Here is a 121,077-nt window from a genome sequence, read left to right on the forward strand (position 1 = left end):
AAATATTTTCAGGAAATTAGTTTCCTTATAAAACTTATAGTCAAACAACTGCTGCAGTTTTTATTTATTACCATTACTCGAATTAATGCCAAAATCGGCCCATCAGGACATTCGTTTTGCCGAACATTCGAGATAATCGACTTTTCAAACAAAAACGATCAAAAACAAACAACAACGAATGTTCGATAGACAGGTGGGCATTGAAATGATTCAAATATTTGAATAAACAAATAAATTATTCGACCCTGTTATTACAAATGGAACATAAGTACCGAATTTCGAATAAGCCCCCAAAAATCATATTCGAAAAGTCGTATACTCGAAGGTTAGAAGTTTCTATTCGAGTACTTGAGCTCGATGATCCAGAGTGTGCTGATCCAGAATACCAGAATCCAGAATGTAAGTTTGTCAAACTAATTTGTAGAAATAGCTCAAAGAAAGTATTTGACTCATTCTTCGTTTTCCTCCACTTCCAATACTTTCCAAATGTTCCTCTTCAGCAAAAAAATAGCTGCAAAAATTCATTTTCAAATTTATTGATCGAATTTTGCAGTATACTTCTTGTCGCTCTCTTTGAGAACAATTTCTTTAGACGCTGCTGACGTACATATTCCTAAAAACAATAGTTACAAGCCTATCAGCAGGAGATAATCTTCTCCGATTTCTCGGCTACGAGAATAAATTCATTGGACGAGACCTCAGTCCTCTTATGGATGTGAATGCTAGCTAGATATGTCCCTTATAGATTCCTTATCTCCATTCCTCTTAAACGAAGGGATTTTCTTCTCTTCCTTGAGACTTTTTAGAGAAATTCCTCTTTATTTTTGCAACAAAAAAAAAACCGCCGCATTAGAATCTTCTTCGTTCCAGCACATTCTTCGAGAACATTCGACCTGCAGATTATGAAACCAGTGATTTGTTATTGGCAAAACATAGCATAGATTCGTCTAGGGGATTATATGTACAGTATATTTAATAATAATAAGCTCATGCTCTAAACAAGCCGTATTTGGAAGCTGCTCCGCCCAACGGGGAATAATCATGGTGTTGTTGGCCGAGAACGAGCTTCACTCACATCACTTTCCTCATCAACCGCCAACGATACCGTATTGATTTCGTCTTCTCGCCAATTTTCAAGCACTGTTTTCATGATTTTTGCCAATTTAGTTGTTTGTATCACTCGTAGACCATTGAACAATGTTTAATAACAGAAAAAGCAATAATTACGAAAAACACAAGTTATTATTTTTTAAAATATTATTACAAGTATTAGTAATAAAGTTATAGTAGTAAATACACCCAGGCATATTAAGTCTACCATCCTTTTTATCTTTAAGGAAATTTCCATTTAGGACCTCCTAAAATATTCCAGAAACCTGGTACGCTCAGATATAACTAGCTAACATTAACGTGATTTCCATAGTGGCTTTCTAGTGCTTTTCTAGTGATCCACAAACGGATCAAAAATATCGATCATAAAGAATTTGTCAGGATCACTTCAAACCTTAACGTGACGTAGAAAAAAATCAGTCCTCTATTTTTCTCAAGGAACAAATCCCATCCTAATATCTATCTTATCCGAATCCTCGCATGTTTTTTCTCATAACAACATTTGAAATTTTCTTCTTTTCTCTAAATTTTCTTTTTATTCCTGTGAGATGATGCAGGATAGAAAATCTGAATATCTAGAGAAGACATCAATAAAGTAATGCACTTAATGCACCATAAATTTTCTTTTTCAGAAAAAAATGAGTCGTTAAGCGAGATGAATCCAGCAAATCCGCTATCTTCGTCAATTAACGATGTCCATGTGTGTTGAGCCACTAAGTAGGAGATCAAAACAGCAAAAAAAAAAGAAAAATGAAAAAAGGTCACTTATAGCAACAATTTGCAATCGTTTTCACTTTTTTTCACTCGTTTTCAACGCTTTCCTTTCACAACTCTTTCATTTTTTCTCATGTCATTTATCATTATTTTCATAGTTTTTTTTCTTTGCCAACCTGCCTATGCCTTCTTTTCATCACCTATTCGTTAGAATTTAATCCGCTTTAGTATTTAATCGAGGATATTAATAGTACGAGAGAGTGACATCACTCAAATTCACTCAAATTTTCAGCTTCAGAATCAAAATGGCAAAACTTTACGAGGATGAATTTGTTATTGTGACTGAATGTGCGGTGAAAATCAAAAACTATCATTTCCCATCGAAAAAAATGCGATGCATACCGGTCGAAGTAATCACTATTCTCTGGTTTGAGGTAAATTTTTGATAGTCATATTCGTATTCTGATAGAAATGCTGATTTTTTTCCCACTGGAAAAAAAAACATTTCTAGGAGCAAGACACAAGTAAATGTCCGACAAAAATATGGGGAAAATCGACGGCATCAATTTATTGGGCGCTTGACGTTAAAAGGTAAAATGTTTATTAGTCAAATACATATAATAAATAAATGCAGACTGACGTCAACGTAATAACTATGATTATTGTTTTTTTTTCGCATAATTTCCTTCGATTATAATCTTTGTCGGAGAGTTATGAGGTAGTTCACCTCTAAACGTCATAGAAACGGAGTACGAAAATAGAAGAATACGAGCGTATAGTGAAATGTATAGGAAGAATAAGAAGGAAAAAATGAAAAAAAGAATGAAATTCCTTTGAACAGAAAAGAGACACCTGTATAAACTCTTGTCCTACTTATAAGGCTAAGAAAAAAGCCCTGAATAATTTTTATTTCTTTTTTCTAGTATTTCCAGGTCCCCGATTAGAATAATTTCATTCTATGGAATGGCAAAAGGTTAAGTCACAAGCTAAACACTTCTATATTTGCTAAGGGTAGCGGGTTTAGGATTATAATGTGAATCTGATCTACTTAACTGCGTCTAAGAAGTAAAATAAAAATTCTAGTGCATTCTTCGTTCCACACTCTTCCAGAATCGCAAACGTAAATCGCAAAAAGTGACGCTTTCTTGCGTTAATAGAGATCTAGACATATATTCGGCAAAAGCCATCGCTGGCCTTTTCGTGGATATTAGTACATAAGTAACCTCATTACTATAACCTAATTTAATGTTACAGTATTTTCTACAACCCTAACTTTAAAAATTGTCGCATTTGAGTATATATGTCCAAAATCAGCTACTATTTCATGTTTCCGCAGTTTCTTTGAGTATTCAGTTTAACATTCTTTCGGAAACATAAACAACCTACGCTAAATCTCGGATTAGTGGATTGACTTCAGCTAAAATATAGATGGGAACGTGCTTCGGAAGTTTGCACGCCCAAAAGCCGAAGCCACATCTGTACGGTAAGACCGAAGCAACTTTGTCCAGCCCTCCTCATTTATCCAGTTGGATTGACGCGTCCTGGTGGATAAATGGGCTTGGGCTGGATTTAATGCCGTTAAATAAGATAATTAATTATCGTTAATTAATGTAGGAGAGAAATTAAAAAAAAGGAAGAAAAATGTTGTCCTCGGACAAATCTATTACACAGCGGAATTCAAATCCACAGGTTATAGCAATGAAATGTTTATCCAGCAAAAGGCTGGGTCCCACAACGAAGTGCCGTTGCATCGAGTCTGCGTAAAGAAATCACTCAAATGAGATTGGATGGCACGGTTGGAAACAAAAAAAAGTCCCCAGTGTTTACAATTCCAAAGCATTCATCCTTCCAAGTACAAATATAATGGTTTCAAATAGGCTCAGATGAGCAACTGCTCAGGATTCTTAACTAGAAGCATGTGAAAGGCATCTGTAGTCCTGCTTAGGAAATACAGACTGATAACCCACTGGAGTTCAAAATTTTATACTCAGACACTCGGAAATTTTGGGGTAGATGTAGCGCAGTCGGCAAGAGGTGCCGCTGTCTGCACAATGGATCGGTGGTTCGAGTTCGCCCTAGTGCTCACCAAACTTCCATACCCCCGGCTTCGATAAATTGGTACCAGACTTGTCTGGGAGGATAAAAGCACCGACTTGACACATCGGCTAGCCCCCGTAAGTCATTGTATAGGCCACTTACACTTTCGTGTACCTCAAACGATTCTGGATTGAAGTGAGCGTGGTGGCGCATCCCAAGCGGATTGAATGACGCCAGACACTTTATCCACATTTATTTGACTTTTGTATGACGTTAGCTTCACTAAAATTAATAATACAACGTGAAAAATTGTTGCGAGGCATTCTAGAATGTTCTTTAATACCAGTTATAACTTTCGGCTAAAATCGGAATAGGATTTCTATACATATATATTCAATCAATATATTCAATATTTCAATAGTTGATATAATTTCTTATATATATATATATATATATATATATATATATATATATATATATATATATATAGAAATTACATTAACCATTGAAATATTTATATATTTCGATAGTTGATATAATCGATATAGTTTATTTTTTGAGAAGTAAAAAATTCGGCAAAAAATACGATATTTTAGGTCATATTTTAAGGCATGGATGAGATCTTAAACACCCTTGATTGTTTCTGCCAGGAATAAAATTAACGACGTGTAAAAAAAGCAAGAAATAAGAAATGTGCCTACAAAATGGGACAAAAAAAGAAAAGTTGTAATGAAGGAAGAAAAAATCGAGAATTTGAAATAAAAATGGAAACAAAAATAGAAAAATTGAAATAAATAGAAATTTAGAAGGTAAAAAATTCAAATAATTTGTTATTTGCAGATGACATCACAACAATAATTAATTATGCGTTATGCTGAATTTTGGTATTATTTCTAATTATTATAGTAATTTTTATAACAAACTCAGAGATCTACGAATAGAACATCCCGTTCCGTTACATCACTGCATGTTTATCCCGTCTTTGAGGAGAAGCCCCAGATAACGAAGATCTCCACTAACACCGTATTTGTGGGCAGACTTTTCATAACCAACATTAGCGGATGATGTTTGCTGCCGATTTTTCTCGGATATCCCATGTTTTCTGGAACTACTTACATACCATCACAGACGATTTTTGATCCTAATACGTATCAGATAGAAATGGGACAGAAAAAAAAGACGAGAAGATTCCAACGCATCTCCTTAAAATAGGAAAACCAATCACTTCATTTGCAAAAATGAGAACTTAATTTTGAGCGAAAAAAAAATAAAATCAAAGCTATTGTGAATCGGGAAATTTTTTCAGGTGCATACCTGCGGGGAATTGTGGCCGATACAATATTGTCGTGGATGTTGGACAGAAAATCCGTGCCGGATTCACAGTTACCGACTGTGATAGTTTCATGGATGCGATGCGATCGGTGCTTGACTACCATGTGATCATTGTGGACACCATAAACCTCTAGACGTACGTGTACGTCACCGATACCAGAGGTGATCCAGAAAAGAGTGATGCTCAGCAGTGAAACGGATCCTGCTAAATTTCAAGTGAAAATGTATAGGCGGTTCCGGTTTCAACTATTTAAAATCTATTTTTGTTCGATTTCATGCAATATTTTTCAAGCAAATGTGTAAATATTGTATCATACAATCTTGTTGACTGATATAATCCTTTCACCTGACTTCTACTGAATGATATTTTCCGTAATGGCTGATATCTGTCCATTTTCAGGATTATTTTCACTGAATAGACAATCCAAGTAGACTTAAATGCTCAAGATTTGGTTCTTCCCTGGAATGTTATCATTTCGTTCCTTGAACTTTTATAACACGTAACTCTAAGTCGCCTTGAACTATGTAGTCGTGACCGTACATAAAACATTATTTGAGCCGTTTGTTCGATTGAATTTTCTTTTCCCTACCATAAATCCTTAGAATTGATTGATTTTCACAAAAAGATTAATTAAGTTTAAATAATCATATGTTAGTTTAGAAGAAATATATTAAGCTATAAGAAAGTCTTGCCAGGATTTTTTCTTTCGAAAACTTCAGAATTTTCCATTCTTGGTCGATACTCATATTATTTAATAATCATAAATCTAGGGTAGAAAAGAAATATATTTAGTAGGGTACCTCTACAAAACCTCAGGCACAACGTCAATTTCGCAAGAGCAGCTCCGAACCATCATCTTCTCTGAATTCTTCTATACAGTGGGGCATCAACTGAAACAGTAACATCGTCAACGCATAGGAGGAGAGCGCCAATACCATCAGAACTGCCCGCTGCTACTTCGCTCGCTCGTCAAAGGTGACACGATCTTCGAAAACAAGCTCCGGTCGGGACGTTCCCACGCTCCGTCATTTTCGACGCTGTTTAAAGGCAGCATACCACGAATTTGGGGTGGTACCGATTTTAGGTGGAGTATTCGTACATAGGGTCGTAGATTATGGAGATCGGGATGGTTCCACTCATCTCTTCCTGAATCACTGCAAGCAGCCGGCCCTTGAATGCTGTTTTGTACGAAACCATCATCTTCAGTGACCATTCTTCCTACTACTAGTGGGGCAGTCCGAATTGATTTTCGACGAATCGTAGGGAGGAGGCGGCGCAACAGTTGGAGCGTTGCAATAGAGCGCCGCTACACATCAGAACTCTGGCGCTGGCTGCTTCGCTCGCTGCAGGGGGAGATGAGGGAACACCCCCGATCTCCAGAATGTACAAGCTTCGGTCAGGACCTGAAGTCCGCACCACCTCAGATGCGTGGCATGCTGCCTTTAAGAGGATCCGGAGGTTAGTGCAGTCTTGCGATGAGGTGTAGTCAACCAGCAGGCCTCAGCCACCTCCGGATCCTCGACTGCAAAAAAGTGCTTACTCGATAGATCCTTCATATCTTGACTGATGGCATGCGGTATACCCGGTACCCATCTTTCAGTTGAGTGAATTTGAGTACACTATGATTCCAATGCCGCGTAGCTCCTTCCAGAAGAAGACCCGTCCATACGAGGTCAATCGGACATGCACCGCAAGAAAGTCCTCATTTGCTACTTTCAGGATACGAAGGGAATGATGTACTACGACCTGCTCCCGCAAGGACACACGGTCACCCCTATCACCACTCCAGTAACTCGCGGAAGCTTTCCAAGAAAAACGGCCGTAACGAGCTTCGGTGAATCTCCTGCATGATAACGTGAGACCCCATGTAGCTAAGGAGACCCATCACGAAAATCGAAGTTCGAGGCTGGGACACAGTACCCAACCGCCTTATTCTTCTGGCATAACCATCTCTGATTACCACTTATTCTGCTCTGTAAGGCTTTTCCAGCTAAGAAAACCCGCAGCAAGTTAAAAGGCATTAGTAGGGTGGTCGCCGACATCTTTGACTCACAGCCGCTCCAGTTTTGAATTCCGTAGAGCGCTGTAGTAACTAACAATTACATTTTGTCGATAGTCCAATTTAGCAACAGCCAAGATAGTTAACTAACTTTATTACGGCTAACGTTTCGACGTCATCGCCTTCGTCAGAGCCTGGAAAGTCAGATCACTTGTGATATATCCTTTCAAATGCTTCAGAACAATCCATCGTTCTCTAAGATGCTACATCCAAAATCGAAACCAAAAGAGTCCAGAACGTTGTGCTCACCTAGGTAGCCGCGTTGCCGTGATATCAGCGGACCTCCGCCGTGATAACATTGCGACCCGCATATGATCTGACTTTCCAGGTTCTGACGAAGACGACGACGCAGAAGCTTTAGCTAAAGTGTGTGATAAAGTTCCTGGCCTTAATCAATCCGCTTGGGATGCGCCGCCAAGTTCACTTCAATTCAGAACCGTTTGAGGTTTACGAACGTGTGACTGGCCTATAACGCAACCCGCGGTGAATAGCCGATGTATCACGCCAGTGCTTTCATCCTCCCAGACAACCCTGGTACCTATTTATCGGCCCCGGAGAGATGAAAGACTTGGTGAGCACTAGGGCGGATTCGAACCTCCGATCGATCGTGAAGGAAAGGGAACCGATCGATTCTATCGTATGCTGAACAAAAATATAAAGAGGAAAAAGGTACAAAACTGACAAAGGGTTTTTTATTTACCTAATATCATGACAAATGTACATAATTACACTAGCCAAAAGAAAACAAACAATATAAAAATAATAAAAGGAAAGAAAGTTGTTCCTTGATGTGATTCATCCCAGAAATCGACGTCGATTTTCTAACAGTTCAGCGGTTCTTCCGCAAAAATATCAAGCATTATCAAAAATATTAAAAAGTTTGCCATAACCAATGGTTGACGCCGGGTGAGATGTGCAGCACTTAGGACAGAAAATTACTGAGGATTCATCCGTTCGTGCAGCAATGGAAAAACATTTCCATTTCGAATTTAATTTGGAACAGTTTGCGACTTTTTGAAACTAAATTCGATCTACACCCTTACCATGCCACAGGAGGGATACATATCGCTTCTGGAAATAGGATTTCCGTTGTTAGGTGTTCTTTTTTCCCAAAAATAGCAATAAAAGAAACAAGCGAAAACAAGAATAAGATTAAAATTTTGATTTTTGATTGGGAAAAGAGTAATATCAACATAACCTCAACATTCCCCCACCTGAAAAATCATAATCTAAAAATTAAAAAAAAATTCAAAAAAGTAAAATTTAAAAAAAATAAAAATATAAAAAGTAAAAGAATTAAAAAATTAAAATAAAAAAAATAAAAAAACAAACATAAAAAGTTGAAGAAAAAATTAAATTAAATAAAACCTGGTCTAAAATCTAAAAGTTTTTTTTGGATACAGTGTCCTTATTTTCTCGTGGTTTTTTCTCATTCCTATTTATGGAAAAAAAACCATTTTCGATATTTTTGTTACTGATTCCTTCTGAACATAAAATGTTTGTGTTTTGTTTTTGATACTGGACGGGGCAATATTTGCACCATAATCTACATAAACCGATTGATCCTCGGGTCATCCGAGCATTCGAATCGCTATCGAATTTCAAAGGAACGTGATGTTTTACTGCTAACTGCTTTTTCAAAACCGCACAGCTTCAAACCCAATCGAGGCTCCAGAGACTCTTCCGTTTATTACAACGGAGCTCCGCCATTAATTTTCATTCGAATGAAAAGGTAAATTGTTCCTTCCGCTTAGCTTGTGTTTCTGGCACGTAGCGATCCGGTGTTTGTACATGAATTTTCTTGGAAAGCACGTCTACTCAGCAAATCTACAGCATTTACAACTTAAAGCGCTCCTCACGGCGATAACAGCCAATCAGTTCGTACACGAATGCGCCGTTTGGCGGTGAAGTCGAAATCGAATCTACTTCTTCACGCCGCATATTTGTCAACATGTTTGGTAAGCGGTAGATTCTTTTTCACCTCAAAAAAATTTCTGCAATTCCAAGCAAAAAATGGTCTAACTTCACGATTCCAGGAAAACCTTAACTTACTTGAACTACTTTAACTTTAACTTTAAGTAGTGACGAGATGGCGTTGTGTCAAATGTGAATATAAAAGGTTTACTATCAGAATAAATATTTATGCAAAAAAGTATTATAATCTGAATTTTTCTTTCGATCGTTGATCACTCTGACTTCCAAACCGCTAATCCTTTCAGGTCCTTTGCTATTTGTATGCTTTAACTACCTAAATTTCGGATATTTCCGGCAAAAAACATTTCCGTATTTTCAACAATATTGGAATGTCTACACAGAAATTCGATTTTTGCCTAATTCTGTCAGAAGTCTGTACTATAGCTGACTCGATTCGAATAGATTGGGGTTTTTTTCCGATGCCAAAAAAGTTTAGACGGTGTCTTAAATACGGGAAATTTAATTCCTCACGTCATTATCACTTTACTTTTATTTTGGAGGTCTGTAATGCGCCAGCAAGGTTACACTAAAATGCAATATTTTATTAAATTGTTCAGGTTCACATATAGCATCCAAATCTAAGACGACAACTTTTTTCTAAAAAGATATTCGTGGACCTCCAATAGGGAATAATTATTCCTCCTAGTCTATGGCAACAACTTAGCAGTAAACAGGTGCTGATTGAATCAAAAAAAGTTCAATGAACATCTTTGCTTTTTTTGAGTTAATTTATTCAATATATCTGAATATTCGCCGAATAAATCGCTTTGTTCCGTAGGTAGAGACGTGTGCACACTCGAACGACTGCAATGCGTGGTCGATTGGGGTGCGATTCGAACGTGAACAACAAGGAAATTTTGAAAAAAACATAAAGCAAACAAAAACGAAAAAATAAAAACGAGATAGAAACTGCGTAAGATGCCCGGCGATGAACACCCTGAGCTGCTTGTCGTCCCCCACTCCTTTTAGAGTTTAGAGTTCATGATAAACATAAAGGGCACAAATATTTCCTGACTGATATGATTTTTCTGCAAAAAGAACTCATAAATACGGAGTACAAACGTTTTTTTTTAGGAAGATCGTGCATGGTCATTTTGCATTTCGTTGTGTATGCAAGGACTCGGCGGGATGAGAATGGTGTCGATTGAACAATTCGCGGAAAGCATCGGTCAGATGATTCTTAGCGGTCATTTGGGACGTACGTTCGATCGAGTTAGCAGGAAAAATGGTACGTTGTCATTACTATTTTTTTTTCGTGTTCTGATCAGCACGATATTCTCAAAATGACTATTCAACTGCAAATTGAGTGCAGCCAGATCATATAGGACCTTCTAACGTTCTTATCGAACAATCTGTTTCCGTTTGATCGATTCATTTTGATCCAGAATTGTCATCTGTTCATGTGAAGAGACTTAGAACAACATTAGAAGGAAATTTAAACCAGCCACACCCAAAATTTCAGTCACCAAGACCAGAAGTTTCAAGGAATTTTTTCCCCTTGAGATTTTTTGCCTTTTCTCTCCCATCCAAAAAGATCAGGGCACTTCGCAAAAATAGAAGCACCGCGTTAATTATTTCAAGAAACTATGAGATAATGAGAAAAACTGGGACTAGCGAGCGAGAACGGCGATTATCAGCAGTTCCGAAATCAAGAGAAACCAGAAGATAATTATTGCTACTAACTCCTGGCGAAAAAACCGACAATTTTAGAGTAATTTTTGAAAAGTTTCTAGGATTTTTGAACATATGCATCAAAAAGTCATCAAGCTTAGACAGCAATGTCAAAAAAAGAGTGGTATAACAGAACAAAAAGTGTTTTTAACGATGTGAGTATTTCATCTTTTTTAAAAATGGAATGAAAAGGTGTTAGAAAAAAGCTGAGAAAAGTTACAGCGAGAATAGTGTTGGAGGTTCATTTTGAGGTGAAAGTATCGTGTGCTTATTGGGAGCGTAGACACGCTCGCCTGTCTACGCTACCGATAAGCAGGCATTTGCCCACAGGCCAAACCGGAGGAAGTACGCGAGCCAATAATAGCAATCTTACGCATCCTTTAACGTCCAATAAGGATAGATCATGTCAATGCAGAGGTTTGAAAAGTCCTCGAAATCTTAGTCAAACTTCTATACGCACGCGCCAAAAGTTAAGCTATTTTAGGAAAATTATTCCTATTACAGGAGAACCATTCTCCAACAATGTGTGTGTGTGTGGCATCAGATACGTCCTCATAAAGACTTATTACTGTAAAAATTCCTAGAATTTCCAGAAAATTCCCGTTCTTTATGACAAAAAAACCATCCTCGTGGAGCTTAGAAGCATCACCTTACGAATCTGAGCTGGTACGGATTCCAGGTGGAGTATTCGTATACGGGATCGTAGATTAAGGAGAGGGGTGATTCCGTCCATTTCTTCCTAATTGTCGTAAAAAACGGCCCGGAAGATACGGTTTTGAGCGTTCCGGCGCACAATTTTCCACAGCGAGTTGGATTGGAGCGTGCCTCCCGTGTGCACACGTCGCATCTTTCGGACCGTTTTTTTACGCCAATTAGGAAGAAATGGACGCAATCACCCACTTCTCCAAAATCTACGATCCCGTATACGAATACTCCACCTGAAATCCGTACCACCTCAGATTCGTGGGGTGCCTTTAAGTAACTCTACGGATTGAAATTGATTAAAATTAAGAGCTTTATAACCCGTTATAATGGGCTGAATTAATTATCCTTAGTGCATGAACGTTCTTCACTAACTAACACTTTTTTCAGCGATCATGTCCGTTGTCCCCGTGAACAACATCAGTATTGTTCTAGCTGCTTCTATGTTTATCGGTGAGCAACTTTTTCAAAAGGAATAAAAAAATTTTTAGTAGTTTTTTACCTCTAGACCCATCTACCTTACTCTTAGAAGGTTTTATAGTCGATCGCTTGTCGCTGGTGATGTTGCTGTAAGTATTCCGTCGCTGTATTCGACATTTCGCACAGCATTCTTCATTTAAAAAAAGTTGTTTGAGTCAAATAGTTCGATTTTCTGTGGGAATAAAATTTTGCTGGAGGCATGATGCTCTGAAATTGGGATTGAATTTGGTTGACGATTAATTTGACGCAAAAATCGTTTCAAAAAAACACATACGCCTAAGACAGCTTCATTTGGCAAAATCCCAGAAGGTGATCTGAAAGCTCCGTTGGTTCCCTTCTTAGTGACGTGAGTTCCTATGGATATTGATTCCGGAAGAACGAAAATTTTGTACCCATCCACAACTAACTTTTTCTTCGGAAAGAAAATTTCTAGATACTTCCTAGCATTTTCAACGAAAATTAAGGTGGCGACCGCCGCAACCTCTTTTTTCCAGTCTGTTTGTCACTACAACCTCAATCCGCTTGGTTTGATGTATTCCTTGGATTTGGCATACTTATGTGTGCTATTAATCGATTATTTCTCAATGCAGAGAAATTCCTCGTTTCCAGAGATTGGGTGGTTGTGCTCAGCAGCGGAAAGACACTTTCAAGTTAGTTAGTAAATTCCTATTACTATTACTTAATTATTAATTAATTATTACTTAATTTTACTTAATTATTAATTCATATATTTTTTTACAGGTTTAAATGCCACACTTACTGCGTTGGATCAATTTGCGAATGTTATATCGCCAATCATAACTGGGGTACTTATTTGTTGTTTTTTTGTTGAATTTTAGAAATAGGGTTTATTCAGAAAAAAGCGATTGTTGCGTTGTGCTATTTACGTACGTTGGTCCTACTGTAGAACCACCGTACGACTACTGTTCTACAAACTTACCGTAGGAATCCGCGCACGGCTTAACATCGCTTCCGGTCCCTAACCCTGCCCACCCACAGAAGCACAACGATTGCCAATTTCTTTTGGCAATTCTTGCCGTCAGCTTGGAGTTTGCTTTTTTTACACCACATGACTTGCTAACCTTTTCAACCTGGTAGTAAAATGAAGTACACAAAAGTAGACTGTAGAAGTAATGAAGAGTGACTGGTTGCGGAGAGAGAGGCGACGAAGATTTTCCCAGGTTTCTAAAGAATAAGTTTGAGACACGTTCCATCCACTTTTTCTGGTGGACTTCATATTCAACGATGGTTCTATCTCCTCCAATAGGAAAAAAAGCACGACTTAAAGGCATCACCCCACGAATCTGAGGTGGTAAGAATTTCAGGTGGAGTATTCGTACACAGGATCGTAAATTATGGAGAGAAGGGTGATCCCGTCCATTTCTTCCTAATTACCGTAAAGAAACGGCCCGGAAGATACTGTTTCGGGCGTTCCGGCGCTCTATTTTCTACAAGGACTCCGATTGGAGCGCGCCAGCCTTGTACACGCGCCGTATCTTCCGGGCCGTTTTTTACGGCAATTAGGAAGAAATGGACACAAGGCTGGTATGCTCCAATCGGACTCCTTGTAGAAAATAGCGCGCCGGAACGCCCGAAACCGTATTTTTCGTGCCGTTTCTTTACGGCAATTAGGAAGAAATGGACGGAATCACCCCTCTCCATAATCTACTATCCCGTATACGAGCACTCCACCTGAAATCCGCACCACCTCAGATTCGTGGGGTGATGCCTTCAAAAGAAAAGGACTGAAACTTACCATCAAGGGATTGTGCACAGTCCCGATGCGCTTTCGGCCCAGGGTTTCAATAAGAATAAGGATATGCCAAAAGTCCTTGGATATAACTGGGATAAATGAATAAATTGGATTGGTACCGGACTTGTCTAACCGATTCAAAACGTTGAATTGATACACTACCTAGTATTCGGAAATCATAGTAAGGGTCCACAGGCGTTTCTCAGACGATCCTGAAATGAAGACCTTATGCTCTACCTTTTATCCCTAACTCACGTCGCCTTTTCTGCATCAGCGACTGCTCATTGTACAGGAATGCAAACAAATGATTAGAGGACCAACATAATCGTCATTGAGCGCTTCACAAACTAGTCTTTTTTTCATCTATTAGGGTCTGAGAACTTTTAGGAGACCAACTTTTAGGGTCTAAGAACCAAATGGCACCCAAGCTATGAATAATTAAAATATACATACTTATTAAAATATAATGTAATTGTAAGTGTAATCAACATGCCATAATTAGTTACACCGCAGTCAGTAAGAGTTCCGCTGTGACCGCACGGTCGATGGTTCGAGACCGCTCAAGCGCCAACCGAGCCTTCCTTGTTCGATAAATTGGTGCCAGACTTTTCTGGAGAGGATAAAAACACGGACTTGGTCATTATCTGCGCCCCGCAAGCCATTATATAGACCGAGACGCTTTCTAAAACCATAACGGTTACGAATTCCAGTGAGACGCGTTAGCGCATCCCAAATGGATTAAGCCGCCAGGGATTTTATCTCTAATAAAATTAAGGTAGTTTTTTTTAAATGTAAACTGAATGTTCAGCTGCTTGTGACTACATGTGGCTTACGAGTGACATGTGCGATATTTGGTGGATTCAGTATCGTTTCAATGACATCGAAGGCTTTCTTCTTACGTGCACTGTATCTCCGAGAACCACAGCTAGCCGTCAAAGACACCGCGGCTCTGGAGGAAAACACAGGCAAACCTTTTTTCAACTATCAGGTATTACTTCAAAAAAAAAGGTTTTAAAGGTTCTGCTTTAAATAAAGACTATGGCATGTTCCTTTGGTAGCTTGTCTGGATTGTGCTGAAGCTAGGTTTTGAAAACCTATCATTGGAGCTTCCCATAACGAAAATTTTTCGACTGGTAAAGTAAAACACAGAATCGAAACTGTTAACGTCTTCTTTTGCTGCAGCCAGAGTTTTTTTCTTGTAACAAACACCAAAACGTATGTATTTAAGGATATTTCTATCTATCTACCAAAAAGCTCATCACAAGAATAAGTGATTCCACAGAAGTGTAAATAAGTAAAAAAAAAACCTGAGAAGCAGAACCCAAAGAAAATTTATATGGCTAGAAGTTGGATCCTCAGATAGGCGGAAGTAAAGAGGATGCTATCAGCAACTGACAAAGGGTCTTATAGTGGAACATCGTCGAATTCGAAACACCCGAATTTTCCATCGTTCCGAGCCTTTGAACATTCAAATTTCCGACTAATAGGATTTTTCAAGCGCCTATTTTATCCAATTATTCCGAAATCTTAAACATTCGAACGCTCGAACAGATGCTCAAGATCTCATTCGATTACGTTAAGAGTTCTCGGAGCTCGAAAATCAAAGTTAGTACAAGTTTCGGCGAGAGAAAAGTTAAGTACCTGTGCATGCAGTCATGCATTCCTTTTGTCTGCACATTCTTGGATTTTTTCATGTAACCATCTAGAACGGGACCACTATTATTATTCGGCAAGTAGCAATTTGGGGATCGTGTGACAGAAGATCTCGGGGTATAGTCGGATCAAAACTACATAGAGGAAGGACTCATACCAACACCTCTTATCGTTGCAGTCCGCGACGGTCCCACCTCGATTCCGACCGTTTTCGCCGCAATGCAGCTCCGAGCGCAACCGCTTACGCGACCACAACATGCTTCACGTCGTTTTGACCCCACTGAATAAAGAGGTCGATAAAAACGTAATGAAAAATTTCCAAGTCATTCAGAAGGTACTAAAAGGCAGTTGACACATCAGTTATTTGCAATAAAGACCGTTCAATCACCAAGATTTTCTTACTTTTTTCTCCAGATTCGCAATTGGGACTTACTTAGGAACTCAACCTACTTGTTCAGATTCCGCTTGTATTGAAAAAAGAGATGTTTTTAAGGGAGAAATTGTGGTTGCAGAGAAAAAAGCAACGACCGCTATGGGAAAGATTGCGCGAGCATTTGAAAGTATTCCCGAAGTGTTACTGACTTATACTCGTCAATCTGTGGTAGCAGCTGCTTTCGGAATGGCACTTCTGTTTATGACAGTGATGGGATTCGACGGTGTAAGACACCTAATAATTGTTTGTAAACAAAATTCCAACTACACAACAAACATCAACATCTACATACATATTTCAGCTGGCTGTTGGATATGGGCAATCTTCTGGGCTTTCGGATGTTGTTCTAGGCGCGTTCAGGTTCATCTAATTCCTTTTTTTTCATTTCCGACCCCTTCTACATACAGTAACCCTTTTTATTCCTCTGTTTTTTTCACAGCGCTTACTTTAAGATCGTACGGATCAGCTATGGGCATCCTGGGAGCCTTATCGTATGCATTTTTCGAACGCAGACTTGGTGTACGGAAAACCGGATTGCTGGGGCTGACGGTGAGTGGAATTTGAGCATATTTGTGGTTTAGTGTTGCCTTCTAACTCTTCTTTAATTTTTCATGCGATCACTTCCCATACCCGAACAATCTTAGATTAAGCGCAGTGAACAAACAGAGGAATAAAAAGGGTTACTGTATGTTGAAGGGATCGGAAATGAAAAAACAAAATTGCATGAACCTGAACCGCACCCAGAACAACATCTGAAAGTCTTGGAGATTGTCCACAAATTCACAAAAGTGGGATGAAGCAGAAAAGGATAAATAGAAAAATTAGAAATATACAAGAACTTATCTCTAAATATTAAACTCTGCTCATCTTAGTCGTCTCAATTTACTGGGAAGGATTCCCTTGATCACAGGATGAATCCATAGCAGTTAGCCGTGGATGTATTAGTTCATCCTGTAAATAATTTGTTTTTCTCAAGGGCTTAAAGAATCGTTGGAGGTATAGGACACGGGATTTCACGTTAAACTCTACGAAATCAGTGTGTTTGAACTGAATTAATCCTCATATTGAACTAACACCACTAATGATCAGATCATAGAAATCTTGAGTTTGAAGTTTTAACGTTCTGGACTTGGTAAGCCATGAATGTCCTTCTCATATACTGTAGCTAAATCTCCCTGATCGATTATGCACGACTGATGCATGCTGAGGTAAGTTCTTAAGACTGATGAATGTACGGTGCACAAGAACAAGAAAAACTAGAAAAAGAAAAGAAAAGAAGAATTACAAGAAAAATTAACAAGAAAAGCATAAATTTTTTCAAGTGTTTTTTTACGACCAGTATAATTTTTCGTCGATGTTTCGGTTTTTGCTCATGTTGAACAGCTGATATCTTTATCAGCAGCTGATAACGAAAAGGCTCATGCCTCGGAGTCACGTCTCCTTTCTGGGTGAACATAAGTTTCACGTACATTTCTGAGGGTAAAAAACAAATATGTTTTTTGAGTGGATACGATAGAATTGGGATTTTTCTCATGAAGATTTTACGGCTGCTCCTACAGGTAAGTTCTTACGCGACCACAAGCTGTGCGACTGCGTGTGGCTCAGATGAAAAACCCTGCGATCCCGCTCAAAAATGTCCGCTGGATCCTAAAATAACCCACATAAAAGAGACCCATCGGCAGATTGTATTGAAATTCTGTAGTTGAAGCTAAGTAACGTCACTTGAAGCAGATCTAATAGCCGTTTTTTAAACTAGAGCTGATCCGGTAAAATTTCTCCTGAATAACCTGGGAAATCTTTTAAAAATGGTGTTTCTATCCCCGTGATACTCAAAAAGGACCGATTTATAATCGTCAAATAAAAGAGTCCTTTTAAAGATATCGATCCATCCAGGAAATAATATGATCTACGGCCGCTATGATCTAAATTGTTCATCTCTTATGGTCACAAGTCAACTTTTTGATTGTCTAAAACTTTTTTTAAAATTTAGTTTGAAAAATTGTATGAGTTTTACTGGTTTAAAAGATAACAAGTAAGAGTTTAAGATTAACAAAAATTTTAAACAAGAATTTATCATACCTCATATAATCATATCTACGGAATACCTTTTTCCTGAATTTCAGTGATTTCAGTGTCAACAACTATGTCTGATTGCTGCAGTTATTTCGATATGGTTGCCCGGCTCACCATTTGATCCTAAAGGTTTCTTTAACGGTGCCACTATAAAGGTAAAACACCTCGTTTAATATTATCACTTTTATCCGCATAAGTTTTGTTCACAAAATTTGTAGCTGTCACTAAAAAATTGTGAAGTTCCTAGTATTTAATTAGCTTTAGTAAGAATAAAAATTCGACTACCTACCGTATCCACTTGTAGTAATCCTTCGGACAACTAGAAACTCATCATCATCTAAGCATTCGCAAACAATTTCAAATTTTCTAGGATTGGTGGTCACGTGGAGCACCTTCGTCCTCGTTACCAAACGTGCATACAACAGAGTATGGGAAAAGAGAGCAAAGCCTGGACAGTATCCTCACTTTCCTGATCGGAATCGCTACCGCAAGATACGGTGACTTGTGTTCTTTGTTTTTGTTTTCTTTTTAATAAGAAAGTAATAAGTAATAAAAGTAGTAATTTAATGAGAAGGTACCGATTTTTTCATTCCCAGTAAATTAAACTTAAAGATAGTTGGCTTCAAAAACAAATAAATACGAATCTAAGTAGTTAAAGTATGATAATCCTATAATACCAAATTTTAAAGGCAGCATACCACGAATCTGGGGCAATTCTTAAGTGATGATAGCTTTAATCAATCTGCTTGGATTCGCTATCGTATTCACTTCAATCGTTTGAGGTTAACGAACGTGAAAGTAGCCTGTACAAGTGACTTACAGGGGCTAATCGATGAGTCAAGTCGGTGTTTTTTTTCCTCCCAGATAAGTATGGGACATGGGACCAATTTCTCGACCCTGGAGGGACCCACTTTTTTACTTCATCATATCTCTTGCAACCATTCCGTCACCGTTCTTTCGAGGATGGAATCAAACTGATTTATGTAATGTCAACGTCAAGGGTCGAGGAATTTAAGGCCGAGGAATTTTACTGTATGCAAATGGTCATCGGAGATTTTTTTGGTCATCCGCAATAAATCCTATGCTTTGGGATCATTTGTTTATCAATATGACTGTATTTAGCACTATAAAATCACATGCAAATGTTTGTCAGTCCAAAATTATTGCCGTGATGCGTTCATGACATGTTTGAGAACTCTTCCAGGAATGGCGCATACTGTCGCCCGAAAAAAAAAGAGGGCACAAACCAAGGAAGTATAATAAATCGATAGGTGGTACGATATTACTGGACCAAAATAGCCTATTTTTCCTTCCCGGTCATGTAGAGTTTGGAAGAAAATAAAATTCCGTTCGAATCAATTTGTGGGCGGAACACTGAGGCGCCGGGCCTTATTTGTCCCCCTACGAGCATGGCATATGTTTTATTCGAGGGTTGAAGGCACACTGTAAGTCAGAGGAAAAATCCCCGAGTTACAGTACGCGCAGCGCTGTCATCTATGTAAACACAAGTAAAAAGGTGTTTGGAATGAATAAGAAAGTAAAGTAAATGGATGCAGATTCCAGTTTTTCCTGCATGCGTAGATCCTCATTCCTTTACACCAATATTTTATTTCATAGAAATTTCCTTCAGGATTATGGATGGCGGATCTTTCTATCATTCACATCATGCAAGAAGGAGTTCCCGAATCTGATAGAAATACAGTATTCGGAGTGCATAACGCGCTGTGCCAAACATTTTCTCTCCTTAAAGTAAGTTCAGTACCTTCTGACACAGTATTCTTTGCTCAAAGTAAAGAAAAATCGCTCTCTTAACGCTTTAAATACAATTATTTAAGTTAAAATGCTTATTTATTTCTCTTCCATCTACTGATACCGTAGAGTTCCAAAATTTCAGCGTAAAATTGAACGTTTAGGACATCCTAGTGATTATATTGCCAGATCCAGCAACATTTGGAATATGTATTCTCATTTCCTATGGATTTGTTACGACAGGATATTTTTCCTTCGTCTACTATCTCATAAGAGTGAGTTTAAGCGTAGTGCAGTTAATATTTTGTGTGTGTTTTTTTTTCGAAAATTTTTAAACATTTTGGAACGACTATGATAATATTTATTACTAGCATCCCGCGATTAAGAAGCAAAGCGAGACGACGGAAGAAAATGAAGAAGAGCAAAAAACGCGATTATGATACGACAGTACGGGGAATTTAACATATTAATTTTAATAGTAATGAAGCTCGTCAATCAAAAATTATCCACAATTCCCATTCCTATAATACTTTGACATTCGAGAACATTCAAAACATGCAGTTCATCAGCAAAGTCTACAAATTGAGTTACAAGTTTGAATTCAGAAGAAGAGAGCAACATTTCCAGCTCAATTTCAATAATTTGATCAAAAATGGTAGTGATAATTAAGACGTCAAGTCAATCAGAACGTGCTGTGGCAGTCTCGAGACTTCCTTGTTTTTTCTCAAACGAAAGATTGCGCCTGAAATAGTTCCAATAAATAAATTGTGCGCTTCCGTCAATGCATCAGTATTCGTTATAGTATTTATTTTGGGTCAATAATGGGAAAAATGAAAGATAGAATTGATCAATCAATAAATTAATAATCAACACGCATAAGAGTTAACGATATTAAAACGAGAAATGTGAACATGAAGCTGGAAAAAAACTAAACCGTAAATAAGATGGCAACTAGTAGCTATCTTCTTTTCCTAGGAGTCAGACCAAGGGGAAATATCTCAAACTCTCTAGAAATCCGAACAATTTCTAGAGTTGGTGTGTGAACGAGCTGGTTCTAATCAAAACAGAAATCGTGAAAGATAAAGCATAAAGGTACATGTATACGTGGTTGATGCTGCTGTTCATCTCATGATCGACTCAGTAACTTACTTCCTAAAATCCCAATCTTCTCCGGAAATTACAAAAACTTGATCAAGAAATCGCTCATAGGGAAGGATTCTTCAGAAGCGGGGCACATTGGATATTGTCGCACCAATCCAAAGCGGGATGCTGGATTTCCTGAGCACAAGGGCGCCACATGCTGTTGAAGCATGGTGCGAGTTTCTGGTGGGTTACGCCTATACGGAGTCGTAGATTACGGAGAGAAGGGTGATTCGATTGGAGCGCGCCAGCCCTGTGCATGCGCCGCATCTTCTGGGCGGTTTTTTACGGCAATTCGGAAGAAATGGACGGAATCACCCCCTCTCCATAATCTACTATGCCGTATGCGAATACTCCACCTGAAATCCCTACCACCTTAGATTCGTAGGGTGATGCCTTTAAATAAAGAAATGGACGGCATCACCGTCTCCCCCGAATTCGTGGGGTGATACCTTTAAGGATATCGTACGTGTTAATGAGATGACAATGATGACAATCATCTCCTCCTTATAGGACCAGACGAATCGTATTCCAAGCGCAAAATATCTCGAGAAATCCAAACAGTTTTCAAAGTTTAAGGCAACATGCCACGAATCTGACGCGGTGAGGGGACTTGAGGGCAAAAGCAGGGGTTGTAGTTTGTGGGATGAGGGGTGGTTCCGCTCACTTCTCCCTGATCGTCGTAAGAAACGGCGTGGAAGACGACGTTGTTTATAGAGAACTTTAGTTGCACGCGCCGCATCCATGTGCGAGCGGACAAAGCTAAATGATATCTTCTCACCAGCCCATTCAAATGAAAACAATGAATAGGCTGCTGACAGGACCGGAACGTGTGCGTAAGGGAGCGTTCTAACGTATACGTAGGAACTAAAGATAGCTACGCGGTTTCCATGCCGTTTTTCACGACGATTAGTGAGAGATGAGCAGAAGCGTCTTGGATCCAACAATCTACAACCCCTTAACTTTTTTTCTCGGATTCCCATGGTACGTCAAATTCGTAGTATGCCGCCTCTAATTTGTGACCGGGTCAGAAAAAAAGCACAAAAACGAAGAAGGAATGGAAGGATACGGACGCTTTTCATAGGATTTGTTTCACGAATGAAATAATACTAATGGGGCTCCGGTCTCAAATGCAAAGTTGAAAGGATATTGGAATGGGCTTAGTAGGAAAAATGTCCAACATTTGTAAATCTATTGATCGGTGCTGAAGGGTTCCGGGAAATTTCGCGCTTAACCTCTCTATGAAAAAGCGAGTCTCCGGCAAAATAGTGCATAGATTTCCCAGAGCCATTCTGCAAAAGACTGCCTGAGTGAGAGCCATGCTGGTCGCTTTCCTCACCGCATCACAACGGCACTCGAGTATGATGTGCACTGATCTCGGATAGGACGTAATGGAGTTCGCCCTTGTCTTCTCAGGATATACAATCTTGGGGAGCTCATTAAATATGACTGATTGTTATTTAAAAAAAAAAGAAAACACCCTCACTTAACAATACCCACCTATCCGACTGCAAACGCTTCTTTTTTCGAGAATTTTCCATTTCTTTGAATGCTTCCATTGTTTTGGTGGGCAGCAATGTTACTTTACCACATCTGAATATGTGAATTCGAAAGTTAAATTATTTCTAATAAGTCCTATATGGGTTCTCGCTCACCGTTCAGCCGTAGCATTGACGCCTTCCTTCTCCTGGTCTGTTGGCAGACTCAGAACGTTCGACAGAAATGTATTCGCTTGAAGAGATTGCCAACCGAAATAACCCTGGTTTTCCAACGTTTTCAAGTTACATCCCATGTAGAAATTTGGCTTTTGACTCTAGGTTGTGTACTCATTAACACTCATTAAGCATTACTAAGTTTCCAAGTGATTTTTCACAAGACAAGATCAAAAAATGAATACTGAGTCGAGAAAACCTTACCGCAATGGCTTCTGGAAGTGGTAATTCATCAGCATTTTTCAATGTACGTATCATTTCATGTGTAACATAATCAATATCCGCAAAATTTCCCATAAAGTTTTCAGCGTTCGGAGCAGCGAAATCCTCATCTTGAACCTCAACACTCTGAAACCATATTTTGTTTTTTAGAGATTAAAATCGGTTGTTCTCTTCTGTTTTAAAATGTTCTAGAAAAAAATAGACCTATTTGAAAAGATCCACCTCCAAGCAAAATAGCTGGATAGAATCAAATATAGGAAAATGACTTTCTAAACATTATAAGCATAGCGGAATTTGTTACTCAAGTCAGATGCTTACAAGAAACTTCCTTGTTCGGCTGCTAGCGCTATTTTGCTCCCGTAGTCTTAAAAAAGCTAGGTTGTGCCAATGTCAGTTGATGAATCTGCCGCCTCTGATTCGGCGAGCGGCAGAAGTGCAGCTATAGTTAGTTCAAAACGACCTCAAACTACGCGCAGTTACGTAAGGTGCTGCGCTCGAAGCGGTGCGGTGGATCATGGTGGTTGATGTCGAGAGGGGACCTTCGCCAGCTCCACTCACACTGCAGGGATAAGTGGATCTAGCGAGAGTCCCATCTCGATCTGAACCGAAAGTTGTTGAGGTTGGGGCTTTTCATCCCACAACACCTGTAAGTGATCATAGAGGAACACCTTGTTCCTTCATTCTCTTCACTGTGCGCAAGGTAGCCGGCTAACTTTTATCCTTAATATACAGATACAATTAGAGGGCTAAACGAATAAGTGGGCAATCACGCGCAACCTCTTCGGGAAGCGGGAGAAAATAGTCATCAAATATGAGGGTGATCACGCTTAACTCCCACTAATAATCCAGAAAAAAATCCGTATGAAACAGTCTTTTGGCCGTTGCTTCCTCGCCATCAACGATACAACTTATTACGGTTGCTAGAACGATGTCAATCTGCAACGAGTTAGCGATTGTACGGACTCTTGTTGATCTTCTGAGGATATTTAGATCCAGGAAAGACGCAATAACTTCGGTGGCAAACGTATTGCATCTACAAAAATCAATGCAGGAAAAAAACAACACAACCACCTTTGCAAGTAATACCAACATAATGCAACACAGTGCACAAATCAAAGTAATCCAAACATAAGACACAGTCAGGTCAGAACGACATGATGGTTGATACAGTTAGGTAACGGACTGCGTCCGAAGCGATGCGGTGGTCCGTAATGGTTAGAATCGAGGAGGGAACACTGCTAGCACTATTCATCGTTGCAATTCACGGCGGTCCCGCATTGATCCCAGCCGCTACGCTCTACCGCGTCGCTTCGAGCTCTGCCGCTTACGGAACTGTCCGTGCCTCATGTTGTCTTGACCCAACTGAACCTACAACTGCATCTCAAGCGAAAATAAATATGCGAACTTACCTCAGTAGAAAATTTTCCGGCAACGATAACATTTCCTTTTTGAGACCCTTTTTTACTGAACGAAGAATGGCATGTAATGTGAGAGCATTGTGGAAAGGTGAAGAGCGAATTACGTACTTTTCCGTCGAACCACCGTACTTGTAGTGTTGCTTTTTTTTCGATCTTACACTGTTTCTTAACTCTTTAATCTCGTACATTGTGTCATCCAACATCGGATTTTTCTTCGGATCACCTAAAAAAGAATGTCAAACTTTCAACGGGTAATGAAAGCGAAAATATCAGGATTGCACTTTCATAGTGCTTCCCATACTTCTTTGAAAATCGAACAACTCACTTGTCTTCACAACCTCTGTAGATATTTTCAGTTCCTCCTCCTTCTTAATTTTCTCTGCTATCGCTGCATTTGGCTCCTGCCCGAGAGCGAGAACGACCTATGCAAGAAAGTTTTCTTAGACTTTCTTTCGGTAGGATTCATACCTATATACTTTGTTATTTGGCCGGTTCAGAAGATGAACTACCTAAGTTCACTTGCATTTTGTAAGAAAAAAAAACAGAACATCAGTATTACCACTGAATCAACTCGTTCATCGGGGAAGAAACTGCTAATAAAAGCAAGGAGTTGCAAATAAAAGCGCGAACTTCTTTTCTTCTAAGGACACCTACATGAGTGGGTGGCAGTGAAAGTGATGACCAATTACCTTTCCTAGTCCTTTTCTATCCCTTCTCATCCATTCCTATCACCCTCCATCCCCATCTTTCTATTAATCCCCTAAGTGAAGCGCAGAACCAAGATTCTCAACGGCACTCTACTTTTATTGTTATTAATGCTTATTTTTTATTGATGACTCATTAAGCCAAATGGTGGGTACATCTTTTACTAATGCCCTAGTGCATTGCTACTTTTGGTAAATTGGTGCTAGACTTGTCTGGGAGGATAAAAACACTGACTTGATCATGGGCTGGCCTCCGCAAGTCATTGTATAAGCCAACACGCGTTCGAAAACCTCAACGATTACGAATTCCTGTAAAACGCATTGGCGCATCCCAAGTGGATTGATACGCCGGTGACTTTATCCTTTTGTCCTTTATCTTGTACTAATTTACTTGTTTGGGAGTTGCACTCCATACTATTGCCTAGTATATAACCGGTGTTATCTACCCATATATAAGACTATCGTGTATAATCTCCTTATTCCTTTTTCTGATTGAAGATGAGGAATTAAAATAAGAGTCTTCAAATCAAAGAATGGTTCATGTATTTGGACGTCGGAATCAAAATCAGGGCCAACAGCTCTGGACCTCGGTGCAGTTGAGAGCTGGCAGTTGGGACCGAGGTGGGACCATCGCTAACTGCAGCGACGAGAGGTGTTGATCCCAACCGTTACGCTCCACTGCACCGCTTCAAGCGCACCCACTCACGTAACTGCATGTCGTTTTCACCTGATTATACCTGCTGATGGAGTCGAAAGTATTTCTAGTTAATCTAATTTTCCCAGATAACACTGAATACGATTGTAGGGACAACAAATATAAGAGCATTCACCTCATTGAGGTTTTGTACGTAATCTTCTTGAGTCCTGTCTAATTTCAACGTCTGAATTACAGAGCAGATCATGCGGATCCGTAGATTTCAAACAATTCGAAAACGTACCGATGGAGTTGAAGAATTTTCAGTCAGAACAGGGCTCTGAAATATTCGAACATAACTGGAAGATTACAGAAGATTTGGAAGGTTTGGAGACTGTGGTGAAAACGAATTCTACAATTACAATCAGCGTATAAGGAACTTCAAAATGTCGGGGTCTCTCCCAATACCAATAGTTAATTCCGAATAATAATCGAGGAAAAGGCGCTCGAAGCAGCCCCCTTCCCAACGACGCAACTCATTACGAGCAATAGAACGAGGGCAATCTGCACCTACGACTGTGCGGGTGGAATACCTTCTCGTGCTTATATGATATATGAGTTATATTAGTTGGACTGTCTCTAGATTAGTAAAAGTAGTGTAGTAGTGTCACCTTCATAGTCGTGAACTGCGCTTTTACCTTCACCTGTTCGTGATGAGATTCTTAAATCGGAAATTTTGTGACCCGCTGTCTTTAAAGGCATCACCCCACGAATCTGAGGTGGTACGGATTTCAGGTGGAGTATTCGTATACGGGATAGTAGATATGGAGAGGAGGGTGGTTCCGCCCATTTCTTCCTAATTGCCGTAAAAAAACGGCACGGAAGTGCGTGCACAAGCCTGGCGCGCTCCAACCGAACTCTTTGTAGAAAATAACGAGCCGAAACGCCCGAAGCCGCATCTTCCGGGCCGATTTTTACGGCAATTAGGAAGAAATGGACGGAATCACCCCCCTCTTCATAATCTACTACCAGCTATACGAATACTCCACCTGAAATCCGTACCACCTCAGATTCCTGGGGTGATGCCTTTAAGTTACACGGCATGGCTTACATGGCCGTAGTGTAAGACATCGACAGCTAGTTATAGTAGAGTCAAAACGACATGAAGCACTGTGCAATTGCGTACGCGGCCCCTCCGAGGCAGTGCGATGGAGCGTACTGGAACTCTTGCTGGCACCACCCATCGCTGCAGTTTGCGATATTCCCACGTTGGTTCCAACTGCTCCCTCCACCGTACCGTTACGAGCGCGTACGCAAATGCACCGTGCTTCATATCGTTTTGACCCGATTATATAATGAAAGTGAAGTGAAAGTGCAGCCATGATTGGTGCTAGCAAGGGTCCCCGCTCGAACCTGCATTACGCCTTGGACTGCCCCTTCTTGATGTCGTTTTGATCGACCATGTTTGGCGTAGAATAAGGATCATGACGTATTCTTCCGTCGCGTGAACGGTCTCTCTGGGCATCCATTAGGAAAGATCTCAAAGAAATCTCGTGGTTTTGTTCATTAACTGCTTTTACCGCTACATTTTTTTTCCTTGTGCCGAAAAAGTCTGGTCGGCGAAACCAAATGGGAATTGGTCAGAGTTCCTGACATCTCACTGTTATTCATTATCATTGTTCGAATAATCTCTTCGCCTTGGATCTTGCTCGACGTAGGACCATGTAGTAAATGTTTCAATACAAAACCTTAACAATAAACAATATGTTCATTACCAAATTAGGCAAATATGACCACCAACATACACATAAACAAACTACTAACTAACTTACCAACTGTGAACAAATAACAAATTAAAAACCACTATACGGCAGTTCTTCCGGGTCTTCATGGGAACAGCTCAGAGAAAAAAGCAAAGAGTGGCTCTTTGTAGTTTTATCGGATCAATTACTACATGGCAGATTATTGCGGTACGACACACACGCCTAAAGATCTCTACCACTTTCTATTTAAAACCAAACGAATGGAATCATAGTCGAGTCAAGATGACTTGAAGCTCAGTGCCGTTGCGTCGGCGGCTGCGCTCGAAGCGGTACGGTTGAGCGGGCGGTTACGAGAGACTCGGAGTGCAGACTTGAGTGGAGCTAGAGTGCCGCCTCGATCTCAGCCGCTAGCTCTACCGCACCGCTTCGAAGGGGGTAGAGTATACAACTCCATCGAGCTTCAAATCGTTTTGTTTAGGCTATATCCTTCTGTACAATTTCAAAAACATTAGTGGTGATATAGCCATCCGATTCGCATCTGAACTGCTTATATCCTATTTCTTCAAAGGCAGCGGGTTATGATTATGATTTTGATGTGGTGCGGAACACACGACGAAAGCGTAAAGTTCGGGTAGTAATTTGCGGAGGACAGCGTGGTTCGGCTCACTTTTTCGTAAACTTCGCAAAAAAAAAACGGCATGGAAGACACCGTTTTTTTTACGACGATTTCAGTTGCAGCGTGCTACTGTTGTGCATGGGCCGCATCCACGAGCGAACAGATCAATTATGACATTATAGCAGCCTTTTGAACTAAAACCAATGTATAGGCTGCTGTGGGGACTGGAACGTGTAGAGGAGCGTTCTAACGTGCATCGTAGGAACTAAAGCGGTTCCTACGATGCACGTTAACAAAGACCAGGGAAATATGAGCGGAACCACGCTCGGTTCTTGAAGATGGACTCCATAGCATTCCACGATCACCAACCATGCATGGAACACGTTTAATTCTCACGTTTCGATTTGTATTCGCAAGTTTGTGGCCCTAAGGAGGGCCGTTGGGTTAGCCTTTATGAAGGCTGTCGGGTTATGGAATCCCTCAATTGATCGGATACTTTGCAGCGATCAGCCTCCAGAGCTCGTAGAGGAGGCTTTCGCCACTAAACTGCCACTTCCAAAGGAAATGGTAGAAGTGACCGTGCCACAGGTCGTCCTTCAGTCCGTGACGGGATCGAACTGTTGTGTGAGCGCTCCTGTTATCAGATCCACAAATTTTCCGGAGTGGTCGACGGCCTCGTGGATGTAGTCGAGGTTTGTGGGGTTGTTGTATCCTCTTCTCACGTCGGTGACGACGAAACCTTCCAGTGTTGCATACCTCTGGACTATAGCATCGAAGTTTGCCGAGCTGCGATCGTCCATAATCTCCACAAAAACAAGCCTCGTTCCATCTTGAATCCTTCCAACTTGCCAGTCCCTACGAACGGCGCGGCCTACGTTGTACTCGCAACGCACGACATGCGTTTCATCAGTCTGGATTATGGTGTTAAGTTCTCCGATTTGCGTCAAATTGTTGGTGTAGTAGTCGACAAGTACATCGCGAAACCACCGAGTCCACTGGATCCCCGATTTAAAATGTTCGTACCTTCCTATTAACGAGCCCGAGAACGTATACAAAGAGGCAGCTAGCCAGGAAGATATTTGCGATCACAGTGCAACTTTTTAAAACTGTTCCTTTTAAATATCCTATCTTGTATGGGATTCCAGGATAGCGACACTGGCGTTTTTAGCACTCGAACTTCCAGCGCCTATCTCCGCCGGCCGCCTTCGTCTGCTTCGTGACCTTACGGGGATTTCCACCGTTGGTGCTTGGTCGCTCCTTCCACAGCAACCCACATCATCAGCGAGCCTTTCGTTAAACTCCTCCCTGGACTTCGATGCAAGCTCCGACAAGGTAGCAATCAGAGTGAAGTCACGAAGAGTCAGCAAGTTAGAGGCAACCATTCACCTTGATCACCTTGACTCCCGTTGATCTTCGAACTGGTCGAGCGGGCGCCAGTAATTCTTCCATTTGTCCCGATCGCGTGCCAGAGTAGCCCAGTGGTTCCTCCTTTCGCGTGAGACACATCATAATTTTCTTTGAAGGACTTCGTGAAGAAATCTGACCATCGGGTCGGCGGTCTTCCTGTAGTGCGCTTAATATGACGGGGAACCCAGTCGCTCACTGCTCTGGTCCAACGGTTGTCGTTAAAGCGCGTCACGTGTCCAGCCCACCTTTACTTTTTTACTTTTACTTTCCTTGGCAAACGCGGCGGCGTCTCTAGACTTCGATCGCTGACGTAGGAGAGAACTTCGAAACCCGTCCCTCACTTGTGTGAAACGGGATACTCTTAGCATCACTATCTCAATTGCGCATTCAATGACGCTCACCGTGTTTTCTTCCTGCTTGCGAAATGCCCAGGTTTCCGAAGCATAGGTCAAAGCAGGAAGTACGGTGGTGTTGAAGAGGTGAGCTCTAACAGAGGCAACCATTATGCAAATGAAATGGTTTAACGACGTGCTCTATGGAAGTCTTTGCGCCTGTTGTGCTCCAATACCTTTTCGGGCTCTGATTACATACCACATTACATTATTACAGTACTGGCACAGCCGAAGCAGCCGCCACGACGACACTAAACGACACTACAGTAGGAGAGCAGTTCGATTCTGTTGCGTCAGAGTGCCCCCACAACTGCATTTTACCCGTTTGTTTTACTCGAGAGTTTAATTGAGCGACTGTTGGGTCGCATTTATGCCTGTGGTACACTTATCGGAAAGAGATGATCAACAACATGTGGATTTTTTAACCGCACGCCAGAGAAGAGAATTCCGATCCGCAGTGGAGGGGAATCCGAATTCTGATCACACTATCAATGTGTGCTGACATCACGGAAAATGTAGTCGCACTTCGCTTTTGTTACTCAGCAACCAAACAAGTGTAATACGAGTAATGATAAGTCCGTTGTTCGATGCCTCAGTTCTATTAAATACAGTAAAAAAAGCACTTACTACAGCTGGAGACTCCGGTTTCTTTCGTAGTAGACAATATTTCACACACATCGCTGAATTATATCTACCAACGTGCAGACTATGATCGTTCGGCTTGAACGAAGCTTTATAAAGCTGAACTTACCGAAGAGATCAGAAACATGAATACTATCGCTGAGCTAAGCCAAATGTGCAATAGACATCACCGACATCTAGACATCTGTTATCGTCAGCTTAGTTTATCTCACTTATCATCATTGGCCTATCGTATGATCCCCAGTACTGGGAAAACGATGTTGTCATTGTTGAGGCTACCCGTATATAGTCCGGTCAAAATGACATGTAGCTCGGTGCAGTTCTGTAAGCGACCACCCCTAAAGCGGCGCGGTAGGACATAGCGGCTAGGACCACTCATCGCTACTGTTCGTGGTGGTCCCAATGCGATCCCAACTGCTAGCATCACCGCGCCGCTTGAACAGCTGTACTAGCTTCATGTCGCTTTTATCATACTACACTCCGTCGTAATTGGCAATAAAGGCCAGTTCTAGCGCTGACAATTTCGATTCAAACATTTTTTTCATTCTGAAAAGAGGAGGAGGTGGTTGTATCAATCCCCAACACCAGTTATTCGCAGTTAACTCGAGTCGAAAAATAAATCGTCATTGTGATGATGGAGTATAACGGCAAAAAAATGACGAATCTAGCGCTTGGAGGTTGGAGTCAGCAAGAAATCAACGGGAGATGTCGTTCTCGATTTGACCTCCAACCTTAGTCCGAGCTCTTCGCTCAAAATCTCTGTGTAATTACCAACTTAGAGATTTAAATCCTTATTCTCTATTCCAAGTTCGTAGGATTACATTCCCGTGTACATTGATATTCCTACAGAGCTATTTTGAAAGATGAACAATTTTAATATAACTTTTAAAAAAACTCCATGAAAGAGAATTATGTTGCCGAATAACAAAATAAGGAAGATATCAACAGAATCTAACAACAAATCCAAAGGATCAACAAAATCAGTCAACAATGAAGCAAAAAAACATTACAATCAAGTTAACATGAGGAAAGAGGGCTGATTCATCAGAGATTTCTAATAGTATCAGCATAGTTGAAACACAACGCAGCATGAAATATAAAAGAACCACACATAATCAAAGCAGCCGTGAGATAATTTACTTGAAGATTTAATGACTTGACATGATTTGGCCACCGCAACCGCCGTATTTTTTTTCTTACTGTAAGAAAGAAACGGGGCACGCTCTGAACAAAACAGATCAACACACAAATTTATACAAACGTGATTGGATGGGAAATCCCAACAATAAGAACAACAAAGGAATTTGACCCAGTTCTAGAAGCCTTCACCTTAATGATGCCACTAGAAAAGGTACCCTGATGCAAGTCTGAGACGCCCTATTATTCCTATTGTCCAGCATCGCAGGATAGATGTCCTTATTGGTATCCATACATCCGTTCGAAAGAAGGTTTTGCGTTTGATTCCTTATGTGCTTCCTTCTTTGCTTTCCTTTTCATGTATTTATCGAGTTTATTGTCCTTCTTCAACTGTTTGAACTTCTTTTCAAGGTTCATTATTTTAACTTGAGCTAAACATAATATTTCATAGTCTCGTTATCAGAACATACACTTGTGGATAATTGGAAAAACCTTTAGTTTTGAAGACCGGTTTTTCTCCGCGCATCATCCTATCAATGTTTTCCTGTCGCAATTCTTTCAGGGTCTCCTGTTTCATCCTTCGTTCAGCTTTGGTTTTCTCACGATTATCCATACGACGAATTGTCTACAACGCAGACATTCCGAGTATTTTAAAGGAATGAGAGCATCTAATAGTAATTCGCAATCTAGCAACTACTCAAACGTACAAACCTCGCGAATTCTCTCAGCTGTCTCGGTTTCCCCTCGTTCATCGCACGCAGCAGCCTCCCTTGACAACTCCTAAAAGGACTAGTTTCTCCCTAACAAAAAAAAAAAAAAACGAATGCATTTCCTTCAGAAAAGAAATCTGTTGTTAACGACAGCTAAAACTGCGTTAAACGAGATATTTTACTGCGATTTTTTGTCATTGTATAAAAATGGAGATGCACGAATGAGTTAGAAGTATTCGAAAAACAATTAAGGGCACGTACTTCTCTCTCCTCTTTCTTTAGCTCCTCCAAGAAATGATAATTATCGTCGAAACACCTTTCCTTAAACTCTCCGGCTCTACTATCAAAACGAGGATCCCGTTTCCTGCAAATTAAATTTTCAGACTAAAGCTGGAATAAAGTGACATTCGAACAGTTTTCCGATTTTCAGAAGTATTCGAACAGAAGAAAGAGAAATTAGCGACGGTACAACTCAGAATACAGATCAGTTCTAAACTTTTTGATGACGGTCAAACTGTGTATTTCTCGAATTAACAAGACCCTTGTATTCGCTACTTTCATTATAGTCCTAAAACGTTCAAAAAGTGTCGGGATGGGGTTTGGACGAGTGCACAATAACACAAATCACTCATCAGATTTCCGATAGCAAAACTGTTCATGGAAACGATTATAACATACTTCTTAGTGATGTTCTGGTATACGGGTCGGAATGTCGACACGGGCTTTTTTGAGGAGATTTCCTTTGGTCGATGCTGACCGCGATGCTGAAATGATTTCTAAAGTTACAAGTTAGCTAGAAACAAGATTGTCTGTTACGTACTTCATCTTTCTTTGCATCGATCCTCCTCTTTTTATTCTCTTCCAATTTTTTTTCTGTTTCAGCCTTCCCAAAATATACCTTGTTGAATAGTTTTATCCCTAACTTAGCTTTCATCTCTCGCACTTTGAATAACGGTAGATCTGCCATCTCTGAAAATACTGCACATGAATGAGCGCTCTACAATCAATTGGTAACACAACTCACAGGATTTTTAAAAATAAATTCTCCTCAATTTCTTTCTTCTACACTTTTTAATTCATCTCAAGCAACCAGTAACAAAAGGAACAATACCAGAACGGAACGCCTCAGCGTCATCTTGGTCCTGTCCTTGCCCTCCATCATCTTCGTCTTGCCAAGCTTCGGTTTCCATTGTCGTTTCTTCGTTTTTTCGTAGTTTCTTTCTTCGCTTGATTTGTTGTTTGTCTTGTTCGGATTCGCTTTCAGAACCATCACCATTCGCAACTTTTAGCTGCAGAAGGTTGTTTTAAGAATAGCAAAATTGAAACCTGACCCATAGAACTCGAGGGCATTAAGACAAAAACATTCTGATGTTATAAAAATGCAATGCGGAGCTATTTCCCTTTGATAAATATTCGTTAGAAATGAAGAGAAATTTCTGCCCACCTTTCTCGTCGGTCGTGGATCATCTTCATTGTCGCTGTCACTGCTTGATTGACGACGCAAACTCCGTCGGTCAACAGATCGTTTTTCAATATCTTCTTCGTAACTTGACTCCATTTTGGAGACGTCAGTTTGAGATGACTGGAAATAGAAGAGATAGAAATCTTTCATCTCATAACAACTGAAAACAAAAAGTTCTATGCATGAAGACATTGAAACAATTTTTATTTTATTTTTCATTGGAAAAAGATTTGAAGTTTACCTTTCCGGGAGCTGCCACCTGGTTTTCTGCGATCCCTTTTCTTCGAATTTCGTCGCACCTAACACTTTTTCCTTGTTTTTTCATCGAATTCACCATCGGGATCTGAAGCCTTTGAATTTGTCCATTGCAAAAAAAGATATGCAAATTCTATGAGGGTAAATGTGCTAAAAGAGTTATACAACTCACGGTTGATAACGTTCCACGGAAAGGGTTAAAGTAGCTCAAACACTCTAGGTATCTACAAGTCGCGAATCTTCACAATATGTAAAAGATTCAAAACATGAGAACCCGAAACCTATGTTCAGATATCTTTTCATATCTTTCCAAGCTGCAGCGGATCAACGTGCAGAAAGTCATCAACCGAACATGGAGAAAGTTGAGTGGGCGGCATAGATGTGATCACAAATTACCAGGGGTTAGCGGAAAAACGATGACACCACTATTTGTTACAGAGACGAGATTGATTAAATAGTGAAGTAATTCTTGGTCAAGTTCAACCCTTATCTTCTGTATGAGGATGTGCCAACAAACCATGGTGTCTTCATCCTCCAGCATATCCGTAACATCCACAATATCGTTGTCAGACGCATACATCTCATCCTCTGATCCACCCAACATTTGGTGATCAATACTTGTACCTTTCACAGGTTCGCCTTTTCCTTTTTTCTTACCACCTTTGAATGCAACTTTATGATGTTTTCTGTAACAGGGGAAACTTTCGTTATACTGTCGCTGCGAAACAAAACAATGCACCAATCTAACTGCTCACCCATTCCTGTTAATCTTCGTTATATCAGCTGCCCTCCGGCTCCTTTTTTGCACCACAGCATCGCCATCCTCAGTTAAGTCAGCCTAAACTATTGTTTAACTAATCCCACTAACAAATCATCTTTCACTTTAACAGCAACTTCTTCAATCGCTTACTTTGAAGTAACGTTTTGGCCTTTTTTTCAAAACGGTTCCACCAACTGATGCTTCCCGGAACTAAAATCACATGTGAAATCAAGGACGCTCATGTATTGAAAAACACAAAATTCCAACGATGCTGAACTGGTTCACTATATTTTTATCGTAGCAAAAATACTGCACAATAAACAGAAACTTCACTCCGCAAATCACACAAGTCGAGGAGATTTTCTTCAACTTTAACTTACTTCACAAATCCAACAATAATTCTGCTTGAAGAATGTTCAAAAGGCGGTTATATGCCGGCATTCCAGAATTTCCTTAAGACTCGGAATAATCTCTTCGATTCGAAAAAGTGTTCAGGAAAGTTTCCTCATTTATTGTACTAGCTTGTAGATGCTACCCGCGAGGTTTGATGACGCTCACTTCAAAAACTGCCCTTGTTTACAACATTGTAGCAGTGCTAGTCTGACATGTAAGGAACAGAAAATACAGTTATAACGTTACAGATAACAGTTACAAATTTATGCAGTAATTCTAACAACTCGCCTTCTTTTTGAACTTATTCGGCTTGGAAGCGAAAGAGCTCGCTTTCTTAGGGAACGTTCTTTTTGGTGCTTCTTCAGACATCTAAAAAGAGTGCCTAGGCGAATATGAGTATAATTAGGCCATGTAATGGATTCACCCGTAGTCAATAGAAAATTACAGACAACTGCACAGCTGCTGACTAAAATTCAAATTTATTTGCAATGAAAAAAAAAGAAAAAAAACGCTTTGTACAACAAAAAAAAATACCAGAAAACCTATCAAGTGGCAGCCTAGGTCCTTTCTACAAGACATGACAAGGGTGAATTAACGAGATAGATTAATGCAGATAAACACACGGAGAATCGTAACCTGTAGAGACTAGAGGAGAAAAACGCGGCCTAAAACACACCTAACAACATGCTTTAGCTTTATGAAAGCCTCGGGAGAAGCGCAAATGTTTAATGAGAGGAATTTATGCTTGAAACGCTGAGGCATACGTACGAGTACAAGAACTGTAACTGAAACAGACTTTTACTCCGTGGTAGGGGTGTTATTTCCACCACAACATCGCTTTTAGTGCTTTTGAATCTAGTCAGTTGACCGAAACCCAGAGAGGTTCACTACGGATAACCCTCAATTGACGAAAATGTTCCAAAATTCTGCAATGTTATAAGGACCCAAACTAATCCTTAGAAGTGGCGCTACTAATTGAAACAACTACTAACAAAATTAAAATTCCCACAACTGCAACTACGGGTACGTTCAAGAAAAAGTGATACATTGTATGCGTTCTCATGCAATACTACTTATTTTCGCTCTACACCGAATGCAGCTTAGTGCACCAATTAAAAAGTCGCTAGAATTCAAATATACGCTCATTCAATTGCAGTAAATGGTATGCTCAATGATGCCTCAGGATAAAAAGCACAAACTCCTTGAAAAATATGAAGCATTCGACACATCAGCTATACAGGATGAAATGTAGAGAAATTTTAACGCAAAGCGGATTACCACAAAAACGAAAGTAGAAATTACTTGAGTGCTGGACAAGAAGAAGGAAGAAAGAGGCACAATGCAAGATAACCCTTCAAATTTCTTTTCCTATGAGTTGGCTGCACAGAAACTTCGAAAATTACTAATTAATTAAAAATGGGTTTTTGATTCATTCAACACAACAACTAAGGCAGCACGAATGTGTTTTCTGCTATATAAACTAATGGAGTCAATATCTATTATCAGAACATTTAAGAGCGATAATTCTCAATTCTTATAATGAAATGGGAAGAATGGAACACATTACTAACATGAAAAGATTAATACTGCTGACGCGAGAAAATCGCTCGAAAATTCATAATTTCACACATGCAAATTAAATACAGGTTTTTGCAAAGGTTACACGCCGTAAGTACACGAAGGAAACTCACAAGATACTCAGCAGGTTTGACAAAGTTTTTAGCGCTTCCACAGAGACTTTCTTAGTGCTTCCACAAACAGGAGAGTCTTTCGTTCTCCAAATTTGATAAACTTTTACTACACGTTCATGAACTGAGGAGGAGATTCATTGTCATCGTCATCCTGTTGACTCGTCTCATCGTCCTCAACGTCTTCTTCGCTTGTTCCTGGAAGAGTAGATCGCAACACAAGCCGACTGCGTGCGTCGCTCTCCGGCATTGCAGATTCTTGAATAAATATAAAAATCTTGAATAAAGAAAGATATGGTCTGAAATTTCGACAAAAATAAGTACACCTTTTCCCCTAGGGGAAAAAACAGAAAATTTGCATTGGTACAGTACAAGTATTACAATAAGATAGAACCAATGAAGAATTGACCTATTTGAAGTCCAAAAAAAAAGCTCCTTACCATCCATTTGGCTGAGCTGTGGGACACAAAACATGCTCTGAGCTTGATTTGCAGCAATACTTGCTCCATAACCAGTGGTCGTTGCAGTGCTTTTTCTAAGGCTCTCCTCATGCATTCCCCTCAAGAATAGCGTTTGAATTCGCATGTCCGCTCCGGCTGTATCCATGCCAACGCCTACGAATGAAATGAGACTTGAATTTCAGTTGAACAATGTAAGTCATGCTGGCACGAAAATTGACGGCACTCACCACTTTGCTGCAGGCTTCGTGTTAGCGAATCCACTAACTGCGGATTCACTTGGTGTAGGGTTGACAATAAACCGCATACAGTGGAATCAAGTGGGCCATCAACACGATGAAGTCCGTCTCCTATGAAAATAAACCTTCGCTTAATAGAAAAAGCAAAAACTTCCTAAACTCTAAACTGAGCCTTGTGTAACTCGGGTAGCATAGTGTACAAATCTAACCCAATGATCCATTAGCTAGAATAGATTTAAAAGAGAACGAGGAAAAGATGGCTATCTACGTTTATGAACGTAGTTGGGGTTGTTTCAAATGAAGTATCTAATTTTTCAGGTCTTAAAGGCATCACCCCACTAATCTGGAGTGGTACGGATTTCCGGTGGGGTATTTGTATAGGGGGTCGTAGATTATGGGGAGGAGGGTGATTCCGTTCATTTCTTCCTAATTGCCGTAGAAAGTGGCCCGGAAGATACGGCTTCGAGCGTTCCGGCGCACTATTTTCTACAAGGAGTTCGATTAGAGCGCGCCAGCCCTATGCGGCGCCGCATCTTCCGGGCCGTTTTTTAAGGCCATTAGGAAGAAATGGGTGGAATCACACCCCTCTCCACAATCTACTATCCCGTATACGAATACTCCACCTGAAATAAGTACCACCCCAGATTCGTGGGGTGATGCCTTTAACCAGTCGTTAGTCTTGACAACAAACCCTTTCTGCTTATCCTTGTTTGGATTTTTAGTAATTATCCACTTTTTAGTAATTAATTATAGGTTTTCCATTAAACCAAATGCAATACAACAAACAATAACAAGAAACGTGAAGAGCGAGATAATATCCAACCCAATACACATGTAAAAAAAACTTCAAAAATTGATCCAGAATCTGGTGAGCTCGTCCAAGCTGCTACATTTGAAAAAAAAACCTCAGTGTCCTTACCAATGAGAGTATTCCGGGGCGGAGACGTCCTAAGAGACGGCACTAGGGAATGCATGGAATCCAATAGTAGATTTCGCTCACCACTAAGAGTACCAGGATGAACGGCAGATGAAACATCTTGTTCCATCTAAATTTACCAATTCAAAAATCACTACTGAATTATCAAATCTAACGTTTAAGTTAGAAAAAAAAACAAATACTAGCCCTGGTTCTGAATCGTTGCAGAAACTGTTCACTAGCTGGTGGTGGTTTCCATTCTGGATTAGTGGACATGAAGTGGAGCACGGAAAGTTCAGTTTTTCCATCTAGTGCAGGGACTAAATTGAAAGATTGTAGCGCTTTTGATCCTTTCAGCACTTTTCTGCACAAACCTGCACTAGGCTTTGATGCAGAGCCATTCCACTTCATATCGCCATGTCTTCCTACATCCATAAGTGCGTAGGAGCAAATATCACCGAGGCCATTTACCCGTACTGTGTTGTCATGGAAAAACCGCACTAATTCGCGACAGTTAGGACGGATCCTGGAGCAAAAATATTCCATACGAAACGTTATCGAACAGTAAAATCCGAATCATAACTAGCCTACAATCTACTTCTAAAAAAGTACCAAAAAAGGAGAACAAATGGGGTGAGGATAGGGCTGCTCAATTCTTGGAGTAGGAACATCCACTTAAGTTGGAAGAATTGTTCGAATTCGCGTCGGACTTGCTCGGTGTGTGCCTAATAAAATCGAATAAAGTTTTAAAAGATGACATAGTCTAATTTCGTTATAAAACCAAAGATAGATAGCAGAAAATGGAAGTCTTCTTTGGAAACGTGAATAGCGTAGTGAACAAATTAAAAATGACTGATAATAATTCTCACCTGTCCTTTCCACTCCGACGGCACATAATGCAGTTCGCTTGTAACATGTGTTAGCAACACTTCCGGCTGCCAGACAAGATTTTCGTCAGAGATCATTCCATGGCAAACTACCATGACAACTCCACAAACAGAAATCACCGTTAACACATGTTCAACCTGGAACGTTATGGTGAATAGATCCCAGAAGATCCCTCCATAATTTCGGAAATTGCGCTTTTGTGGTGCTACTTGCATTAGCTATCTTTGCAAACGATCTCCGCAAAAAGAATAAACTTGATTCATAGAGTGAAAGTGAATGGTTTCCAACTGGAATTAGGCAACACCTGCTTTTCTGATCTTTTCGTTAACTAACTGTGCAACTTTCACGTTGGTTGGTTGTTCTATAAATAACAACTGTTGATCTAACCTGAAGTACATCCTCATCCCATGCTGACAAGATTGCCAGTACGCCGGCTATCGCTCCAGCAATAAATGCGATGTTTTTCGCGAATATTTCTGTTAACGTCGAGTAGAACTGGTTTAAGTAAGCATTTGCATACACATGTGATCTATTCAGTCGTGCAGCTAGTTCGTGATTGAGTTCGTTGAAATGTCTGACTCGATACCTTAAGAAGAAAAGTAAGATATCCTACACAGGAATCCATGAAGTCGTTTTTAAATCGACTCTTTGAAGAAATCATTATCGTATTATCGAGAACAAAGAAGCACACTCATACAGGGAGAAAATCGGCAATCACAAGTGTTTTCGAACAGGTTATGTTTTTTTTTCCTTGACAAATACCCAACCATTGCGTCATAAATTAACCCGGATTTCCTTGAGAGCAAATAAATGCGACAAAATATGACGCGAAGCAAAAGCCAAGAAAAAAAAACAGGAACCGAAACAAATCAGGTATCGATGCGATATAAAACGAAGAAACAAACTGAATAAAGAGCTAAATGAATCACTTTTTGACTTTAGAAGAAAGCTGGAAAAAGTAGGAAAAGCAAAGAGGCATACTTCATCAAATTATCTTAATATCTACTCACCTTCCATAATTCGAGTATCTCCGCATTCCGAGAGCGTCAGGGCGCCTTTTGATCAGTTCGGATAGTGTAAAGAATGAGTAAAGAATTTGGTACAAAAATATTAGTGGGAAGAACATAAGGTTCAGCAGACCATACATCGCAACCTAAATTCACCCAATAGCTTTTAGATGAGGAACAAGATCCAGTAATACTAAAGCATTCATTAATATCTCTGAAGCAGTATCTTACATCCTTTTCCATTTGCCTGGTCAACAACTCGAGATTATCAAGGTCCTTGTATTCCTCTTTCAGGTACGGTCCTGCCCACGGAGACGTGGATCTGAATCAAACTGTTCTTCGCGTGTTAACTGGCAATTTAAAACCAGAAAAGAGAAAAAAAAAACGAAAAGAAACGAAATAATAATCCTGGCTCCTTCTTCAAAATAACGCCAAACGATGTTTGAGACAGATTCAAACGGTCACCGCAATTGTAAGAAATTATATTATATCAAAGCTTGCAAAGAAAAATCATCGCCCTCACCCGAAAAATAAAATACGCCGTATATTAGATTTAAGTCCGTTGGGAAAATATGGTACAGGACCAATAAAAGGCACATTGAATACCGGTGGAAGAACTCGCTGAAATATATGAATAGCAAAAAAACATAACAACAAATATAACATCAGAAAATAAAATATAAGGTATTACAATAACAATACAAAAATAAAATGCTTGCCCACCGTATTCACCAACGCAACAAGATAATTTTTGAACCTTAGGATGCGATTGTAAAGATCGATTGGTGTGACGTGATCTCTATCAACAATTAATTGCAAACGTTTTTGGACCTTTGAAAAAAAATATATAATAGATAAGCAAACGGCAATAAAGTGAGAATTCTCCAACCTCACAAATCTGCTTCACTACTGAGTGCCATGTGAGATTCGACAATTGAGCATCTTCGATTAACAAGGCAGAATGGTAAAAGAGTTGAATCTTGAACGAATAAAAAGGAATTTCGGCTTTTACTTGTGTAAATAAGAATTCCACAACGCCACTACAGAAAAAAATCAAACAAAGACAGCTAGAATAACAGTTAAATCGAAAGCGAAACAAATGCGCATATTGTTGGTAATGCGAACATCTTGAACTAGAAAAAAACAAACCTCATGCAATTGCAATAAGTAATAGGTAGTCTTGACGACTCGTGATATCCAAAATATGATAGCAACGAGTATCGAGAATACAACTAACGGATGAAGATGACTCGCACAGCTCTCGACAACTGCATCCTTAAATATCAAAACTAATATTTCCATTCTTGGGCAGGGTATGGAAACGTAAAGTTTGGGAATGAAACGACGGAAAAATTGGGAAGTTGCAAGAAGAAGAGAAAAATAGACAATGTGGGCGAAACTCCAAACAAATTACTCAAACTTACATTAAAACTTCGCTTTCCCGTAATCGCGGCACCCGTGGCTGTTACATTTTTGTTAGCGAAGAGCACATCATAATCAATACATTGCATGAAGAACGTCGAAAATGTCTGAATAAGAGGTATGATGACACGTAAACAACAAAATCTGGTTTGGAATCCGGAGCTATACAGTGAATCGTCTTCTTTACATCGTATTTTAGAATTTTATTCGAACTTATTACTACAGGAATTAGAAATGTGAAAACACATAGAGAAAAAAATAAATATACATAATTATGAAATAATTTTAATAAAAAATCTTATAGAATAACCAAGCTTACCACAACAAAGACAAACTGTGCCAACCCGAACACTTTCTTGACGGCAATTGTTACGAATCCCCCGCCTTGGTGATATTCATAAACCAATGTGAAAAACTGAAATGTTTTCATAAGTACTATCTTTTAGAGGAAAGAAAAACAGAAATTTAGAGCAGCAGAATAATTACAAACTTGACAAAAAAAAAACGAGCAAAACCAGTTAAAGAGACCAAACCCTGTCCAAGTTGTCAATATGATCCCATCGGTGGTCGTTTCGACGAGATGATGATGACATTGCGGGAGGTGTTGGGTTGGCTTCATCGTGTCGAGATGAGCCGACAACATGGGTTGACGGAGGGGGATTATACGCATCACCAGGTGTAGATGAGCCGGAAATCCTGAAAAGACGGATATTAATCCCATAGCTGGTGTAGAAGTGTTTCTTGAGCAAAGAAATACTCACCTTCCTACTTTTTGCTTAACAATACGAGAAAAAAACTTTTATTGCCCAATTGAAAATATCCCCATCATCCCCACAACAAAAATAAACCGGTTGTTTAGATGGAAAGGTGTCAACGTTGTCCGTTCCACGTTGTATAACCTTATTTCGCAATCACTCATTCCACAATATTTAGAACTAAGTAGTACGCAATGTTTTGCAACTGCGTCTGACTAAAAATGAACTTTGAGGTTGAAATGTCGTATAATACACCAGTTAAAATGACTTCCAGCAAATATAAATCATCAGAAGTCTACTAGAACAACTGTTAGTAATCGAAAAAAGTGTTCGTCTGTCTGTTTCATCATCATCATCATCATCATCATACCTGAGCCACTTGTGGTTCGATACAAAAACACCGGGTTGTTACGATTTTACACACGACCGCCGCGGCGACTTTCTATTGGAATCGGACTATGCCGTCTAACTAGTACAGGCAAATTGTAGTTTCAGCATGCTTGGGAAATTCACAGAAACTAGACCAGTATAGCAGCGATGGATGCAGTCTGATTTCCTCACTAATGGCGGTCCGTATACAACTTAAAAACGAAATTAAAAAGCGTACAATGGTGCTGACTCTGAGTGACTCGGTCCGCCGCCAAATAGCATATTTCTACCGGTATTCACAATTGGTAGAATGCTGTTGCAGGCGCTTGCACGCTGATCACCGTCTTCATAGTCGTCATCGATCCTCTAAAATGTAAACTAAGAAATTCAAGGTCGATTTTTAGATCAGTAAAACCATGATAAAATATAAAGGAGAGAAAATCAAGTCCTGACGATGAAAACGTAGCCAACTACGGCTGAAAAAGACCTTTTTCGGATTTCTTTTTCCTCAGTCACATATTTCTATTACACATGATATCTAAATGCTAACCAACCTGATACGATTTCTTATTTCGCGATGACCACATCAAAACGAGTATCTGAAACTAATGAGGATTGTAAAGAAGGAACCAATCAAACAATACAGAACGATTACTGTGTGTCATATGCAGTGAAAGTGTCAGGAAGCTTTAAAAGAACATCAACAACAGATAAATACAAAAAGAAATGTCCAAACGTGATCAAAACAAATGTAATCGATAAAATAGTCTAAAAACCGCAAACTTGAGATAAACAGGAGCTAGAAATGCATAGTAACCATACAAACGTCATCTTGCTATACACATATGTCATAGCAGACTCAGATCGCCAGCATAGCAAAAATATGAGGTCGCTAAAAAAGAGAAAGGGATCCACCGAAAACGCTTCCTTGCATATAAACAGTTATCGTCCTCCAGAATTCAGACCGTGGCAAAGAACGCCAGTGCATAAAGGAATAAACAGCGAAAACATACAATAGAAGAAGTGATATCAACGTGAATCGATTGACGTCTCACGTTGCTGCTTTTTGCCACTATTTCGGAAACATCGATTATTCTTCGTTGAAGAAGAAAATAAACGTTAGCAGGTGAGGTGAAAGGATACCGCCAATTAATGTTAAAATCCTATACTACCAACTTACATCAATCATGTTAATCAATCTTAACGAAGTTCGGAATTAAAAAAAAAACAGCGATACCTTCTCTACAATACGACTAGACCTCACTGAAGAACCTTATATACAGACTTTTTTGGGGAAAAAATAAACTTATAGAAAAGAAGAGGACATAAAGAAGACACTGACTTGACACTGAACTTTCTAAACACGATTTTCTCAAGACAATTTTCAACTTTCACTAGTTTGAACTTGGGTTTGACTACTCTTGAACACAGGCATCACCAAAATGTTTTGAACTAGTCAAATATCGTCCAAATCAAAACAGACGGTTCGTTAGTATCGTGGCCACACGACTGTTAAGGTAATGTTAACTCTCTAGTCAAATCCTTAATCCACTTTCTTGTTGAATGGTAACTTGCATTGTGAAAAGGTATTTGGAAATCCTCATTATCTCTTTCCACGTTCTGAAGAAGGCGGCTACGCCAAAACGCTATTGTCGTTAACGAAAACTTTAGTTGTGAGCTCCACACAAAGCTAAAAGAAAAGAACTACATGCAAAGAATAAAGCAAAGTCGAACTTCCACACTCCTAAACTAAGAAAAACCACGTTTATTACGGATAACGTGAATACTTACCTAACCTAACAGGAAAAATTTGCAAGACTGACCAGCTTTAGATCAGATTTTAAGTTCATAGTAGTTTTCGCAAGGATTTTAGCTTCGATGATGGTGACCGAAATTCGCATTCACTTTCGAGTATCCACTCTAAAAATCTACAAGTGTTCCTGTGTCATTAAAACGGCAGTATTCGGTGAAATGAGCAATCAGCAGCTCGCCGGATACCCGCTTAGAAACATTTTTTAAATGAAAGCACATAACTCACAGAACAAAAGCAAAAGAAAAACCTGATAATCCTCGATATTACTATAGAAACCGAATCAGATCCGATATCGAAACGATACTTTAATGAAGCCTAACAGAACGCACGATGGCAGTACAAAAACTTGGAATATACGACAACTCTTAGAAAAGATTGTAGTTTCCACAGAATCACAATTTCCTCGTTTGATACCAATATCTACCGGTCTAATTTCCTCGTGTGATACCAATATCTACTGCCAAGATCAATCTACTGCGAAGAGAAAAGTAAAACATAGCAAGACATCTGTCTAGTGAACTTGAAGGCAAACGCTCGGAGAGAACCATACCTGACCACAAAAATAAAAGCATTCTCCGCGTACCTAGAAAGAACAGGCGGCGCAAATAGTGCAAAGCACGTCCAACGGCATGACATCGTCAATCAGCTGACGCTAAAATGAAGACGACCCCTGCGTCACGTAATCTCGTCGGGAAGAAATGACTACTGTGTTAGTGAAGGTTTCGCATTAGTTGTAACTTTCGTGCAATTTAAAATCCAGTATTACTAATAACTAGAATGAGACCCTCAGTTTTCTAAAAAAAAACCTGTTTTCTAGTTCTAGTTCAGATTCTTGATTTGTATTGGTTTCTAGTGGTGTGGATGATAGTTTTAATATGGTGGGCCAAGTTTTCAATTCACTTGCGGGTATTCGCAATGAGAAAACCCATAATTGTCCTTCTTCGAACACAATTCTACTGTGCTAACAACTTTATCTCCTTCAAAAAAAAACAATAACAGAACTATAACTACTAATTATTAACAAATTCGAATAGACTACAGAGATTACGGAACAAAACAAAACGAAACCATTGATATAGTTATAAAATAGGTGATCTTCGAAGATCAAAAGCAATAATAAGGAAAAAAAAGACATACTGCTACGGAAGATGGATCGATCTGCTACGGAAAATGGCTTGTACTGCTACAGAAAATGAAAAGATCTGCTGCGGAAAATGAGGGGCGCTGCTACGGAAAATGGAACGGTCTGCTACGGAAAATGGAGTGCTCAAAGACAAGATGACGAAAACTTCTGATTTTGTTAGGAAACTAGAACAGTCCAATATCCAAGATAGGATTTTGCACAATATTACCAGATCAGTGCAATGAGGAGAGGCTACTCTGTTATTAAGCGACATTCGTTCAAAACCGATGGTGAATATGGGCATTTGTCCAGTGGCTTCCGCTCCAACTCCACCGCGGATGTGAACAATGCCTGTCCGAAATGTGGCACTTTCTACACAAATAAATACCATTCAGCAAAGAAAGGAGCAATTGATGGTGTCTTGTAACCATCAGTTTTACCACTTCGTGACCAGATGTATAAGCTGTCTTACATTTCGACAAAGCATTACAAGTATAGAACAATGAAAAGAATGCACAGCATACCACGTATTTGATCGTTCAAAAAAATTTAGAAGAAAAATCGAGAGAAAAAAAAATTGGTACAACACGTTAATTCATAGATATTCTCATTGGAACGGATAATTAGCCCCTTAGCACGGACAGCGTCTCATTCAATGCTTGCAACCATGCGTGAAGAAGCTCTTCAGAATCCGCAGATAGGAGCACACTGAAAATTATGACTGTTATGCGTAACGTTTTTTTGGTTGAAATTTGAGCTTGTCCATTTACGAAGATGTAATGCGTAGGTCAGTCGGCGACAGAAAAGAAAAATTCGTGGTTTCCATGTCGCCTATAGTTGTACTATAGGCGACATGGAAACCACGAATTTTTGAAACCCCCTCAAAATGTATGTCAGAAACATTACGCATACTACTGAAGTGATAATACCAGGAGATAGCAACATATTAATTTGGAATTGCATATGTACATTAGAGAACCCTGTACATTCAATAATGTCAAGTACAAATTTTCGCATCATTCACATAAGAATGACTTTATGGAAAGTGATGTAGGGAATACTAAAACTCTTAACTACAGCAGCCAAGTGGCTCATAGAATTACATTATAAACGCAAGGTTCAAGAAAGAACTTGTTTTTTTTCCTCAATCTTACAATACGAGCCACTAGTCTTCAAAAAAAAAATAACAATATAAACAATAAAACAAAGAAGAACAAAAAACAATGGGCTAGCGTACCGCTTTTTCTCCATTAGCGATGGTGTGGTGCATACCAGCATATCAATACTGAAGGAATTCTCACGTGGACACTGCTCAGGTGTACATCTCACAACCAAATCGTTAGTACACTTACTGAGATCCATAAACGCCACTGGCCGCTGAAATACAACCGGATTGCTATTGTAAGTGTTACCTGGGGCGTCACCGAAATTTTTGTCACACTATGATCAGAGTTCTGGGTTCCCGCTACTTCATTCTCTACTTCAGTGAATAGGAATAGGTGCGCTTACACAGATAGGCACTGCATCTAATCCACACAAAGCACAAAAACGAAGAATCCAGAGATTCTGAAGCAACTCAAATATCTGTCGCAAGGAGAGTAGATTTGTTGTCATAGAAGGAGTTACTGCGCAGTAATCAGGTCCTTCGAGGCAGTTACCGCGTGCCCATACATCCTATAGCCGGAGTCGGTGCTGCGACCCCCTTCACTTTTGGACGGTTGGCAAAAGGACCCTCTTCACTTTCGGACGGTTGGCGAAGGGATCCTCATCACTTGACATGCACCCCATGAGCTGGAACCCTTTCACCTGAGGAGGGTTCGGCTCCTCCCTATCGCACCTATGCACGTGCCTTAAATGTAGCCATCTAGCCTAAGGTGTCGCCAGTGCTTATGAAAGTACATGGGAGAAATAACGTGTTTTACAAGGATAGAATATCAGAATTGTTTGAAATGAGCGACTATTGCTCACGCATGTTTCTGCTCATCTGCACAGCGTCAACGCATTTCTTGACTACCTGCGCCAAAAACGACTTGGAAAGATAAACGTCCGGGACTCATTTGATGTCTATAGTACCATAATACGGAAAATGTCTATGCTGAGCATGGGAACAGCGCTTAAATGAGAAGACTGATGCTCCCTAGTCTGAATTGGTTAGTTTGCAAGTATCAAAAATAAGATATCCCAAAACACCGCCTGAAACATCAAAACTAGGAGTCAGGGGCTCTGGCTTTCCAAACGGGGGAACGGTAAAGAGAGTCCCGGCGAATGCTTCCTGAGACATTACGTGTCCAGTGTATACACGCCATGATAACACGCCTCGACGAGGAAACGCTGCGGTCGTTCATGGAGACGCATAAAACTGTCTTAGATGCTCTTCTGACCATAGAGACGTGAATATCTATACAGTTATAAGGAAATTACCGAATAAATTAAACAACAATGTAGTTAAGAGTACACATTATTTTGTCTGGTGTTCTAATAAGAGGATCGAAAGCGAGTTTTGTCCAGAGTCGAGTGTCTAGAGTGTCTCTTTTGCGCGAATGATCTTAGCCAATGATTGATAAAGTGTGATATCAATCTTCGCCTTCGTATTTTATTCAGCCTAGATCCATCTTCCTCCTTGCACAATTATGTAGTTCCAACAAACACGTAGCTTGAAATTTCTTATCCAAAAAAGACCTATATATACATGGATGGATGAAATAGTGTTCTACCTTTTCATTAGATTCGTCGTCCGGATAGCGCCAGAAGTAAACCATTCCACGGCGAAGAACAGCCCAATAACGCTCCCACGATCCCATACCACTGACAGTTTGATACATAGTCTAAATTCGGTATTTTTTAAACTCCTTTAAGATCTTATTAATAATTTATTCCTCATACCAGCCAAAATTCTAGCACCTTCGTATGGTGCAATCATTGTCCTATCATTTAAAGGCAACATACCGCGAATCTGAGGTGGTGGGGATTTCAGGTGGAGTATTTGTACACCGGATAGTAGATTATGGAGAGAGGTGTGATTCCGTCCATTTCTTCCTTATTGCCGTAAAAAACGGCTCGTAAGATGCACGCGTGCACAGGACTGGCGCGCTCCAATCGAACTCGTTGTAGAAAATAGTGCGCCGGAACGCTCGAAGCCGTGTCTTCCGGGCCGTTTTCTACGGCAATTAGGAAGAAATGGACGAAATCACACCCCTCTCCGTAATCTACTATCCCGTGTACAAATACTCCACCGGAAATCCCTACCACTCCAGATTCCTGGGGTTATGCCTTTAGTGAAAGGCGTATCATATATGACATCTAGGCGTTCAGTTGCAAACATTGCAGAAAATAAGTTTCAGCGGTAATATTCGTTATTTCTACGTAGGCGTAAGCACATTGTTACTCGATTTATTCTAAATATGCAACAAACCCTTAGCCTTTTTCGTTTTTGTTGCATTAATTCCCTAATACTGCCACTACAGAGAATTAAATGTAGAAATCCTTAAACACTGCGAAAGAATAAGACGATTTCCGTGAAAATACATTTAAAAAAAATACTGGAGAGTAAGCCTAGGAAGAGGATAAAAAAATCCTACTAATTCTACAGCTTTAAATGACAAAGTTATACAAAACTATTACAAGGCAATAGTATTCACTTGAATACTATTGCCTGGTACTATTACTACAAAAACTATGAATGCTGAAAGATGTATACTATCAAAGGCTAACGTATTTTTTCGAATTCATTAAAACATGGTACCTCTAAAAGAACAAAGAACGTCACACGGCGATTAATATGAATATGCTTGACGTAAATCTAATCTGATTATCCGTGCAGATAAAAAAAAGAACCTACAAGGAATCCTCTGTTGTCTACTTCAATGGCTGGTGGGAGCGTAGTGCAACGTGCGAACACCTCGATGGTCCCCTCTAGAGGGTACTCAGCCTCATCCAAATAGAATTTGTTCATTCCAACCGTATCTCTGTTTAGTATTATGTATCCACATCTTATGAACTCCGATCCACCAGACTCTTGATAGGAAGCACGATTTGAGCGGTGTGCCACTGGAACGTTCGCAGATATTGAATTTCCAAAAACGAGACTGACGTCTTTACAGCTATTAATGAAAGGAAAGGAAAGGAATATGGCATAAGAAGAAAATTGCTAATTACATGCTGGGCTTAGCAGATTTTTGCACTTGTTTGCGATGTTACTGGCACACGACTGCTCCACATTCTTGACTGAGGGCAATTTCTAAGTATTTAGGATTTATCGTTAGAGAATAAATCCATATGCGATTCACACATAGTATTCCTTTCAAAAACTAACCATTGCATAGACCTCGAGCAGCACATTGAAATCAACGGGTAAGTTTGAGAACTGAACATTTTCGGCAAACGTCAGTTGGCGAATGCGGTTTTGGTTGTGTGCAAGCAATGATACTGGTCCAGTCGCCTCTACCTCCGCACCACATTTTAGCAGAATCAGGAGCGCATAAGAAGACTCTGAACCATAAAACTGAGCAGGGTATGGTGTCGTGCTGTCATCTTCAAACCAACGCCAACCTTGTTCGTACTGTCGCTGACAGAAGCTTCTATTCAAGTATATGCAAATATTCGAAATTGTCATCGTGCCACGTAGCTCCTTGCTGACGGGTGGTGGCGGGTTGCGCACAGCCGCCAGGGCTGAGATTCGACTTACCTCGCACCGAAGAAGGTCAAGGCGTTCACGTGCCAAAAGTAAAGTGCGCTGAGCAGATAGCTAAAGAGTCAATTCTAGTCGATTATTTAAGTTCTGAGAGTGCTTTCCATTATCACTAAAAGGTTTTATTTCTCTACCTCTTGCATAGACTTCTGCTTCTTACGTGCTAGTGCTAAAACTTTCAATGTCATCTCGATCTGCTCCTCTTGGACACGAATTTGATGATTGAGCTTCTGAAAAACCTTCGATTAGGGACAAATATCATTAAGTTGCATTTACAGGTGGCACAGTACTTGGAGATTTCATGAGCTGATAGCAAATGGAAAAAGCGCAAAATAATATTGAAAATGTCTCTTGGATCAGAAAGAATCACTGAAACTGCTGGATCTTGTTTCATAGGAGGCAATTCTTTTGAAGAGATTCACTTATCCCTCCACTTCATTTTTTGGCTCGACAACCTCCCAGCAACAGATTCTTACCGTCATCTGACGCTTGTACTCTTCATGAGCATCACGAGGATGACTACCGGTTGTAATAGCGCTGATGAAAGAATCATCGAAATTCGGCACTCCTTGTGTTCCTTAAAAAAACACAAAACTCTGTCACTTGACTATTTTGAAAGAGAGCCTACCTTGGGAGAATCCAGTGCCTGCCGGTGATTCTACAGGAGTAGATGTGGCTAACGCCGATGGGTGCTGGGTAGTATTGCGAGAGAAATTGCTGTACGTATTTACCTGAACAAAGCAGGCTATTCCAATATCTTATTCTATGCATTCCTACGTCACTGTCAACCACTACCTTTTCTCCAATAGTTCCCTCCCGGGACTTATAAGTGCTGACACCTACACCAGGCGTAGGAGCTATCAATGGCGAGAATTTCGGAGGAGCATCCGAAGGAACATATCCGAAGCGGTGAGCGCGCTGCATGTCTCGATAACCACTCACCTAAATTATCACCAAACGAGGCAGATGCAGTTGAAACCTATTAGTTACGGGAAAAATAGTACAGAGTATTTAAGCGGCTGAATAGTGCGTTGTGATGAAACTGTTTCAACGCGGTGCAACGGAGCTGCCGGTAGTGGAGGATGCAAAGGAAGTTCTGAGAGTTCTACGCCTTCTCCACGTATTGTTCCATATCCATCGGGTCTGATCATAGCTGAAGTACTTTCTGAAGCCGTTCCACGCCCCAATGTACTAAGTCCATCATGTTCCTGCAACTATGACTGCTCATAAATCCATTTGAATGACTTTGAATTAGTTTGGTGGTTTCAGAGAATTCATGATTCAAGAAGCTCTGAACCCCACCATCCAGCCAGTAGACGAGTAGCACAACCGATTTACCTCAACAAATTGGAACATCCGATCAATTTCACCGTTCACTTTCTCCTCCTCAGTATTCGTAGGACGAGATTGGCGGTTCACCGAAATCGAGGAAGGCTCGGTATAGAAATCCTAAGAGAACAATATAGTTTTTTTTTTAGCTTTGAATGTAATATAGCAGCAGTAATTCCCTCACCTGCCCACCAAACTGGGGGCGGTTATGAGTGGCACTTACGCGATGTACACGAGCATAAATAGGCTCTCCATCGGGCTGATCCTGGAAAGTTATATTAACAAACAGCATATCATTAACAAACTATATGGATTTGCAGAGGTTAGTAAGAAAACCAGAAAAAAGCATACTGTGTCGCGGGGCTGCTTTTCGCCATAGCTACGCCTATGTTGCACATAGTAGCCATGCTGGCTGATATTCGGATGTATCACAGACATTCTGAAAATGGAACGTAACAACATGGATTTTCTTGGAGCTGACCAGAAATAAACTGTTTGCTGCAAAACAAAAAACCTCTGAGGTGGTAGAGTGGGTCTGGCGATCATTGGTTTTGCGTAGACATGCTCAGACGGCGCTTGATGCGATGGATCAAGAGCTTGCGACTTTCGATGACCTTCTGTGCATACATCATTGACGTTTCCAATAGAATCACTACAAGAAAAAAATGTTCAGGTAATAAAGAGTCACCACACATGAACTAGTTTACCTCTCTGTTCGTTTTCTTTCGAACACAGCTGAATTTTCCGGCGAATTGATAGAAGGAACACGGCCAAACGCATTCGCTAGATCACCTGTAGTAACTTTCATGCTTATGTTTCCCTTCAAACGAAAACGTCAACAACCTTTGGTTTTTGGTTTTCCAGAAAGTTACACAAATCTACCGAACAGACAAAGTAAGATGTATTTGATCTGCGTCGAAGATATATACTAAATACATCGCTCGTGAATACGTAGGATCTCATGTTTTAAATAACTCAAAATCCACCCCAAACACTAAAAGTTCAACTCATGTAAAATGGTCGTAAAATAGAACAAAATAGAAGAGTAGTAAAGTAGAAAATGGAATAAAATATAACTATGTGTAAAATAAAAATCTTGCAGTCCAGCAAGAGTACAGCTGCATTCCAGGATACCTGTCTTCTGAAAACCGAAAAAATTCACGATGCTTCAGCATGAACATCTGTTGAAATCCTGTCTACCGAGATGCGTATCGATTTACTGTCAAAGTTCACTGCTTTTCGCTAATAATCAAGTATTGCGCAAAGGCAGTGTGATGTCTCAGGACAGTTTCTCGAAAAGCCGCCAACCTGCCTCTACTCTGCGAACTTCATCACGCGCTTACAGTAATGATCACAATGCAAAATGATTTCTCTTTGCAGGATGTGTAAGTAGAAGTATCCAGAATTGGAGCAGGAGTACAGAGGGACGGATTTGCCAGCACCACACCACTCATGATATAAACATCCAGTATCCAGTAAGTGTCCCTAAGTCAGCCCAAGTTATGGTCACTAAGGGGAATGCAGCATCAGCGGGGTTAAATGCTCTTCACGTGCTTCCACTATTCATAAAGGATAAACGATAGAGTGTCTGGCGTTAATCAACCCGCTTGGGATGCGCCAACGTTCACTTCAATTCAGAATCGTTGAGGTTTACGGACGTGTAACTAACCTATACAATGACTTCCAGGGAGTAGCCAATGTGTCAAGTCAGTGTTTTAATCCTCCCAGACAAGTCTGGTAGCAATTTATCCCCGGAGGGATGAAAGGCTTGGTGGGCACTAGGGCGGATTCGAACCTCCGATCGATTGTGCGGACATCGGAACCTCTTAACGACTGTTTTACACCCGCCCTTCCACCATTCATAAGGCTGGATATCGTTAGGTTCAACCAATGCTTAAATTAGTCTACTATGTAAACCTATAATGTTGATTAATCGTTCGTACAAGGTGTTTTTCCAGGTATGGTTAAGTATATGATTATTCTGCCTCATTTATACAATGCTTAAACAACGGACGTAAACCTACTATAGTGTTCAAAACAAACATATATAATATAGGTAGGTTTTTGAACAGCGAGGAAAAAGCGAATCATAGCATGTCATTATGAGAGGTAGCCAGTGACGCTGGTAGTAGCGTAGAAGTGGATCGCTATTACGTGCACAGGTAGCCAGACAGCCCCTTGACTACTACATTACCACTGAACGAGGTGCTGTCTTAATTACAATAACGTCCTCGACTGATAACGCAAACAACATTGAATAATTGGAAATAGAGCAAAGCGATCTGGTGAATTACAACAATCGCTACTGCCAGAACTTCATTTCAATTTAATGACCTGCAACATGCCGCAGATTGTCTACAAGCTCTGAGGTCTACACGAGAAACTTCAGGCGAACACTGCCTGTTATGTTTGATGTGAATTTTGAATAACTCAACACACCGACAAGACACTTTTCATAGGAATTATAGTCTTCCGTTTCTTTCAAGTGGTAAAAACAAACCTTCCCCACCATTTCCAAGTGGTGTTGACGTTCTTCGCAAATCAATCCGACTATCTGTTGATGCATTCTCGTCAGTGTGAGGTTGCAACATACCAGGCTCCAAGCTTAGAAGGAAAATTTCAAGAAAAAAAAAACACATCCACTTCTGTTTACAACACGAAACAAACACTATATCAGGATTCCAAAATCTTCACGAGAGTTTTCTTCTAACTTTCACAAACAATTTTCTTCTTCTATATTGTTAAAACCAACATAAACTTACCCAGTGCAATGCATTCTCGACCATCCCTTTCCATAAATTTGTGTTGCCAGCTCTGGTCCATCACCACCACTGTTCCTATCCGTAGGTTGCTGACCGCAACTGAACGTGCGGAGATCATCCACGCCATCATTCATGGTAGACTTCAGGGATATCGGCAGTTCTTTCACGTGATTTCCTAAAACCATGAGTATCCTCAAAACAGTCACAAGCATATCTTATTATGTTAAACAACTTACGGACCTCTGTTCTGTTCCTCCTCTTCCCGAGCGAATACATCATGGGGTCTCGGCATGGAACGTGTTCGCACGAACTTGGAACGTTGTTTTGGAGCAGGTAAGGATTTCCCTCTCAGAACCGCTGATTCCCGCTCAGCTTGTTTCGTCAACTTGTCGAAAAGCCTTGCAAGATCCCGGATACGGCCACGTGGTACGTGGCGACTGAAAAAAAAGCTTTTCCGCAATGAAGCATGTGAAAACCAGCCTCACGCTACTGAACTGAGAAAGCTGTACGAGATGTACCTACCGTACGGTACTGCCAGTACCGCTGATTTTACTCTCGTTCGAACGAGCATCTGGCTCCCTATACTCTCTGCGTGTGTCAATATCAGGAACTTGCCATTTATATGGTGAAGTAGGTTCTACAGTAATAGGACAAGCGACAATGAAGTTGAGCAGGGTTCTACAGGAAAACGATAGTGCAGCCTACCTGACCTGTCAGAGCTGTGGACTCTTCTATGCCAACGAGAGGATGTGGGGCTGTACAACGACAAGGTGTTAGGCTATAACATTGCCCACCAATACAAAAAGGGAGCAACTGTAAAAATTTCCAACTTTTAGCTTACATTATTCAAGGAAATGCGCGTTGGAGGAGCACATAAGGATGCGTCATTCGTTGTTACAGTGTTTCTTGTGGTCAAACCACTTGTAGACAAACGCTCGGTGTCGCAAGGGACAGAACGATTACTTTCAAAACCAAATACACGTACGCTCTTTGGAGTAGAAGGAGAACGGGATTCAGCGAGTACCTAAATGACCAAACCATGACTGTTTAAATGGATATTGAGTAGTCACCACGAAAGAAACTGAAACGACACCCTTCCTTACTGTCCAAAATGTTACTTTAAAAAAAATCTAAATCAATGTCTAGAAGGTGAAGGTTACCAAAGACGTTAAACATAAATGTGAATTTCCTTTCACTCGACAACGCTACTTCGGTTTCAGAACCTCATCCGCTTGTTCTAAACAAGTTCAATTAGTGAATTGATCAGAGTTACAAAATTTCAGATTCTGGAAGAAATCTACTGTGGTGCATCAATGCCACACTAAAAAAACATTTCTTTCAGAGTACGCAACGAACGAAAGCGCAGAACTTCTGATATAGGAGGGAAAAGTGAGGGACAAGGTCAGTTTTAATCAAAACACGCATTTTATAGCGCTGAAGAGGAAAATGAATTCTGTGTTTGTACCTAGCAATAAAAGTTACTCTGAAATGCAAAGTTTGAGCGAAAGAGTTGGAAAAAAGAAGAATTTTCAGGCAAGCAAAAGAAGTGAGACGTAAAAAGAAACTTACTTTCTGCCTTAGTTCTTCTGCTGTTTTTTTGTGTATCACATTAGATGAAGTGCTTGGTACACTAGCACGTCTTGAGATAACTTCGTGAAGATACTGTGGTGGATTTTCGACGGTATCGTGATTCACATGAGAACTTTCTCGGGCGAGCCCTTTCGTAAATGTCTCTGAAGTGGGGCGTTTTCCATCGACGATTCGTTCTCTCATCTGTACTGCAGCATAGCTCTGAGGTGGTTTTGCGATGTCGCGGTACTCAATGCGGTCGATAATAACTTCGTTTTCTTCAAAGACCTGATCGGATGTCTCATTACATGTTTTCTGCTGTTGCTGTGAATAGTTTGTGTCTTTAGGTCGAAACTGCTCTTCCGACTGGTTCCAAGTACCTCTGAGCACTTCGTTGAAGTTTTCGTCGAGCTATAATAGATAGGAACAACAATTTAAAAAATCTGCACTCACAAACCCAACCAACCACAACCTTGCCCTCCTCCCATTGACTCCTTGTGCTACTTCTCCATTCCTGGTGTGTTCTTGTCTCGTATTGATGATGTTGATTATCGATGAAAGAGCGTCTTGTTTCTGACCTACGTTCTGATGCCTATAAAAACGGTAATCGTTGCCAATTTTGAGAGAAGTTACGTACAAAGGAGATGTCACGTAACAGATGTAACATCCTCGTTGACAAAAAGGGAGTGCCTAACAGGAACATCTTCGCGATAAAACTTTTTTAGGGAGCGAAATAGTACGCCCACATTGAAAACTTGGAGACTGCGTAAAGACAGGAATAGTCGATTAAATTAAGAGGATAGCTTGTTAAGCTGCGTTAAGCATTCTGCAAGATTGATCAAAGCTTCACAGCAGACTACTACTGGAACGTCTCACATCTTTCCATACGAGAGCTACAAGACTAGCCACTCAGTAAATGTGATCAAACAATGTGTTAATGCGGCTTAATCTTGGGTTTGCTTAGTTGCACAAGTGCAAGGGTGTAGGATTCCAGTTTTTATCAGGAAATCCGCGTGAAAGGAATCATTAGATTCGTGAAAGGAATTTAGGTATATAGAGGTCTAGTATGCAGTTTACACAACTTTGAATCATTTTTAGAAATCAGAAGAGTTCATGCCGAAATATGGGTAAAAAATGTGGTTATTTGAATAAACTTTGAGGGACAGAAATAAACAGCCAGAGCCTCTATCAGCTAAATCCATTCATACACTGCACAGTAATCGACATGAGAACCACTTTAGTCTTTTTTAAGAACACCGCCTCACTAAGCGGTCCTCGCAACACCGGTTAAAAAACGGGAAATAAACGGACAAAGGAAAGCAAAACTGAGTCCTGCAAGTCTGTAGAGTGCAACTCAACCAATTCTATGATTTTCAGAGTTACTAAGAAGTTATTTTGCTGTGGCGTTTGTGAGTACTATCTTTGGAGATTTAGAGAGTTCACATCAACAGGCTAGTTTTGCTTAGTCGCGACAGAACTACAGACGGTACGAAAGGCGCTATTACAAACTTGTATAGGTAGCCAAATGGACAGGTCCCAAAACTAACTTGTAATAAATAAAGGAACTGTCCTTCTGCGCAGTTTCATTCTAGCAGTCAAAATAGCAAACTATTTAAGACAAACATTTGTGTCTAACATCTAATGTAAGTTTATTGCAGTCTGCGACAATAAATTCCTTAAAGATATATTAAGTAATTTTCAAATTTGCTCTCAGTCTCATCCGCTGTGTGAGAAGAGGTGGAGAAATAAATTAGCATATCACCATGGATTAGTGAAGAAAATACTTAAACCATAGGCATACGTAGTCGGGTCAAAACGACACGAAGCAGGGCGCATTTGGGTACGCGCTCGAAACGGCGCGGTGAAGGCAGCAGTTGGAATCGAGGTGGAACAACCGCAAACTGCAGCGATGAGTGCTGCCAGCAAGAGTTCGAGTACGCTCTCAATCGCTACGTTCTATCGCACCGCCTCGAGAGAAGCCGCGTACGCAATTCCACCGTGCTTCAGGTCGTTTTGATAGTACTATAGTTCTGACCTCTGTCATTGGTCGATACAAATCATCCCTTCTTTCTGTTATTTCACCATGGTTGAGTTTAGAAGTAGTTTCTGATGTTTGTCTATTCTCTTGCCGGTTTTGCTCAGGTTGCATCTGACGTTGTTGAAGCATCGAGTTGAGCACTGATGCTGCTGGATGCTGAAGAAGAAACGTACCCAATAAACGAAGAATCACATCTTACTCTAAATCCGACTTGCCCCTCTTTTCTCGAAAGAATTATCCACAGGACGGTCGTAATTCGAGTTTACATAAACCGACTGCTTCATTGATTGCCCTGCACGATCTTTTTTGATGATCTCATCACCTCTTTCGGGGAACTCTGAATAACTGATCATAACTTCAACAAGAGATAGTCCGAGAAATCAGTTAAGAAGCGAAACTTAACGCTACGTGAATGGGATCAAAGAGTTGAGCTCGCGCAATCACAAACCTTGTTCGAAAAACATTCCTTGTCGAAGTCGAATAGTCTCGCCAGTTTGGATTGCAACCTCAGCACGTTCGGGCTGAAAGCATATCACTAACCTCTACTCACTATCCAATAAAAGAACAAGTTGCTTGGGAAAACGGATACTTCGCAAACAGTATCCGACCAAACTATTGAAAAAATGGGCACTCTGTGACATATATAGGTAAGACGAATATGTTGCCAGTGAATATGTTCAACCGGGTGGGCTCAACGTATCAGCGGCAATATTTAGCTTCTATCTGCTTGACACACAATCCCATCTCTTCCTGCCACGTCTCATTCGAAGACGCTCACCCGGTTGAAGAAATCTGGCATCAAGTATATGTAGTTTGCACACCTAATTCAAATTTAGACCAGTAATCAAAAATTCCCAAACAAATGTCTCGAGTACGTGTCGAAAAAAGTCAACGAAGGTGCTCTTGATGAGACTTTTAGTCAAATATCGCACTGAATGTGTACTATGCGATAAAATAAGTGACAATGAAACCGTCTCAGGAGCTCGTATAAATATGACGAATAAGCATATAGCAGCACTATGTATTCTCGGTAAATACAGGAGAATGTAAACTCAGACAACAAACGAAACCGGTAACACAAAAATTTATACAATAATGTAGATAACAAAAGCCAAGCCCTTGGGCATAAATACAACGGCCCAGTCCAGAACATCCTACACCAGCGAATGACGAAAAGTGAGTAGAGGAGGAAAAAAGAAGGAAAACTCTTCTCACCCACCAATCCATTGAGGCATACTTTGTTTCTTTTTTTTGAATGAAGATAGGAATGAACACACATAGGAATCAGAAAAAAATACGACTATAGGCTACTATAGGCGTTAGTTTCTAATTCAGTTACCACAAACGGATAGATATGTGTCAGATATGCAGTCAACTACTACCAAACGAGGACTGTTCACACTGGCTCGGAATTCTTTGGGCACTCACATTGAATAAATTTTCTTTCAATAAGAAAGCAACCGCAATCGTCAACAGAAATGGCACGGTTTAGATGAGACTACAGAGCTCGAATCGCTCTCGTCAACGGGATATCTTTGTCGAGCATCACAGAAAATACCGCTGAGCCATTCTTATCCCAGAAGCTCGCGGTAATCATCAAAAGCATTGGAGAATGGCACGAATCACTGTAGTATTATGAGATGATTCGGAGGAGTGAGAGTGAAGCCAACACTAGTCTAATCGAACTGTACTCCAACAGCACTTAAAGCGCAAAAGATCGTGCCTAGGGCACAAAGAACATTCCCAACTGTAAATTGCGGGCTGGGCATTTGCGAGGTCATTTTCTGCATTTTTTTTATCGTTGAAAGTACTATATAATATGACTTAGCTATTCTCTTCCTGTCCCGAGCAGGCGTAGCGCAATCGGTAAGATTAGAGCTTCCTCTGTCGATGCGCGACCGATAAGTTCCAATCCGCCTTAGTGCCAACCAGGCTTCTCATCCATCCGGGGTCGATCAATTTGTACCAGACTTGTCTGGGGTTGATTGGAAACACCGACGTGATCCATGGGCTCGCCACCGCAAATCATTGTAAGGTTGGACGAGCGTTCGCGTAGACGCATCCCCATAGGGATTGATCTTCTGCTATTTGTTTGGCTGTATTTGACTTTATGCTTTTATCCTTTATTCACATCCAGTAAGCCTGTTCGGAATATTTGGATAAAGTGAAAGCGTCAGTAGTTGCAGCTCCACCTTCTTTTTCCCTTAGTAGGTTTAGATTCCATGCAATGGATCCTCTAAGACTAATGCTTAGGTTTTAAAGCCTTGACTGACTCAGCTAATTAGTTCCAGAGATGAACTATCGCATTATCAAATAACCCTTTCAAGTATTTTTTAATCATAATATTAGTATTAACCCGCAATAATTAAGTCGTATTGATGAATTAAACACATTCTTTCTCACGACGTGGCTTCCCTCTTTCATTACCAGCAAACTGCTAGTGGGCAATACTCATCTCCTGCCAGGTCACTGTAAGGAAATAATGGATCTATGGGTAGCCGAGAGAGTTGGCACTTTTCCAATTAATGAAGGTAGGAATAGCAAAAGCAAGTAATGCCAAGATAGCAAAGACCTCTAAAATCGTTAGTACCTAAGATCGACACAAGCACAATGTTCTGATTTAGCAAGGCAATCTTCCAGCCGTCGTAACAAAGCTCTAAACTCTGTACCCTTAACACTGTTTGCGGGGATTTATCGTACAGCGTGGTGAAAAATTCTTCTTTCTGGATAAAATAAACACTTAGTCATATAAATCGACTGCACAAGCACCTCTCTTCCGTTTCTACGTCTTCTCAAAAATGCCTCCCGTGTGAAAAGAGTTCGGTTGAAACTAGACGGTGAATTGTAGTCCACTTCCACGTTCAGTTCGTGAAGAGGTCGCCTTGGCTGCAAATAGCAAAATGAAGTTTTAGCTTGTTATAATGGAGATCACAACTTGATAAAATTAGCGCGCGTTAAATCAGTTGCAGGGTACACAAGTGACAAATGGCTGAAAAAAACATGTTCAAACGGGATGAATGGTAAACAAAGAAACGATAAAAAGACGTTTTGAAACCGAAAAGCTGGACAAGTCAAGAGGACATTTGAAAAGTTACGAGATTTGATGCAGCCGGCGCCGCTGACCAGTCCCATAATGCGATGTTGTGAACTAGGCCACTTTGATAGTCTCATAAATCTAGCTAATATGTACGTCACTGAGGCTGAAAAGAGAAGCCGCTAATAACGAACCGTGAGAGCATCCGTAACGACGAGAGGCGACGGTACATCATCCATGTTTTTTAGAGATGGTGGCTGACTCGGTGGTTCCATCTACAAGCAAAAAAAAAATCGTGTTAACCTTTGGTAAACGAGAATTGGACGAACGCAGTACAATTCCTTAGTGCTATGTAAATACTTTCGCTTGCAAAGAAAAGCTAACCCTATACTATTTTTCTTTGTATTACCCTAATATACGCGGAAACATTAAGAAATTCAGTGTCCTACTAACATTCGATTATGCTCCAAGCATCTTGCAATAAAGCAGAGAATTCAGAAATAGGAACATCGCTTAATTTCAGGAGTACTCACTTCATTGCTGCTGATCTCTGAGTTGGCTTTTTCTTGGACAGGTACTGTCAACATTCCGGTGTTCAGATCGAAAACAGTCTAAAACAGTTGGGTTAGAGAGAATAATACGATAGAAAGTGAAGTATAGCACTTTATGAGGTTCTTTCGTTCTGTCCTCAACGGTAGCAGCAATGTTTACTCGCGATCCAGACTTCTGCGCATGCGGAGTCAGTTCGTGTTCAGAAGTTGAACGAAATGGCTGAAAATGATAAATAAAAACATTGACTCGAGAATTTTCACAAACAAAATGGGCTCGGAGCCAGAAGACGGGGGAATGATGGTCTTGTTACATTATGGCCCACCTCTCCACTCTCTTCCACTCCGAAACGGTCATCTGGATGACTATGTAGCTGTGGAATCGACGAAAAATGCACCTCATTTCGGCTGGCGGCAGATGATGAACGGCTGCGGGGTGGTTTCTGCAAACCGCCAAAACGGTATAGATAAGGAACAGGGGGAATGATGATATCACTCTTCAGAAATAAAGTTGTTGCTCATTGAACCACAGTTTATCATAATCTTACCTTCGGAGGAATCTGCGTAACTGTCTCAGATCTACTCATACTAGCGCTCCCAGATACGCGACGCTGGGGTGTGTTACTGATGGAGCGACTACGATTACGGTCAATGTCCTCAAAAACCTTCATTTATACTCGACTACAAACTAAGCGATATGCAACTTACAGAAAAGTGGTACCAGAGTCCTCCACCACTTGTCTTGAAAACGTGGATACCATTTCTGGAGGATTCATCGGCTCCAGAAACACTATTTTGGGACAATGAACTAGAAATAGCAGTGGGGATTGCTTGCAACGATCGTCGGACAGCTGGCTTCGGTGGAGGGTTTTCAGAACGCTATAAAAATAGCAACTTTTGTACGCTGTATCTAACTTCAAATACACAAAAGGTGAAGTGAATGTGCAAAAACTCATCAACAACTCCTGAACGAAAACCACGGCAGCGTCGCACGTCAATGCATGTAATCCATATAATGCACAACTACGTTAAAACTGGTGTGACATTTGAAACCTCTTGCATTTGAGTTTCAACAATGGTCAAAACCAAAGAAACTTAGCAATAAACGTCATGTTGCAAAAATGAAAGGAACTGCCTAAGAAAGCACCGCGACCTGATTCATTGAATACAGCGACATAAACGCACTGTCACATACTTCATTGTAAATTTCCTGACTGCTGGGACATTGCGTGGTTTGCATAATGTCGGTCGTATTGTTGTTAACATCAGAACGCTGAAAATATGAAACCTGTACACGCGTAGATCTACGTGTACGTAACAACCTTCCGAGAAGTATGAAATCAACAAAACAGAAGAAAACGTTGAAAAAGTCTGGTATAAAATAACGAATAGAAATACAAACGCTAACTACACTATGATGGGATGTGGTCCTCGACAATGGCGAACTGCTGACCTGAAAGCACAATCGGTTAGGAGCAAGAGATCTCACATGTTTTCCATACCATTAGTAATAAAAGGAGTGGTCTTCGAATTCAGAAAATGTAAACATTTTGTCTACATAACAATTCACAATTCTGAAGCAAGCCTCTCCGAGCAAAACCCTCCATATTTTCGTGTTCGGAATCGTGATGGCCTTATGTGCAGTTCCTCAGATTATCGCTTGTTGCTCGGTTGGGAGTAACTGTGTCAGTGGCTAAAGCCGTTTAATAAGGGGTTTCGAGGGCGAGACGACTGCCCTGCGGAGCGCAATGAAGACACAGAATTTCGAAACAGCACGCGGGGTATCAGTATGTTTCACCATTTTCTGATGAAACAGAGCAGCGATGAACGAACCTAGTGAAAAGTTAGGACTTGTAATGTGCTGCAGGTGCGATATAAGAGGTGAGTTTACTCGCATCCTAAATATAGTAACCGAGTGCATTTTCCGCACAAAGTAACTGGGTCAAAATGTTTAAGTACTGGATTCGGATCATAGATAGTAATATTAAAAATGCGGAAGTAAGGACGTTCCTGAGAATTGTGATTTGTTTAAATAAATACTCCAGCGACTTCGTCGAGAGCCACATACCGTTAATGGTCGAGATCATTTCTACTCATTGAAAGGAACGAACTCAAAACATTTCTTTCCACAAAACACACGTTTATCTTGTACAGTTCTGAAAATTGCTCCTCCGTCGATACACTCAGCGTGCCATCGATACTTACTGCTAGAAGACTATAAAAAAATTGTCACGTTTTCTTTGTGCATCACTCTTGTGAGGGACGATCACCTTCGCCCCTCAGTTGAGCAGTTTGGGGGGCGGTCGTTAGGTACCTGCAGCCGAACAAGTGCCTGCAGAAGGGGCTGTCGGTATGCCAGGGCAGGCATATCTTAGACTAGTTGTGATCACTAAGCCACGCCCATTTATCACTACGTCACTGAGATCATGAGCCGTGCTTGTATTGTGATGGAGTTGACTTCTAGAAAGGTTCAAAGAACGAAAAGGCAACAACGTAGCAACGTAGAAGGTGCAAAAAAAAACATAGAAAGTGAAGGTGCCAAAAATGAAGCTGAAAAAGTTCCAGAATAAAAGTTAAAAAGTGTAAAACGAGAACCTGGTGGTTGGAAGACGTAGGTTTGTGATTGAAAAAAATATATAGAAGATATAGATATATTTTTATTTATACAAAGTATTTAATGAACGTAAGGTGCTACAATAGCTTGTAAAAGTTTCATTTTGTTTGTTTTGAGTAAATAAAACAATTATTTTTTATTTCTGATATTTCGTGTGCAATTGTTTGATGTATCTCCATATGTAAGTGATCGATACTCCGTTCAGAAGCAATACTAAGGATAGCGTGCTCCTGCGAGGCATGTTTCGCACCCCATTAGACGAGGGCAGAATATGGACGATATGATGGGCCGAGCAGAAGGCAAACGCAGCGCAATGCTCTGCTGACGCTATTAACTGCTGCGCAGCGCAATGAACGAACGGCGCTGCCACTCGCTTCCCCTAAGGATAGGTTGTCGCGGAGGCTGCGGGTACCTAACGATACGCACCCGAGCAGTTTTGTTCGCGGCAACCAATGCACCCACGCTCACTTTTGAGAAGATTAATTATTTACCCGTATTATTAAAGGCATCACTCCACGAATCTGGGGTGGTGCGAGTTACAGGTGGGTTATGCCTATACGGGGTCGTAGATTATGGGGAGGAGGGCGATTCCGTCCATTTCTTCCTAATTGCCGTAAAAAACGGCGCTGAAGATGAGGCTTCGAGCGCTCCGGGGTGCTATTCCCTACAATTTACTATTATTTCCTACAACAAATTCGATTGGAGCGCGCCAGCCTTGTGCAAGTACCGCGTCTTCCTGGTCGTTCTTTGAGGCAATTAGGAAGAAATGGACGGAATCGCCCTCCTCTCCATAATCTACGACCCAGTATAGGCTAAACCCACCTGAAACAACTCCACCACAGAACATTCCTGGGGTGATGGTGGTGAAATGGTTAAGTACGCAGAGTGGATACCGTATCCACATGCAATTCAACCAGGAGTAGAACGTACTAGCTCTTCAATCACAAAGCTAAAGAGGTGCCGGAGAGGCCCTATTATAACAAAGGAGTGTTTAGCGGCCCAGACTGTCCCGCTATTGCTTCAAACGGTTCATTTCAACGAGTCGTCTTCTAAGATAGCAAGCCGGTGTGATAGTGGATGTGTAATAAACATAAACAGATTCAAATGTGCGGAAATGAGTTCTTCCCTACAATTTCTAAGGTGCCGCTGACGAGGACAGCTTGGCCGTACCGTACCATACAGGAGGAATTTCCAGTTAGAGTGTGATAAAATATCACAAACAACATTTGAAGGTAGGGAGTCAACAGTGCTGTAATGGGGTCCGCGATGTGAAGGGAAACAGGAGAAAGAATGTGTGAAACATTCTTTAAGGCTTCCTCCTATTGTATCATATGGAATTGGACGGAACTTTACTTATAGGTGTAATTAACGGTGTTGAATACGGACACGTGTAGTCCACAGATTTTATATTTCTCCAGTATTGACCTACTTTTGCAACACGAGCGGTGGAAACCTAACAGATATTTTTTCAAACACTTTCCACGCTTTTTACACATGCCAAAAAACTTCCGCACTTTCTACAAACTTTTCCTCTAGACCTTGAGGATAATCTATAACAAGACTGTTTTTGGCATGACATTTAAGTAATTCTCAAACTCACTGCTGCTCATGCTGGTTTTCAAAAACAGGTACAAATATGAGTAAATGACTAACGCAGGTTTAGAACCATTAAAAAAAACCCAACGCTAAGTTTTCAAACACCTACATAAATTTGATCTCGACCTTCCAGACCACTGACACTAACAAATATACGAACAATGCTTCCTTAAGGTTTTCAGTAAAGGCCTCCTCTCCATTTTCCCCTTTCGTAGAGGAACCTTACCATGCTGATTCTTATTGGAGGTTTTTCTATCGAAGCAATAGTAGGAATGGCTGCCTTTCCACACTCGAACGCTCTCACATCGATAGCGGACTTAACCACCTCAAAAATATATCTGATTTACTTAGCTAAAAAGTCTTGGCAACCACGAAAAGTTGCACCAATCGATTTACTAAAACACCGTTGTGAGACGCAGCGCGTCCAAACTCACGGATTCCTTTCGAGGACCTAACTCCACTTCGCGATCATACAATGCACCCGTCGCGCGAAGGTTGCTGTGTGACAAATGCACCTGTAGCGGAGGTTCTTCCTGGGCAACGTTGCACGCGCTTGAGTGCTAAAAAAACCCATGTGAGATCGTCCTCTAGAGATTGGATTTAAAAACTCACGAGATTCTGCCGAGACGAGGATTCTGCTGTATGGAGGAGGTTGGTGTTCGATGGATGAAGGCTAGTGTGCGAAAGATGCATCTGCAGCGGAGGTTCTTCTTGGGCAACGCTGCACGCGCTTGAACGCTGAAAAGACACAAAGACACCCGTAAGAGCTCGTCTTCTTGAATGAGTTACAACAACTCACGAGATTCTGCCGAGACGAGGATTCTGCTGTATGGAGGAGGTTGGTGTTCGATGGATGAAGGCTAGTGTGCGAAAGACGCACCTGCAGCGGAGGTTCTTTTTCTTCCTGGGCAACGTTGCACGCGCTTGAATGCTGAAAGGACACCATGTAAGAGCTCGTCTTCTTGAATGAGTTACAACAACTCACGAGATTCTGCCGAGACGAGGATTCTGCTGTATGGAGGAGGTTGGTGTTCGATGGATGAAGGCTAGTGTGCGAAAGATGCATCTGCAGCGGAGGTTCTTCTTGGGCAACGTTGCACGCGCTTGAATGCTGAAAAGACACAAAGACACCCGTAAGAGCTCGTCTTCTTGAATGAGTTACAACAACTCACGAGATTCTGCCGAGACGAGGATTCTGCTGTACGGAGGAGGTTGGTGTTCGATGGATGAAGGCTAGTGTGCGAAAGACGCACCTGCAGCGGAGGTTCTTGTGGTTCTTCCTGGGCAACGTTGCACGCGCTTGAATGCTGAAAGGACACCCGTAAGAGCTCGTCTCCTTGAATGAGTTACAACAACTCACGAGATTCTGCCGAGACGAGGATTCTGCTGTACGGAGGAGGTTGGTGTTCGATGGATGAAGGCTAGTGTGCGAAAGATGCATCTGCAGCGGAGGTTCTTCTTGGGCAACGTTGCACGCGCTTGAATGCTGAAAGGACACAAAGACACACGTAAGAGTTCGTCTTCTTGAATGAGTTACAACAACTCACGAGATTCTGCCGAGACGAGGATTCTGCTGTACGGAGGAGGTTGGTGTTCGATGGATGAAGGCTAGTGTGCGAAAGATGCATCTGCAGCGGAGGTTCTTCTTGGGCAACGTTGCACGCGCTTGAATGCTGAAAGGACACCCGTAAGAGCTCGTCTTCTTGAATGAGTTACAACAACTCACGAGATTCTGCCGAGACGAGGATTCTGCTGTACGGAGGAGGTTGGTGGAGTTCGATGGATGAAGGCTAGTGTGCGAAAGACGCACCTGCAGCGGAGGGCTTCTTCCTTGGGCAACGTTGCACGCGCTTGAATGCTGAAAGGACACCCGTAAGAGCTCGTCTCCTTGAATGAGTTACAACAACTCACGAGATTCTGCCGAGACGAGGATTCTGCTGTACGGAGGAGGTTGGTGTTCGATGGATGAAGGCTAGTGTGCGAAAGACGCACCTGCAGCGGAGGTTCTTGTGGTTCTTCCTGGGCAACGTTGCACGCGCTTGAATGCTGAAAGGACACCCGTAAGAGCTCGTCTCCTTGAATGAGTTACAACAACTCACGAAATTCTGCCGAGACGAGGATTCTGCTGTATGGAGGAGGTTGGTGTTCGATGGATGAAGGCTAGTGTGCGAAAGATGCATCTGCAGCGGAGGTTCTTCTTGGGCAACGCTGCACGCGCTTGAACACTGAAAAGACACAAAGACACCCGTAAGAGCTCGTCTTCTTGAATGAGTTACAACAACTCACGAGATTCTGCCGAGACGAGGATTCTGCTGTACGGAGGAGGTTGGTGTTCGATGGATGAAGGCTAGTGTGCGAAAGACGCACCTGCAGCGGAGGTTCTTGTGCTTCTTCCTGGGCAACGTTGCACGCGCTTGAATGCTGAAAGGACACCCGTAAGAGCTCGTCTCCTTGAATGAGTTACAACAACTCACGAGATTCTGCCGAGACGAGGATTCTGCTGTACGGAGGAGGTTGGTGTTCGATGGATGAAGGCTAGTGTGCGAAAGATGCATCTGCAGCGGAGGTTCTTGTGGTTCTTCCTGGGCAACGTTGCACGCGCTTGAATGCTGAAAGGACACAAAGACACCCGTAAGAGCTCGTCTTCTTGAATGAGTTACAACAACTCACGAAATTCTGCCGAGACGAGGATTCTGCTGTACGGAGGAGGTTGGTGTTGGATGGATGAAGGCTAGTGTGCGAAAGACGCACTTGCAGCGGAGGTTCTTCTTGGGCAACGCTGCACGCGCTTGAACACTGAAAAGACACAAAGACACCCGTAAGAGCTCGTCTTCTTGAATGAGTTACAACAACTCACGAGATTCTGCCGAGACGAGGATTCTGCTGTACGGAGGAGGTTGGTGTTCGATGGATGAAGGCTAGTGTGCGAAAGATGCATCTGCAGCGGAGGTTCTTCTTGGGCAACGTTGCACGCGCTTGAATGCTGAAAGGACACCCGTAAGAGCTCGTCTCCTTGAATGAGTTACAACAACTCACGAGATTCTGCCGAGACGAGGATTCCGCTGTACGGAAGAGGTTGGTGTTGGATGGATGAAGGCTAGTGTGCGAAAGACGCACTTGCAGCGGAGGTTCTTCCTGGCCAACGTTGCACGCGCTTGAGTGCTAAAAAAAGAAAAAGATTACTCATATTGCGTGGATGTGACTCTGGGAGCCCAACTGCGGTGCACAACGGAGTACGTCCACTTCTAGGGTCTCCAAGCTAAGAACGAACTCGACAGTTCGGAGTAACAAATCAGAAGCCTCGCTAAGAGTAAACCACTGTCGAGATTCCTCGCTGTTTTGGCAAAATGTCGCAAGATGGCTCCTTGATCCATACATTGCAAAAAAGGTGCCTTCGTCCAGCACAATGCCAAAGCCCATACCATGAGAGGTCGTGCGTGTAGAGAATATGGAATCTTTCCCAGCAAACATATGTCCGTAACATTGAACTGCCTCCCGCCACAAAGTCAACTCCAACAGGCTTCGGTGATATCATCTGCATGCACCGTTTCCTGTGTTGCAGAAAACACGAATGAGGGATTGCTCCACCATCATTATTGACAATTACGCTATTTACTGTGGGTATGTTGATGAAAAGAAAGTAAGAGGCTGGCAGGTGAGAGCTGTGAGGTACGACTACAACAACACTGAGGAGGAGTTAGAATCAGCGTCGTCAAAATGCGCCTTTGTACTACTGCGAGATCGCAGAGGACTCAAATTCGGATCGTGAGTGCTCGTGTCCCTACGAAAACCGCTGACGACAACAAAAAGGTGCATTTTATAATGAACTCAAAAAGTTGGTATCCATGATACCAAGTCAGCAGGCGGTGGTTGTTGGAATTGATGTGAATCCAAAGATAGGACTTGAATAACAATCCGATGTGCTTGGAAAATGGTTCTATCCCATGAGTAAACATCGGACAACGAAAATCGCCTGATAGACCTTTGCGAGCAGACGAATCTCATCATTGCATCCATGTTTGAGAGGAATCAACGACGCCATCAGCTTACGTGGGAAGGCCGGAAGAGCAGCGAAAGCGGAAGACGCCGACTATCAAGCTCCAGCTCGATTACGTTCTGAGGAAGAACATCCCTTTGTCAGATATCTATTTATCTGGGATATCGTATTCGATTCCGACTACCGTCCACTTCTTCTCACCTTGATGGTGGAAAATGATGATTTGATAAGTTATGATTTGTGGAGTTCAACACCAACCGAAGCTTGGTGAGCGGACAACAAGCTGAACTTGTAGACAAGTTCTGTTATTTGAGTAGCACGCTGAAAAACGACGGCAGCTAAGAGAGAGAGAGAGATATCCAGCAGAGATGCGCTATAGCTAATTCGGTGTTCAACATAGTGACCAGTTGGCTGTGATCGCCCTCTATCGGCAACGAAGAGAAGCGTGACTCCACTTATCCGCAATTTACCCTTTCATGGTGCATGGGCCGGAGACTTTTGAAGCGACGTCAATGGTGATGAAGAAGATTGCTCGCATGGAGAGAAAGCACTTAAGACGATTGTTAGGCTACTTTTGCCCGATAGTGTAGCACTACGAAGAAGTTTACTCAGAAGTGCATATAGTGTACAGACGGATGACGCGAAGAAAACATCAACATCACATTGCTCGGCGTTCTGAAGTAGTCACAGAAAATCGTCTTCACATCTTTGGTCACGCTATGAGGAGACCGCCCGACCGTTTTGTTCCAGTTGTCCTGAGGATGCTTTCAGATCCTAATTGGAAAAGGCCCCCTGGTCGTAAAAGAAAGTTCTGAACAGAGGTGGTAGAGATGTGAGGAAACCTGGCGTCGACAAGCAGTTCAGTCGAGACGTAAAATCCCACCGTTTATGGAATAGGGACAGACGGATAGATTCTATGCAAGCTCCAGCCGAAGATCGAACATGATGGGCCCAGATATGTTTGAAGACGACAAACCCGGAGAGAATGCGGATAGCCGCGTCACCGGCGACTAAGTCAATTAAGAAAGATCATCGCGGGTGGACATATGACTTGCCCAACGGCACTGCTCGTGCGGAGATTCACCACATAGTTTCCAAACGAAGGTGTTGCCTACATGACGTTTCAGTAACACAATCTCTATGCTAAGGTTGTGAAAATACGCCTCGGTCGTAAGACGAAAAAAAATCTGTTATTGCAACGAAGCAAGAAAGAAATCGTATAATACGATTGTGCACTCGAGGAATCGTTATCCCGAAGTGATATGCACAAAGAGGAGCACCCTAACGTGGACTATGCCCTCAGAAGACAAAAAACCTGTGCTGAACATCCTTCTTTACGTCGTGTGATCATCACGATTCTAACCCAATATTTTCCATTCTTCAGCTCCTATATCAAACCCGATAACTACGGTGCAGAAACAACAACCAATTTTATATCAGCTGACTTCCTTCGAGCTTAATGGTTATCTTAAGGGTCACTTCTCATAATTGCAGCCTCATGGGCATATCAAGGGGCTGGACGAAGCTCAACCTCCAGAACAAACCAGAATCTGTCAGGGTTTCAATTTCATACACCACATCCAGACCGTGTCGAGAGCTATAGAAGTGTGCTGGGAATGTCACTTGTCTTAACCTTCCTCGACTGGTAGGAAGCCTTCGACATCATGAAAACGAATGCAATACTGTCGGCGGTGGCCGATCAAGTTGGACGCGTCATATGTGAGGACAATAGCCAATTGCAACTGCCGATGCACCGACGCGTTACACCTCTTCCAACGCCTATCCGTACCCATTGGAAACGAGGTATGACAAAGCGACTACTACTACTACTACATCGCCAAAACCGTTCACGGCTACATTGCATTGGATGATGAAATCACGTGGTTGGAGAGAAAGGAGCATACGTGACTACGGATGATTCTTCTCAAACATTCGCATAAAAAACAGCGTTCGCTATTCGAGAAAAACCACTGAAGCAGAACATGGGGAAGGAATTATAATGGAAAAGAGATAAGAAACGGATTGCTACGGAACGGTAATGAGGACGAAAGAATACACGGACTCAGAAATAGTTGAAACTTTAAGACGTGCATCTCGGACGTTCCATGACTATGGAGAACGACATGAAGAAAGAACTGAACAGAAGGGCGAGATAAGCGTGGGCAGCATTCGCACCCGTCACGGAAGCTGCTGACCGACCAGCGTCACTCATGAAAATTGCTGACATATTTGATGACAAATGGAAAGGAACTGGAACACTACTGCTAGGGTCCCCACGTCCAGTGAAGACGAGCCATTTATGAATTAAAGTATTGGGTAAATAATAAAAACTGACGATATCCTCCTGAGACGACGACTCAGCAGCATGAACTAGGTTAGTGTTCGTAGGATGGAGGTTACTACGCGACCAAAGCGTCTGCAGTAGGGACTCTTCTTGCGGGATGTCGTAGGTGCTTGAATGCTGAAAAAACAGCCACATGAGGTTGTCTCCTTGCGATGAGATGAAAACTCACAGTATCCTGTCGAGACGACGATTCTGTTGTACGGAGGTTGATGCTTGATGGATGGAGGCTACTGTGCGACAAACGCAGAGGAGATTCCTCCTGCTCAATGTTGTAGGCGCTTGAGCGCTAAACAAAAGAGAAGGATGAAGTAGTTTCATTGGATGGGTAGGTTAAGAACTGACTGTATTCTGTCGAGAAGACGATTCTGTTGTACGGAGGAGGTTGGTGTTTGATGGATGAAGGTTATTGCGTGACAAATGGGTCTGCAGAGGAGATTCCTCATGCGCAATGTTGTAGGCACATGAATGCTGAAAAAAACACCCATAAGAGATCATCTTCTAGCTATTAGTGATAAAAACTCACGAGATTCTGTCGAGACGACGATTCTGCTGAACGGGGGAGGCTGGTAGTAGATGGATGAAGGCTACTGTGCGACAAACGCAGTGGAGATTCCTCGTGCTCAATGTTGCAGGCGCTTGAGCGCTAAACAAAACAAAAGGATGAAATAGTTTCATTGGATGGGTAGGTTAAGAACTGACTATATTCTGTCGAGACGACGATTCTGCTAAACGGAGGGGGTTGGTGTTCGATGGCTGAAGGCTACCGTGCGACAGATGCACCTGGAGCGCAGCATCTTGCTGTGCAACGTTGCACGCGCTTGAATGCTGAAAAAAAAATGAATAAGGTCACCTCGTTGGATAGACAATACAAGAACTGACGATATCCTGCCGAGATGACGATTCTGCTGTACAGAGATTGGTGTCCGATGGATGGAGACTACTGTGTGACGAATACTCCTGCGGTGCAGCTTCTCCCTCTGCGACATAGTAGGCGCTCGGGCGCTAAAAAAAACAAACGGATGAGGTCCCTTCGTTGAATAAACGATAGAAGAACTGACAATATTCTGCCGAGACGACGATTCTGTTGTACGAAGATTGGTGTCAGATGGATGGAGGCTAGTATGCGACAAATGCGTCTGCTGTGGAGATCCCTCCTGCTCAATGTTGTAGGCGCTTGAGCGCTAAACAAAACAAAAGGATGAAATAGTTTCATTGGATGGCAGGTTAAGAAGTGACTACATTCTGTCGAGACGACGATTCTGCTGTACGGAGATTGGTGTCAGATGGATGAAGGCTACTGTGCGACATATGGGTCTGCAGAGAAGATTTCTCCTGCGCAATGTTGTAGGCACATGAATGCTGAAAAAAAACACCCATAAGAGATCATCTTCTAGCTATTAGTTATAACAACTCACGAGATTCTGCCAAGATGACGATTCTGCTGTACGGAGGTTGGTGTCAGATGGATGGAGGCTACTGCGCGACGAATGCATCTGCAGTGGAGCTTCTTCCTCTGCGACATAGTAGGCGCTTGGGTGCTAAAAAACAAACGAACAAGATCGTTTTGTTGGATAAGACGACATGGCAAATCAAGATATTCTCATAGGAGCCTAAACACTCTTCACTACCAAGCTCTCCTTTCGATTTAAATGGACCTGTTTCGGGACATACGACATAATAACCGATGGTTCACTGATATTGAGAAAAAGACAATTTTGAGCTACCACTGCATTACAAACGATGCTGTTGTAGTGCACAGTAGTGACGTGTGCTTGCGATCTGCTGACGGACAAGCGAATTTCGCGAATTGTATGCTTTCTTTCTTTGAGCTGAGAAATTTTTCCCAGACGTTTAGCACTCAGAACTTAGGTCAACTTAGATCACAACTAAATTGCGGGAATGTAGTGATTTTCACTCCAATTGTGAAATATCGTTAGTTTTCTATAAATCTGCACGTTCATGCAAGCCTGAGCAAGACTGTCCTGTTTCTTGAGCAGTTGCAGTGCAGAAGGCATTAGAACGTCCGCTTTCTAGAAGGTTCAATTTGTAAAGTAAGTGAAAACTCTGATCACTAATTTCAGTCTGATATTCATTGCAATGCACCTTATAGGCGAGCACTCTACCTTTCCACTATTGTCCAGTAATATGTTTTTATGTATGTTGGATCTGATAGACTAAGCCAGTTTCTGTCATACGTTAGTGAGGGTAAATAAACTTCTATGTGAATGTGCACTTCCAAATTTGCAAACTATCATGCTATATAGTAACGGGCTTATTCTGTCACGTGTGTGCGTTTGTGTGTGTCTCAGTCACGAAATTCCAAAAAGAGAAGGAGATGGGTACCAAGGCGTCGGATTTTTTGCGCGGGAGCCCCAACGCGGTTTTATTGGGAGAAACGGGTCCCACGGCGTCGGGATGGTGCGCCTTTGCCAGAAAGTCGTGGAGTGGGATGTGACGGGTCCCACTACGTCAGATTGGTGCGCGGGAGAGCCAACGGTAGAATGGGTTTCTATGACTCACTTGCGTATCTATTTCCAAGCATATTTCCCTGATGTTGCTAACATCCTTTCTTCAATAAGTGGAACCACAGATACAAATCGCTGGCTGGGTACAGTACTAACCAACACATGTCCACCTGCTCTGACGTATATGTAGTTTTATCCTCATCACTACGATGATGATACGTCATTTCATGTTAGCACATCATTCTGTGCTAATAGCTGAGAGCGGAGGAAACTCATACTTCGAATAATCATGCCAAATTGTAGAGATTTCAGAGAAACATAGATGTAAAGTAAAGTTTTATTGCTCTCCAAATATAATAATGACGCGTTTGGGAAGAAAATCATGAAATCTCTCATCTATGCCTAAAATTTTGAGGAAAAAAAATTGAAAAAAGCATTGGTAGAAGAAAAAAAAACAACTGTAATTTTACAAAAAATTCAGTATTTTATTATTATTATTATATATATATATTTATGTTATTTCTTATTAACCAGTCAAGGCGAGCGAAGCGAACACTACAAGAAGTCTGAAGTCGAGCTTTAGCCGGACGTTCAGACTGGTATAGAAATAAATATAGTACATCTTTCTTTTAAACTAGTTCCCAAGTTGTTTGGGCGTTTTTCTGCAATGTACAGATGTTTTAAGAGGATTGGTAAAACTCCAGTAAACTACTCACAGCCTCACGTGAACACTCGTTTCGAGCAGGTAGCAATGTATCAAACACTTCACCACCACCACCTGACGATATCAACCGGTCTTGAGCCGTCACATAATCAGAACTTGTCTAAAACACTCAATTATTTGAACGTCCACGTAGTTTGAATTATTACAGTCGCTCAAACTTCTCTTAGATCGATGCTTCAGTTGGAACTGCTGAGGAATAGAACAAATTTGGGGCGGCAAACCTGCTGTCCAATATAGAGTATTCTACGATAAATAGATTGGAAAAACCTACAGATTTATTTACATACTTCTAGATGACTCGTTAAAACGCTGCATAGTTTTGTTCATCAGCAGAATTATCAAATTTAAAATAAATCTCTATAGTTAGTGAATGGAAACCCAGATTACGCACTCATGCGGTGGATGAATATCTCGAAACCGAAACTTTAGCATTTATTTCAAATAAGAAAGCTCAACAGCAGGGAAATGTGAAAAACATGAACTTCAGGCGTTTGATTGTGTGCTACTTTTTGAGCAGAACCAAGATTGTTATTGATTTTTACTCTGGCTAACGTTTCGGCGTCGTCGCCTTCTTCAGAGCCTGGAAAAATCAAAGACACGTGTAATCTACTCTCTCAAACGCCTCGTCACCCCACAAGATATGACTTAGCAAACAGATTATTCAAAGGCAATGTCAGAAAAGCAGACCACCATAGCGCTCACCTCAATAGCCACAAAACTTTAGGCGCTATGCTTAGGTCTTAAACAGGTGGCGGCATGTGCTTTCTCTAAAGACGTTTAAATAATAGTGACTATAAGCAGGGATACGAACACAAGAGAGTTCTGCATTTTCGACAATCGATTACGATGTCTTAACATGAGTGGAAGAAAAAAAAACACACACACACACATTTTTGTAGTACACCTCAATAATTTGCAATGTAGCCCTTAAAGACATCACCCCACGAATCTGAGGTGGTACGGATTTCAGTTGGAGTATTCGTATACGGAATCGTAGATTATGGAGAGGTGGGTGATTCCGGCCATTTCTTGCTAATTGCCGTAAAAAACGGTCTGGAAGATGCGGCGTGTGCACACGGCTGGCGCGCTCCAACCGAACTCGTTGAAGAAAATAGCGCGCCGGAACGCTCGAAGACGTATCTTCCGGACCGTTTTTTACGGCAGTACAGGAAGACAGGAAGAAATGGACGGAATCGCCCTCCCCCCCCTCTCGTAACCATGAATTTGTTCTGAGATACCCTTATGAGGATTTTTGACTTGCTTTTTTTTCTCACTTTGACTTCTGACCAAACTGCAGCCAAGAACTTTCCAGAGGCCAATATGTTTCTGAGCTCTTGCAGTATTATTTGCCAAGGTACTTGTTGCATGAGAAATTACATCATTAAGAGGTACGATAACGTAGTAAATGTGGCAGTGACGGAATGGTAACTACGTGCTCTATATACCGATGCGCGATTTCCCACTGAAGCAGCAGTACTGTACCTTCAGGACAAAAATGCGCCTTCCCTTCGTATTCTCTCGCTCCTTAGAATTAGAAATTAGTGCAAATGGGTTGGAGAAAGGTGTATTTATTCTATCCTAGGTTCCCATCTTGGTGCATTCTCGTCCACCCACGCTCCCACAGTTTTCTGTTGTCCTTTCGTTGTCCCATACCCTCTGTTAGGTCTGAGGAGATCACAGATATCCCCTACTCCTCATGTAGCGGGGCTATTGCGCGTCAGAACTGACTCTAAACATGATCTTATGGACACATCACAGTATCGATCATTTAATACGATGCCACCCACGACGATAGATGGAAATAGTCCAAATCAGAACTTTCCTCATCCATATCCTCACCCTTACAGAAACAAAAATCGAAAACGAACACCACAAACCATGTTAGATTCTGACAAAGTTCTTCCGTTGATTTGAATGGTTGGTACATCCCGTTGTTTAAGATGAAACTCTGACTGGAATGAAATTTCTTTTATTACAATGGTTTCCAAAACAAAGTGAAAAGATGTACTTGTGTTGCATCTTCATAAACAACATCTTCTTCTGCAGTAAAAACCTCGTCGTCTTCGATTTGATTCGACTTAAGGGGCTGAAAGACTGGATAAAGTTTTCCACAATACCTTGAATACTCAACGCCAACCCAATTCTTAAACTGCAAAAATACATCTAGCGTAACTACATAGGTTCCTTGGAAACAATATACAGATGACAAGCAGAGTAACGTTGTTTGTTCATCCTAATACTGGACCTTGTTTACGTTCAATGTGAACTCTCCATAGAAACAACAGTTATCTCTTAGCTCCGCATTCTAAGTATAGCAAATAGTTTGTGTACAAAACGCAACCTTTCCACTAGCAGCCGTCTGCAGTTTCTCTGTCGATACGGAATTTGCAGAGAAGCCAGGCAAGAAATCTGCAGAGTGGATGCTCTAAAAAAAATTGAAGACTCATGGGAAATCATAAAGTGTACGAAACAAATGAATAAATGTTATTCGTTGAAATGTATCAAAATAATAAATGTAAGTAAATAAATGTTGTCAAATGTAAATGGATTTTTGCTAATTCTTGTGCTTTATAATAGATGACTTCAGAACAATATCCTCCCCAAATTCAATATTCTCCGCATTCAATCTCAGTCGCAGCGCCCTACAAGCTTCTCGAACACAGTTTAATGCCAGGGAGGCATTGGCTACAACAAAGTGCAGGATTGTTCCAAAAAAGAAATAACATGGAGAAAATCCACAAAGCTGTCCCAGCCTCCCATTTGTCAATGACGAGCAGTTGATGGCAGCAATCGAGGATGACACCTCAGGAGTTTACTAAAGTTGGAGAAAAAGCAGGATATTCATCTTCCCAGGCCGCTCGCTACTTAGAATTGAGAAGACCATTACAAATGGATGCTGCACACTCAGACTGCAAAGATGAGATGAATGGACCTAGCGACGGTCTCATCTTGATGAAGTCTGCTAGCTCCCCTATGCCCCTTTGAGCGCAACTGCTTACTGCTTAACTGTACCGAACTTCGGATCGCTATGGCTATGATAAGTATTGCGCAGACCGGGAACTGCATCTCTGTGCTCTAATGAGTGAATGAAAGTAGCTGACAGCCTTTGCAAGGCTATGTACCACCCACTTCATGGAATCTGAAGGAGTACAGCTGCGAAGCTCTGCTTCTCCTTTCACACCTAGGGTGGATATTTCGCCAACGGAATGTCACTTCTTCAAATAACTTAACACTATTCTGAATAAAGAATAACTAAAAAAGATTAGAGCTGCTGCGAATAGTAGTGAATTTGAACCTAGTTATAAGAATTCAACATCTGCGTGAGACTTGACACGAAAGTTGTATGATGCAACTTTAGCACCCTTCATACTCACAGTTTTACTCTCCTCTAACGTACATTTCCAGAAACTACATTATCCTGACCTATACTCAAGATTATAAATAATTATTGTGGCTGATTTAAGAACAATGTTGGAACGAGATTCTCCCGAGAAATGCAATGTTTCAAATAAACTGGAGAAAGATCGCGGCTAAAGCAAAGATCAGGCAAGAAACTACCTGCCTACTAATACTTCCACGTGAGCGGAGGCTTGTACGTCCATCAGATGGTGGGAGACCGCCGACATATACGAATTCATCGTTGTTGGTATGAATCGATAACTGAGTGGAGACTTTTTATGAAAAATGCCTAATCCGTAGACAGAATGTTCCATACTTGGTGAAAGAAAGGTTTTTTTCTCCAGTACTAGAGAGTTCAAACCACATTTTGTAAAGATGTCATTGGACTACCGATTACAATCACACTCGAATTTGATTTCTGATTTGAAGGTCTATACAAGAGACCTATACAAAAGCAACATTTACATATGAAACAACTCAGAAGAAACTCACCTTACTAAGTCGGTGATTGTTGAAGTGATCATCATTCTGCACAGTTCTAATTTGCGTCTAAACCCGATCGGGATCAATTCACTATCTACGCACAATACCAACTTATAGGACATACCCCATCGTCGCGAACGAACCTATCGTTCTCCTCTTCTAAGGTTCTGGTTAAAGCCCGTTGAGATCTTACTATTTCTTCTGAACAAGAAAAGAACTGAGCAGCTGTTCAATCGGAGATTCATTCAGAGATTCGAAATTAACAAGAGTTAATGTGGACACATAACTTGAAAATTCAGTACTATTATTACTAAATCACATTAAGTCACACTAGAATTACGCCGCAATTGAAACATACCATTAGCAAAGCTAGACGACTTTCCATCGCGTCCGCTGTCCAGGATAGTCTAGGTTAATAGAAAACAGTCGGAGAAAAAAAGAGTCGAAATTAGTGAATTAGAGAAAAGCTCTCACCTGCGAAATAGATCGAACACGGCGCTGAGAAGTGTCACTCCTATATCGTATCATGCCAGCTTCACTTACATTGATTTCAGACAAGACACTGTGGTGCTAAAAGTGTTTTCTTTTTAAATTAGGTAACAATTCAATGCAATGATATATAGGATAACTATGAAGGCTGTTCCACTGTTGAACTCACTCCATCTTGAGCTCCACAGCCAGTAGCTTTTTTCAGATTGGCATCGGAAGGAGGCGTAGCAACAATTTGCTCCACCGTTGTTCCATAGTTGGCTGCGTCCTCAACCATGTTGACGAAGGAAGTGTGCTGAACACTGTTAACTCCACTATGAAATAGTAGCCACACCAACCTCGTTCTAGCTACAGAACAAATTAAACTAGTAGAAAAACAGAAAAAATAGAGAATAGGTGAAAATAATATAAAAATGATAGAGAAAAACTGCACAAATAATTACAAATGACATAATTTCACTTTCCAATCTTGCCTTGGAAAGAACTGTTTTTTCAAGGCTACTATGGAATGAATACACTCAACTAAAAACAGATTTGTTCTATTTGTACATTAGTTCAAAGTTACAGGACCCAAGCATTCAAACCAATGTAACGCCATTTTATTTAGCTAAAAATTATCTTCAGTTAAAAAATTTAAGGTCAATAGTGTATTAAAATCCAGTATCAAAAGGGAGCATCACCATGAGGTGACGAGACTGTGGCTTGTTGCAAGTCAAGGTTTGCCGAAGGCCCCCGTCGATAACAACGCTCGAAAGATAGCGACGATCAACCATTTTTGAAGACGCTTGGGTGGGATTCTGGAACTGGCACAAAATGACTACGACATTGCTCTCATAAAATGGGATGCTCAAAAGACACGGACCATAGCCTGGCAGGAAATAGAACGAGCTCGCATTCCATAATCATCTCCACCGCCAAAACAAGCTGCATCGGTTTTGGTGCATTTTTGCTCCGGGTGCAAATTCTGACTCCCGTTGATCTGCTCAAAATTATTAGGGTCAATGATTACAGCTTACCGCAATAAAAATGTAGTTCTTAAGCTTACCGTACTACTACAACCCCCATCTAGCGCCACAACCTCATAAGCCTGCTGTATTGTTTCATCGCTAATCGCGGAAGAAGGAAAAGTACTGGAACCTCTCTGTAAAAATCAACAAACTAGTCACGAGAAGATTATTGACGAACGTCTATACAGTCGCAATATACCATTCCCGTAGCAGGTTCCTGAACGATGGGGACCCCCATGCCAGATTCCAGTGTTCCAGATAGTGGACAATCTACGATGTCGTCCAAGCCGTGTAACTCTTGATCCTAAGTTCGGATTTGTTCGTCGGAGCAGTCGAAAACATTTTTTCACAGATATAAGGAAAAAGAAGACAAAAGAAGATAGAAGAAGACAAAAGATGACAAAACGGAGAGGTGATTTCAGCGAAACTATGAATTTGCGACAGAGGAGGAAAAATAAAAAAGAAGAATGTGCCAACTCTTCGCACTATATGTATTCAAAAGATCAGCAAAATTTTCCCTTTACCCTTAAGCTTGAGAAGACTTTTGAAACTATAATCAGACCTCGTCAAAGGTAAACTGTCACCTCATTATTCTCTTAAAATTTTGGCGCTCTTTGGAGACTCTGGATATTGAAGTGCACAGGTTTTAGTCATGGAAATGGGGCACTCAGAAAAAAAAAACAATGACACCTTATTTATCACGGCCGCATCCGTACGATTTCTCTACTCAAAGTGTCGTTGTTATTTAATCCACTATCACAAAATCGCTCGCAGAGGATAGCACAAGAAACCCGCACGCATTTGGCGGCCGTCTAGTTCGCAATTGAAAAAAATTCCTGACTTTTCACACCATGCCCCTCAAGTTCATCCCTCTTAGGACGTTGACGGTGCTTTGGTTACTTTTAATATCTATTCTTTCCGCAAACATCTCAAAAACAGAAATTGAGCGACACTCCTTCAAATTTTCCGTGGAATCTATTCTGCTTTGATACCTTAACCATGTCCTTTGCTTCGTAGCGAAGATCCTCAATGCTGGCAAGTGGCACTTCAGCAGCAGGGGCTTCTGATGATTGTGTATCGCTCTGAATGCAGCTTCAACAGTGCACAATCATATAAACAAATGAGAAGGTAGAAGAAATGGCCCGCTTAAACAGGCTACACCAATGAATTACAGTTCCCGCTACATATCTTGGAGAGTATAAAAAAACGAAATTGTTCTTTTGGAAACAATCACATGAAATTAAATAGTTTAGCACAGAAAAATCTAACAATCAACAAAGCAAAAGCGCCTCAGATCTTGTATGCACGAATGAGAGAAACAAGAAAAGCTTGCAAAATCACAAGCGCGTTTCAAATCATTCTAAATCACTCATTTTCAAAAGTAGATCTTGCAAATCCCTATGCAAAAGCAAACTTTCTCGAAACCTCGTACGTGTTAAACACAATAAAATGAGAAGTTGTTCTAATTGAAGTAAAACATATGGCTCAAGGACGCATCATTCGGGTGGATAACCGTGTCAACACCAATCGGCACAGGTCTGACAATTTATTATCCACCCCTTTACATGATTGCAAAGAATTAAGTCGTTTCAAAAGAGTTAATATTTTGTACATGGAAGATGCATCCTTTGCACTACTCAGCTCAATCGCAAATGTACCTACATTCATTTCAGAAAGAGTGACACGGCATTTGGGTTCATCATTTTAACTACCTATACCATGTCTACTTAACTCTAAAGTTCCCGTTCATATAGTTCAGTAGTCTCAGTAGAAAAAAAATAGCTGTCAAAGTACTGTGAATTTATAGGAACTAAAGATCTATTGCTCTAGGCCGTTCTTTCGGCACTTTGGCAGTTTCTCAACAAAATTTGCTTTTCACATATTTATGCTTACATTACATATTTATGCACATGCTCTAACGATGTGACGCTTGGAGAATCTGATCCAGTAAACTCCGATAAACCTAGCAGTTATGAGATGTACGATGCCTACGTTGTGAAGGTAGTGTTACCGTATATGCCATTCACCGTCCTACAATAATGACAGCTCATTTGCCTCCTTCACACTGATGATTTCAGAAATATTTCACAATGGTTGCACGATGGTGCTATATTTTAAGTGCGGATCCTTTTCCCAATTACACTTTGCTGAACCTTAATGTTCTTAATTCTGCAAATTTAAACCGTCAGAATTGTCTCTCAAAAATGTCTGTTGTTGAGAAGTTGTGGAATATGGATTTCTCAGATTTCATGTATTTCGGATCAGTGATTAATCGTTGTCATTTAAGTGATTATTAGCCACATGAATTCGTGTAAACTTTCCACCACAGTTTTCTACTCGCGCCCTTTCATGTATTACTATTACACTTTTAATCCATATAAAAATTACTGAAGTGAGTTGTTGCTAACTGTACAATTTATGAAGGTAGGGAAAACAAGTGCCACACCATTATTGCAGACATCACCAGTGCGAACACTACGTTCAACCTCTTGTATTGCAACTATTTGCAACAACAAAATAAGACATTCCACCACTCGAAAAAAAAACTTTCGGATATAGTCTTCTGCATGCGAAACACTACCTCATATGTTGTCGAAAGGGTGAATTAACACATCGCCGTAATCGAAGTAATGTTCCTAGCTTTTATACAAGTCGTGGTATTTGTAATTCGTACCGGAAGAAATGAACTCTCGTAGTTAGCAAGGAGTGAAGCCCTTTGAGTGAAGATGATTTTTTTTTTGCTTCGAAGAAGGATTGAAATCAAATGCACCTTAGAGGAACCCCTTTGTATGAACTAAAAACCAAGTTATAATCAAGAGTTCGATTATCTCCTAAGATAGAACTATTCACCTGCAGAGGACGCAAAAAAATACGGTTAGGACGTACCATATTAATGCTGTCCGCATCACCCATAACGCCGAATGAACCTGTTGAGAAACCCATGTAACCGCTACTTCGTCTTCTTTCATGACAGCCACCTCCGCCACCGTTAGGTGTAATGCGGCGGTTACTATCGCTGTGGTCTCGTCCACCAGAGTTGCCACTGCTTCCACTACTACCATAGCCACCGCGATGACCACCACGGCCTCGAGAGCTGCGATTACTTCTCTCCCCCTGCAAATTTTCTACGTTAGGCATCGAACTCAACTGCCAAAAAGAAAAGGAGAAAAAGCAAATCCCACAGTTGAACGTGAAGCTGAAAGAAGTTCCAGAACAAAAGTGAAACCCTACCGAATGAAAAGAATTACTGAAGCTGCTCTCAGACCCATTGTCACCGAAGTCGTCATTAGGTCCGCTACGGCGGCCACCACGTCCCTAAAGCTTGGAAAGATGGCTCAGGTAGGTATACACAAATAAAAATCCCAACTAGAGACAAAGGAGAAACGTAGTTGAGGGAATCAACCGCACTCTTATTTCTGGATGCTCTATCTCCTTTTTTCTTCTGGTAGCTTTAACTTACATGTCATAGATCCTCTAAGACTAATGTTTAGGTTTTTGAGCTTCGACTAACCTAATTATTTAGTTACAGAAATAACCACGCGGTGAGTGCCCCATCGCGACAAAGACCACTTTTCTAATCGGTGTCGAAGATAGATGACGACAGCGAATGCTGTCTTATTTCTAAAAGTAAATAGCTAAATCAGTACGGGCCCTAAGAACATAGACTTAAAGGATCTATGACAGGTAAGTTGCGGTTATAGCAAGAGAAAAAAGGAGGATAGAGCTTCCAGAAATAAGAGACAAGTTCCAATGCAAATATTAGTATTACGACAAGTTGTTTTCCCTTTTCCACCTTTTTCCTTCTTTTCTTTTTTTGTTCGTGTGCTTGTCGCCCTCTCCGTTTCTTTGCTTTTATATCACCAATATAAAGTCGCATCATTACCAATTTAGGCACGGCCTCACAAAAACAGGAGTGAGTTTTCCATCTTCACGTGTCGCCGCGCGTGGCGGAGGACACGGTACCTCGGAAAAGAAAACAGCGGCAGCCTCGCTGCTTCATTTTACAGTACAAGAGTAGGACACCATAGTTTGAAAAATTCGTAGGGAAGATTTTTACCAGTAAACGTTTCGAGTAGCTAACGCCAACTACGCTAGCATTTTCTTAATTCCTTTGCTGAGAGTGACGCTACTACTCGTACTCAATTAAGCTCTTATATGTATACAGTTATCATACAGTACATGAACTAGTCCTCAAAAGATGGTATCGTTAGGAAATTCAGATTTAACTTACTTTTCTACCACGTGCCATTGAAACACTTGCTTGCAGAGATTACCTGAAAATCAGTCAGTTACCTTCGCCATTAGAAACGAGCCATTAACATACATAATCAATGTACTAGTTAGAACTAGCACAATATTACAAATGAGGATACACCAATACAACTTGTTCAATGCAACGCATGCCACGCTGTGACGCCAACTCAGGTGTGACTCCTGACACGATAAGCAATCGGATTTCACGTTCATAATATGCGGATTCCACAGCTACAGTACCACACAACAATATGCGTGTCTGTGTTTACCAGCGAGACATATCACTTTGACAAAACATACAGCTTCACTAAAAAGACAAAGGCTCGTGGGGAAATTCCGACGAATATGGAATGGCAGGTGCTGAAAATCTTCACAGAAACCTCCTCGTTCCTGAAACTTCGCGCCATTTCGGTGCATTGCGTTGCGTGCGCGTCCAGCGGCGAAGAAAACCCCACATTTTTGTGTGGGGGATCGATAGGTATGCTTTAATAGGGAGAAGGAGCAGTGGGCACCCCCTCCGCATGGTTTATCCGGGGCTCCTTGTGATCCTTTTGGAAAGTCGTATTTACAGGGATAGGGGTCGAGGTCGGGTTCTCAACTCACTACATGAAGAAGCTGGCAAGGATACGCTACTTTCTGACATTCTCTGTGACGGAACACCTAATAGCAGCAACAAGATAGCTGGTAGCACTTAGGACCGTTAATCGGAGAAGAGTGCGGGTCTCTGTGGAGTTTGATCCATGTTCTAGAAGTCGCTGCACCTTGAAGATCTAGAAAATTTGGAAATTCCCACGGTTTTGAGCTCAGAAGTGCTGTGGTCTGTAGCAGTAACTCGTACTATCATTAAGGCCCATGCAGTGAGGTACTGTCTGAAGTTTTGGTGTAATCTGTGCAGGTTAGTGTACAAATGGTAGGACCGTTTCCTTTTCACTCACTCGTAAGATATGGGTGTATGGGAAGCACACTGTCGTCATCCGGATCCGATGAAAATCCCCTCGCTAGTACTGCTGCATGCAGCCACTTATCGGACGAGTGGATACATACAGGAAAGGTCCCTTTTCCACCTTAAGTGCATCACCCCACGAATCTGAGGACCTGAGGATACGGATTTCAGGTGGAGTATTCGTATACGGGATCGTAGGTTAAGGAGAAGGGGTGATTTCTTCCACTTCTTCCTAATTGCTGTAAAAAACGGTCTGGAAGATGCGGCGTGTGCACACGGCTGGCGCGCTCCAGTCGAACTCGTTGTAGAAAGTGGATAGATGACATTGTGGAAAGTGGATAGATGGATGAAGATACGACTTCGAGCGTTCCGGCGCGCCACTTTCTACAACGAGTTCGACTGGAGCGCGCCAGCCGTGTGCACACGCCGCATCTTCCAGACCGTTTTTTACGGCAATTAGCAAGAAATGGCCGGAATCACCCACCTCTCCATAATCTACGATCTCGTATACGAGTACTCCACCTGAAATCCGTACCACCTCAGATTCGTGGGGTGATGCCTTTAAACTTTTTTCCAACGTATCTGCGTCGCAGTGATTCATGCAGAACATGGTGCACCCTGTCTTTTTATTCGCAAGAGAATCTAGCCAGATAAACTGGCAGTAAACAACTTCTTTTCTAACTCAAAGCTGAACTTCTGGTCGATTCGACCCGAGTATGGTAGGGATGAGTAGGTGAGCGCAGTCGGCAAGAGGTTCTGGTGTGATTGCACGACCGATCAAAAGTTCGAAACGGCCTTAGTGCCAACCAACCCTTTCATCCCACCAGGGTTTACAAATTTGTACCAGACTTGTCTGGGAGGATAGAAGCACTGATTTGACACATCATTGTAAAGTCGCAGGCGGGCAAGTCATTGTGAAGCTGTTCACGTTCATAGACCTCAAACGACTCTGAATCGAAGTCGAACGCGCATCTCCACAGAGATTGTTCGACGCTCTGCTCCTTGTCTTTTGTCATTCTGTAGCAGTCGGGTGAAAACGATTCGATCACTCTGGTCACCTTCACTCCCGCTGTTCTTCGCTCTGCTCGAGCGGGCTCCAGCAATTCCTCCATTTGTTCCGATCGCGTGCGAGAACCACCTCTTTTGCGTGGAACACGAAGAGCACCTTTTTTTATGGACTTTGTGAAGAAGTGCGACCATCAGGTCAGCGGTCTTCCTGTGGTGCGCTTAATATCGCGTGAAACCCAGTTGCTCACGGCTCTGGTCCAACGATTGCCGTTGAAACGCATCACGTGTCCGGCCCAACTAATTTTGCTTTCCTGTGACGGGTAAAGCGCAGGTGGTAAGAAGTTCGGTTGCAACTGCATGATCAACTGATAATGCGGTACCGCCCTAGGAAAAAATGTGAGAAAGTAGTTGAGGCGGGGGCACTTAGTGGCGCCCTAATTTTTCTCGAGTCTCTAACTTACTTTTTTCTCTTATTAACTTTAGCTTACATGTCATAGATCCTCTAAGATTAGTGCTTAGGCCTCAGATCCCCGATTGATTTAATTATTTACTTCGAGAAGTAAGGTAATAAGGGCACCCTGAGTGTCCCTGGTGCCAACCAAGCCTTTCATCCCTCGGTGCCAATAGGTTGGTACGAAACTAGTACCGGGAAGACAAGAGCACCGACTTGATACATCGTTTGCCCTTGTAAGTTATTGTAAGCCTGTATTTGTGTTCATAAACCTCAATCGATTCTGAGATTAAGTCGAACGCACAGGAATTGATGAACGCAATGCAGTTTGTATTTTTTGCCCTGAATTGGTTATGTGCTAATTTATAGGTGTCAGAGCAGATGTGACCGACAAACTTGCTGAATATTTTCGTCGTATTTGTGTTTTGCTTTCTAATTATTTCCCTTTTCGCATCGTTAGGATCCCAGTCGAATTGGAATGGAAAAGTTGGAAACGGAAAGCCCACATCTTGGGATGTCGGGGTGTCTTCGTTTGTATTTGGAGTTGCCTCAATATTAAGTTAGGACGCAGCTGAACATCTTATTCGCTTTTATCCTTACTAATTTTGTAACCATCGTCGTCAAATTACAGACGGCGGAACATAGTACTTTCCTTTTTCAATTTTTTCCAGTATATGAATAGGAACGTTATCAGAACTAAGGCATCTCAATCGCTCTGAGGCACTTTGAGAACAGCTTTTTGCGAATACTGATGTTAACTCCCTTTAAAGATGATAATAGCTTAAATCTCTAAGTTTAAGCACAAGAGCTTGTTTCCAAGACAATTAATATGAAGAGTAGTGTGTTATATTATGGCTTTTCGGTTTAACTTACGTCATTTGAATCTCAACCCATTCTTGACGTTTCTTAACATTCAACAGTTGGCATTCGTTCATAAGTCAAGCAATTCTTTTTCTAGGATACATCTAGTAATTTTGCAGTCAACTGCAGCTATCCACCAGACGCGTTTTGAAAGAAATATGGTTGAGAGGGAACCAATGCCATGGTTGGGGCAGAAGATTTTTGAAGTTTGATAGATTACACAAAACTAACATGAGTCGATTTTCGTTAAAGGCAGCATACCACGAATCTGAGGTGGTGCGGATTTCAGGTATAGTATTTGTACATGGGATAGCAGATTATGGAGAGGGGTGTGATTCCGTCCGTTTGTTCCTAATTCCCGTAAAAAAACGGACCGGAAGATGCGCGCGCGCACAAGGCTGGCGCGCTCCAATCGAACTCCTTGTGTTAAATAGCGCGCCGGAACGCTCGAAGCCGCATCGTTCGGGCCGTTTTCTACGGCAATTAGGAAGAAATGGACAGAATCACCTTTCTCTCAGTAATCTACCATCCTGTACACGAATACTCCACCGGAAATCTGTACCACTCCAGATTCGTGGGATGATGCCTTTAAGCACTCTTCAAACTCCGTTCAAAGATCTATCGTTTCAAGGGGTCTCTAGTCACAGATTGTGAATTCATAAACGGCTATTTTAGGCATGTAGCGTCACGTGGTGCTGACGTCGTATGTCGTCGTAACAAACCGATTCCAATGATATTAGTCGACCACTGCTGTCGTCATGTGCACAAATATCAGTTTCTCCCATTCAGTGTGCGCAGATGGAGGTTTTACGCTCCTTAAGCGGACTGGTCTTCAGCGGCCTAAAACAGTAATGCCTTCTTTAATATTCTGATTGACTGCAGTTAGAATCGGATTTCTTAGAAAGTCTGAGTTCAGCATTCCCCTTCGTTTAGTTGTATGAAGAATGAAAGAGAACAATTGTGATGTGATAGAATGAGCCATGAGAATAGTTTTCGAAAACGGGGTTGTTGAAGCTGATCTGTGAACTAAAGGACTATTTCTCTTTAGTAGTTGAATTGTATATCTGAGAATTAATAACACCAAGTATATTTGATTCTCATTCATTGAATGCGCAGGCAAAATCGACGTAACTCAGAGAGGAAAAAATCAAAATTTTTGCGACAGTGAACGAGTGCTATATGCTCTATTCCACTTCACAGCGTCGTGATATGACAGTTAAGTGACACTCTCACAAATTCATTTGCTTTAAATTTCTTGTCCATATACTTTATTTGATCTACCCAAGAAGTCGATGCCAACTACACAAGGTTTTTTTGAGACAAAGGCAGTAGTTGCAAACATAGCTGATCATCGCTATTTCCCCTGAGCCATACGACCAACCTATTTGTTTTCCGAAGTATGTTTTCCCGTGGGGTTGCGCTCCGCTTGGATATGTTTTGTGGTTTTGTGGTGTTCGGATCCGCTGTAGCTTATATATGGTAACTACAGAACAGCAGCGAATCATGATTCTTAATTTGTTTCTGCTGGCTCAACGGTAAATTCAGGCTCCTTTTGTTGAAAGTTTGGGTCTGGAATGTTTTTTTTAAATCTCTGGAAAAAAAACTAGATGGTTGTTTCACCATGACAGTGCGCAGAGCTCTCTAGAACCTACGGATTTTCTGATGAGATATGTTCGTGAAGTAGTTGCCCACTCCCAACCTTTTGTAACCTCTTTATTCAACCTATAGCAGTATTGTTTCGTTTCATAGTCCAATAGAAATCCGAAAGTTATCACTTTGGGAACATGTTAGAAAATGGAACAAAATTTTATGCATGGCTCCTTTCAAACTGACGTCGTCCGCGATCTTGAGCAATAACAAGAGGCAGTTGTATAGGCACTAGAATCATTGAATACGATCCCAGTCGAAAAATTCTAAGGGAAAGGCAAATTCTCGCTTTTAAAAAGTAAGGTGCGGTAATGCTAATGAGTTTTAAAATGGTGTTGATAATTGTCAGGAACTAGAACTCGCTTCCTCTCCATGTCAATTCTTCAATACCAGTATTTTTTTTTTCACATTTCGTTATTTTACCACCGTAAAGATAAATGCGCGGTTCCATCGGCCAAAGTAATTGGAATCTGCAGTTTTGTTCGACTATTTGCTTACACATCTTAACTGATGTCCAGCTCTCCAGGAAAAATAGTGAGAATTGATATCCGTACGGCAATATCAGAGACGAAGTCGCCCATATTAGTCGATATTAAATTTGACATGGTGTGTTACTTCTGAAACAAATAGGTATGAAGTTCAAGTGGGTGCGTTATAAGATGAGAAAGATCCGTAATAAGGAACAAGGTATAAAGCATTCAAGGTAGAATGACAGAGGTGTGGCTCCTCCGTACCGAGTACCGAACATAAAGTGAACAAACCATACATCTTCAGCGATTACCGTCTACGCGTCAGAGAATACCCTTTTTAATTAACACCTTGTACGCAGTTGTTAAGCCTGGATTTTGCTTTCGCCATAAGTTTGCTCTTAGCCTTGTTTAGCCGCTCAACGTTCCGTAAGGTTCAGTCGTAGATAAGAGCATAATGCGCCTAAAGAAAGCCTAGCTTTGCCTACTACAAGTCTTCCATATTCACTTTGCGCTGAAACTGCGTACACCTCTTCCCACTGCCGTTGCTGTACGTCAATTTTGTCGTGTTTTGAGCAAATTTAAAATTTCATATAGTATAGCAATTTTAGTTGAACTCACTGGGATTCTACTGTAAATTGCAGTTTTAGGCAAAACCTTTTGCATTTCTTGGTAGTAGCGTTTTTTTTTTGCAAATGAATCACTTGTTTTCGTCACTCTTCCACATCAGTAACGTTAGGTTTATTTGGATGCCCCCATAGTCCTTTGAGCTCCTTGTTGAATCGTATCGGTTTTGATCCCAAAAATTGTTTCGAAAAGATTCAGTTAAAAGGGAAGAGAGATGACAAGGCTACTTGTTAGAAGGAAAGTTCTGGAACACAGAAAATTTTGCTTAAAAAGGTGCAAACTACTACTTCAGAATCTCGTTTAATTTAACGGGTTTTATTTGTATCATGCGTACTGGCTTGCGTAGGACGATCCCTAGCGTTGAGAACGTTGGAAGCAGATAGTTCATAGTTATAAAGCTGGTAGTTATAAATATAATAAGAAAATCATCTCAAATTAACTTCAAAAGATCATCTACCGGACTTACCTGTACTTGTTGTGCTCTGCATCTATATTTTTGGTTGCCGTTCGTTTTTTTTCAGAGAATGGGTCACGGATTTCTCGAAAATACAAGCCATGTTGGTCCCACAATTGTCACGTCACGTGAAAATACCTTACGCACGAACCTTGGAGGATTCCTGAATGCGGTACTGTTCTACTTCAAATTATTTCGTCGTTGAAGAAATACATTATGTTACTCCGACTGCATATGTTTCCAATGAATCAAACTTGGAGACGAATTTGATAGATACTGTAGCGTCATTCGAGTTGGTTTAACTCAATCCACGATTCCGCTTCTGTGAAAACCTAGGGATCCTTGGACTAACTCGGCTGAGGTTCAATACCACATGTAAAATAAGTGTGAACATCACACGTGAATTACAGTTTCACGTGAATGTGCATCGATTTTGAGGCGTTTTCAACGCTAATTAATACTAGGAATTGCAAGCAGGTGAATGTTAAGGTAGAGCATTACAAAACTGACGATGTTGGGTCTCTATGGGGAAATATAGAATTCGGGTTTATGAGCGTGTTCACGTACAATTCCCCTACTCGTCCTGAAAATGGCGTGCGAGAGTTTGTTCCTAAGAAGCACGTCAGAAGGAGCCATCTTCCTACATGTTCGTTTTCCCTCCTCGCCCTATATCATTGGTTTTAGTTGATTAAGCTGTTGAGTAGGCCTTAGTGATTTTCGAACAGTCCTCGTGGATTCGTCTTGTGCACAAGGACGATGTGTTTTCATGTACCTCGTAAGAACTAAAGCCGTCCCACGCACTGTTTTTCAGGGTATGGGATGGCTCTAGTTATTCTTAGATTAGGGAAATTAACCGTGGTTATACTCATACTCGTAATCCATACGCCGAACTCCACATTTGCCCTCAGAGACCTCAACACTGTCAGTTTTGTGATACGCTGCCTTTAAATATAGCGTCAATGGGAATAACTTGTATAACTTTCAGAACTTTCACCGCTTCCAGATTATTGAGTTAATTTAGAAAAACTTCGAGAAAAAAAAAACAGCATGATCCTCAGAAGTTGTGACGTTTCCAAGAAATCTATCGAAGTGGCACAAAGTGAATGAATTCTGAATTAAGGTGAAGAGATTGAGTCAGAATTGATCTTGACTACTTGTACATTTCAGTGCTGGTGTAAATATGTGGAATCAGTTGTACAGATATGAAATTGCTTGAAAAAAGGACCCTGATAGTATTCTTATCTTTATCTGATGTTGGATAATCTCTTTACGGTCGTTCATGCAATCAGAAATGTTTCTGCTTGCTTGTGACATTTTTTCCTGCAAAAATGTATGGCTGGGTTGTAGAAATGAAAGAGACAGGAAATTAATCGGGCTCCTAAAGGTTCATATTTGGCCAAACTGTCGTCAGAGCAACAATCTCCAACTTCTCCGGTCTCGGACATGTTCGTTACTAAGCTGGAAGGGGGGAGGTTCTTGCTTCTAACTTGGGAGTTTTTGAAAAGTGACGTGAATCCTACCTCCTCCGTCGCACCATGGCTAGACAATAAGTGATAGTTGTTGCCATAAATGCGATAGAAAGGAGTCGGACCCTCCCCAGGTGAAGGGGATCTAGTTCATGGGGTGCAGCTCACGTGATGAGGATCCATTTCCTAACCGTCAAAAAGTGAAGGGGGCCCATTTGCCAACCGTCCGAAAGTGAAGGAGGTCGGAGCATCGGGTCCGACATGGCATGTAGGCTGTGGCATAGTTGTTGCGCTAGTTATGAAAAAAAAACTGGAAGGTTTAATTTTAAAAATTTTAATTTGTGTAGACATGAATTTTCTAGAAGCAGAATTCACTGGAATCAGCTCTGAAGTCCTGTTCTGTTACCGTTATGTTTAGACCTTAATCTATATATTATTTGGTTGATTTAACTTCGTTTTACCACAGACCCACTTCACTATGAGGGCATTGACGTATGGTTCTAACTGTTATCAAAATAGTATCACTTCTTTCCCGTTTCTAATGAGAGGTTAGTACCACATTATCCTCCTATGGATTTAGAGGTCTTATTGCTGAATGACATGGCTCTAAGATATTTTTAGCGATTATTCGCATTACGTTCGCTTTTGTTTCCTTCTGTTCTCTTTCGTATTTTGTTTAGTGCAAATACATTCATTCTTGTGCTCTCTGAGAGCGCCTAGATCCAGGTGAAATCCTGTATTTTGAGGAGCGACAGTTAATCGTGCTCGTTTCCACTACTTTTCTAATTCCTTACATGTGGTGAAGCTGAGCTGCTACTTACTAGAAATGACAGTGTTAATCCTGTCATCTATTGATTTTATCGATCAGCACAAGCTCATCAGTCACGTGAAATATCGTATAATCGATCGGGATTAGGTTCGGTTAGCTATCGGTAATGAGAGAACACAACGTTTACTGTTTTTCACCGTTATGGGAATCTTTGCTTACGAATTTCCAAATAACCACAGTTTTTCTACTTCCGTTAGCATTAGAGGCCGAGCCAATGAATCCTTCTTGTATTCAACTTGCTAAAATATTAATTTGTACTAGCAGCACGTTCATAATTCAAAACGATTCTGAATTGATGTCAAACCCGTTTGCGCACCCCAAGCGGGTTGAGCAGCTCGGATGAGTCACCTTATCATTTACCAGTCTGAACGTCCGGCTAAAGCCGGACTTCAGACTTTCTCTGGTGTTTGCTTCTCTCGCCTTCGCTGATCAACGAAAATTAATATTAGTGCCGTTTTCTATGAAATTGGACTTGTGTAATTGCAGCAATTTTCCTTCCTTTTTTATATTATAACTAAAAACGAAAAATTTTATAGTCTTCTTTCTAAACGCGTCAGTTCTATATTTGGAAAACATTTGAACTTCAGCTGCAAACACTCCTTACCAATATATCATAGACAAAACTTAAAAGTATCACTCGAAATATGGGTTTTCCTCCTGTTTTCCCTCAACAGTTATCAAAGAATGATGTTTTGGCATAAAATGGCGTGAAAGACATCATCCTATTGATAAAGATAACGTTCTACGACAGATCACATAAACATCTTGCTACTATTTAAGCGGCCGTTTGCATGCACCTTTTCCACTTTCTGAGAACGGCCTGCTACCAACTTCAGGCGAATGGAGAAGGAAATAGACACGCGGAGGGGCCATAAAGGTGAAAAGCAGCGCGTCCAGTGGCCACGTCTATGAAACATCCCATTTACCTTTTGCGACATGGACACGAAGATATTGCGCACCATTTGGATGCCGCGAGACCCGTCGCATCCCCTTCTGTAGGTATCTGGCGCCGGTGCACCACTCCGACGCCGGTAGACCCGTCGCACCCCATATTATAGCTATTTGGCGATGGCGCGCCAACCCGATGCCGTGGGACCTGTCGCACCTCCTTCTATAGGTATCTAGCGCCGGCGCACCAATCCGACGCCGGTGGACCCGTCGCGCCCCCTTCTATAGGTATCTGACGCTGGCGCACCAATCCGACGCCGGTGGACCCGTCGCACCCCATTTTATAGCTATCTGGCGCCGGCGCACCAATCCGACGCCGGTGGACCCGTCGCACCCCATATTATAGCTATCTGGCGCCGGCGCACCAATCCGACGCCGGTGGACCCGTCGCACCCCATATTATAGCTATCTGGCGCCGGCGCACCAATCCGACGCTGGTGGACCCGTCGCACCCCCTTCCATAGGTATCTAGCGCTGGTGGACCCGTCGCACCCCATATTATAGCTATCTGGCGCCGGCGCACCAATCCGACGCCGGTGGACCCGTCGCACCTCATTTTATAGCTATCTGGCGCCGGCGCACCAATCCGACGCCGGTGGACACGTCGCACCCTATATAACAGCTATTTGGCGATGGCGCGCCAACCCGACGCTGTGGGACCTGTCGCACCCCCTTCCATAGGTATCTAGCGCTGGTGGACCCGTCGCAGCCCATATTATCGCAGCCTATTCTATAGGTATCTGGCGCCGGCGTACCAATCCGAAACCGGTGGACCCGTCGCGTCCCCTTATCCGAATTTCGTGACACACAGACAAACACACACACATACATACACACACATACGGACTAAGCTCGTTATTATATATCATGATACTAGTATTAATAACCAACTGTTATGGGGTTTATAGTAATAACGGCATAATATATTACTTTGGGGTCATGTCGTCGAATGCTAGGATTTCCAGGCGTCAAAAGTTAGCTCAATCTTTATTTATTGAAATATTGCTGAGTGCTTAAATGTAGTGGTTATCTTCTACGTACAAAGTGCATTCAAGCCTTTTTCCGAGTTATTCCAAATCTTCTTTTGAATTCTCACAATCCTAATACTTTTTTTAAATGGAATGTTGAGTTACGTGTACTTATTTTATGTAAATAATGCCAGTAGTGTACTAATAATACAGTCGATTGATTACAATAATCAAGCAGATGATTCGTTAAAAAAGAGTCTGCACCATCTGCACAAAAATGTACGATTTTTCGAGGTCAAGTATATCTTTGTATCCTTGAGTTTTCAATCCCATACATTAGACTATGTTATTTAAGAACCTGAAGGTCGCAGACACTTAAGCTCTCTATGCATTTTGTACATTAGTTTGAAAGATAAAGTATCTTGACGTGATTCAGGTATGTTGAACGTGAGTTAACCATCGCGGTTTAATTTCATTCAGAGTTGTTCTGAGAGAAGTTTCTTCATAGAAAAGTTTTCTGATCGCTGACCACATGCAGCGATGTCCGAGTGGTTAAGGAGATTGACTCGAAATCAATTGGGCTCTGCCCGCGCAGGTTCGAATCCTGCTCGCTGCGAACATTTTGCAACCTGAGCCTCAAATTATTAGATTTTTTCCGCATGGCGTAACTCAAGCTTATTATTTTTGCTTTTCTTGAATGGTTTTTTTTTCGACAGCAGAAGAGTAATGAAGGCAACTTTCTTGGAAATATTTTGAGCTGTCGGAATTTTGTGTAATGTAGGAACCAAGATTGTTGATACTCCTTAATACGGCTAACTTTTCGCCATCCTCGCCTTTGGCAGAGTTTGGAAAAAACGAACGTTTGTAACATATCCTCTCAAATACAAAAAAAATACAATACAAAAATACAAAAAAAAATACAACTGTGTAGAATTGTTGTTCTTGTTCATTTATGTTCAAATATTATTGTCTCTCTGTGACGAAGAATCGCCAGAGGAGTCACCTATCGGAGGTGTGAGATGCCTGGGCCGCGATAACCATTCCAGCTATAGAATATCGCCTGCTCTATAAGAGGGCGGAGTCAGTGTTGAAATTTTGAAGTTTGTAAATAAAAGTGAATTCAACATCATTCGAAAGAGCGTCTCTTTGTGAGAAGAGCTGGGTATTTTATGTACTGAAAAAATTCATAGAGGCTGCAAAAATTGCTGTTTTGTGAAAACAGACGAAAATTTCCTCAATTTGGTCACTCAAAAACCATGACCAACTGTCATCCAATGCTGGCGCCTAATTCATTTCTCGATAAAGAAAGGAGAGTTCTAAGCAAGTACTGAATCGCGAGACTTAAACGTCAATTCTAAGCCGTTGACAGCTGCTCAAAAATTGGACCAAATAACGAAATAGAGTAATGTTGTAAGTTTGACACTGGAAAAGCTAGACATTTTCAAAGCTAGGAGCTTACAATACAAACTATTGTCAAGTGCAAGTTGTTTGCTGGAAACTTTCCGAGGAGATTTTTCACAGCTTCGAAAGCATGACGTTTTATTAATCTTCGATGGAGCACTTTCGTGAATTTCTGAAGAGAATGGCAATTTCGAACCAACATATGATGTGGGGTACCAAAATGCTCTAAATAGCCTCCTGATTACGGATGTAATAAAAATTTTGTTCAATTTCGAGAAATAAGCGGAAATCCTACGAACACCCCTTCCTTCCATGGAGATGTATCCGGGATATCCCAATGGCAGGATTGCGGAGGTGTGGAAGTAATTAACGGGGCTTAAGGAAACTTTGCCCGTTTTCAGGCCCACATTTGTAAAAGTAAATTTTCGAAGTATATTTGAAATCAGCAACTCATTTACTTTCGAATGGTATTTTCAAAATTTAATTTTGCCCACTTCCAAGAATTCCGACGGTTTGCGACGGATTAATCCGTCGGCGACGGTTTTTGGGACACAAGTTAGTAGCGGTGTTGTACCTCATCCACAATCATCCCACCAGGAACAAAAGAGCCCAAATCGCTGTACTTCACATAACCGAGTCGCCATGATGTTAGCGGACTAATGTGGGATAGAATTGGTATACTAATATATTGGTATATAGTGTATACTAGTTACTGTATAAAATAGTGGAAGATCAAAGCGTAAAAGTCTGGATAGATACTTGACCACTCCTTAGTTTTGACTACAAACCCTTTCTGCTTATCCGTGCTTGGATTTTTAGTAATTATCCAGAATGCTTCTAAAGTTCAGTGATACAGTATACAATTCAGTGATAATTTTAGGTTTGTATAGTAATAGTTAGTGATGATTTGGTCATGAGTACAGACATGAATGTATAATATATTCTCTTTTGCATGATTTTTTTTTTGGCATCTCTCTAAAACACTTCTGAAGCTGAGCAGGATACAATTCTTGGTTTGCATGACATCGTGACAGCTATGCTGAAGAAAAAGTGTCCATGGTATTTTCTGAGACGGTCCCTGCTTTCGAGTTTTTCATCCCATGTAGATGTTCCCTTATCCGAGCACAACACATTTCTTCCTGTTTCCGCTTAAGAATTACTTTGTGAAGAAAAGATTCATCTTCTCATTGCACACGGTGTGAGAAGTGCTCGCCATAAGAGGGGCTTAAGACAGTTTAATCTGACATAAATCCACTATCAAACTAATTGGTTTTCGGAAAAGAGAAGAAAATCGGTCGTTAAGAATCATAGCAAAGACTTCTTTAGAGCATTTTTCATTACTACCTCATCGCAAAAAGTCCGGATTGAACTTAATTAACAAGGAAAAATTTAAAGAAAGCTTGAAAAACTCGAGAATATCGAGGTTTGTAGTTATAAATATCTATGGACACAGATGTTTACTGTTCAGAAAGAGCGTCAAGTACATAGGATACATTCATTCAAAAGGTTTATATTTCGTGAAATGGCCTTCGTTTTTGATCATATATCTCATCTTATGCGAGAATTTTGATGCACCTTCTTCTTGCTATTATTGTTGACCCGTCCTCGATCCTCATCTTCATCTCGCCACCCGACTATTACCGTCTTAAAGGCAGCGGTTCACGCATAATAATAGGTCATCGGGCCATGGGGCTAATGGACTGTGCTTAGGTGAGACTGGTTTTTCTAAAATACTATAACAATTTCGGTTGCACATATTTCACGTAATTACCTGAGCTGAGATGTTCATATAATTGAGGAATCACCACGAATGCGGAATAGAAGATGTTCAATATAATGTTGGGAGTACGAAGAAATTTTTGTTAATAGAATTTATTTGAAATAATTCGCGAGCAGTTAGTATGAGATGCGACTGCACTGCCGGTCGATGGTTTGAAACCACCCCAGAGCCAACCAACCCCTTCAATCCTCCGGGGTGAAAAAATTGGTACAAGACTTGCCTGTGAGGATGAAAACTGACTTGATACATTAGGTAGCCCCCGCAAATCTTTGTGTAGGCCAGAGAACCTCAAACTATTCTGAATCGAAGTGTTCTCGTTGGAATATCCGCAGCGGGCTGATTATTCCCAGACGCGTTATCCTTTATTTTTTTTAACTCAGAAAAAGCGCTGGCACTATCTTTAAGGCATTGTCGTGTTGTTTTCGCCGCACATAGCTTACACGAGTTGACTAAATTTGGTTGCTGCAGAACTCCCTTAATTTCTGTAAGTATAATAGTGCACGGGAACTACGTAATGTGTTTAATGGTTTAGCATCATCTTTTCTACTAAAAATATCCAAGTGATTTCCACCATTCTGTAAAATTTCCTCTCATTTTCCGACTCAGTATGTGTGTATGAACTCCAAAAAATCGACATGGTGAGCTCGTTGGACCCGTTTGGACCAAACTTTTAAGGCGTTTCTGACCCCGACGCTTGTTGGAGTTTTAAAAATACTTAAAATTACAGTTTCTGCGATTTTTTGAAACCACCTAGTGATACCCATAAAAGGTCCGAAGGTTTGCCTTCTCACAAATTCTAAGATCACTGCTTTCAGGTTAATTGCTGTCCAATGTTTCACTGCTAGAACACATCCCTGATTAGCTTGAAAGCTTTTCATGATCTATGAATTATGGGGTCCGTTGTTTATGTCATTTGACGTATAGCTGAACAGACGAAACGGAACCCTTACTTCGATCCGTAACAAACATCGTACAACAAATAACGATACTGCTGCGCAGTTTGTGCGCGATTCAATCTTCTCACGTGTGCTCGGCTCACACCTCTAGGCTAATCCTCTGTTTGAGTGACCTCTTCACTACAAACAGAAGCTATAGTGAGGCTACGGTCACACATTCCGCATACGATGCACTACAAAAGTAAACTATTGCGCAAACGAGCGACCCGTCCAAGAAGATAAACGAATTGCCAACAATGTTCCGTACAATCGTCGGCTCTTGGCGAATTGATAGTGTTTCGTTGAAGAAATGAAAAACTGTTATTCGTTCCCAAATTTTTTCATGCTGCTTTTCCAAGTTTTGCTACTGACTGCTCAGGAATGTGATGAAATGTCGACAAGTCTACTAAGAAAACCGGCTTAGTTTCGACTCTTTCTAACTGGAACCTCTTCAGGAAGTTGAAATAATGATAGTGGTGTTTTGTTGAACTAGAAGGGAACTAAAAATCTGCGAAGAATCAGAGATCAGAGTCCAGTACAGTCTAGACGTCTGAACTCCTCATGAAGCATTTTTTTTCACTTTTTGGCGTTGCGAGGTTGGTTGGAGGTCTAGACGAACAAATATGTACATATGTAGATCGGTTAGAACGAAATCGCCTTAGTTTCTTCCTTTTTCGAATACTTTTAACGGATTTTTTTTTTCTCACGATTATCCTCAGCCCGTTCCAGAAAATGCTGTAGACGTTTTCACACAGCGCTTTGCTGACCTACGACGTACAGTGTGGTTTTCAGAAATTTCTCGATTCGGAGGATGGGTTAAGGCAGGCTATGCGAGAAATATGACGATTATGGGTGGATAACTGTACTTAAACCAACGTAGCTATTCACCTGCTGATGTGTATACTTCCTCGTTCTGGTATCTTACCTACCCTTTCTAGTAAGTCCTCAAGGAACAGTATGGGCTGACGAATTTAACCTATCTGCTGATTTCTAATCTATAAAAACAGCCATTTAAACGCTTTTGACAGTTCCTGGAAAAACGCTAGCAATAATGTGATCGTAGATATCATCCAATTTTGCCTTCGTTCTATACAATTACCGAGAAAGAAATTTTTCCAGAAAATTATCGAGAACATCGCAACAGTTTATTCCTTGTTGTCCTTTGTGGAGACGATAGATTCTTTTTTTTTGCGACGTGACCTCTAGTTGTTGAATTTGAGTGATGCCTGCCCTTCCTTAGAGTTTAATGTGTTGTTTTAAATATTCAATCCAACCTCGGGAGGCAATAAGCCACCAAAATTTGAAACTAATTGTCTATACGTCCATGTTTTTAAAGGTACCCAGCATAACGAGTTTTGTTTATTGTTTATTAGGCAGATTAATTGTTATCAAGATTAAGGCAGAGCAAACAAAGGCATAAAACTTCAAGGTATCTTCGGAAATGGCCTGGACTTTTTTTGGTGCCCCCATTTCTGTACGACCGCTAGTTCTACGACGCATTCGGCTTCGATGCGCGGTTTGTCTGCCGAGTTGCACAAACGCGTGACCGTTCGCCGTTGTATATTTGACGAGATTATCTTATGTGTATCATTGCGATGCAACTATTGACGAGTAATATTGTCAGGTCATACACGACCAGACGATGAGATAACGCAGAGCGTGAGAGAAGGCGATAGGAAGTTTCACCCATCACCGACGTATTGCTCGGAACGAACATGTTTACAAGTCTTTATCTGCTTATAACAACAACGTCAACAATAACAAACATCATAATTTTTAAAAAGAAGCAAAATTACATACAGTACATCAAGTAAAATACAATTCCATCGTGTATTTCACTAGTCAGCTTAGAGCTTGGCTCATCACTGTGAGTGTTCAAAGTGGTTTCAATAATTTTTTAAATTATTAGTGAGAGCATAGTGGAAATATTGTAGCAATGCACCATTTCATTGTTTTTATGGAACTGCACGAATTTTAAACGGAAATTAACTCAAGCGAATAGCAAACTGGGCTAAGAAACAGTATCTAGGATAATTTAGATTTTTGGAAGTTTTCTGGGAAAGATGTTTTCTTTTTTCCTTTTTTTGTTTTCCTTTTTGAAAAAAAAATCTGCCGCAGCTGACCAACAGCTTTAAGAAAGTATCACGACGTGCTAAAACATTACTAGACAATTACACCAAATCTAGTACTATCGTTGGCTTCTTCCGTATTCGAGGATATTTCATCCATGGGAAAAATTGCAGAGCCGTCTAGAGAGATGCTTGCAAGTCAATTCATCCAAAGTGTTCTACCCAGACGCTAGAAGATTACTGTATCAGTAATTTGCTCAGGTGCTAAGTTTTCTTTCAACGTACCGCCGTGGACCGTTCCGCAGAAGTGGTGTTTGTTGACATTCAAAACATGCATTATTATTGTCAAAAACAGCATATTGCGATTAAGATCCACGGAAAAGACGATCCTTTGATTGTTCCTCCACTAGTGGGACGTTACATTACATATGGAATACGGTACATGTAACTGTCTGAAAATACATGTGAATATGTCCGGGTGTAAAATATTTCAGTGGAATGGTACGCCGAAGGATGAGTAGAATAATACTTTATAGTTGCCGAAAATCGAGCAGAGCAAGATAAGTGAGGAAAAGTTTGCAAATTACAGGCGATTCACCACTGTTTTTGTAGCCGATACCCGCTTTGGTCGAAGATCGCGAAAAGTGTAAATTTTGAAGAAGCTAGGAACATGGGGACTGCATACATAGATTCCCATTAATCGTTTTAACGATACTCTAAGGTAAAAAAGGTGGAAGCACCGTAACCATCGCCAAGCGTCAAGTTAGCCATGACAGTTAATCGAATTTCGTGAAACTAATCAATTTCTTCGAACTTAACAACAATTTCTTGAGACTGCTATCAATTTGTAGATGCACGCATTTTTTTTTACTAAATAATATTGTGTATAATTAATTTCAGTCGACGAGGTTACTGAGAGGGTCCCAAAAGCATTGTCAAATCGATTTGTTAGAGTTCAAACACACATAGTAAGTGGGGAAATGGGGAAACCGTAGCAAACAAATTCTAACAAATTCTAATAGTCTAATAGTCTAAATGTCTTACTAAACCTAAACGGTTAAAAAATAATTACAGAAAGCGCTAGAGAACGCACAAAAATAGTTGAGGCTTATCACGATAAAATAGTCCTACCACCGGTAATGCGCCAAGATCAGGTTAATTTGCTTAAAATCCTAATTTTATCTTGAAATGCACATACCATCATGTAAATACATACATATATTACATGTCAGATTGTCCCATGAATTTCTTCTTTCCAACTTTTGCGGTATTTTTCTATTCAACAACAAAAATATTCCAATCAAAATCAATAAAAATCAAGAGAATAGTCAGTAGCCTTCGTCCATCAATTTTATGGATTGTTGATTCTTTTGGCTTAGGACTCGGGTTGCTGTGAATTACAATTTTGACGACCGTGGAAAGAAACTTGTGGGACAACCTGTTCCTTAATATTGTAATTCAACACGAATAGCAATAGTTCTTTTCTTCACAAAAATGTATAATTAGAGAATTTTCGGAGGTATCCGTAAAGGAGAAGTCCCCTAATTTTTAGCAACACTCCTGGGTGATAATTACTATTTGACCGAGTGTGACTTAGACGAACCTGTACGGTAATCTCAGCTGTTCACATTACGCAACATAAGATCGAAATCATGTAAGATGCATGTCATTGGCATTATCTTCCAAATCAACACCGTTAATTATACGTTTCGGTCACAGAGGACAAATCACTTCCTTCTCTACGGTAAGGTTGATTTTAAATACTTGGCAGGTTTCTTAGTTAACAACGATGACATTTCATTTCTAAGGATCTAGTAAGATCAGGATAAATATGAGTTCACAGTAAAAAACTGAAGTAACTGTGAGACGGAAATAAGTACACAAAAAGTGATTATCTGGCAACCGCTGATTATTTTCAGCAGCTTCCGTAAAATTCTATGTATCTCTGCAACGTTTCTAACTTTCACTTTCTAAATATCTTACTTCCAAATAAATTTAACCGCACTTCTAGTGTTTTGATTTCTTAGATAAAAACATATAATTTGTTTAAATCTCATAGTTTTTTCATCATTCTAGTTCTTTTTTTCCATTTTTGTCACAATTTTCAATGAAACTGCCCCATGAAAGAGAGTCTATTGGATAGAATAAATATAGTTTTGTCATCCAGACAGTAGGAAAAATATCATGAAGTTAGTAAATTGATAAAGATAAAGAGAGATAGATAAAGATAATCGATATAAGAGATAGATAAGGGTAGTCGATAAGAAATCGATGAATAAATCGATGAATTTAACCTATTAATCGCTTCTGCACGTGCAAAGCAACTATGTTGAAAAGTCATTATGTTACCAATGCTTCCACAATCACTACTATTCCATAATAAACAACTTGGACCAAAATTACGTGGATGAGATCTTTCGAAATTGATGAAATCGATTGATTTTGATTGACTTCTCTGAATTAGTGAATGATTACTGTAGGAAGTAAGCGCTTCTTTCAATATTTTAACGAAGGACCTAGGTACTGTAGGTACCTATGTATATTTCTACATATGGTATACGTTATGATTTAACTATATTTAATGTCATTTAATTTAATTTTTCTTCGATAAAATTATTGCCTGCTTTTTTAGACAATTGTTTTCCAGGTGTGAATACTAGAAATATTCGAAGGAAAACTTAACTTTTGCCGTTAGGGCTTCGTTGGATGAATTTAGGAAAAAAAATTCAGGAAATCAAAGCGTAAAAATTGCAGCTGTGAATAAATGTTGCACAAGTTTTCTTTTTTGCAGGCGGATCGGTGAAGTTGCTAATACAAGGTGTTGAAGCATCTTTGCGATGATGCCAAAAGTTACGGAAAATTTACTCCGGATATTTTTTTTTGCTTCAAAAATTTATACGTGCAGCCACAAGTCAATTGATGAGCGATATTGAATGCGAAGCGCAATGATGATTCTTATGGATTTGCGCAGCACTGTTCGATCATTCTGAAAATTTATGTAAACGCGAAAATTGTGAGATAATCATGGGAATTTTTAAACATCAATGGGAACAAAAATAGGTACAAGAGGCTGGGACCTTTTAAATAAATGCCAAGGTTGTGCTCGAACACACATAGACAATAATCACCACCTAATCTCTTTTGGGTCATGGTTGCACGGTTCTAATCTTTAGCCTCTCAGCCTAAAATGTGTGGTGTGGTCCCCTCAAGAAGGAAATGCAATCCACGTGCACACGCGCAAAAAGTCATAAAACGTGTCTTCGCGCACTGCGGTTACAGTCATTAATCACCGTAATCCGACGTCAATATACTTGACGATACAGTGTTTACAACTCATGATTTCTATGATCGATGATGACGATAGTTAATAGGAGCACGCTGAGAAGTAAGGACGCGGGTGGTAAATGTATGTGAATCCTTTAATTGATGTCGCGTGTCGAACGTGATGGTGTGTTTTTACGAGGATGAAAACATCGTTCAGCACACGTAATTGCTCGTCATTTTCACTAAATGCAAATGTGTTGCAGATTCTTCGAAGGAGTCCTGACAGCTTTTTCCCCTGTGAATTCAAAAGGAAATAATGGATTTAGTATCTACCGTTTGGTTGAAACTTGACTTTACCTGCTCTATTCATGCGAAAAATGAAATTGAAAGGAGGGTAAAAGATCGGAAAAGAAAAGTGAATACGGATTCTCTTATAGTTACTAGTTAATATATAGTATACAATTCGATTTACCGTTCTTGCACAGTCACGCGTTTGGATCTCGGATCTCACTACTCCTAGGGCAAGTTAGGGTTAGATGTAGTTGGGGTAAGCTCCTAGTATGATTTAATTTTAAATATTCTATTCTTTGATCACTTTGGGTTGCGTCAAAGGCATTCGACTTCAATTCAGAATCGTTTTCAGTTTATGAACGCGTGTACAGTCTACAAAATAACTCCCAGTCAATTCTAATACCAACCTATCGACCTTAGATGGATGAAAGGATTGGTTGGTTCCAGTGCGGTTCCGAACCTTCTAGGTGTGCTGTCACAGCCGAACCTCTTACCGATTGCGCTATATGTACCCTCGTGTAATAATAATATCCCTTCTAAAATCTTATGTTTTCTGCTGTTTGATAGTCTGTTTGAAGCTCTGCCTTGCACCGACTATTCTAGTGCATGAAATGCTACGAAAAAAAACTACGTAGTTTTATTTTTGTTAGCATTTCATGTTTTTGGCATTCCGAAATGTTTGCGCAAAAAAAAAAAATCAAGCATTCCCCGGTGTTTGGAAAAAGGAACAGCAGATGAGATCCGTGTTGGAATCAGAAAAAGGTTTAGCTGACCCTCTTCACCCTCGCTACCTCAGCATCACTGGTGTTGTGAAGTGCGCGCGTATGAGAACATAAACAGTTTCTGCAACCTAATGCACACTCCATGAATTTCTCATGTAGAGGGCCACGTAGGAAATTGTCCATGATTTGCAATAGCGATGCCCTATTATCCTTCATTCTTAATAGAACATAAAGGAATTATTGTTGGAATTTTCCAGAATTATGAGAAATTATTGAGTGAACAAATCCATTAACAGCCTCCATTCCACTTAAAATGAGCGATTAATGCTCCGCAAAGGTCGTTAGAACAGTTTCCATCGTTTCTCTGGAGTTGTTGATATAAAGAATTAGGATATGCGGTGTTAATGTTTATTATTGTTATTTTTTGCATTGTAATGCATAATTTTGATTAGTAACAGAACTGAATTTTAATATTTGCGCTATTTCTATCGACATCGACATCTATTATTCATTTATTTATTTATATCTTTTTTTTCGGGAAAAAGAAAGTTAGCCAAAGGTGGAAGTTTAAAATTTTTTTCGCGCACCGCTTTGAAAGAGAAACAGACACTATTTTGATATTCTTATTATCGACAATCGATGAAGTTAAATTCTGCAGAAAAATTGGAACTCGAAGAAAATTCCCCCTCTTAATCCTAACCGCTATTTCGTGATGCTAAAGCTATGAAATCCAATTACTTATCCAGGCCCAGGCGACCTTATCTCACAGCGTATTTGAACATATCGCGTATCATACGCTGGATGTATGTAAATTGCAGTGACGTAAGCGTTGCGGATGCGTACGCCCTGCACACTCCTTACACCTGGCCCTCATTGCATAATTGGTGAAGCGTAGCTATTTCCGGATTAAAGACGTCTGTTTCCCAACGTAGGGTGCTTGGAAATAACAATCTGCTTTTTACTGTAATTATCTTATTTCTCTAGAAAATGCACAGAAAATATGTTCATTCAAGCCAATCTCATACCTTCAATGAAACACTTCACGGCGGGCTGACAAGTGCAATGGAATTTTTGAGGTTTTTTTTTGATTGCAAGTAAAATCAATCTGTAACGAAGTCAATAACTCTGTTAACTAACTCTGTAAGAGTTTCATACTCACTAAATCGCTAGAAAGCCTTCAGGCCTGGAGAGAGCTTAGAGAGATCACCCCCGGTGAGTATAGATTGTTCAACAGATTAATCCGATTAACCAGTAAAATTAACGATCCTTTAGTAATCGGTGAGCAACTGTGGTATGTTATATTTACGGTACATTTATAAAATTTGCGCCAGCTTAAAACTCAGTTTTCTTATTTAGCAACAATTCATTAGGGGAGTGCTAGAACGAATTTCGAGAGGATTGAAAACGTTTCATTTCATTGAAACGTATTATCCATAGTTTATAATTCCATGCTATGCACACAGTCACCTGATTGGCTTCATTAAGTCATAGTCGGATTACGATATCAGATACAGTCAGCAAAAAATCGCAGTTCTACGTTAGCTGATTTATCTACGAGTGAAAAACTGACACCTGTCAATGATTTCCGACAAAATTTCCGCGTTGCTCCCTCATATGGTGAAATCATGACTTTGATGCATAATTGCTGTTGGCAAGCGAGGATCGATTGCATTACAGTAGTCCCGGAGGTTTGTGTGAAGAAGATAGCCAATTTTCCCACGCGACAAATGGCTCGCGGCCAAACATTTGCATAAGGAAAGCCAGCTGACTGCTAACGATGATGGGCCTACCAGAAGCAATATGGAAGCAAAGCAGCGCAACCGACTGTGCTCTATGCACATGGACTGGAGCACGTTTTTCACTAAGTACGACATACTAATTATTCTAATGGCCGTAGCTAGTGTCTGCCGCCAGCGGCACATCGTTTGGGACTCTATGCTAATGAAGTGGATTCTAAGAAATATGGAGATTTAAGAGGCGAAAATGACTATCCGGAAGTCAGGGCAGCATTTTTATTTGGACTTCAGAAGCAGCTGGCGCTTCGTACTGCAATCGCATTTTGTATGCGGTCAAAGCGCTAAGAAAAACTTAGTAAACCATTGAAACCAAAAAAAGGCTAGTATTCATTCGAGTTAGTACCTGCTCCTGATACTGTAAGCGGTACTTAGGTCCTAAGGTCAGAAACAGGAAGGAAAATAGCAGTTATTAAATCTTAAAAGAACTCTATTGCAGGTATGCTTAATTTCAAGCAAATATTATTCCGTCAAGTTCAGAAACAAAAGTGTTTTCCATTTATTGCTTTATGAAAAAATCCCTCAAATTTTGTTGTTCACCCACATATGTGTATATGTCCCACATCAGGTCTTCAACATTCCACAAGTCAATTTGATTGTCGTCACCACGGACCACCCGCTGTGATTTACGACAACCTTAGTTGATAGTTCAGCTACAGAATGAACGACTGAGGACATTTTTTTGTGCTGAATGTCAGATGAAATTAAATCGTTGTAAAGTGGAACACCAGTAAATGTTCGGAACAAGATTGGCATGAACTTCATGAAATGACATTGAGTTCGAGGAAATCCGGTTTTCTGTCTTTTCTCTAAATTTTTGTGTATTTCTTTAGTAAACACTGAAAGCCTTCGAAAAATAATGGATTTCTTTGCTTTCGTTTCTATACAACAACCTCTACAGAAGTGGAACTTCTTTTGTTTTTTCTTAGTTTTTTTTTGTAATCTAGGATCCTATCGGGCTTTTCAAGTACTGAGTTTTCACGTGGAAAAATAATCTCCTATCACTCTATCTCTCACGGGGGCCTTACGTAAAACTTCTAAGGTTGTGGTATTTGAATATTGCACATAAAAAGGGGCGGTAAAATCCATGTATGATTTCATTTTTGAAGCAGAACGAGCAGAACAATATTAAGACAGTAAGCTGGTGAGGATTTGTGTTCTGTGCTGATTTCCTAGATCATACTAAATCCAGCTTTTCCGGAAAAGGAAAATTTCATGCAGTTACAGTTGCATGAAATTTTCCTTTTCCGGAATTGCAGTTACATACGCAGAATGTATCTTTTGAGTTGTGCCAAAAAATGCCATGAAACATTGATTTTCATGGATTTCTTTGGTATTTTTGATTTCCCTGTGTTTCTTACTATTTTCTGATTTCCCCGTGTTTTTTTTTACCATTTCTACCATCTGTCAAATTTCTACCACCAACCATATTTATCTCAAAAGCTAAGACTAACTGTAAGCGTCGGACAAATCCGAATGTTGAGCGATCTTCTATTTCTGGGAGATGAAATATTCCTGTTAGCGACTTTCGATGACGATGCGTCGGTCCTCAACCGCACCAGTCAAAAATGCTCAGCAAGCACATCCCTTGAACTTGAGATGGGGAACTCGCCGAAACTGCTCATCACATGCACATCCCTCACTTCATCATATCCGCATATGATATTCACTCGACGGTTGAGGTGAGTCAAGAGCGCCGTCAGGTACGGTCAATTGGACGCGATGCCTATGTCGGAGCATAGGAGAGCGGAAGGTCAGTGCAGGATTATAGTATGCAAATCCTTTTCGAGCCTTCTCTGCGGCGTCGGCGGTGTCGACGGCATCGCGGTGAACGCTCGATTTCGCGCATTCAATGCGGCCGCTCATGATACGCTCTTATTACTATACCGTCCATCGCTATTAACATTTAATTTCGCGAAAAAAAGTTCACTATGACTCATGCCGCTTTTCTATGCGGTACGAAAATTTGCGGAATTCATTTTGCGTTTCGGTTTTTTCATTGAAAAGTGGTGACGCAGAGTGGCAGCTTCTGGAATCATCTCTTCCGTCGAAAAAATTCTCTCCTGTATTTAATCGCTTTGTCAGTCGCACATAGCGTGCATATAGTCTTTATATATATGGGAAAGTGAGCATCAAAATACCATTTAGAGAAATGCGCCTCTAAAAACTGCATATGCTATGTATGTTCATTGATCATTTAACAAAACCAACATAATTTTTGTTTGGGTGGACCAGATAAAAATGATGTGCTGTGTTGATTATCATTTCCTGAAATCGCTAACACATGGAAATAATCTGCAACATAATTCTCTAATCTTGCATTCACATCTCCTCGAAAATACTGAGTTTTTGTGCCGAAAAGAGTTCCCTGGTACTCATTTTTTTTGGTTTGTAATTAGAATGTGTTTTATAATCATAAAAATGAGGTTTTCGGCAGAACGAAGGCTATGTAGCGTTAAAATTTTGGGGACAGGAAGAGATTCGAATTTAGAAATATGTAGGTTCCCCAAAAAAAGAGTTCTCTTGGAAGTTTAGGGTTTTCTGTTCAGGAGAACTCTATCCATTCTACATAGTCCCCGTCTCTAGAGAATGCTAATGCTAAAAAATGCAAGAAGATTTATCGTCTTAATACTCTTGCACCTTACACTAAAAATCATTCCTTTTTGAGGATTTATTCAAATTTTATTTTCTGAACAATTATTCAGCATTGTTTAAGCACTTGGAAGAATATAGGAGTCTGTAGGAGTACAAAAATACTTAGTTTGCTCTACTTGACACTGAGACAAATCAGCTCCTACCAACCTGAAAGTTCTACAAAATCTAGGAAGTGTGTGAAAGGATTCCCGTTTTCCTGTTGATGAGCAGGAAGTTCCAATTAGGGCTAACCACTTGCAATTTGTTGGCTACCATCAGCGATATCTACATGCATACTTGTTCTTGATAGACCGCCTGCCATTTATGGTAATTATCCGCTATTAGCAGAACATTTAACTGATCGGATCTTAGCGGATGGCGTCATCGGTGTCATAATGGGAGTAACAGGATCAGTATCAGAACAGGTGCTAGAAGTGCTTATTTGTATGATGCCGACAACGACTACCGTACACTCAATGTACGTCAAAATTATCATGTAGGAGCTCAACTTAAGAAATTATGGTGAAGGAAGGAGAACTACGACGTTTGTGGCAAAAATCACAACAACAATTTTTGAAAAACCGGAAATATTTCCACGCCGCTATGATCCTTCGCAGCGAAATTCTACCAATAAGGACTCTATTTTCAACCTGTCCTGTGTAAATTCGGAAATAATTTCCCATATAGTTTTTTTCTCGGAATTTTTTCGAACTCTGACAAGCAGTCAATAACGTAGGTCCCCATATTTGCAGTTTGTTAACAAAACGAGGCGAACACAGCGACTGTGAGCGCAATGTCCTCCACATTTTTCTGTCTCGTCATCTCTACTCTCCTCTTGTTTCCTGTATCTATAGACACCCAAGCGGATTACTGTAGCAAACGTGCTGCAAGCAAACGTTGACGATGGAATCGACGAAGCAAACGCGTGTGTTGAACTAATTTTGTAATCAATTATGAAGAAAAAAGAACCGATACAGTGGAACTGCTTTAAAAACACTCATAAATATCATGTGCAAGAAAAATGAGACTGTAAGTAACTCGATAAGTTTGTTGTGGTGAAAAAATCACAAAAAGTCTGTATTTTGATTCATTAATGACGTTAGAAGAAGTCGGTGCTCCTAAGATGAATGAGTACAGTACCAAAGTCAACAGTGTTGTGGATATAGATAGTAGATTGATGTTGAGACTTGAGTTGGAGAGACATCAAAGTTTATCGTAGGTGTAGAGACGAAGCCGTCAGTCTTTTAAAGCTGGTCTATTGCATTTAAGTTCTTCACTGAAAATATAATACCCTCCGATTTTTACTCCCTCCCTCCGCCTTTAGTTTTGAGCCTATTAGCGCTTGTGATTCATTACTTCATTGGCTACTAAAAGTGAAAACAGAATAGAACCATCATAGTTGTCGCATACATAGCTGAGAGGTTGCTAGCAAATGCTTAGAATCCCTTTTCACCCCTTAAAATACTCGTCTCCTCAAACCCTGACCCCCAAAGGCAACCTTGACCCAGTGGATTTCCGGCTTTCAGGCACTTCTAGATTAGATCTGGCGTTTGTTGTACTCTGAATTCCGTAAAATGTTAAGCTGGACCAGGAAGGTCAGCTCAATTATTGTTTTTAACTGAGCATTCTGTAATTTCTTCTCTTCCTCGAATTTTGAGGTATGAGGTGTCACAATAGATCACCCTTTCTTGACTTATTTGGGAGAGAGTAGCCCGTTGCTACCTTTCTGGTACTGAAAATTATAAAATTATAGACTATAAAACTAGTAAACTATACTGATAAACAAAGAAATATAAGCGATTAAGCTTTTGAGCTTCAAATTTCTGACGTTCTTTAAGTGGGTTACGGATCAATTATCGATACTTTAGGGATTATCATTAACTCTGTTAGCCATGAATTGTTTTGCTCAAATCTATTACTCCAAGTAATCTCTCTAAGTGTTTTAACCTTAGATTATAGCCCTAGATTTGATTAGACCTTAGATTTGTTTACTAAACTCGTCGTTACCTGCCAAGAACCACTTACATTCGATGAACGACCCCTGTTCGCCGATATAACACCGACTTGCGAGCGTTGACGCAATCGGTGCGGCGGCGCTGTCAGGGGTCGGGGGCGGTTACGGTACGACAGGAGAAGTGCGATAACAACAGCACAGAACATTACTCAGAGAGGAAAAACGTTTCAAGAGTTCACTGTGGATCTAAAAGCTGAGGGGCTAACTGAGGGCTTGAGATAGTGAGAAATGGAAAGAAAAATAGGATGAGGATTGGATCAACAACATATTTGGATGTCTAATTCTCTTCTCAGAACCGTACTGAATATCGTTACTGTTTATCAACCTCAGCACGGATACTGTACGCTCCGATTCGCATCACTTACTAGCAACCCATTAGGGTAATTGGCAGAATAAACAAATCGAGAACGAAGCACGGGGCACATATCGTCCGATGCATGATAGCCGGCCGAGTATGTTCATTTCGTAGAGCGCAACTGTTGAAAAACACTGGACCAATTTTTTTTCTCGGAAAAGAAACGCTTTTCAATTATAAGACATTAACAATTTTTTGAGAAGTTAGGAATCGTTTCTTGACGAGTTTTGTTTCTTTCTGATCTATTCGTCGCAACAGGTTTATCAAAGCTTTACGTTACGTAACGCTACCCGTGAGTCGAGTGATAAAAATAAAATGTGACTCATAATTTCCGGCCGTATTGAATCGATTCGAAGGAATTTTCTGAACGAGTTCTTGAACTTTGGATCCCACCAAAGCAAATCATCCATTTTACCAAATTCCATACTATTTGATAAGCAAAATTTGAAAACAAAAACATCACGTATCATCGCATTTTACTTTAAACAAACAATGCAATATTAATATATTGCTAGTATTGTTTTACGATATCATCAGTGTCTATTGTTTTATTTATTCGTTCCAGAAGTTTTCATTGGGATATTTCGCCAGCCGACGAGTTCCTAGAAACAAATTAAAACAAATAAACTGAAGGGGAGTGTTTTCGTTCAATTTTTGCTTAACACCAAAATTTTCCATGTAGCCTAAAAGTTTTGAAGCTATGTTGACCTGAGTGGTAAAAAAGCCGAACCTTAAGGAACGCTGCTGATTTCGCAATATAAAAATTCCTTGCTAGTAGTTATCATTTTGCTTATTCGCTGCAAACTTTTTGATTTCACTCTTGCTGAAGGGCATATCAGAAGTTTGTATGGTTTTTTTTTTCGATAGGGGCTCATAAAAATAAAAATATGAGAAGTTGCAGTTTACTAAAAACTTCAGCATCTTTGTGATTTTTTTTGGGAACAGTGCTAATCGCGATTCTAATCATGTGTCACGATTTTATCCAGGATGAAAGGAACGATTTGTTAATTTATGCTCGGATCTAATTTAACTATTTAACTTACAACAGTACGGAAAAATAAATGAAATTTGTATAACTGGGTACGTAGAAATAAAAAAAAAACACTTGAGAGCATTTATAGAGATGTCGGAGAACTGAAAATGTGTGAGAGTGTGTGATGGTGGTGCTGTGTTGGTGTTGGTGTGCTAGTGTAGGGCGTTTTAAGAAGTATGGTACACACGCCAGACATGCGGCAACAATCCTATCAAAGGACGTAACGAGCGGGTTTTCGCATGCCGCATTTGCGCTACGTAGTCGCCGCACGACGACTACGCGGCGGCAGCAAATTTTACGCGCGCTGGAGAGGTACATATTCCCGGTTTTGACCTACACAAATCTATAAATGCAATGCTAGATGCTACTGTAGCGTTCTCGAACTGAACAAGAATTCGATTAGAATTATGTTTTTATTTATCTTTACTTTGTACGGCATAGATGAACCCTATTCCGTTCATAACTCCTTTGCATGTCGGAGGCCAACGCGCGTGCATCCCAATGATTTATTTATTTTTGTGGTCGACTTGTATTCCAGCCGAAATTCCTCATTATTTTAATGTTACAATTAGTTAATTTAATTCTAATTTAATTTATTTAATAATATTGTTACAATTCATCTATTCGCATAAGTTAAACAAAATTTACTAATTGCAAAATGTATTGGTCGCACAGGACTACGTTTTGATAGTATTTACCTCAGTGCTTCTGATTCTAGCGAGACAATACCAGCGATACTGATAATGTTTTTCCAGAAAATAAATAAGCAAATTTCTGATTCTTCACATGTTAGGTGCATTTTTGTAGCATATTCAAGAAGCAATGTGTTCACTATGAAGTCATGTGTGATCCAGGTCGATATAAGTAGAATTAAGCATTACTATAAATACTAGCGGAAAATCCGATTGAAAAAGAGTTAAATTTGTTTATTACTCGCTCTAAAGAAGTTTGGATGAGTTTTGGTACACACGAAGCCAGATGAATTGCCAAATATTTTGAAAACGTTCGCAATCTCACCGGTTGCTCAGCTGCCAACAAGTATATCGCTTAGAACACTCATAATTACAATAAACAATTAAGGAATGAGTACAAAATATACGTGCACATGTCGAGAACGTCGTGGAATTTGACTGGATGGCTGCTGGCTGACTGGGGAGGACCGCGCCGTCGTCGAGCCGCTCGAGGGGATGAGACGGCGATCAGCCGGCTCAGCCCGGCCGAACCTAATGGCAAACTGCCGAAATCGCACCGCACTGCACAGCACAACGCGTCCCATCACATAAACTGTGTGTGTGTGTGTCAGCAGCACTTTGAAGAGCAGCAGCAGCGCGTTGAGCAGCTTAGAAGACGCGTTTAGCGGTAGTGGCTTTTCGGCAATGGGAGCCGTCAGGCGGTGCCGGCAGGCCAGCGATGGCGCCCTGTTCGCGTCCACCATGGTGAGATCCTTGATTCGTTTGCTGTTTTTCGGATTTTCATCGTTTCTTCTCTAAACATTTTAAGGTTTTTTTTAATCAAATCCATCATTTTTGTACGGAAGTCTACAGAATTCATCTGCTAAAATCCACTAGAAAGAATTTTATGCCAGGGAGCTGTTGCGCTCCGCCTTTTTTTAATCTTTTATTAAAATTTGGTCGCACGATACCTGTCAAAATCTGCTCAGCTTTACTTTGAAAAAAAGATGGTAGTTGTAGTCCATAGTAACAATTCTCTCGTTCACCTCAATCCTGGAAGTTTTCCGGAATTCCAACTTTTGCACATGTTGCAGTAAATAGCCATTATTACCAAAATTCTCGAAATACTTAGAACTTTTGCAAACTTTTCCTCTTTTACTTTTGCAAACTTTTCCTCTTAGTCATTTATATTCTGTCATTAGCCGAAGCTCAAATCTTTTATTTTATGTGTGCAATCGCAAAGAAGTTTATAAAATAGGTATTTAGCGACCATTAATGATGAACATTCCACCTTCAATTATTGATTGTATGCAAAGGTTTTTTTTTCAATATCCAAGGCGACTACGCTGACTTCGCCTTAATCCCAGAATGCCACCAATTTGAAGAGGATTATAAGTGCAAACCTTTTTTTTTGCGTTTCTGCGTCTTTATTCCAAAATTCGCTCAGGTAGTTTCAGGAAATGTGCTGTGTACAATTCTCCAAACTTGTTCCTAATTTCTCCCGGCTAAAATATCAACCGAACGAATGACTGTTGATGGACCGGAACAGAAACATCAAAGTCCCCTCGATCCCGTCCAATATTTACCGCTTCCTGTCCTTAACGCGGCTTGACTTTCTTAGCCGCTTGATCCTTGGCAAACTTGTCAATCCCGCTCTTGAGCTGCGGTACTACCTCTGGCAAGTGTTTGACGACCGACGCATCGTCGACCAAAAGAGACAGCCGCTAATCGCCGGTACTTGGGCATATAGACACGCACGACACCGATCTCAACATGGCGACAAATAGTCGGCTGGTTTCTGACCTGGGACCTTAGCGACGTGAAGGAGGTTGATGAGCGATAAGATTACCGCCGCACTGTTTCCGGTGGTTTCTTCTGCTCACTTCTTAATAATTTCTTGACCTTTTTGAGCCGTATACCCATAAATAGCGGGAGAGTGCCGTTCACGCTTAGGATTAACTGTTTGTTTCCATGAAGTCTCATTGATTAGAAAAAATCATTTGCATAGTCAACGTTCAATCGTAGATTTTTTCCAGTTCAGCTACTCGAAAAAATCATCATTAAAATCTGATTCCTCATTTGGTGGTGGACGATCTTCCGAATACAGCTACGCCTACGCGAATTGTTTGATTATGACGAATTGAATCAGTGCAGCTGAGCACCCCCGATCGATTGGCGCTTACAGGGTGATTCCACAGATTTCGAATGATTCAGTTAATTAATTTGGCTCTTCGCGGATGAAGGTGGTACTTCCAACGTTGATTATCACGTATTAGGATAACGGATGACGCGGTTTCATCTCCCTGGCAAATGCGGAGTTATTTTTAGAGTTTTTCCATAGAGCTCTTCTTCATGGATTTGTGCATCACGTTTTTCTACGAAAGAATCAGTTTTTACGTAGGAAGGATGTGCTTGAAAGTACGATCCAGCGTGTTTCTCTTTCAACTGAGCACTTTCTACTCCTGTAATGAAGATATGTTTACGATATTGGCTCGTATAATTGTCGAGGCATAACGAACTCACATGACTCTGTAGCGGTCTCGTTAAAAAGGAGCTAAAAATGCCAATGGACGCATAATCCCGTTGTGCACCGTCCCACACCGTTCTGTGATATTCCCGACAGGTGGATGTGCATGAGAGGTCGGCAGCCCCCCTCCGCTAGCATTCGTTAGCCGTCGGCAATCCTCACATGGCACAGATGAGAATCGGAGAAACAATTAAGTGAAATGCTTTGATCCTTCTTAGAGAATTGAAATAGATATATTTCTTAGCGACTGGAGGCACTCGTCGAAATTGGAAAACAAGCACACGGTTTCCTTAATCCCTGAATACATGCATTCATGTGATTTGGTATTTTGCAAAACATTAAATAACACTTTGCGATTCCCGCTGTAAGGATTAGTAATTTCTGGAATTGCATTCGACTACCGTTCCTCTCATCATACGAAGTAATGGTTACGGTATATATCCGGTCTGGTTATGATGGTGAAATAATGATGTGCACGTAAGCGGATTATCTTCGAACAAGTTCGACACATCGATATTCAAATGTTTCCGGTTTTTTGGTTGTGGATGGGTCTGTTCGAGCAATACATTTGTCTTGTGAAAACAACAAAAAAGTTCGTTGAAAGGTATTCACGGATTTTTTCTGATAGAGAAGTTGCTGCGCTTTCGGTGAAGGATACAGTGATTCATTTCTTTTTGCGAGAAAATTCCTGTTACTCTAGAAAAATTGAAATTAATTTATGTAGTTTAAAAGATGCCAATTAGGTGTTATATTGACTTTAGAGCATCTTTGTTAGAGCGGCAATTTATTGTATCAGTGACTGTTGTCCCGTAACGAATGGGTAGAGCAAATTGCTGCGGCGAATTCCAGATCTTAAAGATGGGATCTTAAAGGATAAATTTGTTTCCACAAAACATTTTGTATTTTATATTTATTTTGTATAGGACCGGTAAACTATGTGGTAACTACGTAATAGAAATTTTCCAAAGTTGTTCACTCGCTTACGGACTAGAAAAAAGTTGTGATGAAGCCTTCTAATGTTTTCTCCTTAGTTGAATAATTCGGAAATTTTGATGAAACTTTTTAGACGCGGTTCCAATAGTTTCTACTCATATGTGGTGGAGTAATTTCAACTGTTCTAGACACCAAGACTCATTTCTTAGTTAGAATACTACCTGAGCATAGCTTTTCCCTGAAACTATCTAAGGTACGGGCCATTCCCGATTACTATGCACCTTGATTCAGTGCACATGCCGACCGTCGTCCAGGATTAGGCGGCGGTTAATCCGAGCAGCTGCTGTACTGTATCGGATTCGTGTCACAAAATCGGGAACTCGGCATCTAGTGCAACTCGAGCAATCCAGGCGAAGGTATGACGCTTAATTGCCCGACCGGACTGGAAACTCGTATCGCATGACATATTTCGTTGCACTTTGATCCCTGGCAGCTGTAAATGCTGTAAATATTCGAAAATAAAAGGCGATTCGATGAAAATTTGTTCAGAGCCTTAAAAAAGTAAGGACTTTTTCACCCTTTCTAACAAATCTCCTTCGTAATTGCGATTTCTTTTTGGGAACGTATCGAGTCTGCCACAGGACGTAGAGGTGCGGAATTACGAATGGGGCATATTTGTTTTCAATGAGCTCCAAAATCCTGAACACGTCTTATAATTATTTTACCACAGCGTGTTTGCAAACGAAACTCTTTTTTTCCTACGCAATGGTACAGATATTGATTAGCGTTGAATCGATAAATTTCTAATAACACTCTCTTCCGGAACTTCACTTCCCTGAAATAGGACAGGCTCATATCCTCTGATTGAGGAGTGCAGACGTCACACTCCCCGTTTCCAGCCCCCGAATACACTAATGCGATTATTAGCAGTTTTTTTTCCTGAAAAAAGAAAATGAAGAAGTGCACATTTCACGAATTACTACAAAGTAGGTCGTTTGGGGATTGAGGCATAGCTGCTGAGGCATCGTTGAGAGGTGTTTTGAAACTATGCGATCACTCCAGCTATTGGAGTGATCCCTAGCTGGTGATTCGAATATCATTGTGTTAAATATTGATTAATTTTAATTTTGCTAAAAATGCTGAAATTTGCTTGACTACTCATCGTTGAAGCACTTATTCTTCATCTGAAGACCATAAGACCTTACCGGTTGCTTCCGGCGAACTCCACAGTTTGGGAGTTAGGAAAATGGTACGTAAAGAGGATTTTTTATTCCTAAGAGCTTGTATTTGATGCGGATTGAACAAGGTGAATGTTGTGTGAATGTTTTATTTTAGAATAGAACTTTTTCTGGCTCTATTTTAATTGGCAAAAATCAGCTACGGTTCACTGTGCAAAATTGATCAGGTGGAATTTGATAACTGTTCTTTGCTCGCTTAATTACTCCCTGTGATTGGTGAATCAGCAAAAAAATCGCTTTTTTGCGAGATTTTGATACTTTCTCTTGATTTTCATCCAGTCTTTTTTGTTACTGAATCGATCGAAGATTTCGCTGCACCGTCTGCAGTGCGCCGCACCGGATCTTCGTCCACTTTCACGGAGGCTCGTAAACGAGAATTTATTGTGAAAAATGTTAGTCGTAGCGTGTGTCGTTTTATCAGTTTGCCACCACCATCACATTGTTATCAACTCAATCACACCTATACTAGTCACCAAAAGGTGGGGCAGTGGAGTGATTAAGCGGAAAAGCAAACAATACCCGTAGCGCACATAGTGCCGTCGTCGCGACAACGACACACATACCATCGCACCGGGGACATGGTGAAGAAATTAAGCACACAACGTACACTACACATATGGCTACTTTTTTTAAAACTCATCACCGCGGCAATGATCAGGGAGGATTGAATCGATAATTTATTATGAACGATCAATAGATAAGTGGGGAAACTAATAAATTATCAATCGCTGTTTTTCTGCGCTTCAGACGTCAGTACGCTGTTTGTGTGATAATCATGTGGTCATTTTTTGATAGGTTTATGGTTATCAGAATGGCTTTCGAGGCTTTCTGCAATTGTTACATGATTTTTTTCTCAGTTCATTTGTGAGCAGTTGTTAATCCTTAGCGATTGCTGCTCCGTAGCCGGATGGCAACAAATTTGAACAATTTGAATAATTACGTTTTGTTACATAACTTTGTACTGTCCACTTCACTTCTCTATTTCTCAGTTTTTCATTCCGAATTGAAAATTGGATCAAAAGAAAATATTCCATCGCAGCTTTTTTCTACTATGTTTTTTTTTTCTCTCAAAATTGTGTTTTATGTATTGAAAGACCTCAAAAGGACCGAGAAAGGGTACTGATCTTGTAAATGTGAAAATTTGATTAATTTCTCATAGCACTCATCTCATCTGATCCCTTCACATGATCACTGCACTAAGCACCTTTCTTTCCTTGCACTTTCATGAATATCCGCTTTGGTGCGATGTAGAAGTCGTGCTAGGATCACAGCCTCTATAGAAGCTCTTGTTCGAAAAAAAAAAAACACATATTCGTTATATTCCGCCTTAACTAACTTTTTTTCTTAAAAATCCTGTTTATAAGTTTTCATTGCTAAAATAAATCGATTTTTTGCTCGGTTGCGTACTCTTTTCGGCGCTTATCCCTTTGAGAGCAAAAAAAAGATGTTCTTTGTCTTCTTCAAACAAATTTTATTCTTAAAGATTGTTAGTTTATTAATAATTAATCGGACCAAACCTTAATCAGTTGCACCTTTAACTCTAAAAAGTTCTGCGGTTACGTACATCACTTATGCAATATCCCAATGATCCGCCATTTACGTCGGTAGGATCATAACTCCATG

At 40.8% G+C, this 121,077-nt stretch overlaps 6 protein-coding genes across 17 annotated transcripts; 3 read left to right on the plus strand and 3 right to left on the minus strand.

The window, feature by feature from the left end:
• Positions 1 to 2,129: 2,129 nt before the first annotated feature.
• Positions 2,130 to 5,327, plus strand: RB195_015684 (uncharacterized protein; the record flags this gene model as incomplete). The annotated part of the gene is made up of 3 exons (XM_013444403.2): positions 2,130 to 2,258; positions 2,336 to 2,415; positions 5,168 to 5,327. 3 exons carry the CDS (start codon positions 2,130 to 2,132, stop codon positions 5,325 to 5,327), a joined length of 369 nt encoding a protein of 122 aa, XP_013299857.1.
• A 1,222-nt stretch (positions 5,328 to 6,549) lies between these two features.
• On the plus strand, positions 6,550 to 20,181 carry RB195_015685 (uncharacterized protein; the record flags this gene model as incomplete). 2 transcript variants are annotated; one of them, XM_064206508.1, is made up of 17 exons in its annotated part: positions 6,550 to 6,652; positions 6,914 to 7,028; positions 8,929 to 8,985; positions 9,103 to 9,211; positions 10,302 to 10,455; positions 11,991 to 12,053; positions 12,575 to 12,730; positions 12,822 to 12,886; positions 14,642 to 14,798; positions 15,999 to 16,144; positions 16,221 to 16,279; positions 16,372 to 16,468; positions 18,052 to 18,147; positions 18,363 to 18,489; positions 19,623 to 19,741; positions 19,906 to 20,016; positions 20,113 to 20,181. In XM_064206508.1, 17 exons carry the CDS (start codon positions 6,550 to 6,552, stop codon positions 20,179 to 20,181), a joined length of 1,803 nt encoding a protein of 600 aa, XP_064062388.1. The 2 variants fall into 2 exon arrangements, with proteins under 2 accessions (XP_064062388.1, XP_064062389.1); XM_064206507.1 differs by lacking the exons at positions 6,550 to 6,652; positions 6,914 to 7,028; positions 8,929 to 8,985 and having other exon boundaries at positions 9,143 to 9,211.
• Positions 20,182 to 20,419: 238 nt separating this feature from the next.
• On the minus strand, positions 20,420 to 35,477 carry RB195_015686 (uncharacterized protein; the record flags this gene model as incomplete). 4 transcript variants are annotated; one of them, XM_064206512.1, is made up of 26 exons in its annotated part: positions 20,420 to 20,483; positions 22,382 to 22,474; positions 22,537 to 22,694; positions 22,798 to 22,941; positions 24,225 to 24,279; positions 24,342 to 24,456; positions 24,559 to 24,655; positions 25,768 to 25,818; positions 25,876 to 25,911; positions 30,377 to 30,429; positions 30,501 to 30,529; positions 31,592 to 31,615; positions 31,721 to 31,747; positions 31,824 to 31,959; positions 32,021 to 32,153; positions 32,240 to 32,308; positions 32,500 to 32,602; positions 32,917 to 33,002; positions 33,059 to 33,207; positions 33,350 to 33,527; positions 33,683 to 33,820; positions 33,942 to 34,043; positions 34,473 to 34,641; positions 34,711 to 34,793; positions 34,866 to 34,925; positions 35,397 to 35,477. In XM_064206512.1, 26 exons carry the CDS (start codon positions 35,475 to 35,477, stop codon positions 20,420 to 20,422), a joined length of 2,433 nt encoding a protein of 810 aa, XP_064062391.1. The 4 variants fall into 4 exon arrangements, with proteins under 4 accessions (XP_064062391.1, XP_064062390.1, XP_064062392.1 ...); XM_064206511.1 differs by lacking the exon at positions 31,721 to 31,747; XM_064206510.1 differs by lacking the exons at positions 20,420 to 20,483; positions 22,382 to 22,474; positions 22,537 to 22,694; ... (8 more) ...; positions 31,592 to 31,615; positions 31,721 to 31,747 and having other exon boundaries at positions 31,808 to 31,959.
• A 1,428-nt stretch (positions 35,478 to 36,905) lies between these two features.
• On the minus strand, positions 36,906 to 43,437 carry RB195_015687 (uncharacterized protein; the record flags this gene model as incomplete). Its single annotated transcript, XM_064206513.1, has 20 exons — positions 36,906 to 37,054; positions 37,237 to 37,410; positions 37,485 to 37,604; positions 38,413 to 38,539; positions 38,617 to 38,729; positions 38,784 to 38,935; positions 39,022 to 39,134; positions 39,279 to 39,434; positions 39,685 to 39,883; positions 40,308 to 40,450; positions 40,536 to 40,626; positions 40,828 to 40,925; positions 41,028 to 41,135; positions 41,194 to 41,283; positions 41,454 to 41,579; positions 41,729 to 41,833; positions 42,046 to 42,141; positions 42,260 to 42,422; positions 43,089 to 43,216; positions 43,405 to 43,437. 20 exons carry the CDS (start codon positions 43,435 to 43,437, stop codon positions 36,906 to 36,908), a joined length of 2,484 nt encoding a protein of 827 aa, XP_064062394.1.
• Positions 43,438 to 46,409: 2,972 nt separating this feature from the next.
• On the minus strand, positions 46,410 to 87,180 carry RB195_015688 (uncharacterized protein; the record flags this gene model as incomplete). Of its 8 annotated transcripts, none has more annotated exons than XM_064206519.1 (81): positions 46,410 to 46,494; positions 47,024 to 47,163; positions 48,501 to 48,611; positions 49,625 to 49,833; positions 49,942 to 50,023; positions 50,099 to 50,274; positions 50,335 to 50,530; positions 50,608 to 50,703; positions 50,950 to 51,050; positions 51,102 to 51,204; positions 51,269 to 51,415; positions 51,478 to 51,681; positions 51,812 to 51,922; positions 51,987 to 52,067; positions 52,154 to 52,241; positions 52,317 to 52,454; positions 52,510 to 52,594; positions 54,303 to 54,406; positions 54,565 to 54,739; positions 54,805 to 55,001; positions 55,087 to 55,201; positions 55,270 to 55,342; positions 55,406 to 55,588; positions 56,134 to 56,355; positions 56,422 to 56,544; positions 56,606 to 56,725; positions 58,169 to 58,327; positions 58,387 to 58,463; positions 58,620 to 58,692; positions 60,941 to 61,057; positions 61,400 to 61,480; positions 61,739 to 61,816; positions 61,869 to 61,976; positions 62,080 to 62,196; positions 62,302 to 62,409; positions 62,462 to 62,632; positions 62,949 to 63,026; positions 63,162 to 63,206; positions 66,190 to 66,288; positions 66,398 to 66,523; positions 66,576 to 66,701; positions 66,763 to 66,894; positions 66,949 to 67,074; positions 67,136 to 67,270; positions 67,324 to 67,449; positions 67,511 to 67,636; positions 67,690 to 67,821; positions 67,875 to 68,009; positions 68,063 to 68,188; positions 68,250 to 68,384; positions 68,438 to 68,572; positions 68,634 to 68,759; positions 68,821 to 68,946; positions 69,000 to 69,125; positions 72,296 to 72,421; positions 72,474 to 72,590; positions 72,647 to 72,772; positions 72,828 to 72,947; positions 73,004 to 73,129; positions 73,184 to 73,306; positions 73,363 to 73,485; positions 73,544 to 73,663; positions 73,720 to 73,842; positions 75,486 to 75,593; positions 77,371 to 77,445; positions 77,502 to 77,579; positions 77,835 to 77,918; positions 79,052 to 79,153; positions 79,385 to 79,441; positions 79,500 to 79,576; positions 79,734 to 79,782; positions 79,850 to 79,945; positions 80,034 to 80,159; positions 80,545 to 80,661; positions 80,727 to 80,843; positions 80,910 to 81,005; positions 81,071 to 81,175; positions 81,864 to 81,953; positions 83,758 to 83,985; positions 84,103 to 84,186; positions 85,103 to 85,120. In XM_064206519.1, 81 exons carry the CDS (start codon positions 85,118 to 85,120, stop codon positions 46,410 to 46,412), a joined length of 9,525 nt encoding a protein of 3,174 aa, XP_064062397.1. The 8 variants fall into 8 exon arrangements, with proteins under 8 accessions (XP_064062397.1, XP_064062398.1, XP_064062399.1 ...); XM_064206516.1 differs by having other exon boundaries at positions 54,312 to 54,406; positions 58,387 to 58,508; XM_064206517.1 differs by having other exon boundaries at positions 58,387 to 58,508.
• A 4,473-nt stretch (positions 87,181 to 91,653) lies between these two features.
• Positions 91,654 to 103,428, plus strand: RB195_015689 (uncharacterized protein; the record flags this gene model as incomplete). Its single annotated transcript, XM_064206522.1, has 3 exons — positions 91,654 to 91,755; positions 92,073 to 92,185; positions 103,359 to 103,428. The coding sequence occupies 3 exons, from the start codon at positions 91,654 to 91,656 to the stop codon at positions 103,426 to 103,428; spliced, it is 285 nt and encodes a 94-aa protein (XP_064062403.1).
• Positions 103,429 to 121,077: the final 17,649 nt, after the last annotated feature.

The sequence above is a fragment of the Necator americanus genome, chromosome V (genome assembly GCF_031761385.1).
Source record: "Necator americanus strain Aroian chromosome V, whole genome shotgun sequence".
In the NCBI taxonomy this organism is placed as follows: domain Eukaryota; kingdom Metazoa; phylum Nematoda; class Chromadorea; order Rhabditida; family Ancylostomatidae; genus Necator; species Necator americanus.